Here is a 144,179-nt window from a genome sequence, read left to right as displayed (position 1 = left end):
ACACTGTATATGAAGCAGAAAAACTGCCAAGTCAGGCCCCAGAATCATGAGAAATAAAAAACTGTTGTTGCTTTTAACCTTCAATTTGTGAAGCTATCTGTTAAACATCAATAGATAACAGAAATAGAAATTGCTACTGGGAATGGGATGCTCCATAACAAAAGCTTGAAATACATGGCTTTGAAACCAAATGGCAGGTTGATACTAGAAGCACTTTGAGAATACTTTTAGTAAAGGTTGTGTGGACACTAAGAGCATTTTTTATTAGAGCCTAAAGAAAAGGTGAACTGTGTTAATTAGTTGTAGAAATGTTGGTGAAACTGTTACCCACTGTCACAGGGAAGACAGGAAGGGTATGTAATTAATTAGTAGTTGGTCAAGGAAATTTCCAGGCAGAATGTTAAAAAGTGTCAGCTTGTTTTATCTAGCTGCCTATGATAACATAAGAAGAGAGAGTTTAACTGAAGAAGGTATCACGCAGTTTTCATGCGGAATTTAGAGGAAATACAGAGATCCCAAAACAGTTTTTTTCAATCTGAAAAAGGTTCTGAGAAATTAAAAAATGTTCTCAAGCAAAGATCAAATCCAAGTTACTGCCAGTTAAAAATGGCCTCAGGGTAAATTCAGATCAAACACAGGGTAAGACTTTTTGTTATGACTCTCAGGAAGATATAAGGTAGTCCCTCATAGATCCTCCCAGCTGGAAAAAAAAAACAACAAAAAGACTTTTATTTTTTGAGCACTGGGAAACAAAGGAAAATTTTTTTGTGTGTAAATGGTGAGAAGAAAGAGATACTTCATAGAAACTCATTTGGAAGTAGAAAGCAGGATGAAAATCCCTGAGAAATGAAGAGACCAAATAAGAAATAACCACCTAGGTGTTGGAGATTCCTTCTCAAAAATATTCTGTTCTTAACTCTAGAAGAATACAGAAGACTCAGCACCTATTGTAGTGTCTAACACACAGTAGACACGCAAGAGCTTTTGCCAAATGAGTGTATGAATGATTCAAAAATATTACAATATTAACTGCAAAGGATAAATGGGAATAGACTAACGCTCACAAAGACCTAGCTTCAAATCAGCTCATTGGATTAAGGTGATCCAACCCTAATCTAACTGCTTGCAGAAGCAAAGGCAAACCTTCAAAATATATAATGCAAAATCTGATACAACTAAAAGAGGAAACAGATTCACAAACACAGGGAAAGATTTTAACACATCTTCCTAGTTATTGACAAAATGAGTAGACAAATATAAATAAAGATATAAAAAGATTAACAATGCCACTAATAAAACTGACCTAATTTATAAATATGTGCTGTATTGTGCTTAGTCGCTCAGTCGTGTCCCACTCTTTATGATCCCATGGACTGTAGGCTGCCAGGCTCTTCTATCCACGGGGATTCTCCAGGCAACAATACTGAGTGGGTTGCTATGCCCCTCAAGAAAGTAGAAGAAAGAAAATGATAAAGATAAGAGCAGAAATTAATGAAAGAGAAATAATATAAAATACAAGAGATTAAAAGTTGAATCTTTGAAAAGACTAAAAAATTTTATAAACTTCTTGATGACTGATTAAGAAATAAGAGATGATGTTCAAACAAACAATACCAAGAATGAAAACGTGATGTCCCTTACATTTCACAGACACTGAAAATATAATAAAAGGATATTATGATCAATTTTTTGCCAATGAGTTCAAAAATTCAGATAAATTAGACAAGTAACTAGAAAAACAAAACCTACCAAAGCTGATCCTGAAATAAAGAGAAAATGTAAACAATCCTGTATCTGTTAAAATCACTGATTCTGTAGTAAAAACCTTCTAGATGGTGTCTTCAGTAAATGCTTACAAATATTTAAGATATTTAAGGAAGAAACAACATCAAATTTAAACTCTTCCTCTTCCCAACTTGTCTCGTTAGACCAACAAAGCTTGGATAGTAAGTCCTAATAAGCACATTACAGGGCAGGCCAGAGTGTTTCATAAATATAGACACAGAATCCAAAGAAGGTGATTAGCAAATTGAATGTAAAAAAGAAAATACATCAGGACCAAGCTGGGTACATTCCAAGAATGCAAAATTGATTTAATATTTGAAAATCAATAGATGCAATTTACCACATTAATAGAACAAAGGAAGAAATAATATAAATTATCTGAATAGAAGCAGAAAAGGCATTTCACAAAATTTAACAGTCATACATAATAAAAACCCTTGCAAACTACAAACAAAAGTACACTTCCATAATTTAGTGAAGTGTATCTATAAAAATCCTACAGAAAATATACCTTGAAATCAAGGGAGAGAAAAACTGCCCACTTTATTACTTTGATTCAACATTATATTGAAGGTTCTAGCCAATATCATATAATACATGCAATAATGTAATAAAACAAAATAAAAGGTAAAAGGATTGAAAGTCAAGAAATAGAACTGTCAGTATTTATAGATGATGTGATTTGTATTCTTACCCAAGAAATCTCCATATAAATTTATAAATAATAAGTTAAAAATTTAGTAAGATTAAAAAATAAAAGGTCAACATAAACAATTATTTGTATTTTTATATACCAGTCACAGTTAGCAAATGAATTTTTTTAAAGATCATTTACAAAAGGATCAGAACAAATACCTAGGTATAAATATAATAAAAACTGCTCAAGATATACATCCTGAAAATTATAAAAAGTTCCTGAGAGAAATTAAAGACATTCTAAAAAATTGAAGCATATGCCAATTTTCATGAACCAGAAGATCAATACTGTAATGATGTAAATCTCCACAAGTTGATCTGTAAATTTAATGCAATGTCAATCTAAATTCCCATAGGTCATCTCATTAAAATTGACATGCCAATTCTAAATTTTATATGAAAATACTAAAGATCATGAACAGCCCCTTGAAAAATTGTAAAGAAGATCAAATTTAGAAAACATGGATTATCAGGCACCCAGACTTACTATACGCTCTGGTAGTAAAGACTATGTAATATTTGCACAAGGATATACAAATAAACCAAAGGAACATAATTGAGAGCACAGAAGCAGATCTATACACATATGAATACTTTATTGACAATAAAATTGGCAAAGTAGAGCAGAGGGGAAAGGCAAGTTCCTTTCTGTAAATGGACCCTAGTCAATGAAATATCCATTCAGAAGAAAATGCTATTAATACTTGACTCTTACCTCACATAAGTATCATTTCCAGGTGAATTCTAGTTTTAACATGAAAGGTAAAAATTTTAGAAGATAAAATATGAAAATTTTTCACGGCCTTGAAAGAGAAAAAAAGCCTTAAACAGAACACAAAGAGTAATAATCATAAAGAAAACAATTACTGTATAGATTGTATTGAATCTCTGATTCATCAAAAGATACCATTAAGGGAATGACGAGGCAAGCAACAGAATAAAAGATATTTACAATATAGAAAACTGACAAATAACTTAGTCCAAAATAACCATAGTCCTCTTACCTGTCAATAAGAAAATCTCAGAAAAAACAATAGAACAATACCAAAAGACAAACAGAAATATTACAAAAGTGGAAGACCAAATAGCCAATAGGACTAAGGAAATGTCCTCAATAGGAAAGATGCATATTGAATCCATAATGAGGCTATATTATTAATGTACCAGATTGGTCAAATCTTTAAATTATAGTCAGTAAATTATAAGTTTTAGGTGATATGTGGAACAATGGGAGCTCTCACATACTCCTGGTGTGAGTTAAATTAATATAACCACTTTGCAAAAATATTTGGCAAAATCTACTTAAGTTGAACATACTCAAAGACTCTGATATAGAAATTTCACTTCTGGGAGTATGCCCAACAGAGGTGCATACTTTTGTTCAAACCTGTTCAAGGCTGTGCTTATTGTTAATAGTCCCAAACTACCAACTCAAATGTCAATCAATTATAAAATGGATATATTGTGGTTGCATTTTTATATGGAATATTTTACAGCAGTAAGAATGAATGCACTACATCAATAATGTGGATGAAACTTAAAATTGAGCTAAGATGGTTAAGAATTCGCCTGCAATGCAAGAGACCTGGGTTCTATATCTGGGTTCGGGAAGATCCCTTGGAGAACAGAATGGCTACCCACTCCAGTATTCCTGTCTGGAGAATTCTGTGGACAGAAGAGCCTGGTGGGCTGTAGTTCATGAGGTTGCAAAGAGTTGGACATGACTGAGTGACTTTCGCTTTGCCAGCCTGGGACAGATGGCCTTCCTGTGCCTTCAGATGTGGGTCCTGAGATGAGCACATCACCACTCAGTAGCAGTCCAGTCTGGAATGCAATCATAAATCCAACCTTTGGGAAACATCACTCAAATCCCAAATGAGGAATAACCTACTAAAAAACAGGAGGGGAGATAATAGTATTCATCAACATCAGTGTCAGGCAAGACAAAGAAGGGCTTTGTGGAAACGTTCCAGATCAAAGGAGACCAACGAGTCACAATCAGTTCAGTTTAGTTCAGTTGCTCAGTCGTGTCCAACTCTGCAACCCCATAGACTGCAGCCTTCCAGGCTTCCCTGTATAAATGCAATTCCTAATTCTATACAAAAGGGGTACAACTGTGAAAGGCATGAGGTCAAAGGAACTAATAATTGAAAAACAGACGGTAGTATTCTCATGAAAGCTGTATGAAAGTGTTTAGGTATAAAGAATCATAATGAACACAAATTACTTAACTAGTTCAATAAAAATTTTATATATGTATAATGTGTGTATATGTGTATATGGAGAGAGAGAAAGAGGCCATAGAAGGCAAATGGGGCCAGTATTAACAACAGGTGAATCCAGGTCAAGGATTGTTAATTGTGTTTTACATACTATTCTTATTCTTGCATATTTTCTCTAAATTTGTTTTGAAATAAAAATTTTCAAAATACATTGACTTATTGGACAACTTCATTGCACTGACACTAGTTGACACGGATACTGAAGTTACAAGTGTTATAAATAAATCAACAGTTGAGCAACCTGCACAGCCCATTCTATTCCATTCTGTGTTACTGAGACATGTACCACTTCTAATGGTACAACCAGATTTCTTTAAAAAAAACAAATATATATATATATTTGTGACCCTATTAGACTCCTGCCAGGAGAATTAGCAACAACTTGCAAGTCCCTTTTAATATCCCTTAAGTCTGGAAAAGATGTAATGTCTGGGACACTTGAGAAATTTTCAACACCATTTATCAATTCGATCACTGAGAAAGTCCTATGCATGTGCTGACCCTGGTATTAGGCACCAAGGCTAGTGCTGAAAAATAAAGAACATATATGCTTCCTGAACTCAAAAAGGGAACTTAAGAATATAACAGGGAGAACAAGATGGTGGAGGAGTAGGTGGATGTGGAGTATATTTCTCTCCACAGATACATCAGAAATATACCTTCAGACACAGAAGTGCATGCAGAACGCCAACTGACAGTGGACAGGGGTACCTGACCAGTGGAAAGGAACATATAAAACATGTAAAACTTGGTAGGATGAAGGAACTAGGGAGAAAAACAGGAGTGTTAGCAGGGCTGGACCTGCCCTCGGTGGGTGGGGGAACTGAAGCAGGGGTCTGATCCCCACATCAGGGCAATTGTCTGAGTCAGAGGAGAAACATTTAAGGCTGAGAGTAAAACAGCTGATCTGTGGCGGCCTAAATGGAATGAGAATGACAGTCCTTGCCACAGCCATACCCCCTGGAAGGCGCAGCAGCTGGGAGCTGGAGTTTAGGGATTGTGGAGCAATCCCAGGGTGAGGTCTGCTGTTGACTGTGGACAGACAGATCAAGGGGATATGAGGGAGGAGATTGTGGTGGGAAGTGCTGGTGGAGGAAAGCCAGGCAGCCATGGAAGCAAGGTGATACTGTTGAGTCGCAGGTAGAGGGTGGAGACATCACCATAGCCTCTCATCCCACACACCAGCACCGGCAGCTGAACAATAGAGAGGCTGGCCCATCAAACACCTGACATACTGAACTACAGAGTAGGGCCCCACCCAGGGTGCTCCTGAACTACAGAGTAGGACCCCAGCCAGGGGGGCCCTCCATGTGCCTGGCATGCCAAACAACAGAGAAGGACCCCAGGCAAAGGAGCCCTCTAAGTGCCCAAACAGGCGGAGCTATGGAGAAAAACTGGCCAAAGAGGCCTTCTGATTGCCAGCTACAAGAGGCTTGAAAAAAGACTCTGAAAGGGCCTTAACACCTGTGGTAGAGGCAGTCCATGTCCTTGGCACACTTGGCACAGCCAGGGTCCCTGCAAGCCAAGCATCTGTGCCACCTTCATGCCTAACTCTCACTGGGGCACAGCTGCTACAGGCAAAAAAAAGTCTTGTGTCTACTCGTGCAGGGTCACTTCGGTCATGTCCAGCTCTTTGTAATCCTGAAGACTGTGGCCTGCCAGGCTTCTCTGTCAGGCAAGAATCCTGGAGTGTATTGCCCAATACCTGGTGCTGCCAGAAGCCCTGCTACCCAAGCAGCTGCACCACCTCCACACCGGGCCCTCACAGGGACAAACCCAAGCCCTCCAGGACAGCCTCAGGAGCAAACCCCAGTGGACGGCCCACATACACAGGTGGAAATAAAACCACAATGGAAACCCAGGGGCAATGTGGCTAAGGAAGAAGACCCAAAACCTTTCCACCACTTGTACAAACTGCAAATTAAATCCACACGATCAATTAGGCAGACTCTGTATCTATGGAATACATAAAAGGACATTGAGAGCTCCCACAAAAGAGAAGGCACTAGTTCTGATAGCTGTGGACATTGGAGGGAAGAACACACAGGAGTAGGGCCAGATTAGAATATAGCTGCCCGCACAACAGGTCCAGAGATCAGCACAGAGTTGGAGGGCATCCTAGGGAGGCAAGGTGGACTGTGACTCCCGGCAAGGGAAAGGACTCTGACAGCAGTGACAGCAGAAAAACGTTTATTATTCTTATGTTTTGACTTGGTTCACAGATTCTTTTGTACTTTTTTTTTTCCCTCAGTCACATTTTTTATTGTTGTTAGAAACCTCTGCCCCTGAATTGGACTTTAGCAGTTCTGTGGAGTTCTCCTTTTTTTTTTTTTTTCTTTTTTTAATTTTTTAAACCTATTATTATTTTTTCGACATTTATTCCTTTGCTTTTCCTACTATTCTTTTCTCCTTTCAGTTAATCTTTAACATATATAAATCTTCTTTATCTACCTCTATTTAACTTTGCATATCTCTTCTTTCTTTCCTTTCCTCTCAACATGCTTGTTAGTTTTATTTTCATTGCTTTATTCCCCACTTGGCACCTTGCTTTAGTTTTGTTTTCTAGTTTGTGCTTTAGTTAGTTTTGTTCTTAACTGGTAGATAAAAATTTTGGCTTCCTTTGTTTGTTGGGTCAATCTATTGTACTTTATGTTTTTTGGACTGTTTTGATTTTGCTTATGGGTGTATATGTGTATATTCAGTCACATTTTTTATTGTTGTTATAAACCTCTGCTTCTATGTTGGGCTTTTGCAGTTCTGTGGAGTTTTCCTTTTTTTTTTTCATTTGCTCTTTTTTTCATTTTAATCTTTTAAACCTGTTATTATTTTTTCTACCTTTATTCCTTTGCTTGCTTTTCCTACTGTTCTTCTCCCCTTGCAGTTAATCTTTAACGTATATAAATCTTCTTTATCTATCTCTATTTAACTTTGCACATCTATTCTTTCTTTCTTTCCTCTCCTCTCAACATATTTGTTAGTTTTGTTTTCATTGCTTTATTCCCCACTTGGCACCTTGCTTTAGTTTTGTTTTCTAGTTTGTGCTTTAGTTAGTTTTGTTCTTAACTGGTAAATATAATTTTTGATTTCCTTTGTTCGCCAGGTCAGTCTACTGTACTTTATTTTAGTTGGACTGTTTTGACTTTGCTTGTATATGTGTGTATTCCATTATTTGAATTATTATTTGCCTGATTTTGCTACTGCCATTTGTCTGGGGTTCATCTTTGGGTATTTGTTTTAATCTCACTTAATGCAATAACAAACCACTTGTGGAATCGTCATACCTTACCAGAAATCAAGACCTGAGCCTCTGGAGTGGGGGCACTGACTCTAAGACCCTAGACTACCAGAGAACCAACCCTAGGGAATATCAAATAGTGAGAATTCACACATAGAAAACCACTTGAATACAAGACCCTGTATCATCCAACCACCAGTAGCACTCTATGCAGGATGCCTCTTCTAAACAACAAACAAAACAAAAATACAAACCAAATCATCAGCAGACAGGATTACCACCTCACTCAGCCTTGCCCATCAGAGGAAAAACAAACAAACAAACAAAAAAACTCAGCACAAATCTCACCCTATATGAAGCTTACACAAATCACTGGCCCAATCTTAGGAGGGCAGAAACCAAAAGGAAGAAAGAATTCAACCTTGAAGTCTGGGAAGAGGAGACCTTAAACACAATAAGCTAAACAAATAATGAAAAGGCAGAGAAATACTACACAAATGAAGGAACAAATTAGAAACACACAAGTCCAAATAAATGAAGAGGAAATAGGCAAACTACCTGAAAAAGAATTCAGAATAATGATAGTGAAGATGATCAAAAACCTTGAAAACAAAATGGATAAAATGCAAGAATAAATTAACAAAGGCCTAGAAGAATTAAAGAATAAACATACAGAGACAAACAATACAATTACTGAAATTTAAAATACTCTGGAAGGAATCGGCCGAATATCTGAAGCAGAAGAACAAATCAGTGAGCTGGAAGGTAAAATGGTGGAAATAACTTCTGAAGAGCAGAATAAAGTGAAAAGAATGAAAAGAACTGAGGATAGTCTCAGAGACCTCTGGGACAATATCAAACACACCAACATTTGAATTATAGGGGTCCCAGAAGAAGAAGAAAAAAAGAAAGGGTATGCAAAAATTTTTGAAGAGATTATAGTTGAAAATTTCCCCAACATGGAAAAGGAAATAGTCGATCAAGTCCAAGAGGGACAAAGAGTCCCATACAGGATAAACCCAAGGAGAAACATGCCAAGACACATACTACTCAAACTAACAAAGACTAAACACAAATAAAGAATATTAAAAGCAGCAAGGAAAAAGCAACAAGTAACATACAAGGGAAACCCCAAGCACTTAATAGCTGATATTTCAGCAGAAACTCTGCAGGCCAGAAGGGAATGACAGGATATGTTTAAAGTACTGAAAGGGAAAAATTTACAACCAAGATTACTCATTCAAATTCAAAGGATCTCATTCAAAATTGATGGAGAAATAAAAGGCTTTTCTGACGAGCAAAAGTTAAGATAATTCAGTACCACCAAACCAGTTTTACAACAAATGTTGAAGGGATTTATATAGTTAAGAAATACAAGAGAAGAAAAAAAAAAATCTACAAAATCAACCCCAAATAATTAAGAAAATGGCAATAGGAACATATATATCAATAATTACTTTAAATGTAAATATATTAAATGCTCCAACCAAAAGACATAGACTGGCTGAAGAGATTCAAAAACAAGACCTATATATATGCTATCTACAAGAAACCCACTTCAGACCTCAAGACACATATAGACTGAAAGTGAGAAGATGGAAAAATACATTCCATGTAAATGGGAAGCGAAAGAAAGCTGGAGTAGCAATCCTCATATTAGACAAAATAGACCTTAAAATAAAGAAGATTACAAGAGATAAGGAAGGACACATAATGATCAAGGGATCAAACCAAGAGGAAGACATAACAATTTTAAGTATCTATGCACCCAACATAGGAGCAATACATAAGACAATACATAAGTCTCAATACATAAGACAAACACTTTGCGACCCCATGGACTGTAGCCTACCAGGCTCCTCCCTCCATGGGATTCTCCAAGCAAGAGTACTGGAGTGGGTTGCCATTTCCTTCTCCAGGGGATCTTCCCGACCCAGGGATCAAACCCAGGTCTCCTGCATTCCAGGCAGACGCTTTAACCTCTGAGCCACTAGGGAAGCCCAAGACAAACACTAACAGACATTAAATGAGAAATTGAGAGCAACGCAATAATAGTAGGAGACTTTAACACCCCACTCACACCAATATCAAAATAGATCATCAAAACAGAAAATTAGTAAGGAAACACAAGTCTTAAATGATACATTAGATGAGATGGATCTCATTGATATCTTCAGGACATTCCATCCAAATGCAGAAGAATACACCTTCTTCTCAATGCACCTTATGCAGAAGACTACACCTTCTTCTCAATGCACATGGAATATTCTCCAGGATAGACCACATCCTGGGTCACAAATCAAACCTCAGTAAATTTAAGAAAATTGAAATCGTATCAAGCATCTTTTCTGACAACAATGCTATCAGACTAGATACCAATTACAAGAAAAAAACTGTGAAAAAATACAAACACATGGAGATTAAACAATGCATTTCTAAATAACCAACAGGTTACTGAAGAAATCAAAAGGGAAATCAGAAAATTTCTATAAACAAATGACAACAAAAACATGATAACTCAAAACCTATGGGATGCAGCAAAAGCAATTCTAAGAGGGAAGTTTATAGCAATACAATCCTACCTCAAGAAAAAAAAAAAAAAAACATTGAATAAACAATCTAACTTTATACCTAAAACAACTGGGAAAAGAGAAACAAAAAAACAACAAAATTAGTAGAAGGAAAGAAATCATAAAGATCTGAGCAGAAATAAACACACAGTAAATGAAAGAAACAATCAGATCAGATCAGATCAGTCGCTCAGTCGTGTCCGACTCTTTGTGAACCCATGAATCGCAGCACGCCAGGCCTCCCTGTCCATCACCAACTCCCGGAGTTCACCCAGACTCAAGTCCATCGAGTCAGTGATGCCATCCAGCCATCTCATCCTCTGTCATCCCCTTCTCCTCTTGCCCCCAATCCCTCCCAGCATCAGAGTCTTTTCCAATGAGTCAACTCTCCGCATGAGGTGGCCCAAAGTACTGGAGTTTCAGCTTTAGCATCATTCCTTCCAAAGAAATCCCAGGGCTGATCTCCTTCAGAATGGATTGGTTGGATCTCCTTGTAGTCCAAGGGACTCTCAAGAGTCTTCTCCAACACCACAGTTCAAAAGCATCAATTCTTCGGTGCTCAGCCTTCTTCACAGTCCAACTCTCTCCTCCATACATGACCACAGGAAAAACCATAGCCTTGACTAGATGGACTTTGTTGGCAAAGTAATGTCTCTGCTTTTGAATATGCTATCTAGGTTGGTCATGACTTTCCTTCCAAGGAGTAAGCGTCTTTTGATTTTATGGCTGCAGTCACCATCTGCAGTGATTTTGGAGCCCAGAAAAATAAAGTCTGACACTGTTTCCACTGTTTCCCCATCTATTTCCCATGAAGTGATGGGACCAGATGCCATGATCTTCATTTTCTGAATGTTGAGCTTTAAGCCAACTTTTTCACTCTCCACTTTCACTTTCATCAAGAGGCTTTTGAGTTCCTCTTCACTTTCTGCCATAAGGGTGGTGTCATCTGCATATCTGAGGTTATTGATATTTCTCCCGGCAATCTTGATTCCAGCTTGTGTTTCTTCCAGTCCAGCGTTTCTCATGATGTACTCTGCATATAAGTTAAATAAACAGGGTGACAATATACAGCCTTGACATACTCCTTTTCCTATTTGGAAGCAGTCTGTTGTTCCATGTCCAGTTCTAACTGTTGCTTCCTGACCTGCATACAAATTTCTCAAGAGGCAGATCAGGTGGTCTGGTATTCCCATCTCTTTCATAATTTTCCGCAGTTTATTGTGATCCACACAGTCAAAGGCTTTGGCATAGTCAATAAAGCAGAAATAGATGCTTTTCTGGAACTCTCTTGCTTTTTCTATGATCCAGCGGATGTTGGCAATTTGATCTCTGGTTCCTCTGCCTTTTCTAAAACTAGCTTGAACATCAGGAAGTTCACGGTTCACATATTGCTGAAGCCTGGCTTGGAGAATTTTGAGCATTACTTTACTAGCGTGTGAGATGAGTGCAATTGTGTGGTAGTTTGAGCATTCTTTGGCATTGCCTTTCTTTGGGATTGGAATGAAAACTGACCTTTTCCAGTCCTGTGGCCACTGCTGAGTTTTCCAAATTTGCAAACTAAAAGCTGGTTCTATGAGAAGATAAAAAAATTGTCAAACCTTTAAGCCAGATTCATCAAGAAAAAAAGAGAATAATCAAGTCAACAAAATTTGAAATGTAAAAGGAAAGGTTAGAATGGACAATGGATTATAAGAGACTATTATGAACAACTATATAGCAACAAAATGGATAACCTGGAAGAAATGGATAGATTCTTAGAAAAGCTCAATTTTCTAAGACTGAAACAGGAAGAAATAGAAATTATGAACAACCCAGTTACAAGCACTGAAACTGAAGTTCTGATAAAAAATTTCCCAAAAAACAAAAGCCCAGGACCAGATGGCTTCACAGGAGAATTCTATCAAACATTTAGAGAAGAGCTAATGCCTATCCTTCTAAAACTCTTTCAAAAAACTGCAGAGGAAGGAATACTTCCAAACTCATTCTATGAGGCCACCATCACCCTGATACCCAAACCAAAGATAACACACAAAAAAGAAGAATACAGGCCAATACCACTGATGAACATAGATGCAAAAATCCTCAACAAAATTTTAGCAAATAGAATTCAGCAACACATCAAAAAGCTCATACATCATGATCAAGTTGGGTTTATTCCAGGGATGCAAAGATTCTTCAATATATGCAAATCAATCAATGTGATACACCATATTAACAAATTGAAAGATAAGAACCATATGATAATCTCAATAGATGCAGGAAAAGCCTTTGAAAAATTCACCCATTTAGGCACCCATTTATTCACCCACAAAAGCACCCATTTATGATTAAAACTAAGCCTTTGACTGTGTGGATCACAATAAACTGTGGAAAATTCTGAAAGAGATGGGAATACCAGATCATCTGACCTGCCTCTTGAGAAACCTATATGCAGGTCAGGAAGCAACAGTTAGAACTGGACATGGAACAACAGACTGGTTCCAAATAGGAAAAGGAGTATGTCAAGGCTGTATATTGTCACCCTGCTTATTTAACTTATATGCAGAGTACATCATGAGAAACGCTGGGCTAGAAGAGGCACAAGCTGGAATCAAGATTGCCAGGAGAAATATCAATAACCTCAGATATGCAGATGACACCACCCTTATGGCAGAAAGTGAAGAGGAGCTAAAGAACCTCTTGATGAAAGTGAAAGAGAAGAGTGAAAAAATTGGCTTAAGGCTCAACATTCAGAAAACTAAGATCATGGCATCTAGTCCCATCACTTCATGGGAAATAGATGGGGAAACAGTGTCAGACTTTATTTTTGGGGGCTCCAAAATCACTGCAGATGGTGACTGCAGCCATGAAATTAAAAGACGCTTACTCCTTGGAAGGAAAGTCATGACTAACTTAGATAGCATATTCAAAAGCAGAGACATTACTTTGCCAACAAAGGACCATCTAGTCAAGGCTATGGTTTTTCCAGTGGTCATGTATGGAGGTGAGAGTTGGACTGTGAAGAAAGCTGAGTGCCGAAGAATTGATGCCTTTGAACTGTGGTGTTGGAGAAGACTCTTGAGAGTCCCTTGGACTGCAAGGAGATCCAACCAGTCCATTCTGAAGGAAATCAGCCCTGGGATTTCTTTGGAAGGAATGATGCTAAAGCTGAAACTCCAATACTTTGACCACCTCATGTGAAGAGTTGACTCATTAGAAAAGACTCTGATGCTGGGATGGATTGGGGGCAGGAGGAGAAGGGGACGACAGAGGATGAGATGGCTGGATGGCATCACCAACTCGATGGACGTGGGTCTGAGTGAACTCCAGGAGTTGGTGATGGACAGGGAGGTCTGGCGTGCTGCAATTCATGGAGTCTCAAAGATTCCGACATAACTGAGCGACTGAACTGATTCAGGAAATAGTCATAAAAGGAACCTACCTCAACATAGTAAAGGCCATATATGATAAGCATAGAGCAAACATTCTTCTCAATAGTGAAAAACTGAAAGCATTCCCCCTAAGTTCAGGAACAAGTCAAGGGTGTCCACTTTCACTGTTATTATTCAACATAGTTCTGGAAGCCCTAGCTACACCAATCAGAAAAGAAAAAGAAATAAAAGGAATCCAAATCAGAAAGAAGTAAAACTCTCACTCTTGGCAGATGACATTATACTGAACACAGAAAACCCTAAAGATAGTATCAAAAAATTACTAGAGCTAATCAGTGAATTTAGCAAAGTTGCAGGATACAAAATCAATACGCAGAAATCACTTGTACTTCTATATACTAACAATGAAAAATCAGAAAGAGAAATTAAGGTATCAATCCCATTCACCATTGCAATAAAAAGAATAAAATACCTAGGGATAAACTTACCTAAGGAGACAAAAGAACTGTACACAGAAAATAAGACACTAATGAAAGAAGTCAAAGATGACAAAAACAGATGGAGTGATATTTCATGCTCCTGGGTAGAAAGAATCAATATTGTGAAAATGACTATACTACCAAACACAATCTACAAATTCAATGTGATCCCTATCAAATTACCAGTGACATTTTTCATAGAACCAAGACAAAAAATTTCACTATTCATATGGAAACACAAAAGACCCTGAATAGCCAAAGCAGTCTTGAGAAAGAATGGAGCTGGAGGAATCAACCTTCCTGACTTCAGATTATACTACAAAGCTACAGTCACCAAGACAGCATGGTACTGGCACAAAATCAGAAATATAGACCAATGTAACAAGATAGAAAACCCAGAAATAAACCCATGGCTACCTTACTTTTGACAAAGGAGGCAAGAATATATAATGGGGCAAAGACAGCCTCTTCAATAAATGGCGCTGGGAAAACTGGACAGCTACATGTGAAAGAATGAAATTAGAACACTGCCTAACACCATATACAAAGATAAACTCAAAATGGATTAAAGACCTAAATGTAAGACCAGAAACTATAAAACTCTTAGAGGAAAACTATAGGCAGAACACTTGATAACATAAATCAAAGCAAGATCCTCTATGACCCACCTCCTAGAGTAATGGAAATAAAAACAAAAGTAAACAAGTGGGATCTGATTAAACTTAAAAACTTTTGCATCGCAAAGGAAATTGTAAGCAAGGTGAAAAGACAACCCTCAGAATTGGAGAAAATAATAGCAAATGAAACTACTGACAAAGGATTAATTTCCAAAATATATAAGCAGCTCACACAACTCAATACCATAAAAACAAACAACCTAATCCAAAAGGGGGGGGAAAGACCTAAATAGACATTTCTCCAAAGAAGACATACAGATGGCTAACAAACACATGGAAAAATGCTCAGCATTGCTCATTATTAGAAAAATGCAAATCAAAACCTCAGTGAGATATCACCTCACACCAGTCAGAATGGCCATCATCAAAAAGTCTACAAACAATAAATGCTGTTGAGCCTGTGAAGAAAAGGGAATGCTCTTGCACTGTTGATGGGAATGTAAACTGATACAGCCACTATGGAAGACGGTATGGAGATTCCTTAAAAAACTAGGAATAAAACCACCATATGACCCAGCAATCCCACTCCTGGGCAGATACACTGAGGAAACCAAAATCGACAAAGACACATGTATCCATTGTTCATTGTACCACTATTTACAATAGCTAGAACATGGAAGCAACGTAGATGTCCACTGACAGATGAATGGATAAAGAAGGTGTGGTACGTATACACAATGGAATATTACTCAGCCATAGAAAGGAACGCATTTGAGTCCATTCTAAATAGTTGGATGAACCTAGAACCCATTATATACAGTGAAGTAAGTCAGAAAGGAAAAGATAAATATCATATTCTAATGCATATATACAGAATCTAGAAAAATGGTACTGAAGTATTTATTTACAGGGCAGCAATGGACAAACAGACATAGAGAATAGACTTATGGACATGGGGAGAGGGGAGGAAAGGCTGAAATGTATGGAAAGAGTAAAATGGAAACTTACATTACCATATGTAAAATAGACAGCCAACGGGAATTTGCTGTATGGCTCAGGAAACTCAAACAGGGGCTCTGTATCAACCTAGAGGGATAGGATGGGGAGGGAGATGGGAGGGAGGTTCAAAAGGGAGGGGATATATGTATACCTATGGCAGATTCATGCTGAGGTTTTACAGAAAACAACAAAAGTCTATAAAGCAATTATCCTTCATTTAAAAAATAAATATTTTTAAAAAGATTGCCAGGAGAAATGTAATTTCAGATATGCAGATGACACCATCCTTATGGCAGAAAGTGAAGAGAAACTAAAGAGCTTCTTGATGAAAGTGAAAGAATAGAGTGAAAAAGCTGACTTAAAACTCAGTGTTCAAAATATGAAGATCATGGCATTCGGTCCCATCACTTCATGGTAAATAGATGGGGAAACAATGGAAACAGTGACAGACTTTATTTTCTTGGGCTCCAAAATCACAGATGGTGACTGCAGCCATGAAATTAAAAGATGCTTGCTCTTTGGAAGAAAAGCTATGACCAACCTAGATAGCATATTAAAAAGCAAGAGACATTACTTTGCTGTATAGTCAAAGCTATGGTTTTTCCGGTAGTCATGTATGGATGTGAGAGTTGGACCATAAAGAAGGCTGAGTGCTGAAGAATTGATGCTTTTGAACTGTGGTATTGGAGAAGACTCTTGAGAGTCCCTTGGACTGCAAGGAGATCCAACCAGTTCATCCTAAAGGAAATCGGTCCTGAATGTTCATTGGAAGGACTGATGCTGAAGCTCCAACATTTTGGCCACCTGATGCAAAGAACTGACTCATTGGAAAAGACCCTGTTGCTGGGAAAGATTGAAGGCAAGAGGAGAAGGGGATGACAGAGGATGAGATGGTTGGATGGCATCACCAACTCGATGGACATGAGTTTGAGTAAACTCCAGGAGTTGGTGATGGACAGGGAAGCCTGGCATGCTGCAGTCCATGGGGTTGCAAAGAGTTGGACACAACTGAGTGAACTGAACCGATAACTGAGGACACTGGAGCTCAAAGATCTTATGTAATTTTCTCAGAATCATACAACTAGTAATTAGCAGACTCAAAAGTCCAGGCAAAGCTGTCTGGTTCCAAAGCTCATCCTGCCAATTTGTATCTTCAGCCTTAACTACTCTCCTGAGTCATACCTGGAATATACAGATGTCTGCTTTATATTGTCACCTGCACGATGATGGGCATCTGTAGGCATCTCTTCCATGTCAAAATGAGCATGTCCAAAATGAAGTCTTGATGTTTCTCCTCCCTCTTTACCCACCGAGTCCTCTCTTAGTAACTTTATCACTGTACACCAGATTTTCTCAATGAAAAACTACAGTTGCTATTGATTACCTTCATTCCCTAATCCCATAATGCTAATTCATCAGCAAGTCCTGTTCACTTTGTGTCCAAACTACATCCTGAATCTAGCCCTCATGTACCACCTTCACTGTAAGCACTCAAGTCAGCACTGCTCCTGCAGCAGCCTCCTGCTTTCCCCTCTTGCCCCCTAAACCATCCACCTGGCAGCCAGGATGACCCTTTAATAATGTAAAGCAGATCAAGTCACTCCCTACTGAAAGTCCCTCAATGACTTTCCGTTGCACTTAAAAAGCTAACTCTTGCATGACAGAGGTAGGCATCAGTTATTTCTTTGGTTATCCAGAATCCTATCCTACTTTGCACGCTAGAGACATCCCCTGACTTTTGGGTTTTGATGGGTGATAGATTCTACATCCCACTCAAGAATGCATCAGATACTCACTTTCAGACTCTTTTATGAAGTGAGTAAGTGGCCACTTAACCAATCAGCTCTCCTTGTCCGCCATGATGGTTATCTTTATTTGTCAAACTGACTGGGCCATAGGATGCCCAGGTATTTGTGAACCATTATTCTGGGCGTGTCTGTGAGGGTGTTTCTGGATGATATTAGCATCTGAATCTGTAGGAGTAAAGCAGATTGCCCTTCCCAGTGTGCATGCTCAGTCACTTAGTCATGTCCAACTCTTTGTGACCTCATGGACTGTAGCCAGCCAGGGTCCTCTGTCCATGGAATTTTCCAGGCAAGAATACTGGAGTGAGTTGCCATTTCCTCTCCAGGGGATCTTCCCGATTCAGGGATCGAACCCAGGTGTCTTGAGTCTCCTGCATTTGTAGGTAAATTCTTTACCACTGTACCACCTGGGAAGCCCCCTAGACCTCACTCCATCACCAAAAGCTTTACTTGACCAATTGGCTGAGAAAGGAAGAATTCCCTTTCACTGCCTGTCTTCGAGCTTAGACACTGTCTTGCAGAAGACTGTTCTTCTTCTGCCTTCAGGCTTAAACTAAAATTTATTCCATCTGCCCTCTTAGTTCTCTAGCTTGCCAACTACAGATCTTGGCACTTCTCAGCTCTATAATCATGTGACTCAATTCTTTATGATAGAACAGATGATTGGTAGATAGACAGATAGACAACTCACATCTTACTGGTTCTGTTTCTCTGGAGAACCCTAATATGCCCACATAACCACCATAAAGAGTCTGCCCACAATGCGGGAGACCTGGGTTCGATCCCTGAGTCGGGAAGATCCCCTGGAGAAGGGGGTGGCAACCCACTCCAGTATTCTTGCCTGGAGAATCCCATGGATGGAGGAGCCTGGTGGGCTACAGTCCATGGGGTCACAAAGAGTCAGACACTACTGAAGCGACTTCACTTTCACTTTTCACTTGGTGACTACAGGGACCCAGTGCAGATGGCAGCATCAGTGGCATTGGCTGCCATCCAGTGGAGTATCCAGTGACAGGGATGATGGCAGGAGCACCATGTTAGTGTCCAGCTGCAGTCCCTTGTTCTTGCCACTTTTCTACACCTGTCCCTGACAATCCTGTGGGCTATCCAAGTTCCTTACAGTAAATTCTTTTTCTGATATAATTATCCAATCATCCTCTATTACTTACTGTTACTTACAGAAGGGTTTATAAATGTGGCTAATGAAAGCTGGTCACTGCCTCCTCCAGTTTCATCACATACCACCTCCCCACTCAGTCCCTACACTCCACCCCTTGGAGTCTTTTTCCCCAAACTCTTCCCATTTTGATTCTTGGGTCTTCCCTGGGTATACGTAGAGGCTCCTTCTTGTTATTAAAGATTCAGCTCAATGGATCCCTTTCAGGGAGAACTTTCCTGACTGTGTGACTTAACACAAATCCTTCTTCATCAAAGTGCGTTTACTGATTAGTTTTCTTTTTTGCAGTGGTAACTACCTGCAAGTTTATTAGTCATGCTTTTACTTGTTTATGGTCTACCTCGCCCATTAGAAGTTATCCCAGTGGAGCAGGGACCCCTTCTGTCCTGTCAGTGCTCCCTCTGCAGAACATGGAGTGGTGTCAGGCACATAACCAACCTGCAGGAATCATTTGCAGAAGAGAGAAAAGGGAGGCCCCTTGAGGGAGAGTCATGGCAGCCAGATTTCTCAGAGGGAAGGGATCACTCTTCATGCTTGAGCATTTGATTTCTAAGTGCAGTAAACTCATGAATTTTGTCCTTCTGAGGATCCAAGCTTTGCCCCCTCAGGGTGTCAGCAGGGGTGGTTCTGTCCATGTGGATTGCTGCCATTTAAACCCTGAAAACCGCTGGAGTGTTTGACAGTAAAAAGTTAGCAGGCCAAAAGCCGCAATCACCCCGAGCTACAAATGTCATCAAGAGAGCCCTGGCTGTGTTGTCAAGAAAGGGCACCCGGGGATGCTTTTCACTGAGAAGCAACAATAACAACAACAACAAAAGATTTATTTCTTTGCTCTGGTCTGTCTTCATCTCTTCCTATGCCTTTTGCGTAGGAAGGGGCGCGAAGAGAAAGGGGGACAAAAAGCAGAGGAGGGTCTGGTTTTCCAGGCTTTGGAGCAATGTCTATAGGGCCAGCTTGGCTGACATGGGCAGAGGGAGGAAGACCAAGGTTACAGGGAAAGGAGGAGGGGAGAGAAAGGGTGGATGAAAAGAACAGACCTCAGAGAGCTGAAGGGAGCTGGAAGGAATGAGAGGAGGGAGAAGAAAGGACAAGGAAACAGAGGGAAGTAGAAGAGGATGGAGAAGGGAAAAGGAGAGCAAAGGAGGAAAGGAAATGAAAAGGAGGGGTGGGGAAGAGCATGATGCTGGGGAAGGGCATGAGGCTGGGGAAGGGAAGGCAAATTCCGGGGACTGTGGATCCCAGACCAGGTTTTTATTTTGTCTTTGTTTTCTTGAATGCTGATAAGAGCAAGTTCCATCTGGGAGTTACTGAAAAGAACTCCTGTGCCTTTAATCTGGATCCCATCTTCCCCTCCTTTCTCTACTCCTTCCAGTGAAGTGAAAGTTGCTCAGTTGTGTTTGACTCTTTGCAACCCCATGGACTGTAGGCCGCCAGGCTCCTCTGTTCATGGAATTTTCCAGGCAAGAATACTGGAGTGGGTTGACATTCATTTCTCCAGGAGATCTTCCCAACCCAGAGATCAAACCTGGGTCTCCCACATTGCAGGCAAATTCTTTACCATCTGAGCCACCACTCCTGTTCAGTACCCATGGTAAGCAACAGGCCCATGTACTGCACTGACCCACTGACCTTGTGCCAGTGATTTACATGTGTTGACTCATTTTTGAAAAAACTTTATTGAAGTATAACTGATTGACAATGTTGTGCCATTTTCTGCTGCACAGCAAAGTGACATGGTTATACATATATGTACATTTTTTTCATATTACTTTCCATTATGATTTATCACAGGATACTGAATATATTTGCCTCTGCTATACAGCAAGACCTTGCTGTTTATCTATCCTATATATAATAGTTGGCATTGGCTAAAAACCTTTGTTGACTTTTAATCCTCAAAGCAACCCTATGAGGTAAGGTCAGTACTGTCAGCCCCATTTTTTCAGATGGGAAAACAAACACAGAGGGGTTACCTAACTTGCCAAAGTTCACACAGCTAATGAAGGGAAGGAGCTGGGGTTTGATTCTAAGCAGTCTACCTCCAGAGTCCACCTTCTCAAATATCCACTCATTTACTACATATTTATTGAGGAGCTACTATATTCCAAGCACCATAAAGTCTCTTCCAATCCTCCAGGCAAAGCTAACTGTTCCCATCTCTTTGCTCCCAAGACACTGTGTGTACCCTGATCCCACAGTAATAAGTTGTACATATGTGATCTGCCACCCCCAGGAACCCATATATTTCTTGAAGTCACCATCCATGCCTTGTTTTTCACCCAGCCCTCTGCTTTCTACAGAGCAGGTACTGAAAAAATAGTTGTTGCATAATTGTGATTCAGTGATTGATTGATCAATATTATTTGGTGTGACTTTGGAAATAGTGCCCCCGAATTCTAGAATTGCAGGCTTCAGGTAGGGAAAATGGTAAAGCAGCAGTTAAGGCAGCTAAAAGATAAAGTATATATGTGCCTGTCTGAGCCCTGATTCATCTACAGCAAAGGGGTGCAGCCCAAGGCAAGATTGGGGTGAGGGAGCGGGGAGCAAGCAAGAGTGATCTTGAAAACCAGGGTAGGAGGCATTTTGCTACAATTCCTAAGGAGCTGTGCACATCTCAGAAGGGTTCAGTTCTGATGTTGTGTGTCTGGGTTCTGAGTCAGGGCTGGGACTGCACTTATTATTTGCTTACATCTAAAGGGCCTGGGTGGAATGCCACACAAGAGAAAGGTCATCACCTGTTCTCAGCTTATTCTGAGAATCTGAATTGCAGACCCTAGAGATCAACCGATCCAGTGGTTTTTACAACTTTTTTCTTGCTTTGGGTAGCAGACCTTTCTTCTAACCAGATATATAGATCAGATAAACATCAGGTAGCTCTGGGTAACTCAAGGGCAGGGACTCAAAGTCCCACCCACTCCCATCCCCATGTTTACTGAGTATTTCAAAAACCACTGATATATCATGACCATCTCATTTCAAAAATGGTTGAGTCCAACCCCACAGAACTTAAATGACACCATCTGAAGTTACCTCAGTGCTGAACAGCCTTTGGGTGGGGTTCAACAGATCTGAAGAAGTTTCCTCCATTATGTCCTTCTGCTTCTTTTGTAATAAATACAAGTGCACTAAAAACAATGATGAGAATGGTACCCTGTGATGTCCAGCATGTGGTTTGCAGGGCACTCTTCTGGAGCCCATGGCTGAAATGCTGCTGCTCATTGGGACGTCAAGAGACTTTTTAGACAAATAACGAATCCCAGAGTTATACTCAGTGCACTTGTCGACTTGTTGGCAGATCGACAAACTCTTTTTCAGATGTGGCAGTATAATTTGTTGGAAGATTAATTTGTGTGACAGGCAGGAGCTGCCAGAAGACAACATTCCCTCCCTTTTGGAGCCTTCATTTTTTAAAGCCTCGGTTCATAGAAGTCATTAGGCTAGCTTTTCCCAGAATGAATGAGGAGACAAGTGGGGACCTGCCAGGGAGGCTGGGGATATAATTGGGGAGACTGTTGGAGACTCAAAGGGTGTAGGAAATGGAAAGCCTGGCCCCCAGGTATCTAGACCCTCAGCCAAGAAGACCAGGAATTGAGTATCTGCCTGCTAACACTTAGCCTGGATTATCTCATTTAATTCTACAAACAACCAAAGAGCTAGAAACGGTTCTTATTTCTATTTAATAAATGAGGCAGCCGAGACTCAGAGAAATTACATGACTCACCTGAAGTCTTAAAGCTAACAAATAGCAGAGCTGAGATTAAAATTCAGGTCTTCTTGACTCCAAACATTCATCACTATAATGTTCTTTTTACAATTTTCTTAATCTAAGGTAGAAGCTGATGGAATACTCCAAAGTATAATTTGGCAAAAACATTTCTGGGGTTATGGTTCAATATAGCCTGTCCATGCAAACAACTTTCTTATGTTCATGGAGAGAACTTACCTTTCGTAGGAGAGAAGAGATGAACTTATTATCCTTTAGATGATTGTGCGTAAGCATTTTTTCCAACAACTAGTCTTCTGATGGATTCGGAATGTCAGGGAGTTGGAGGTTATACGGCTTGACAGCTATTGGTGTGCAGCTATTATATTTTGATTGTTGGTTATAAGCAGGCTAATGCTTAACTAATCAGCCCAAACAGGGGTAAGGATTGACATTCTTATGAGTAGGGGAACTGCAATCATTGGAGAACAGTTCAAGGAGGAAGTGATAACTCATTGCTATCTGAGCAGTGAATATCTAATGTAACCCTGGTGTAGTCTGGCTTTATTTTAATCATGGGCAGCTGAACTGTAGATGCATGTGTATGATTGGAAAATACCTCCTTTTCTTTCAATTTCCTTTAGACATCTAAGAAAAGCTAATAATCTTCCTTTTAAAATTCACTGAATAAAAATCAATCCAGGCACACTAATGCACCTTCTACTTTCTTGGCCTCTTTTTACTTACTAAAGGATATTATACTTTCAGATTTAATTAACCTTTAATGAACACACACACCTTACCTGGCATTGCTCTAGGCCTTCTCATATGGATCATCTTTATCTAATAAATTGACTAAAATCTATTATCACGTACTTCCCCAACTCTGTTTTTAACCCAAACAAACAAATGCATGTCAGCTTCTACATTTGTTAGAGGTAGGCCCCAAAATATAAGGTCTATAAACTGTTGGTAGCTAAAGTGATATTTCTTATCTGAAAACGTCAGGTTTTTGGTATGTCCACGCAATGCAAAATTTTAAGCTTCATTTACATGTGGTGATCTAGAGTGATAATCATGATACAGTATAAGTTAAAAACATAAGTTGCAGAATATATAATAATCCCATTTCTTTAAAGAACAAGAAATACATATATAAATATATATGCAGAGAGAGCTAGATAGATGATAGAGGTAAAGATATATATTTGTATAAAATAGAAAGCTATGGAAGGAATCATATCAGAATTCACATTGTTGACCTAAGAGGGATTAACAGTTAATTTGAAAGCAACAAATTGGTTGCTTGGTGCTGGACAGAACTGGAAAACTTGCAGACAAGGAGGGTGTAATTCCTCCAGTATCTTCCTGTTCAGTCAAGAGTGTCTGTTTAATGGCTGAAAAATGCTACCCAAATGCCCCCAGACAGGAAACCTTCTAGTAAGAGGAGCCATCAGCTAGTCAACCACGTGGAAATGTGATAGAATTTTAAGCTACTGAACTGTAGGGAACTTCTGTGGTTTCTCAAATGTGGTCTGTGATGGATTAGTCTGGAGTGACTGTAGAGAAGGGGAATAAGTCTGCCAGGCACACCTCTGGTTCCCCATTGCCATGGAATGTTTTGCTTCCTAGAATTTCCTTTTAACTGGGGATTCAGCAGCAACCCAGCAAAAGAAGTTGAAAATTTCTGATTCCATTGAAAGAGACTTTGGAGCCAAACAAAATTTGCTTAAATTCCCTGCATCTTAGTTTCCTCATTTGTGTAATGGAGACAAAAAGTCCTACCTCCTAGGACTGTTGTGAGGATATGATGAAACAATGCAGGACTTCCCTGGTGGTCTAGTGGCTAAGACTCTATGCTCCCAATGCAGGGGGCCCAGGTTTGATCCCTGATCAGGGAACTAGATCCCAAGTGCCACAATTAAGACCCGGCACAGCCAAAGGAAAAAAAAAAAAAAAGATGAAATAATGCAAGCAAAGTGCTTAGTACTTAATAAATGGTTGTCTAAAAGGAAAAAAAGTTCACTTGAGCTGTAAACAGAAGAACATGTAGGGCAAGTGATGGGCTTGGAATACCCTTCACAGTATCATTAGCTTCAACTTTCCCTGCCAGCTTTAAACATTATGCATTTCAGAGACCTGAGTTAGCCTGGACTTGTGGTTTTTACCCACACATGTTGAGCACCTGGGGAATTCCTCCTTCTCATCCTGGGGACTTCCACCTCTGCTGTGACTCACGAATAGATACCTTCTTGTATCTGAGGCCAAGGAAAAACATGTGAGGCTTTTACTGAATGAGGCTAACCCACGTAGTCTGTCTTGATTGAAAAAGGACAACAGAGGCAGTTTGACACAGTGCTTTAGAACCACACTCCAAAGCCAGGCTCCCTGGATTCAAATTCTGCCTTGGCAACTTACTATGTCAAGTTACTTGACCTCTCTATGCCTAAGTTTCCTCATCTATAATATATTAAACATGGTCATTGAGAGGATCATATTAGTTAATGTATGTAAAGCACTTAGAACATAATAAGAGCTATATAAAGGTGTTATGTGGGTTAACAAATAAATAGCATTCCCCATACCCATGTCCAGGGAGACATCACTGATCGACAGCAGCATTCTGTTTCACTGAACCTGTCTGAGGTTCTAGTATCCTCCTCGAGAAAGCCACTTGAAGAAGTTACTGATAGATTAGGTCACCGAATGAATACCATTTTCACAGACTAATATCATATCAACTGGATGTAAGCGGTAGAGAAAGTCAGTTAACCCATTCCAGTTTTTTAGACCACCCACCCCCTCAAGAGTAAAGCACACCCTGATTAGAGCAAATGATGCCATATAAGGGAGGTTTGGCACTCAGGTCTGGTGACTTGTCACGTCAACACAAATGTTTTCAGCTGCCCTAGAATGTCTATTCACATCCTGAGACAAATAACCACTACAAAAGTGCTTGCCTGTCCTCATTCTTCATTAGCTATAGAACAAAAGCAGCTGCTAAGCCACAGACCACAGAGAAAAAGGTCAGCCTCATACAATACACCAGGGTCTTGCTGATGTGTTTGAAAAAGCACGCACACACTTCAAAGCCAACGGTGGACAGAGACACCTAGAAGAGCCACTTGAGAACATGCATTTCAATTAGAAGCCTTTACCCTGAGGATCCAGCCCTTGAGAGGTTAACACCACCTACCCCCACAACCCCGTCAAATCCACATCATGAAAGCTGCATTTAACCAACAAAAGTGGAATCGACAGTGGAGGAGACATATGGGCGACAGCTTGTTAATTTATAAGCAACAATAACAACTGTTGGAGCAAAGGAAAGGTGGTATTTTCACCCCCACTCTCACTGATCTGCAATTCCTGATTTGCCCTCTTTCTCCAGTGCTTCACTGCATTTCAGACTCCAGCCCCTGCTGCAAACACTATTATGTTTTTCTCACAAGGCTGGAATGAACAAGACTGTTCTTTTAAATACAAAGGGGAAAATGTCCTTGAAGGATATGAGTAGGGTCACGTGGTACATAAGTGAGAGAGCAGACCGTGAACCTGGGAAATCAGTGGTTGATTCTGGAGCCTCACATTAAGTTTGACTTCAACCACCATTCTCACCAACATTCAGAGGAGATGGTATTAACAATAGGGAGCAAAATGGGTGATTCACTTTCTCTTTCTTTGTAAAATTGAAGGTGAAATGAAATGGCTAAAACCTCATCCAAAGCGCAGAGGATACTCGGAGCTTGCCTGTCTATATAACCAACTAGTTTATAGTGACGTTGCTGTTTAAAATTCAGAGATCAAACGAACTAGAGCTTCCTCTCAACTCGACCACTCCTAGCTGTGGGGTTTAAAGCAAGACAGCGAGCCTCTCAGAGGCAGTTTTCTGATCTTTAACTAGAGATAAATCATACCTACCTCCTAGTGTTATTTTGAGGCTTAAATAAGGTAATCTATGTAAAACATCTGTTGAAGGACAGGGAGAATAAAAAATACCCATGAACTAAGAAGTTATCCTGAGACCAAAAAATGAGTCAGGCAGCTCCATTTAATCATTGAACCAATTTATTAAAGAGTAACTTACAGGATGGATTGAAGAAGGAAATGGCAACCCACTCCAGTAATCTTGTCTGGAAAACACCACGGACAGAGGAGCCTGGCAGGCTATAGTCCGTGGGATCACAAGAGTCATATACAACTTAGTGACTAAACCATCCACCACTACAAAGTGAATATATGCCTAAAGATAATGTGTGAAAAGGATATTTGCCATATACTAGCTAGTTTTTTGGAGAAGGCACTGGCACCCCACTTCAGTACTCTTGCCTGGAAAATCCCATGGACGGAGGAGCCAGCTAGGCTGCAGTCCATGAGGTCGTGAAGAGTCAGACACAACTGAGCGACTTCACTTTCACTTTTCATTTTCAGGCATTGGAGAAGGAAATGGCAACCCACTCCAGTGTTCTTGCCTGGAGAATCCCGGGGACGGGGAGCCTGGTGGGCTGCCGTCTATGGGGTCGCACAGAGTCAGACATGACTGAAGCAACTTAGCAACTTAGCAGCATAGGATGGATTGACCAGACAAAGATCTGGAAGCATTTGCAGTGCACCCCACACTGCTGAGGGGCCACTGGGACAATTTTATACATAACCTAGGGTATGGGGGTACTTGCTTGGCATCAGAGAGTGAATTCCTAAGTGAAGATTTATGAAAGGGTAACTAGTCTAGTGGGTACTGGGAATACAAAGGCCTTTGTCATTGTTTGGAGACTCAGAGCATAGAGGCCACCTGGTTGTAATGGTTATAAGGAATAATATCTATTAACTACAAACCTGTTAGCAACAAAGAAGGGATTTACCACAGAGCACAGTCCTGGGTAGGAACAGTGGAAGGACAGGAGGAACTGTGTGGGTCCAAGATGGTGTCAGTTATGTTAACCAGCCATACAGCATCCAATATATATATAGACCCAGGTACATAGTAGGCATTCAACAAATGGTAGCTTTCATTATCATCATTACCATCGTCTGCATCATCACTCTTAATATCCAAACAAGGCAACCTATCAATTATCACTGTTATTTGATCAAAACAGTTAAAGATCCCAGTGATCTAAATAACTGAGTGCATTCTATGGGAGTCAAAAATGTGGTGTCATCTTACAAGGCAAGAGTAATCAAAAATTAATTCATTAAAATTAGTTGAATACTCATTAAGTGCAAACAAGCATGAGATAAATTTTGGAGAAAATGTTCTAAAACTATATCATGGGGATGGTTGCACAACGCTATAAATTTGAAAAAATCACTGAATTGTACACTTGCAATGAGCCGATTTCATGGTATGCTAATTATACTTCAATAATGGTGCTTAAAAAAAAAAAAGTTCTCCTTGGGCAGGAGCTGAAGGGGGATTTAGATAACAGGAAGAATAAAAATTACCTTGTAATAGTATAAAAAGGCAAAAAGAAGGGAAATATGAAAGATTAAGTGACATGGAGGGTAGAGTGAGATGCTCTAAGATGCAATGAATTGGAATTCTAGATGGATAAGAGAAATAGGATGGGCAGAGGCAATTTTAAAAGAGCTAAGAAATACCCCGTATCCATGAAAAACATCAATCCATAGATTCAGAGTCCAAAAAAATCTCAATAGGAAATAGAAAGAAATTTGATCTCTGGCTGTTTCTGTTTTGTAAGTTCATTTGTATCAATCAAAGCTTAGACATTTCATAGTGAAATCAAAGACAGTGTTAGAAGCAATAAAGAAAAAAGATAACTCTCTTCAAAAGGACAATATATTGATCTGACTTTTCAACAATGATAGAAATCAGAAGAGGGCATGGAAATAAGGATGTTGAAATTTTTAACTGCCATTCTTGAGTTTTAAATCCAGTGAAAAAATTTTTCAAGAATGAAGGTGAAGACATCGCCTTTAGACAGCAAACACAAGAAGACCTGACATCTACAGATCTTCACTAAAATAAAGTTCCTCCTCTGGTTTTTTACAGTCATCAAAACTCTTCATTTCTTCCACATGCTGGAGCTTGACTCCTCAAATCTAGACAAGGGTTATCAGATTTAGCAAATGAAATATAGGGACACCATTACATTTGGATTTCAGATAAACTACAAATATTTCTTTAGTATCTATGTCCCCAATACTGCATGGGACATTTAACTGGGTGTCTTCTATTTTATCTCACAACCCTAGTCCATACTGGGAGAGAAATATCAGAGACAGAGTTGGAATCATCTTACCATGACAGCCACATCCCAGAGATGATATGAAATAGATCAGGGGTTGATGGGAGCATATCAGATGAGAAAAGACATGAAGGACCAGACCTTATGCAATTCTCATCATTGAAGGGGCGATGGAGGAAAACAAAGCAGGAAGACGAAGCGGGGTAAGGGGGGCAAGTTCTAAGGAGGAGCATAAAGTTTCCTTCATTCAAGAAGTACTGCGCATCTTCTACAGACCAGGCACTGTTCTAAATAATAAAATAATTGAAAAGTGTGCTCTGAAATTGGCATTTTGCAGATCATTTTCTTAGTTTTTCAGAGAGCCAATTTCAGTACACTAGTGAGGATCAGGCCACCTGCTACAGTACAGAGGGTTTTTGAGACACTTCTGCTATGGACTGAATTGGTATCCCACCAATTCATATTGAAGTCATAACAGTAACTTCCAGGATGTCAAAACTGACCTTACTGGAAATAAGACCATTGCGGACATAATTAGTTAAGATGAGGTCATACCAGAATAGAGTTGGCTAACCCAACATGACTGCCATTCTCAAAGAAAGAGAAAATTGGACACACACACACACACAGGGAGAACACCACGTGAAGAAAACAGAGATCTCCAAGCCAAGGAACGCCAACGATGGCTAGTGAACCACAGGGAGCCAGGTGACAGGCAAGAAACAGACGGACAACCTTCAGAAGGAATCAGCCGAACTCTGCCAACACCCTGATCTAGGACTCCTAGCCTCCAGAAGACAATGAATGTCTGTTGTTTCAGCCTCCCAGTTTGTGAAACATCATTATGGCAGGTGTAACAGACTAATACACTTTCCTTTACAGGTATCCACTGGAAGGCTGCCCAGCTGGTACTAGCCAGGCTGGTCCCAAGGCCCCTCCTGGGAGTGTGTGTGCAGGGTTTCTTCATGGAGAGGCTGGCCCTGCTGGGCCCTCCCAAGTTCAAGTCTAGGGTGTAGCTCTCCTGCCTTATTTCTGTACCTCCAGCCCAGGAGGGTCTTTGTAGCCTCCACACTGCACAAGAAAGAGAACTTCTGTCTCTTTCCCTTCCTCCCCAACCCTGCCCCAGCTACCCAAGCCCTCCTTTTCTCTACTTCTCTTCTCCTCTTTCCCACAAGGCAGCTGGGTGTTCCTCGGTGAGGCTGCCAGAAAGAAGTTTCTTAGTTCCCCTTCTCTCTTCTCCCCAAAGCCTCAGCCCTAGGATGAAATGAAGCTGCCTTTCCAAGGTGCTGGTCTGGGTAAATGTTGTATATTTCCCGTCTTTCCAAGACCCATTTCCTCCCAGACGGCTCTCCCTTACTCTGTGCTGATGGAATGTTTAATTATTCATTCAAAAAAGATTAATTAATCACTCATGAAATATTGTGCTAGAAGCCTCAGGAGCATCTGAGAACACCTGTTTCTCAAGAAATCTTGAAATGTGGTGATCATTTAAGGGTGACGGGTGAATCTCTCCTTAGGCTAACTCCCACTGACAAGTACAGGCTTCCTAGAGAAGCTGAGACTAAGGCATCTCCATGGGACAGAGTGCTGTGATAGAACAGGGATGACTACACGGACACAGATGGGGAGATGCCAGCATGCTAAGACCAGGTACTTGTCACCGTGGAGGTGCAGAGACTCCACAGACCACTGAGTGAACTTGGGCTGGTCTTCACACCTAGCAACTTCTCAAGCAATTTAACCTCTGGAGTGTCTACTTAAATATTTTAACAAGTGAATGATAACTTGTGAAATAAGAGACCTTAGCCCATATAGGTATGCTAATTCTAACACTGAATATAGTACAGGTGGGGAGGAGCTAACACAAGAATCAAAATAATTATAGTACCAGGCAGAATAGATTGTAAGAGCAAATAAAAAAGGATGGGTACCAAGTGTCATGGGGATTCAGAGGCAACTTCCAATGAGATTATTTGCCCGGTCCTGAAAGCTGGGGGCTTGCTGGGAGAGAAGAGACAACATGAAGTCGGAATGAATGGGAACACAAGTGTGGGGCACGTTTATGAGTCTATGGTAACATGAGAGAAGAATGGAGGGAAGGCTGGAGCAAAATAAGAGCCTTGAATTCCTGGTGATTTTAATAAAATTTTAATAAAACAGAGACATCGCTCTAGCAAAGTCAAGTTTCACGGCAAACTAGTACAGTTTTGTTTGCATTTTAGAGGAAGACAGTAGCTAGAAGCACATTTCTGACCAGAGTTCTATGTGGGGTACCTGCTGGGTTACGTTGGTAGTTGGTACAAGAGCATCTTCTTCCTTCTTAAGGAGCCTAATCAGTCATGACCAAAGTTACCATTTTTGAGTGCCATTTATGTAATAGGCATATGAACAGACTTCAGTTGAGTATAATGAGGCAGTCACCACTGTTACGGGAAATGAGATTTCAAGAGCTCATCTGTTCAGTGTCACAGAGCAGTAAGAGGTCGGGACAAGGCTGGCACCTTTGAACCCAGAACGTTGACACCAAGCATCTACTTGATTAAAGCTGGGTCAGTGAAGGAAACACCTAGACTAACAGAACAGGGGCTCCGGACTGCTTCTAACTCGAGAGTGCACATACAGGAAAAGTCTAAATGACACTGAAAATATGTATAAAGGATTTTCCTGTTTTGTGGTCAATTAGCATTCATTCTTGTCTGTAATACAATAATGGAAAATGCTTAACTGAAATGTGGGTCTATTTTTCATTGATTATTGATATGTTTCTGGTCACACCATTTCCCCTTAAGACTTTAAAAGGATTCCTCTTCATTACAGGTCACCTTTAACCCCTCTTCCCTCTCCTTTCAGGAGTTACTTCTGCAGGAGTAGATGCCATGACAGTAAAGAAAATAAAAACTGATGGTATCTGGTGTGCTTACCTCATTTTTAATAGAATTTTGTGGTTCAGGGTAAGTCTTTATTTTAAGCTGGAATAACTCTTAGGCTCTATGCAGGGTTCACTGGTCTGGACAGCCCTCCTGAATACAAAGGATGCGCCAGTCACAAAACATACTGAATTAAATAATACAAGTCACCTCCCTCCAAGCAAATGATAGAATTTTGTCCCAGAAACAAGTGAGAATAAAGACTAAAAGGTGGAGCACGAACATTTCAGGATGGATGTTCAAAATCTAAGCCAACAAGAATACAAACCATTTTCTCAAGATTCCTCATGTCAACCTTGTGAATTACTGAACTTCACTGTTCATATTAATTTTTAGGCAATCTCTTTCAGGAGGAAACAAGCTAGTTATATCAGATTGAACCACATAAAATTGCTGCTAACCAAGATGGGTCATTTCACATGAATCAACTTAATAATCATCCTAGCAATGTTTTCTATATTACTTTTCAATTTAAATGGAGATCCTGGGTTGTAAAAATAAAATGAGAAAACACAGCATATACAAATTCTTAATAAATGTTTATCAAATCTTTAAGTATACAAATCCTAGTGATCTGATAGGCTTGCATGTACTTTACACACTTTACACACACGCATGTGTGCATGTGCTCAGTCGCAAGGTTATGTCTGACTTTTTGCGACCACCAGGCTCCTCTGTCCACAGGATTTTTCAAGAATATTGGAGTGGGTTGCCATTTCCTTCTCCAGGGATCGAACCCAAGTCTCCTGCATCTCCTGCATTGGCAGGTGGGTTCTTTACTTATGAGCCATCTGGGAAACCTCACCTTACACATACTAGGTACAAACCATTCTAATGTCAGGGTGAATGCACTTTAACACTTTTTAACACTTTCAAGTTTAATTTCACTGACTCTGAAATAATAAAATAAAAATTCCATTGACTTTATATTTACACTTTTATTAGAATTCTTTAGAACTGTGAACAGTTGGACAACATATCAGGAAAAAAACACATAGAACATCAACAACCTTTAAACTTGCACCGCTTACATATTTACACATAAAGTTACTGTATATATAAAAAATATTTTCAAGGACTCATGGGATTGGGAATATTCAAAAGACATTATTGCTACATTTCAATATTTACAAAAAAAAAAGCCACAAAATAATTTCAAACATAAAGCTACTGCAAAGAAACATCAGATGTAAAAAAAAAAAAAAATTATAAAAATATAAACTTTCAAGAATATCCAAGACAAAACTCTCAGTGAAGTGCCCCTGAAGTACCTAGACATCTACAATTAACAACCACTTTCCTTACTATAACCAAAGTCAATAGAAACGTAAAGAAAATTTTCAGACAAAGTGTGGCAAACAGCAAAAACGTCTTACATTAGCAACAAAACGCCCCAACCTGTTACCTTTGGAAAGGTGCGAGAGCATAGAACTCCAGTGCAAATGGTTACTTTCAGATAAATGGCCACAGTTCTCTAAATGAAAGCAAAGACACCTAGGAGGGGAAAACCGTGAGGGCAGCATACCTGAATCCTGCGAGACAACATAAACCCTGCCATGTACCCATGGACCTCTTATAATTGGGTAGAGGCAAAAAAACAAACAAACAAACAAACAGGTAACACTAAGAATAATATCCAGGCTACAGCCTAAAGGGTAGATAGAACTGAAATATGTTTCAGTAGGACAGTAGCATTAATAAGGTCTAAGGAACAGGTACAGTATGTTGAGTATAAGTAACAGAGTGCCTTAAGTGCAGGTGGATTGCAAATAAATATGGACGTAAGCACTCCTCTATGTAGGCTTTTGGTAAGCTTCCCTATACAGCAAGGTGAAGTGAAACAAAAGCTGGGCTGCTGCTGAAAGCCAGGCTACTTCTTGGGTGCTGAAGGACCCTTCTGGGCTCAAGGCAAGACTACTCCCAAAATATTTTGTCTACAAGCATACATACACACACACACATACACACTTATATAGATACTGGCCAGGTGTCCAGGACATGCCTGTGATGGAGGCTGAATCTAAAGTTTATTTTTGGCTACAGAAGAATCCAAACTAAGATAGCACTGGTTGTCACTCCTGCCAGAGTCATGCAATAAATCACTTTTTCAAACGGCATCAAATCCACTGAACACGATGACATTCTGAAGCTGGTCGGCTTGTTCTGGACAATCTCTAGAGCAAGTTCATCAGCTACAAAAGGAGATTTTTGTTAAGACTGTGCTTGGCAATAATTTTTTTTTTTTAAAGCACTGTTTCCTTCAAACTTGTTCTGGCTCATCAGTTATTCCTATACACAGCAGACTCAAGCCAGAATTGTATTCAGAAACTACACCTTGTGGGTTTTCCCCCCTCAAATATGTGAATGCATACAATTTATAGATGAGTATATACAAAATGTGGGCTGGGAGGCCATCTCTCCAATTCAGCTACTATTAGTGAATTTGATTTAGAAACCAGGTCAGAAGCACGAAGGCTCATGCCCAGCAGTCTTTATTCAGGCCTGGAGAACATTTTTCCATGGCCTATGTCTTACTCCCAGCATGAAATACTAGATTTCGTGAGCCCAGATATTCATAGGCTTCTGGCCTTTGAATAACATTCTATTTTCCGCATCAAGGGATAAGGTTTCAGCTTCTAGTCTTGCTACATCATCATACCATCATGGATGATTATGAGGAATGAAGGTGACTACTGCTATGTACTCAAAACTATCAACTACATTTTTCAGATAGAAATTGGAGAAACCTTGGGAAGGACTCAGTGTGTCTAGTCCATCCCACCCTCCCTTTCTCCAAGTCTGAAGTTTCCTTGTTAGCAGGGGCTTGTGTGCTATTAGGAACATAGGCAGCTTGATGGTAGCTGATGACAAAAATCATCAGCCACTAAAGGGTGCTCATAAAGACAGGATTACATCAGGGTGTCCACTACCCTGGAGTAGGATTCGAGTGGAAGGAAAACAAAGGAACCATTGTGAAAACCAAAAGAGAGGGGGTTCGGGGTTGTCAGGAGACCCCCAGATGCAGACTGCTTCAGACATCTTCGTGGACAAGCAGAGGCTGCGTGGAGGAGGCGCTGCTGCCCACAGAGTTGATGCGCACAGAATGGTCCACGGCGGGGTTCTCCCGGTGGGGGCTGCAGTTTGCTAAGTTGGAATAAATCTGAGGAAAAAAAATCCACAGTCAATACGCCAGTACCCACAAGGAACAAAGGGGCACATGTGCAGCTTAGGAACTGCAAATAACTTAGGAAGATTCTTACAGCCAGGAGGTTGACAAGACCTTACAGCCAAGAACCAAATCACACTGACCAAGGATAAGCTTTGTTTTATCCCTCATTTTTCCATGGTCTGATTACGTAAGAAGTGATAGTCCAAAGTGTGCTTTTCTGCTGGAATGCATCCAGGAATGAGAATGACCTAACTTTTTTTAAAAGGTGCATAAACTTCTGTAGCCAATTCCCATCTAATGGCTGATATCATTCACTAAGAAACTGGTGGTTCTTCCATTGAGAACCAGGCACTTGGGTGTGAAATGCTGTCTAATTTGAAATGTGCTTTGACACCCAGAAGAGCGAGCTTCAACCTGAAAGTATCAATGGTATAATCTTAAGAAAAGATAGCTCCAAGCACAATCCAGAAGAAAAAAGCAGCTTAAAAAAAAAATCTGAGTTGAAGTAAGGATCACTCATTCCTCCTTAAAAGCAAAAGAAATCATGAATTTGAGTTTTGAACTCCCCGCTTCTCAAATCACTAGGAGGGATCCCTCAACTTCAAGCAACTCTTCATTCTCTATGGTTTGTGGCCATGAAAGCTATCTGCCATGTTCTGGTTATTTACTTGAGCAGAAGGTTTATTTTACTGCAGGGAACAAGCTGTCTTTTCTACGTGCCTTACCCCAACCCTCCAAAGGCTGAATGGCCTGACACGTGAGACAGAGCAGATGCAAAGCCCCATGACCAACACTTGGGGTGGAGAAGGAAAAGTGGCAAATCCTTATGGAAACTTCTATGCCCACACTTCTGAGTGTCAAGCCCTCTACTCTTTCGCCTCTTCATCTCATATCCCTTGGCTCAGAGTAGGGGGCTAGGCAAAAAGAACTTGCTTCCATTGCTTCACTTTCCTACTCAATTTATAGCCTAAGCAAAGGAGAGAAAGGGTGGGTAGCTTAGTCCTCACCCCCAGAACCTGAGAAGGAGGACATGCTTTGGAACCAAGAGAATGGAGGTCCTGTGCCTGACTGGAGTATACTCACATGATTGGTGCTCTCTGAGATCTGCTTCTCAATCAGCTGCACAATCTGCTTAAATGTTGGCCTTTTCAAGGGATCAGCATCCCAGCAGGTCTTCATGATGTCATACCTGCAAGACCAAGGCCAGTTATCACTCCTCAATGCCTTTAACTGATCTGTAGGTATATGCCATTCAACAATTTTGAACATAATTCCAGGGTTACACAACTGGACATATTCAATGACATGGGTATAAATAAAACTGTGTGTACTGAGACTCTGCCTAAACTCTATGTGGTAGCGAGTTTTATGAAACTCAGCGACCGAAATAACATTTGCCCAAGATGTCATAACAAGGAACCAAATGACATTTTAAGCTATGCTTAGTGAAAACCCTCAATATACGAGTTTCTGTTTTTAAAAAAGGAAAACAAAAGAGGAAATGTTATCTGAAGGAAGGACATCTGGGCCCTTACATTTCCGCAGGTGCATGCTCGGGGCTGAGCATTCGGAAACCTTCCTTGATCATCTTGTAGAACTTAGAATCGACTGGCATTCCAGGGTAGGGGCTGCTTCCTGAGGCACAAACAGTTTGCAAATCAGCATGACAATCAGCAAGGAGAGCACTGGTAGCACCTTAAAGAAGATGCTGAGTGTGATTAAGGTGCCTTTGGCAAGGCTCACTTTACCTAAAGAGAACAGCTCCCACAGAAAAATCCCATAGGACCAGACATCACTTTCAAATGTGTATACACAGTTGAAAATACTCTCTGGTGCCATCCACTTCACAGGGAGTCGAGCCTGCAATGGAAGCACAAAAGATCCAACAATGTTAATCACAAAGCTAAAAAAAAAATCAAAACCTGAATAGAAAATATTCCTATAGAGAGGTGGGGTGAGAACTTGATGGGCATCTCACAAAGACCTTCTACCCATATGACCTCAGAGGACCCTGATTGCCTCTGAGAATTATGTTATGTGTGGTTTTTTTAGTTTGGGGTGGTTTTTCTTTTGTGGGGTGGAATAGGGTATGCGTGCCAAGCAGTGGGCAGGACCTCAGTGCCCTGACCAGGGACTGAACCCAGGCCTTGTCAGTGAAAGCCCAGAATCCTAACCATGGGACCAGCAGGGAACTCTTGTGAATTATGAATTTTTACTTTTTTTTCTGACTACCTCTGAAATAAGTGGATCACCAGTACAGCTGACCCCTGAACAATGAGGGTCTGAACTGCATGGGTCCACTTATACACGAATATTTTTCAATAATAAATGCTACACGATGCATGCTTGGTCAAATCCAAGGATGTGGAGGAACCATGGATATGGAGTTCTGGCTTTCATTTATACTGAGATTCACCCCTGCCTTGTGCAATGGTCAACTGTATACTATCTTCTGGAGTGGGTTGCCATTTCCTTCTCCAGGGGATGTTCCCTACCCAGGGATCGAACCTTGGTCTCCTGTACTGCAGGCAGATTCTTTACCGTCTGAGCCACCAGGGAAGCCCCAATACTATCTTCATTTTCAAGATGGGGGTCACTGAGTCTGTACAGCCTGGTGGTTACGAGCATAGTTGTCAGAGACAGATACTTGGGTTCTAACCTGGGCTCCACCACTGGCCTTGTGTAACACAGAGGTTAGTTACCAAAGAAGGTTAGTTACCCTTATCTCTTAATAGAAACGTGGCCTCCCAGGGTAAGGACTACATTGCCCAGCTCCTTCATAGCTGTGTGCAGCCACGTGGCTCGGTTTTGGCCACTAAGTATTATATGACAGCTTTTGGAAAACTTCCTTAATATGAAGTTAGCATGTGTCCTGTGGCCTTTTCCTTCTCGTCTCTTCCTCCATTGTCTTGCCTGCTGGATCTGTTGGCTGGCTTTCTTGAGGCATCTTGGACCATGAAGCTAAGGGCCACACCAGGAATGGTGTAAAATGGAAAGGTTGAGGAATTTGCTCCCTGGTATAGAACCTCCATACCAGGCCTGGCCAGCAACTCCTATCCTTATTTTACTTTCCTCTTGGGTGTTCTGTCAAATACAGCCACAATTATCCCTCACTAACACACTGGGAACATCACATACATCTGTAATAGAAGCCTCAGGATATTCTTCCATAAAGCAAAAATTGTACCTCAAATTCCATGAGTTGTCTTGTGGGTTAAATGAGATAATGTGGGTACCAGTGCTTAGTTCAGTATGGCTGATTCACTAGGATCTGAAAAATTATCCTGTACAACCAACCACTTGATAAGACAGTAGTGGCTTATGCTGACTATGACTATTTCAGGGTGGTGAGTGGCAGATTCAGAGTTTAAATTCAACAGTTGAACTTCACATCCTGAACTCCTTCCGCTAACATCCAGCCAAACTTTCTGTGACTATTCCTCTTAGAGACATTTCTGGATTCTTGGATCTTAATTTACCACAGAAAGCTAAATCAACCCTTCCCATAATCCATTTAGGACCCAAAACTGGGAAGACAATTTTTTTCTGGTCTTAAAGTTATTTTAGTCAGTAGGAAAAAAATATAAATGCTTTCCAGTATCCCCTCCCAGATTTTGTGCTCAAGTTCTTATAGGGGCTCTTAACTTGAGATCTATTAATAAAAGGTGTCTTGAAATCAGAGGTGCTGGGGTCATCTTTACCAAATACGACACACCCACCAAATGACAGAACCAGGTTCGAACTCAGCAAGACTGGGCCCGGAACCCATTAGCCTTTTGTCAATATTCAAAGGCCAGGATAGAGAACCACCTTTCATTCTTCCTTCCAGTAGTGCACCAGGTTGGTGGGGACTTGGTGTTATTAACACTCCTAGCCTTAGTGAGTTATTATTATAGAAACGCATGCTGTCATCAGAAAGTAAACCCAGCAACATTTCTACAAAAACCAAGTCTAGTACAGCCCACCCACAGAGATGCCTTAGTGATGGAGAAGGAAATATTACATTATGTGTAGGCACACCAATAGCTACCTCTAGGAATAGCTCTGGACTGGAGCTATGAGCCTGGGAAAATAGATGGAGAAATATATATGTTCAGGACTACTGGCTTCCCATACTAATGGGATATTGCTCTGGGAATCATAGGCTCTGGTTTCAGCCTCTACTGATCCGTGTCATCTCAGACAAATATCACAAAATACACTGTGCTTTTAGTTTCCCCAACTTTTAAAATGTGAAGACACTGCATTCTAATGCCAAGGGGTTGCCCTGATGATAACAATGAAAATTGGCAATGAAATAGAGCACTTTGAAATAAAATCACTATGTTCCATAAGCCAATTATTCCTTATGAACGTCTTTAAGAAGCTCTCTTGATTATAAGATCCAATATTCTATATACCTAATTCTGAACATTATCTTAGATTTTAATCTTTTTCATATAGCCTCTCAATCTCAAAATAAAATTCTCCTGCTGTGACCTTCAGGTCCACATTTGTTTCACTTGAACAAAATCGAGTTCATTGCTATTCTCCAGCTATAATGAAAATTAAGGCTATTTCTGTTTCTTTCACATGCCCCATAATTACACAATTAGAATTAGGAATTCTATTATTGGAATTTTGCTAAAGTATATTTAATTTGACTGCTAAAATGCATGATATCGCAAAGGTAGGATTTGCATTATGAAAATCATAAAAAGACAATATTTTTTAAAAATTGAAACGAAAATCTTTTGTTGGACTGTCAAGAGAGAGTGAGTACTCACGTTTCCTTTGACCACATAATTAGAATCATTCTTGATGTCTCTGGCTAGACCAAAATCACAAATCTTTGTGATTCGACCATGAGTAAGGAGGATATTTCTGGCTGCCAAGTCTCTATGAATACACTATTAGAAGAGTAGGAGACAAAGAAAACCATTTAAATTTATTTTAAACTTTTTAAACAGTGGAAGCTATATTGAATGCTAGAATGCTGCTTTCGTTATACAGAGCCAGTAGCTTTGCTTTACATTTAAACCATTCGGTGCCCCAAAAATAAATATCTAGATGGCGCTCTGAATGGTGTTCAATTTGTGTTTTACATTGTTAGGACTTTAATTACTATAATTGCTTTCAAAACCAACTTGAATAAATGCTTTCCCCCCCCTTAGGACTGCTTTCCTTTTACATGCTTCTCTTTGAATATGTCCTTTTAAAAAGAGTTTCTAAAATGTCTACAACTTGAATTTGACCCCCTCAAAGGACAAAGGGAAGAGGCTCTTTATTTCAGCCATCCTATATCCTCTTTTAGTTTGGTAATTGTTCGGAAATGTCACCAATGACACTTAAGGGTAGGATCTGTAACCTCATCCTATTCTGTTAGCCTGGTTTCCTAAGAAATTCCTCTCACCCTTCTAGAGACCATCTTTCTTGTTTTGGTTCCTTCATTCTCTTCCTATCCTCAACCTTTTGATCAAATGTTTATTACTCTCTCTCGATTCCTTACTTCCCCAGCACTTGGTAAACCATACATGCAATATTTGAAGTCTAACTTCAAAAAGGCTCAAGTATATGCTTCATCAAGCACTGCAACTACAAGAGATACCCTTTCCTTTGGCTGATAAAATAACTACCTCTTTATTTTCTAAGAGCAGCTCCTACATCCTAAAAGCCAAATTCTAAATGAATTCATTGCATATAAAAAATATATTCATAGAAAGCTCATTTAGACAGGCTTGCACTTTAAAACTTATGAGAACAGGAATTTCAAAGAGACAGCAGTTGGAACATGAAGAAACTATATTTCCTCTGCTTTTGGTTACCACACTTCAAGCGACACTCTGCATTCTAACTATGGCTCTAAATACTCCTTGGGGGTGGTGGGGGCAGGGACAGGACCCTTCTGAGAATCACCCCCACTTACATTCTTTGAGGCAAGGAATGCCATGCCTTTTGCCACCTGGTAAGAAAAGCTCAGCAAGTCCTCCAGGTCCAGGGCCAGCTCATCATCTTCCATGATAGCAGGAGTCACGTCTCTTTCTATGTATGAACCTGTTAGGAGAAGAAGGATTTTCTTAGCAATTAAAATCTTAAAGACAAGGAGAGTAAAAGACAGTGACAACACCACCAAGGGCTGGTAATCAGGGAACTGATGTGAACTTGCAGGCAAATCCTCTCCCCAGTGTTAAGGACAGGAAGGTGCTGAATCACAAAGTTAATATTCCCAATCCTGGGCTAAGTTACAAAATCTTTAAGGAAGAAGAATGGTGGATGAACACAAAAGTCTCATATTTTTTTATATGTATCTGATGTATTTTGATATTCATATGTTATCATATATGCAACAAGATGCTCAGATACAGTAACACAGGCTCTGACTCCAAATACCTGCTTACCCTGAGCCTATTGTAAAGAAGAACCGGTTACTACCAGGAATGATGTTAGATTCCATGGTGATATGAGAAACTCTGAGTCAGTGAGGTTGTTCTTATTGTTTGATAGGTACCTACCTATTCTTGCAGATCTCCTCTTGTCTGCCTTGGTTGGTACAACATAAGAAACTCCAGGTTTCATGTCCATGTACTCATTAGTACTATCATTGCTGGGAGAAATAAAACGTCCATCAAATCACGAGTAAATAAAATGGGAGATGGGGGAGCATGTGAGAGGCAGGCTATCTCTCCACTCCCTTTTTTACATAAGAGGCTGATTTATTTAAAGAAAGTATTGCCAAGTTTAAATGAAGAAAATCTTATTCAGTAAGATATGAGTTTTTAATATTCAACATTTGGGTCCAATCCCTAGGAATTAGATGGCCTTTTTTTGTATTCAACTGTAGAGGGGACTCTGGTTAGAAATGTCCTATCTCTCTACACCAGGGATTTAATGAGAAACAGAGAACCAAAACCATTATCCCACATCACTTCAAACTCTCTAAATTAGCCTCAAGAGAGATAAGATGAAAGAGACAAGAAAGAGACAAAGAACCAGAGCTCCTGAGATGTGTTATTAGTGGGGGAAGACAGGGATCGTTAACATATAGCAACTGATGGAAGATAGTTTAAAAAAACCAAGTTTGGTTCAGATAAACACCAATAATTTGGATGATTTTCTGAACCATCTGGACCTCTTGAATCTGTAACATTTGGCTGGAGAGTCTTCAAGATTTCTAGTACTTCCTGCTTCTGATTAGCATAGAAACACCATGACAACAATCTCCTTCAGAGCGTGCTGGTGGTTCCAATCCCATATGGGATCCCAAAGCACAAAAAACACTACATAGGATTGAACTATTTAGGCCATTATTTCAGAAAATCAAAAAATATATGTGAGGCCAAGGTTTAGAAATAAGGCGAAGTGGTTCATTCATTCACATAAAGAGCATATGTGCTAGAGAAACGACCAAAGGTGGTTTGGTTTACATTGTATTTTACTGCCCCTTGACACCACTCAAAGTTTACAGGATCGAAAAAAAATAAAAAGCTTCATCTAGGGTTTAAAACTTCAGCCAGAGGTACAGAAAAACCCTTTAAGAGGTAATCACCCATCAACCATATTTACTGAGGTCTCCTTCAGGGCCAGGGGTTAAGTTCAGGAGACAAAGTCTTGCCTTCTCAAAATACAGGGGATATGGTAAATAAAAAGGAAAGAGGAAACCCATCACACAACTGCAGAGATAAAATGTATAAGGGATTAGGCATGATGACTATGATTCTGTCGGGCTGCATAAATCTAGAAAATCTTAAATGGTGGATCTTAAAAGAAAGAAAAGGCAAAAGATGGCAGAGAATTCTATTCTGATTGTAAACTACACCAATTCTTCTTAAAGGAACTTCAAACTCTTGACATATTCAAATTCAGAATGGTATCAAGGATAAAAGAGATGAAAATAAGGTGCAGAATTTTAAAAAATGTGCTACAGTAGTTGTGCCTCTTGATAACCTAAGTTAAGGAAAAAGAGGGCAAGGAATACAGAAATAATTCGGAGGTAGATGGTGAGAAACCTCGGTACAGAGAGCTGTTTGGAGCTCTCTGCCATTCTGTTAAAGGAATTCACTGTGACAACTTGGCAGCCTTTCCCATGTTCCCTATAAACAGTCTCTCACTCTAAAGATGCATATAGGACACTATTGTACAGTATAACGAGAACGACACACAGGAAAGAACCACGGTAAGAGAAACAGGTACAGAAATCATACAGGACCCTGGATCAACAGTATAAAGAGAACGACACACAGGAAAGAACCATTCTAAGAGAAACAGGTACAGAATTCATTCAACTAAAGAGAACTAAAGTTCAGAAAAACACTAAAGATACATTTTTAAAAATCAACAAAAACTTAAGTTCAAGACTATCTGAATCTGTAAAAACAGTTTGAACTTTCTAAACCGTTAATCACATTTAAATGATTTAATAATTCTGATTTTGCACCTCAAAGTACCTCAGTTCACTTTTTTAAAGAATCAGCCTTGATTGCAAACCCTTATGACCCCATGAACTGCCTATCAACAGCTATTTATGTAAATCAGTCTTACCAGGAAGACTCCTTTGAATGAAGAAGGTTCTTATAAAGCGCCACTTCGGCGTGATCTTCCTGCTTTGAGCAAATAAATGAATCACGTTTTCTTCTCAAAAAATTCAGAAGATCACCATAGCAACAATATTCTGTAATGACCAGGGTGGGCCCTATGAGCATTTAAGAGAAAGTTAGAGGGAGGTAAGATATACAGACCACCCAGTCTTCCATAAAAATACTCAGTGGCAATCACAGCCATTCACATTCAGGGTCAATGTTAAGCCTACCAAGTACGAGTACAATCCTATCTATGAACATGGCTTAGCAGAACGCGGGATTCTGTGGAGTAAAACTAAACAACCTTTGTAACCTGAATTTCTGCCTGATTAGGGGTCAGGTGTGACTGCTGGTTTTAGACAGGAGTTACAGCTTTCATCATTAGTTATCAAGCTTCCTACGTGAGTCCTCTGATTCACTTCTGTTTACAGAGGGGGCTTCACGCCTTTTGTAATGTCATTATGGAAATGATGATGAGCATAAGCACAAATGGCAGCATAATAGGAAAAGCAACTATCGAAACCACCAGCTGAGACTGGAAGGTGGGAGAAACCCTGAAAAGCAGGGCCATCACGTGTGTTTGGGGCTCTATCAGTTGAATTTGTTTTCTTTCCCTGTTGTAAAAGCCTAAAAAACTATAGCTCTGAAGTTATTTAACAGACAACTAATTAACTCGGGCAAAAATCTCTCATAAACAATTCATGATGTCGGTGAAGCAACATTTATGGGGGCTGTTTTAAGAAATTACAGAAAGCTGTCAACTTGACCGTGGATCTCTCCAGATCTTGAAGAATGGCTCATTTTAACACATCTTTGTTCCTTTAGACCAAAATGTTTTCTGGAAACATCGTAGAAAGCCTTGATGGGAGGACTAATGAATGCTTCAAAACTGGAAATTTCTTATTTTATCAAAGTGAAGTCTTTGCTCATTTGGTGTAGATTTGAGGGCTGGTAGGCTTGGAGGCCTATTTTTAATGATAGCATGCAGATGAACATTAACTCTTTAGTGGCTAAAGAGTCATCCAGCCTATATAAAAGCTTGCAAGATAAAAGAAAAGCTTTCTGGAGGAGATGAGACATTCTCAAGATATTCAAGAGGTCAATGCTGGTGTGACATACACGACAGTAACTAGGTATGTCCTGGGTGTTCTACCCCATGATGATAAACACAAAATGTAATTCTTAAGAACAAGACACATGAACCTGGGTCTCCTGCATTGCAGGCAGATTCTTTATCATCTGAGCCACCAGAGAAGCCCCATATATTCTTATATACATGAAAATATACATTCTTAACATTCAGGGGGTCGGGGGAAATCCAGCAAGAGGTTAACCATTTGGGTCAAAATCCTGCAAGGAGCTTATAATCAAGCATTGTCAAAAATCATATCAAAATCTCCCGCCTTTTGATAATTTGACCAATTACAAGAGGCAGGTTGGCCACAGCCTTACCTCCAATGGTGCACGCTCCCAGAAGATTCACAATATTCATATGATTACCGAGGTAACTCAAGACTTTGAGTTCAGACATTAGGGCTTCTCGTTCTGTTAAATGGGCGCTTGCTAAAATTAAAAACATCTTATTTTAGCAAAAAGCAAATCTGGGACACTGACGGTGAGCACCCATAACAGCCTGCAGGAACTTACGTTTGAGCATCTTGACAGCAACAGTCATGGCTGCATCTGATTTAATTAAGCCATAAGCGGTGGCCTCAACAACTTTCCCAAAGGCGCCAGCACCCAGGGTTTTCCCTGTAGGAAGGAAGACAAGGGAATAAGTGGTGGTGGTGGAACTGAAGAAACATTTGTGTCATTTCAAAACCAATAAAGGAATTAGGGACAAATGTGTCAAGATACACTTCCCTAAAGTGTACTTGATGCCAAATCTACCAAAGGCAGTGAAATCACAGAAAAAAACCTTATTGTTTCAAGTGAAATAAAATAAAGAAAGTTATTGGGATTCCCTAAAGGCAATGCGATGTGAAAACAAAATGGTGTCATGGAAAACCCCTGTAGTATACTGACCAAAACTCAGCCTGTTCCTGGGAAACTCCCATTTGTGATCATAAGGAAGTTGTGTTGGGTCTATGTAAACATAATTGTTTCCATTTATCTCCTCGACAACTTTCCACTGTACTTCATACATGGGTTTCTGTGGAGGGAGAAAGGGAAAGGAGTCATCTTTTAATGGTTAATGGTTCACCATTACAGCATTTGAGGGAGAGGACAAATAAATGGTTACCTGCAAATATTTGTATGTAAGAATCATCACGAAGATACACATTAAACCAGCTGCGATCACAAAACCAATCAGCAACGGCGTGAACAGGGTGTGAGCATGGATTTGTTCTAAAATCAAAGAGGGATGTGGAATCACAACCTATTAGCTGCATCAGATCATCACACAACACCTCTCACCTCCAACTCACCCACCTCCCGCACTACCTACCGCCCATCACAGTAGGAGTCAAACCAGGTGCATCTGAGCTCCCTGCCTTGGCTATTATTTTACTCTAAGGATCTTTTAACATAAGCACTTTCAACCAGAAAACTGTGGGAAAGAAGCTGAGATTTCCACAGCACAAGAATAACGTTAGGCAGTTTTTCAGTAAAAAGTGACATCTGAGTGAACTTTGCACTTCAGATTCCTGCCTTGAACTTTAAGATGTTTCCTTTATGGATGTTTTATTACTTTATTCTTTATGCTTTCCTGTATTTCCCAAATTTTCTACATGGAGCATTGAGTGTCTTTCACAACTGAGAAAAACATTTTTTAAAGTGTTCTTTTCATTGCCCTGCCTGGAAAAAAAAACATCCATGATGAAGAACAATATAAGACTCTTCCCCTCATCACTCAAATACTGAACAAATATCACTTTTTGGCACTCGTCTTTGCCAACTGAAGACACAAACCGAACCCTACGAATGTATGCACCGAGTTCTTTTGTCTTCCAACTTCATACCAATTCATCAATTTGTCTACAGGATCATTTAACTTATGTTGGGAGAGCTAGTCATTCATGAATCAGATTTTAAAGATGTTAAAAGAAAATAGCTCATTAACATGATTTCACAAAAGTTAATGTTAACTTTCTAACATGGTATCTGGTGATGTGTTAAAATAGCTGATTTTAAGTAACAATTTAAATAATTTTTAATTGAATTTATATTTTTTAATTGTCCTTAATTCCGATTCTGTTTGGGTATAAGGTAAATCTACTTCCCCTATTTTATTTCTCTACCCTTTTCTAATGGAAACAGTTGGAAATACACAATTTTATATATATACACACATGCACATACATACACACATATATACATATGTGCACACACATAATACATATAACACATAAAGTGCATGGTTACTGCACACACTTTATTAACAAACTAGCACAGAATGAAACTTAGTACATTTGATGACAATCACATGCGTAATGTAGATATTACCGGAAATGACATGCCAGTGATGGAATGGACTTAAAAGTCATGATTGACATGGCAGGCAGAGTCTAAACATCCCCTTAAATTGGATTAAAAAGAAATATACCTTTGCTGTTACCTTTAAATGCAAAGTTAAAAGAGGCAGAACTCTTGCCCACATCGTTATAAGCCCTGCACTCCACCGTCCCATTGTGTTTGAATGTGCTGTCATCAATGGTGCTATAAACTACTAGTTTTCCAAATGGTGAGACAGATGAGTTTTGGATCTGTACATCCACTGGCCCAACGGGAACAGAACACCTAGGTGGAAGAAACAGCGGCCCAGACTTACTCTCAGAGAAAATCAACTGAAGGCATCGGATACGGCATACTTTTAAAACCAAGTCAGAGATTCATAATCAGATACTCCCTTTTACAAGTGGAAGTGTGATGACAAATGAACATGTCTGTGGCACTGAGAGCAAGAAAAGCACTTGGAAGAGGAGGAAGAGAAGAGGTTTTGAGGTGAGATGTGGGTTTGAAATCCGGACTCAACACCTACTCTGTTGACTTGTGAGTAGTACTTAAAAGTCTCCAAGACTCAGTTCCTACAGCTGTAAAATTGGGGTAGTAATACCCGTCTTGGAGGGTTACTGAAAGGATTAGAGATGAATTCAGTAAGACGGCTGGCTCCCATTCCTGCACAGCAGCCATTTATAAATAGAGTAATTGTGAACAGATGTATGCAGGGTTGAAAAGGAAGACGGCGGAGGAGGAAAGCAATAAAGTCTATAAGGATGAAGACAGGGCCACCCCCACACCCCGGAAGTGAGGGTGCTTTGGCTCGAAGTGCCATGGAGGGAGATGGAGATAGTGCCTGCTGGGTTGAATGAACTCCAGGTGGCAAAGATCATCAGGAACCAGACTCAGATGACTGTATTTTAAATTATCCCCTGCACATGCCTAGCAATTTTGTTCCCATACCTGGCTTTCTCCCTTAGCTCGTAACACCTGCATATGGTAGTTGTCAGTCTTCTATCCATCTCTACTCACTAGAATATAAACTCACTAATGGGACTCAGGTGTGTTTTGTTCACTAGACCCATGTCCAGCATACAGTTGGTATTCCATAAACATTTTCTCAGCGAATGTCTACAACTCCTGGGGCTGTGTCCCCTGTGGGCAAACTTTCCAGGGGTCTTGAACCTCTCTCCTTCTCCCCCAAAGTAAACACTCAACTAAAACCCAGCTGAAAACAACAGTCTTATGTAACCTCTCCAACTTGCTGTTTATTTTTTTTTTTTAAAGAGCTATTCTGTGAAAAATAAAATTTCTATTATTATTGTGACTACTCAATTGTGATGTTACACTGGGCTTTAAAGCCTGAGCGTAAAATAGCATTTGATGGATAAAAACAGTGAAGCTGACCCCATTTTCATCTTCAGGTAATGCGAAAGGACAATTTAAGGCTTAAGTGTGGATTGTGAAAGAGAGGAAGTACAATTCCAGATGCGCTCCACTCAGGGGCTGAGCACCTCATCAAGGAGAAAACCTTTTTAAAACATGTAGCTCCCCAGCACCATATGTATGGTAATTGTGCGATCATTACTTTTTTGGTAACTTGGCAATTAACTTCTGAGGTAATTTTTTTCATGATAACTACAGTCACATTTCCCACACATATTACCTCCTGTGTATATATTGGAAATCTAATTACTCTGTCCTGGGAAATTGCTTTATCTACCTGCAGGCTGGAAATTGCATGATAAATCCAAAAGATAACCACCAAAATAAAGACGTCGTTCAGTAATCATGTTTCAGCAAACAAAATTAATGTCTACCAAGAAAAATAGAGCAATTATGCTCTCTAAAAAGCCACATAGATAGAAAAAAATTAATCAAAACAAAGTTTAAAAAAAATACTTTGAAAACATATTTGAAATTCAACTGAATTGCAGTCTTTTCCTGATGAGTATTAAGTGGTAGCCAAAATAATCATCTCACCTCTGCTCAGTTCCTGGACAAAAGTACCAATCGATGGTTGGCTCCGGGAACCCTGCGGCCACGCACTGTAGCATGCCATTCACCAGCCTGTCATGCGTCAGGATTTCTGGTTTTGCTGGAGGAAGAGAGAAGTGGCTGTATGTCAGACTGCTGGAAAACCTCACCAAGGCTCCCTCCACAATTTCTGAATTTTTAAAAACTTTCTCAAAGCTTAAGGGGACCCTGAGGGAACATGTTGCTCAAAGGGGAGAATGTGAACCAGAGAATGGAAGGTACAGGTAGGCGGATGTGAAGGTTTGACCAAGAAAAAGGCTTTCCCGGTTAGAGCTACCCAGCCCCCGTGTGGACTGTTCATCCTGTGGATGTGGGGGTCTCTGAGCTCTCCCTGCCTCAGGGATGACTGAGGTTGCAGGACCACCTGGCAAGGTTTCTGTCCCCAGGGATGGGGAACCTGAAAGATGGGTTCTAATCAGGATTCCAGGGTTCCCAACTGTCTAACAGGTGAAGATGCTGAAGCTCCATTACTCTGGGCCACCTGATGCGAAAAGCTGACTCATTCGAATATACCCTGATGCTGGGAAAGATTGAGGGCAGGAGGAGAAAAGGGTGGCAGAGGATGAGATGGATGGATGAATGGCATCACCGACTCAATGGACATGAACTTGGACAAACCCCAGGAGATAGTGAGGGACAGGGAAGCCTGATGTGCTGCAGTCCATGAGGTTGCCAAGAGTCAGATGTGACTTAACAACAACACTGTTTATTAAAGTATTCCTGCCATTAGGATCTCATTGGAATGTCAAGTTATTGCAGGAACTAGAAGAAATTAGGAGGGGTTACGGGAAAAGAGAAGATCCCCCCCTCGGAAATGTCCCCCCTCCTTTTTTTGATGGGGGTGGAAGGGATGGTGCAGACAAGGAGCTGAATCACCCCTTTAAAGAGAAGCCAAAACATCAGAGTAAAACACAATATGGGCTTTTAACTCCCAACTTTTATTTCAAATGCAAAATAGGAATAGAAAATTAGAAGAGGAAACCAGGCCAAGAGTTTTACTCATACATATGTCTAAACCTGAGTACAATCACTGAAAAAGTAAACTGTATCAGCAGGAATGCTCTCATTTGACATTTCTGTGTAACTATAATAATCAACTGATATTCAATCAAAGGTACCCTGCAAATTCTTGAGATTAGTGAACAGAAAAAGAACTTACATTCAGCTGTTCTACTGGTAATACACTTGAAGGATTCGAACCCTCTGAGAATGAGTAAACCACACTGGAAGCATCTGATGGCAGGGACGGTGATGAGCTCATCCCGCATCCCTGGTACAGCATCGCAGGTGCCGACCCCAAGCCTGTGCACAGAGCTACGGGTGGCCATGAGTGTGGTAGACAGAGCTGTACCCAAGCTCTGGCTCTTGGTGGATCTCTGCTCTCCACCAAGTCTCCGGGTAGCCAATGGGAATAACAATAGTAACAACAGGAATTCTTCATAGTGATGTTGTGACAATGAAATGAAATGATTCTTGACAAAGAATCCAGAATGATTCACAGAAATCAAACAGTAAAAGCATTAATTAATGGGACTTCCCTGGTGCTTCAGTGACTAAGACTCCATGTCCCAGTGCAGGGGGCCTGGGTTTGATCTTTGGTCAGGGAACTAGATCCCACATGCTGCAACTGAAGATCCTACATGCCTTGACTAAGACCCAGAACAGCCAGTAAATAAATTTTTTAAATATTTTATAAAAAGTATTAATTACTAATTTATTACTCATTTATTATTTTTTCTCCTTAGAGTACCCACCTTCCTAGGTTAATCAAGTTTGGTACCAATTAAGTTAACTGTATTGGTCATTCTAAATATTCTCTTCAATATCTAAAGATATTAGATATTGAAGAGAAACTGCTTAAGACAGCATGATAACATGTATGTGTTTTAACCTGAAGAACTGGGAATTTGACATTGATTACATTGCAACTGATAGAAAAAATAAATATATTTGGTCAGAGGAAAAGGCCAACAGGTCAGAAACTAATTTCTTCGAAGGAAGGTAACGCTGATAAATGACATCTTTGTAGAACAACCTCTCAGCACCTCATCTCCTTGCAGGCAAAATGGCTTGGCAGGGATCAAAGTGTCTGCATGCATGGCACACCCACCTGTCATTCAACCTGGCCCTGCTGACGGGCAGGCCATTTGGCTAATACACACAAAAGAGCAACACTCCAAAAGCAATCTCAAGGTAGGGGCATCCTTGAGAGTTTGGATCCAACGCCAGCTTTCACAAATAGAGCAAGAAGACAAGCCATCGTCTTGCGAAAGCATCCATCTGGCAAGTTTCATTTAATTATCATGGGCAACTGTGTGACCAGGCTGAAAAGTAGGACATAACACAGAAAATAGTGGAACTTTAGGAGAATGCTATTTGCTGAAGACGGCAGGCGCCATACGGCAGGTCTCTCTGGACTCAATTCAAGTGTCATCTCCTTTTCCTAGCCATCCTCAACTCTCCAAAGCCAAGTTGGTTGGTCTCGCTTCCCTACTCCCGAAGCACTTCAGAGCACCTGACGCACTTCTATAATATCCTGGTCTGCCTCCATCCGACTGTTCTCAAGGGCAAAGACCATGTCTTACCGATTGTACTTCTGACTCCTAGCAGAGTCTGACCTATGGCAGACACACAGTAAGAGCTGTTAATTATTAAGTCCTCCCAAAGAAACAAGTCCTTCAAATTCCAAAGGAATTCAATTAGTGTCACAAGCAGGGACCTGGAATAACAGCCTATGGTGACTTTCCTGTTACACCATTTTGCAGTAGTGGGCCACGAGATAAGAAATCCGCACATAAACCTGGCCATGTGGATTTTTTCCTTCCATACTGAGATTAACGAGGAGAGAAGGTCCACACACAGATAGCAAAGACAACTGGATATAAGACAGATTTCCTCATAACAACCTTCTTCTTGTCATTCATTGTTCCTAATGCTACATGCTGGATTTTTAGTGGAATTAACTATTACTCAGTAGGAAAAAAAAGAGGGGGCTGAAAGGGTGCATTATGTTTATAGTTGTTATATCTGGGTAGTAGAGTTATACATCAATATCTGTTTCATTCTTCTGACTTATTTTCTAATTTTTTTTTATAATGAGCACAGCTAATAATAAACTTATAAAACATTTTTAATTTAAAAATTGGAACAGCTGAAAATTACATAATCAACTACATTTACCTTTGGTTACAAGTGCCCTAAGATCCAAGCCTTCCAGCGTGACACCTGGTAGCAGTTATACAATGGCCAGGGCTGGCAAACAGTGTGGTCCGGCTGGCCTACTTGTTCCTGTGTGCTGGTTAATCAGGCACATTTTTAAGCTACTATCCCAACTATAACCTGAGGCAAGCCAAGCAGCTTTTGTCCTGTTGGCTCGTAAGCTGGCCAACCAGGCTCAGAGGGCCGCTCAAACCTCAAGGTGCATTTGAAGCACAGAGAGATGAGGTTAAAAAGCATATTCCTGGCCCACTTCACCTCCCCCAAGATTAAGTAATTTGAGAATCTGACCCAGAATGGGGTTATTTTAGAGAATCTTCAAGGGACCCCATCAGGGCCAAGACAAGGATGTGGCAAGAAAAACACCGAAGGTGAGGAATTTAAGAAGGCTCTCATCCTCCAGGCCCTGCAGATTCAGGTAGACACCAAGAGTGAGCACCTCCTTAAATTCTGCACCCTAGGCATCTCTCTTGCCTCATCCTAATTCCAGCCCTGTCCCTAATGCTGGTGACAAGAGACTTCATTCTGAAAGGGCTAAATTACACGAGTACAGCTTGGGCTATACGTGGCAAGTTGCACAAGAACATGTTTAATGCATAAAGAATGAGCTAGGTATAATTCTGATTCCTAAAAATGAAAATCTGGGCTCATCTGCATTTTGTAAGTGCCTCAACGCACCGTCTAAGTCATTAAATATACATTTTGCTTTTAAAGATACATAACTCCCTGCAATTCACCAGGTTAAATCTGAGCTGTGTTTTCTTAGATATTCTGCAATCAGCAGTATACCAAATGACACATTCCCTAAATCCTCCCAAGTTGGAGGTTTAGATAAGCCTAAGAGGTGTATAAGTTATGTATTTCCTGTAGAGATAAAAAAATAGCCTTGTCTCCTTTCAAAGCACTGTGGACCTGAGTCATCTGGCATCTCCGACAACACTGATCAGCTTGTAGGCAGATTTCAGAGTGCTTGTAACTCTTCTGAGAATTTAGTGCTCATGCAATTAAAAACCCCAACCATTTGCTGATTTATCCCACAGATATATGATCTTAAAAAAAATTCCTTTTCACCACCATCAGGTCTGTAAGGAAGGCAAGAACAAGTTGAATTTTAAAAAATACAGCACAGATAATAGGAGCTGGGGGGCTGGGGGTGGGAGGAGGTATACAAGTAACTGGTGCGAAAGAGATGAGCATAGTTTTTGGCTTACCCTAACTGACTCCACCAACTCTTGCTACAAACACACATCTGCCTACACTCTCTAATCAGCAAAGAACTCAGACTTTAGTGTCCGTGTGTGTGTGTGTCCATGTGTGTGAACATGCGTGTGTCCAACTCTGCAACACCAGGGACTGTAGCCTGCCAGGCTCCTCTGTCCATGGGATTTTCCAGGCAAGAATATTGGAGTGGGTTGCCATTTCCCTCTCCAGGGGATCTTTCTGACCCAGGGATTGAACCTGTATCTCCTGCATTGGCAGGTGGATTCTTTACCACTGAACCACCTGGGAAGCCCAAGTGCCCATATAACAAAAGACTAAATGAAAAGGAACCACAAGGACGAATTTGTTTTTACAATTGCAGGTCTGATGATATTTAACAGCAAGACAGCGATGCTTTGTAGCAATTTGTCACTATCCTAATTTGGATCTGTGTCAAATCCACATTCCTGCCATAATATCATTATAATATAGGAATTTAAATCAACTAAAAAAGTATTTAAAAACTCCGGTTAACTTTTACCTATAAAAGGAGTATTATACTTAAAAAAAAATCTCCAGAACAGATATTTTGAAGGTACATTTTGGATACTAATATATACAAAATAAACTACAAGATCCTACTGTATAGCATAGGGAATTATATTCAGTATCCTGCAATAAATCATAATGGAAAAGAATATGAAAAAGAATATATACACACACTCACACACAGAACCGAAACACTTTGCTGTACACCAGAAACTAACAAAACACTCTATATCAACCATATTTCAATTAAAAAAATGAAAGAAATTACATTTTGTTTTATACTTTCTTAAAGACATCTACAAACTGGTGTGTGAGTACTTTAACAGAAATTCATTTAACCAACTAAACAAAACTTCCAACTACAGTCTTCTGCATCGAGTTATGTTTTGCAGAATGTCCATCATTTAAAAAAAATCATTCTCCTAATAAAGTGATGTCCTAAATAAAAAGTATGCAAACTTTTGATGTGAAAGGTGAAACTAAATATTCTACATTTTAGGGGTTATGAGTCTCTCTTACATACACTCAATTCTGCCACAAATGTAGCCACAGACATGTATGCAAATGTGCAAGGCTGTGTTCCACTAAAATTTTATTCACACACACTGAAATTTGACTTTTTCACATCTCACAAATCTTGTTTTTTAAAATCATTCCTACTTCCCACCCATCCCAAAGAAATAAAAAAAAATTCTTAGATTATGAGCCATTCACAAACAGGATACTTGTAAAATCTGGCCAGAAGGCTACAGTTTGTCAATCCTTATTCTAAACAGCCATCAAAAAGATCTCCCTATCCTAGAAGTTAGCTTTACAAAAAATGATGAAACTACTTGGAGAAAGCCTTTCTCAGCCAGAATCACTGTGCTCAATTTACAAGAGCACCATCACCAGGGGTGCGGGGATGTGTACCCATGTTACAACGCAGTCCAGCTTGCTGCCTAGGAGTGCAGACATGTGATAAGGTGCTATTTTTCTACTCTGTATAAGTAGTGGATTCATTTGCCACATTAATTTAGAAGTGGAAGAGAAGGGTTAACACAATGCCCGTTGAAAAATTACATACCTATTCTTGGATTAATTTAAATTTCCACTATACATTATAGGTGACCGTGTATACATTTGTAACCGAAGGGGACTAATTTGATGTTAAAACACATGGGGCTCAATTGGAAAGGAAATTTCCACAGAGCAGCAGTTCCACTCACATGAAAGCGACTACTCAGGCTATTTTTAGAAAAGTATGTCCCAGGGCCTGGGTCAATTCTAGCTGAAGTTTGAAAATGAAAAAGTGAAGTGTCTCAGTCGGGTCAGACTCTGACCACATGGACTGTAGCCCACCAGATTCATGGAATTCTCTAGGCAAGCATACTGGAGTGGGTGGCCATTCCCTTCTCCAGGAGATATTCCAGACCTAGGGAATGAACCTGGTCTCCTGCATTGCAGGTAGATTCTCTACTGTGTGAGCCATCAGGGAAGGCCCAGGAATACTGAAGTAGGCAGTTACAAACCTCTTCTCCTGCTTTCGCACCATAAACATGAAATAATGGCCAGATCATACCAACAAAGGGCCTAACGATCTAGATAGGTTATCCTGTTCTCCAATCAGTTCAGTGATTGAATCAGATCAGATCAGATCAGTTGCTCAGTCCTGTCCGACTCTTTGCAACCCCATGAATCGCAGCACGCCAGGCCTCCCTGTCCATCACCAACTCCAGAGTTCACTGAGACTCACGTCCATCGAGTCAGTGATGCCATCTAGCCATCTCATCCTCTGTCGTCCCCTTCTCCTCTTGCCCCCAATCCCTCCCAGCATCAGAGTCTTTTCCAGTGAGTCAACTCTTCACATGAGGTGGCCAAAGTACTGGAGTTTCAGCTTTAGCATCATTCCTTCCAAAGAAATCCCAGGGCTGATTTCCTTCACAATGGACTGGTTGGATCTCCTTGCAGTCTCCTTGCAGGGATTCTCAAGAGTCTTCTCCAACACCACAGTTCAAAAGCATCAATTCTTCGGCACTCAGCCTTCTTCACAGTCCAACTCTCACATCCATACATGACCACAGGAAAAACCATAGCCTTGACTAGACGAACCTTTGTTGGCAAAGTAATGTCTCTGCTTTTGAATATGCTATCTAGGTTGGTCATAACGTTCCTTCCAAGGAGTAAGCGTCTTTTAATTTCATGGCTGCAGTCACCATCTGCAGTGATTTTGGAGCCCAGAAAAATAAAGTCTGACACTGTTTCCACTGTTTCCCCATCTATTTCCCATGAAGTGATGGAACCGGATGCCATGATCTTTGTTTTCTGAATGTTGAGCTTTACGCCAACTTTTTCACTCTCCTCTTTCACTTTCATCAAGAGGCTTTTGAGTTCCTCTTCACTTTCTGTCATAAGGGTGGTGTCATCTGCATATCTGAGGTTATTGATATTTCTCCTGGCAATCTTGATTCCAGCTTGTGCTTCTTCCAGTCCAGCGTTTCTCATGATGTACTCTGCATATAAGTTAAATAAACAGGGTGACAATATACAGCCTTGACGAACTCCTTTTCCTATTTGGAAGCAGTCTGTTGTTCCATGTTCAGTTCTAACTGGTGCTTCCTGACTGGCATACAAATTTCTCAAGAGGCAGATCAGGTGGTCTGGTATTCCCATCTCTTTCATAATTTTCCACAGTTTATTGTGATCCACACAGTCAAAGGCTTTGGCATAGTCAATAAAGCAGAAATAGATGCTTTTCTGGAACTCTCTTGCCTTTTCCATGATCCAGCGGATGTTGGCAATTTGATCTCTGGTTCCTCTGCCTTTTCTAAAACCAGCTTGAACATCAGGAAGTTCACGGTGCACATATTGCTGAAGCCTGGCTTGGAGAATTCTGAGCATTACTTTACTAGCGTGTGAGATGAGTGCAATTGTGCGGTAGTTTGAGCATTCTTTGGCATTGTCTTTCTTTGGGATTGGAATGAAAACTGACGTTTTCCAGTCCTGTGGCCATTGCTGAGTTTTCCAAATTTGCTGGCATATTGAATGCAGCACTTTCACAGCATCATCGTTCAGGATTTGGAATAGCTCCACTGGAATTCCATCACCTTCACTAGCTTTGTTCATAGTGATGCTTTCTAAGGCCCACTTGACTTCACATTCCAGGATGTCTGGCTCTAGGCCAGTGATCACACCATCGTGATTATCTGGGTCGTGAAGATCGTTTTTGTACAGTTCTTCTGTGTATTCTTGCCATCTCTTCTTAATATCTTCTGCTTCTGTTAGGTCCATACCATTTCTGTCCTTTATCGAGCTCATCTTTGCATGAAATGTTCCTTTGGTATCTCTGATTTTCTTGAAGAGATCTCTAGTCTTTCCCATTCCGTTGTTTTCCTCTATTTCTTTGCATTGATCGCTGAAGAAGGCTTTCTTATCTCTTCTTGCTATTCTTTGGAACTCTGCATTCAGGTGTTTATATCTTTCCTTTTCTCCTTTGCTTTTTGCTTCTCTTCTTTTCACAGCTATGTGTAAGGCCTCCCCAGACAGCCATTTTGCTTTTTTGCATTTCTTTTCCATGGGGATGATCTTGATCCCTGTCTCCTGTACAATGTCACAAACCTCATTTCATAGTTCATCAGGCACTCTATCTATCAGATCTAGGCTCTTAAATCTATTTCTCACTTCCACTGTATAATCATAATAGATCCCCCAAATTAGCTACACACCCAGCCAGACCACCAAGTTTCTTAGGAGACATGAAAGAAAAATCATGCCAACACACCTAAATTTTTTCAAAATATAAGAGACTCAAACTCCACTTTAAAAGTAGGTTGCCATGATATTCCTTTATTCTTCCAGTTTAAATGTCTATAGCAATTCTTGCAACCACAGAGATCCTCTACATAAGGAGAAGATACTAAAGTGTCACATCAAAAACAACACTCATAATTCCCAAGCAATTTAAGAACAAAAACTCATTTCAAGTTCAGGAAAAGAAAATAAAAACAGACTTCAGATATTGTCAAGTATCTCAAATTACCTATAAAAAAATTAATGTAGAAAGACAAGAAACTATTTTTACATAGATTAGCTACCCATACTAACATTATTTCTTAATTTGGAACTGTCCTGCAAGCCAGCACAGCTTATCTTCCTAGACATATGTTCAAGATACAGGAGCATGAAAGACAATGACAGATGATAACCTCATTGACTTCCTGCCACTAGAGTAAGGTTGCTCATTTGAGATTAAATAAGATAATTATAAACTTTAAATAATCATTTAATAGATTTCTTTTAAAATTCAATCACATCATTTCAGAGTTCCACCTCATACACCACAATGTCTCAAAATGGTATCAGATACTGGTATCTGATGGTTAAGGAAATCATGAAATGGTTAAGGAAATCATGAAATATCCATGCAAGGAGAAAGCAAAGTGATATTTGGGCTTCCTGGGTGGCTCAGATGGTAAAGAATCCGCCTGCAATGCTGGAGACCTGGGTTCAATCCCTGGGTTGGGAAGATCCCCTGGAGGAGGGCATGGCAACCCACTCCAGTATTCTGGCCTGGAGAATCCTCATGGACAGAGGAACCTGGTGGGCTACAGCCCCGGGGTCACAGAGTCAGATTCGACTGAGCAACTAAGCACAGCACTGTAGAAGAAATATCACGGCATGGAAAACGGCTCACAATGCGTTCACCGTTCAGCACCAAAACACAAGGTGATGCAAAAGAACTTCATTTTGTCATCCCCCCCAGAAAAAGTTTTTTTAAGTGGTCTGTAAAGATATATATTAAGAGATATATTAACACTGGTAATCCATAAAATGTAAATCAACTTTAAAAGGAAGAATTTAAACTTATTTCAGTCTTATTTCTGCCTACTTATAATTTCCAGTTATCACACCTGTCATATAACAATTTTGTAATATGAAAACATTGTTTTAATCTAAAAACAAATGTGTATAAGTGTTTGCACAAACCAGGCCTCATTCTGGGTATACTGTGGTAGTCTTACAGCAAACTCAGAAAAGCAAGTAAATAAATCAGAAAGGAGTTCTGATTTATTTAGCACTTATCTTTGTAGCACTAGCTTTATTTAATGTTGAAGAACTCCAATAATTTAATACAGAAGTAGGTCGAATAGAATCCACCTAACCAGAAAAAAGAAAAGAAAAATACTAAAAAGCAAAGCCTCTCAAGCAAAACTTGGTAAGTGTGTTAGCATTAAGTCTCAAAATTTTAGCCTCTAACACAAGTAAGATTTGGACACTCAAATGTTTGGAAGGTCCTATCACTTTTAAAAATGGTTAAGACGTTAGAAAACATGTCCATCTTCCAAAAACGCAAAGTCCTAATGACTCTGCTCTCTTGACTCATGAAGATCTGGAAAGATGCCCCAAACCCGACAGTATTACTTTTACCCTAAATATAATCACTGAGACTTGCAGCCAGGTGGGTGACTCAGATGGCTGGCAAGCAGGCTATCCAAAGCCATCTAGCTACAAGGCTGTCCTGACAGCCCTACACTCACCTGTGGCAAATGGTGGGCTGCCCAAGGTGTTGCAGGGTATTCCACACTGGGGAGCTTCTCCTTGGAAGGATGGTCTAGCCATCCATAACTGGATTTAACTATGACCACAAATGGGCTTCCCTGGCGGCTCAGTGGTTTAGAATCTGCAAGACACGTGGGTTTGATCCCTGGGTTGGGAAGATCCTTTGGAGAAGGTGGCTTCCCAGGTGGCTCAGTGGTAAAATAATCTGCCTGCTAATGCAGGAAACACAAGAGACGTGGGTTCAGTCCCTGGGTTGGGAAGATCCCCTGGAGAATGGAATGGCAACCCACTCCAGTATTCTTGCCTGAGAAATCCCATGGACAGAGGAGCCTGTTGGGCTACAGTCCATGGGGTTGCAAAAGAGTCAGACATGACTTAGCGACCACAAATATATAAAAAGCAGCCCAGATTCTGCAGATGTGGTCAAGGGGAACATTCCCATCAAAAGGCCTCATTCTGAATGATTTATTACTTTGACTGATTTGGGTATACTGTATGATCTATAAATAATCGCTTATACCAGACAGGATGTTAATTATGTGATGCAGTGGTTTAGAAATAATACATTAGTTAGCATTTCCTTAAATTGTTTCAACCCCTCTGTTAACACTTTGCCATAAATGAAGGGAAACTGGTGATTCTGAGAATTTCGTGTAGAGTTCAGCAGTCACGTGGATATCCAATGGAGCTTAACATCATTTGTGTTCCATGTAAGCCTAAAGATGAAAAGCAAGCCCTTTCATTCTCCAGACTTTTCTTGTCCTGCTGGCCATTACGCACCACCACCTGAGTACCACCATTCTTTCACTCAACTGGTGAAAGTGTTAGTCACTCGGCTGTGTCTGACTTTTGGCAACCCCACAGACTGTAACCCGCCAGGCTCCTCTGTCCATGGGATTCTCCAGGCAAGAATACTGGAGTGGGTTGCCATTCCCTTCTCCAGGGGATCTTCCTGACCCTGGGATCAAACACGGGTCTCTTACATTGCAGGCAGATTCTTTACTGTCTGAGCCACCAGGGAAGCTGAAACAGGTCTGTCATTAAAGGACAGATCTTTGAGATTGAAGAGAAAACTCCAAATACCATTTGCTACAAATTTTAAATTCATAATGTGGATCTGGAAATGCTACCAAATAACATTTTATTGATGTAATGCTACTAGTGTCAATCTAGGTTACTGGCAAATCAAAACTACAATGAGCTATCACCTCAAATCTGTCAACCTGGTTATCATCAAAAAAACACAAAACAAGTATAGGCAAAAATGAGGAGAAAATAAAACTCCTGGTTCCTTAACATAACGGGAAGGTGGGAACATAAATTGCTATATCCATTATGGAAAACAACACAGAACTTTTTCTTATCTACAAGGATATCTGTACTCTCACATTCACTACAGTGATTTTTACAACAAAGTATGAAAACAATGCAAATCTCCTTCAGTGGATGAATGAATAAAGAAAATGTGGTGTGTGTGTGTGTGTGTGTGTGTGTGTGTGTGTGTGTGTGTGTGTGTAAGAGAGACAGAAAAGTCGAGAATCAGGATTAATTAGGGTTAAAATACATGTTTGGCCTTTTATTTGTCCTAGATCTGATAAAAGCCTTTATTGTATGACATTTATTATCACCAAGGAGATAAGTTTCTTTCCCCCTGCCCTGCCTTTTTTTTTTTTTTGGCTAATTTGTAAGATTTCTCTAATTTTATTTTTTTGCATTTAAAAAAAAAATTTAACCTTTTTATTTTCTATTGGGGTATACTCGATTAACAATATTGTGATAGTTTCAGGTGAACAGTGAAGGGACTCAGCCATATATGTATCCATGTCGTGCTAAGTCGCTTCAGTTGTGTCTGACTCTGTGCGACCCTATGAACTGTAGCCCACCAGGTTCCTCTGTCCATGGGATTCTCCAGGCAAGAATACTGGAGTGGATTGCCATTCCCTTCTCCAATATATGTATCCATTCTCCTCCAAACTCTCCTCCCATCCAGGCTGCTATATAATATTGAGCAGAGTTGCATGTGCTATCGGAGAAGGCAATGGCACCCCACTCCAGTACTCTTGCCTGGAAAATCCCATGGACGGAGGAGCCTGGAAGCCTGCAGTCCATGGGGTCGCTGAGGGTCAGACACGACTGAGTGACTTCACTTTCACTTTCCACTTTCATGCATTGGAGAAGGAAATGGCAACTCACTCCAGTGTTCTTGCCTGGAGAATCCCAGGGACAGGGGAGCCTGGTGGGCTGCTGTCTATGGGGTCACACAGAGTCGGACACGACTGAAGCGACTTAGCAGCTGCAGCAGCAGCATGTGCTATACAGTAGGTCCTTGTTGGTTATATATTTTAAGTATAGCAGAGTATACATGTCCATCCCAAACTCCCTAACTATCCCTTCTCTCCAGCAACCATTAAATTCATTCTCCAAGTCTATGAGTCACCAGAGAGACCACAGATTTCTAATCAACCATCACAGGCTACCTAACCTACAGAATCTTGGTGTTACCACTTTTTCTCACACCTGCAGGAATCTTGGAACGGGTAACACGTATTAAGAAAACACCTTTGGTTAGTTCTATAGTTCCTAAAACCCTGGTTTTCACCAATTTTGATCTGAAATGGAAACAAATGGCCATTTTCAAAGATATGAAACTTCCTTTTAGAATGAAGAATCTGACTTCTATATACATCTTCAATAAGCAATTCAAGAATAATTATAGCAATGCAAGTTCAAGGCAAAGAATCACTGATTTTTTTGTTTGTTTTGTTTTTTGGCCATTACAAACCACCTTTAAGATCACTGAGTCAACAGACCCATGCAAATCATGCCTTGTTAGAGAAGCTAAAAACAGTACTAAAACACTTTAAAGTTTAAATGTATATAGCTTTCTCTTAAAGCCTCCCACATAAGTGATTAAAACACAAACACACACATGTACAACATTCTCAAATTTTCAAAGCAAATGAAGTCTTCAACTACCAAATATTTAACTACTCAAAATCAAGGATTTCCTTGAGCATTTCTCATGGCTGAATCTATTAAGCAAGTATGTATCCCTGTCACTAAAAGTAGCCTGAATTTCTACACTAACAGCATGCATTTATTATTCTGATTTTTATTCATTCTAGTTTCTGCAGAGCACAGTTCCTTTCACCCCTGGGGCTCAGCTTATTTACAGAATAAACCACGCAGCAGATCTACATATGCATTTGGCTTGCTAAAATAATATGTCAAAATGGACACAACTGGTCCAAGTTTAAATTTTAAAATTATTTTTAGCTTTTGATTTTAAATTTAACATAAAAAATCTTGCCCCATGATAGCATCAACTAGTTTTTTTTTTTTTTCAATCCAAAAAATAAAAAGTCAGCAAAGAAATTAGCTAATTATATCTGTGAAGGGCAACTGGGACACAGTTCCTAAGAAACAGATAAAGTATTCACACAAAAATGCTACCTCTGTCAAAGCATCTAGAGATCAAGAACTCCAATGTGTTAGGTAAGTGAAGTAAATGCCTTTAGTCAGCTTAGTGTCTGTAATAAAACGACTTCAATGAATAGACCCCTGAAGAGCTCAGCCAACGAGAGAAGACACTGCACACCATCATCCTTGTGCCCAGTGCTTGAAGCAGGACCTCAGCACATGCTGAGAAGTATTTGTGACCCAGGCCCCAGGATTATAGGGAATCCAAGAAACAATCATTTGGGAAGGTTTAGGCCATTTCCTCTCTAGTCTCAAATAGGCATGAGTTCACCAGTAGAGGTGATTAATATGGATCCTGTCGGATGGCAAATTAGGCTGGTAAGTAAAAACGTAGCAATTTTGTCACCCAGAGAAAAGTAAGGGTGACTTCAGAGATGTCTTTCTAAGGTCAATGACTCATGACTGACTGGTAGGCCACACACTGGCAAATGGAAGCAGGAAAAAGGGGGAGAGAGATCTTCATGAGCCCTTGACCTTGAAGCCAGGGAAAGAGATGGATACAAATGACACAATGTTAGAAAATTCCCAACAACGAAGCTTCTCAAAGTGAGGCCTGTGGAGTAGACCATGGCCACAGTCTACTAGTTCTGGTGCATAGCATGTAAGCACAGAAGCCAAGACTAAGCACTGAGAAGGAGCACTTTCACTTAATTATATCTGTTGAGTCTAGTAATAAAAAAAAAAAAGATCCATTCTGGGATTTTATATATCTCTGTTCTTTTCCATCTCACTATTCTAGTGACCGGTTCTTTCTGTATTTTGTTAAGAAGTATTGATTCAGAACAAATTGGAAACTACAAATACACAAGGTCCTTGACCATAGTTTGAGAAGCACTGCACTGGAATGCCTAAAATAAGGTTTTGTATAGACAGTAATGCATATGATGTTTGCAAGGATATTGATTCACCTGCAATCATCTCTTCAATTACTTGAACATGAAGATTTCTCAGAAGCAGGCAATTTTGCCCATGTGTAATACACTAATCTCTGATTAACATCTGAATTAATCTAGTACCTGAATTGCAGGCCAATGAGAATACCATGCAATCAAAACTCTTCTGAAGAACTGAGATGTTAATTAACATGTTTCCCTTGGAAAAGCAGTTTTGTGGTCATACAAATTTGAGATATATGCTCAATCTCACGCCTCCTTCTGAGCAGGCAAAATATACATTAGTGTATTAAGGATGCTGAGAAAGTCTGTAGCTCAGAAAAATCTGTATACAGATATGATGCTCTTTATCTAAATACATGTTAACACCTTGTTCAGGAAATACAATTTTGGAAATGCTGGAACAGACAAAAGACTCCAGATTACCAACCAAAAACCTGTCTTGAGTATCACTCGCTAGCTGTTTCCATTTGTAAGGGGATCACGCTTCCCACCCCACCATGCTGGTGAGCGGCACCATCAGGGAGGTAACGATGGAGAATCACTCCACACAGCAAGTTGGAAGCTCCTGGAAGATGGGGAACTGGCTCCCTTCCTGCAGCCCAACACTTATGAAGGGCTCAGCCATTACTGAGCTGTTTTCCAGGGAACGTTCCAGATTGTCATCTCACTCCACCCCCCATACACCCTGGATAGCTAATTCTGCTGGTCATTTTGTGGACAGTCCCTTGGGATCCCACGTCTTTGGAGGCCTCCAGCCTTTGGTCCCCTGCTGGTGTGGTATGGCAGGCACCTGATCCTCTTTCTGGGAAATGTAGGTGACCCCACAGTAGAGCCAGGAGCAGGTCGTACACTTGAGAAAAGCCCCAGCTAGTGAGGACAGCCCCTGCAGCTCAACCTTTGTACAGAGATGTTGTGGGACGTGGACCACACAGGGCTCAGATGTTCAGGTGTCCACGGCCATCCTCCCACCTTAAACCACCTGCTCCCTTCTCCCCCAGTCCCCGCATGGCACACAGCAGGGACACTCTGAGCTGATCAATACTGCGTTCATTTCACACAAAATAATACCCTAACCTTGAAAGAAAAGGTGCTGTAACAAAGAAATCGTTTGTCGGGGCTTGATAGCACCTCTTTCCCACCTAATACCATAATCCAGCTCCTATTCAACCTCCAGCTCCCCATCTCAGCAATCAATAATAATACATTGTCCCTCAAACTGTTGTTATTTTTAACTTCTATGTCTCTTCTGTTGACTTCAAAGGGCAGCACCCAGCATCTGAGCGCCAGCTACAAGGTCATGTGGTCAGCGAATTGTAGGACAAGGAATTGGTTTTTGTACACATCCTTCCAACCACCAAACCACGAGGTCTTTGTTAAGGTCAAAATTATCATGAAACATTATTGACCCAGTACACAATGAACTCGGGGCGGCAGCTGTTGCAAACACCAGCCACAACTTAAAAGAATAAAAAATAAAAAGATAAGGAACCATTTGTTCTACTCACTGTTCACGTAAACATTAAATGTCACGGAAGAATTGACATCAGAATTGGACACGTGAAATGTGTAAGTGCCTCCTTCAGTCCCTTTTAATCTGGTTAGATGAAGTTCATTTACGTATCTACAAAAAAAGAACAACCCATCAGTCACCTGTGGATCACCTACCTCGAAACGTGTGGCTTTTTCAGTTTCCATCTGGAAATCCATGCCTGTTTTGGAAAACTACGTCCCATGTAATTCAGTGTTAACAAAATCCACGTTAACAAATGCCAATACACACATACATTTCATTGAGACAAATGCCTGGTACATGAGAACAGAGTGGGGAGAGGCTTTCTCGCCATAAGGCAACCTCACCCTCATCCTGAGCTGTCCTTATGGCCAGCATCCTTCCCCGCCCTGGTCCTCTGTTCAGCCTCCCTGCTCACCAGTGTCCTGAACTCACTTGCCCTACTTTAACAGCACCTGCCTGGCAAAACCCCAGGCTGGCAGGCATCTCCATCAAGGTGTCTCAAAGCAGACACTTCAGGGCCATGCAGCAAGGTCAATACCATGGCCCTCACCTTCATTCTGACAACACCAGCATCTCCTGGTTCTCCTCCTACCCCTGCCGCTTCTTCCAAGTGTCCCCAGGAGCATGTGCTACCGGGGCTTCTGTTTTACACCAAGGTTATCACAGGTGGCTATGTTCAGCACCACCATCAGGGAGTTACTGACATGGGCTCCAGTGTGGACAGAGCACTCTGGGTGGCCCTAGACCCCCAAGGGCCACAATCAACTCTGCACTGGGGTGGCTTGTTCAGTCTCCTGTCACACTGCATACATTCCCTGGGCATTCACGCTCCTCTGAACTACTTACTGTTGCTTACAACTTTCAAATCCTGACCTCTAGTCCAGACCTCCCTGTCCTACGCCTCTTTCCTCTCCAGGCCATTGTTCATGGCCCCCAGTCCAAAGCACCCCTAGGACGGGGGTGCTCACCCCCATCACCGGCTCACCGGCATCCTGTTTACCTCCTTTCGCCCTCCCTACCCTACTTCCCCAACTTTCTGCCAGGTCTTTCTCTTCTTAATGAAGCCCTTGCCTGTGAATCCCACTCTCAGGAGCTGCATCCAGGGAACCTGACCTACAAAACATCCTACCTGAGTATCTCCACTCAAGATCCCACAGGCAAGTTCAAATTCAACAAACCCCAAACTCAGGTCACTCTCCCTCCCCCTGGAATGGTATCACCTCTTATCATCCAATCTGGCTGCCCCAGCCAGACTCCTCCCTCTTCCCTGCCCCTTCAGTCACCGAGTCCTTTAAGGAGGAAGCCTGGACAGCACCCAATCCATCCTCTTCCCTCCAACCCTTAGACTTTGGTCCAGGACAGTATCCACTCTCACCCATATTTTTACAACAGCCAAGAGCTCCCAACTAGGGGGAAAAAAACCACCAATTGTAACTAGGCACCAACCTCTTATAAGCCATTGGCTCTTGATGAGATTACTTAATTCAATGAAGTCTCAAATTCCTCTTCTATAGAAAGGAGGGAAGTAAGCATGCCTCCTCATAGCATTTGTGAGGACTAAATTTATTGAGTTAATGTACATAAGGGAATGAGAACAGCGTATGGCCAGAAACAAGCACATACAACTTATCTGAGAATCGAATGAGAAGTCTGATGTAAAAGAAACTTGGGTTCATTGCTTGGCCCAAAGATGCTTAACGATTCTTAGTTTCCTTCTAGCTTTAAAAATGTAACTAAAGGCACTAACATGCCTCTTTCTCTGAAAAGAATTATTTACTGTGGCCCTAGTATATGCTAGTCACTGCTCTGAACTATCTTCAGAACTCCAGGACAGGACTCTCCTCTAATTTACAAATGAGACAACTGAGGCATGGACTTTTCTGTGTGTTCTAAACACACAGCAAAATGAAATGATGAAGACTCAGGGAGCAGCCCCAAACTTCCTTCTGTATCAGCTGTCTTCTCATACATTGATGGTTACATAAATAGGATGAGGTAGCAGTTAAGAATCCACCTAGACTGCAGGAGATGGGATTTCAATCCCTGGGTCAGGAAGACCCTCTGGAGAAGGGAATGGCAACCCACTCCATTATTCTTGCCAGGGAAATCCCATGGCCAGAGGAACCTGGTGGGGCTCAAGCCCATGGGGTCAAAAAAAAAAAGTGGGACATGAGTTAGTGACCAAACAACAAGTGCAGGGGAAAGGTAGAACTGCATAATTGCCAGTAAAAGGCCCTTTTCTTACCTGATATTACTTTCATTTTCAGACTTAGGATAATCGTCCCACTTATCAGTGGAGGTTCTGTTCATATATATCCATTGTCGGTGTACAGGTTTGGGATATGCCTCATATTCAACAACCAGATCCACATTCTCTCCATCATTTACAAATACTGTTGTGTTCATCATAGGGAAGATATTAATGAATCCTTTATCTAACCACAGCAGAATGAAACGGAAAGAAACTGTTACCTGCAAAAATCTTAACAAATAACACAACTTCATTTTTGGATTATAAAGGTAACTGACTGATTTCCAGTATTAACTGGTAGTGCCAAGTAAGCTGGTAAAGAATCCGCCTGCAATGCAGGAGACCCTGGTTCGATTCCTGGGTTGGAGAGATCCCCTAGGGAAGGGATAGGCTACCCACCCCAGTATTCTTGGGCTTCCCTGGTGGCTCAGATGGTAAAGAATCTGCCAGCAATGCGGGAGACCTGGGTTCGATCCCTGAGTTGGGAAGATCCCCTGGAGAAAGAAATGGCAACCCACTCCAATATTCTTGCCTGGAGAATCCAATGGAGAGAGGAGCCTGGCAGGGTACATACAGTCCATGGGATCACAAAGAGTTGGACAAGACTGAAGTGACCTAGCACACACTTAGCATGCCAAGTAGGAATTTTAACTAGCCATTTTACATTTTGTTTTGCTCTTGGAGAATCACAGTCATAAATGAGAAAGGACACACATTGGAAATGTTTATTCTTTTATTTTTATCTCTTAAGCAACTCTGTTAAAGATCTATCACCATGGGATAAGTCTTTTAGACCTACTAGTCCTGATGCATATTATGCTAAAAATTATTTGGACTAAGTAGCCTATTCCTAGACCCAATATAATTGTATATGTGATAAGAAGATGTCATAAATCAAGGAGGGGAAGATAGCCCCAATATTCAATAAAAATATTGCATTTTAACAATTAAGCCATATTTTTAACTAAACAACAAAACTGACTTCTATTAAACTTTGACCAAGCTGGGGGTGGGGGTGGGGGCAGTTTTCTAGGCTTTTTAGAAGCAATCAAAAAAATAAAACTTATAAAAGACAAATCTGAATACATAAATGTTTTCAAATGTCTACATATAGAAAAATTAAGGAAAAAGAAGACATGAAAATATATAAGGAAAAATAAACTAGTAATTTAAATAGGGGATCCCTTTTCACATATTAAAGACAGCAAAACGTCAATAGAGCTGTTAAAAATAATGTATATCCATTCTATGGAAAACTAGCAAAGCTAATTTGAAATAAACTTAATAACTTTGCAAGTGTAATTAAAATAGCATGCTGAATTACACATTTTAATTTGGCAGAACTCCTTTAGAAAGCATTTATAGATAAAAAATTATCTATTTTTCAGTTTAATCCAGAGAACTCTTCTTAGTGAGGTAGATAGCTACATGCAAAATAGACGTGCTATTTACCCTAGTCATAATAATCTTAAAAATGAGAAAAGGGAGAACTGGTTAAGTAAATAAAGCAGCCCTTAGAAATGGTTATATAATAATACAATGAAGAGCTTGAAAAAGACCATAATAAAATAATTGCCAATATTATATTTATAACCTTTTATGAAATGTTTACTATGTGCCAAGAACTGCATTAAGTTCTTTAGCATATTCTATTTAATAATTATGACAAATATTTAATCTTACAGCAATACTGAAAGTGAACCTTGTAACCCCTGATTTATAGATGAGAAAAGAAACCAAGTCCTGGAAAGCCATATAGCTGGCTACCCAAAGGCAGAGACTAAACGTAATGTACACAGTGAGAGGCCAAGGCTGGCTTCTTACTGTAGCATACCCTAGAGTCTCCACATACTTTAAGTGAGAAAGAAAACCTAAGATTACATGTATAATTAAAATCCTGTTGCAGTTGGAGAAGACTCTTCACAGTCCCTTGGACTGCAAAGAGATGATTTTCCAGGCAATAGTACTAGAGTGGATTGCCATTTCTTCTCCAGGGGATCTTCCCAACCCAGAGATCGAACCCGGGTCTCCCGCATTGTAAACAGACACTTTACTGTCTGAGCCACAAGCGAAGTCCATAAACCATATACCAAACCCTAAAAATGGTTATAGCAAGTTAGTGGAATTATGAAGGAGTTTTAATCTTATTGTTTTATTTCTTTTTCAAAATTGAAGATGGAATTATAACATTTAAGACTGTCATCCACTATCTCTGGTACTATTTAAATATATTTACACCCCAGGCTTCCCTAGTGTCTCTGTCGGTAAAGAATCCACCTGCAATGCAGGAGACACAGGTTTAATCCCTGGGTGGGGAAGATTTCCTAGAGAAGGAAATGGTAACCCATTCCAGTATTCTTGCCTGGAAAACCCCATGGATAAAGGAACTTGGTGGGCTACAGTCCATGAGGTTGCAGAAGTTGGACACAACTTACAGACTAAACCACCACCACTTACTGAGTAGATATCCTCCAGAGAGTATCTAACATGCAATTGGTACCCCACATGAGGTTGCCATTAGAATATTTACTATATAGTTTCCTACAGATTCAGAATAAAAAAAAAATGGAACCCAACTGTCCTTTGTATCAATGGAAAAACATTTTTCAGGTGAAATTTTAAAAAACATCCAAATGAAATCAAGTTGGAAACCAACAGCTTGTTCTAATACCTGAATCATAAATGATGCCCCTCTGTCATTCTTTAAGCTAACTTAAGTTAGTTTTGAGTAAATAAGTTTTATCTGAAAGTTACATTAAATTTTCAGGTACTCAAGGTCATAAATTCAAAGATAAAACACAATGCAAAATATAGAAATATTACAGGCAATATTATTTGCACTGATTTCTGTCACAATCATCATGAATAAAACACTAGTGCCTCCGGAGTTTTCTACAGTATAGTCTGGTCAATATAGTTTTATGTCCTATAATAGAACAGAGTTTCAAATTCATGAAGTGTAAGAATTATTAGAATCAAAAAATCCTATCTGGCTTGTTATAAAGGATGGTTTAAGAAACTGATGAGACATTAACAGTTAATCAGTACAAACACTATATCAGGCACATCTATAAAATCTGTTGCTTTTCTCCCTTCTACAGCCTTGGGAGTTAGAGGTTGTGTGTCTCATAAGAGAAAATAGAGGCAGAGTTAAAGTGGGGTGCATTTGAAATTTAAGTGGTAGAGCCCCAACTCAAAACTAGGTAGGGGTCATCCTAAAGTCTTGTGCTGCGCACCACTCCACTCTGTGTCCAAATTCTACTCCCAGCCCCTAAAGATCACTTTTCTCTGTCTCTTCCTGCTCTTGTCCCATCCCAACCCTCTCCCGAAACAGTACAGATTCAGATTACATGGACCCAAGTCTTTCCAGTTATACAGTTATATTCTTGGAAATTGATGAATGGATTTTAAAAATCTGATTACATACAACAATATGCTCAAAACATCCTTACTAATTGCTTTCTGGAGCTGAAGCTGATATATCAGCATGCTCCCTAATCAACTTAGCAAATTAGCACTTATGGAGTTTAATATTTTAAAAGCATAGCCTTTTAATAGCCTTTTATTCAAATTAATAAATGGTTCACAATCATGTTTAGGGACAGAATAGTACCCTTTCTCTGGGCTAGCTCTGTAATTGCAAATAAAGCGTCTTTTTCACGTTCATTTTGGTGAGACACTTTCCATTACAACATGAGCAGAAACAACTAACTCATATGAGATAATTGTGGGATAAATTGCAAACCTCTAACACTGCTACATAAATTATTGAAGAAATATGGGGGGAAAGAGAGAAATGAAAACAAATATATAATTTTATTATTGATAAAATTATGAGGAAGAATTTCACCACCCTACAAGTACTTAATCAAAATCAAGCAATGAGAATACGGTGGCATCCAAAAAAAAAAAAACCCCCAAGAAAGTAGATTAAATGCAAACAATACTGAGAGCCCAAAGAGTGTAAAAGAAATAATTTTAAAATTACTACACTTTCCAGTAACTCAAAAACATCATGTACTTTGCCAGTTTACTCTCATTAAGTAGATGCTTGGGAAATAAGTATTTAGTAAGATTGCTAGATCAGGGAAAACTAAACCAGTTGTGTATACCAGTTATGATATAGGTTAGGGTACAGGTTAACATGTTTGTTTATGCTCTGTAGAAACAAGAAGCCATGCCCAGTGAGCTGCCTTCCTGAAGGTTTATGTTATAGCCTGTAGGGTCAGAGGACAGGGTAAGGTGAGGGGCATACTGAGAAGGAAAAGTCAGTTCAGCCCTTTCTGCTGCCAAGTGACTACAGCCCAAGAACTGTAAAACAATAAACCAAAAGGCCAAAGGACCTCACCAAAAGATCCAGAGAAATACATTAAGGTCTAAGCATACGTCTTTCTCCAAAGAAAAAAGTCTCCATCCATTTCCAAACTCAAGTCATTCAGCAAGGAGTAAAATTCTGGGGAAAGCTCAATCTACATTTGTTGGGGTAGGGGGGTTAAGCAGAGAATGACATGTTCAAACACCTTCACAGTTACAGCTTTTCCACTTGCCTCTATTAAATGGGTAGAATTTGCTTTTGTGCTCTGGTTGGAAGATCATTTTTTTTCCACGTATTCATTCATTCAGTGATACTAAAATCCCTAAAGAATCTGTTAACATTCCATTAATGTAAAAAGGAAACTATCAGGTAATTTCTTCATTCACTATGCCAAGTAATTTACCCATTCCCAGAGGTATTTACCTACTACTTCTAAGGTTGTTGTGACATTTGCTGATCCAAAAGTGTTATTGGCGTAACACATGAACACACCGGAATCATTCACTCTTGCTGAGCTGATAGTCAACCTTTCCTGACGGAGATAACTGAAGTCACCCTGATGCCAGCTATTCTTCTTCGTCTGTGCTTTAGTCTGCTGCTCTCAGAAGGGGAGGGGAAGAAAGAAATCAAAGATTACCATACAATTTATATTCAGGATCTTTCCTAGATAAATTAAAAATAGCAGCAATTAACTTCTCCATATTAGCATTCATTATACACTACTTAAGTAAGAATAATAAAACATCATGACAAGTCTGTCATTGGAACACTTCATATTACAGGATTATATTGAAAGATAGTCATTATTAATGATTGGGAAAAAACATAAAAATTCATTTCTTAATAATCACAGCATACATAATTCCAAATTCTCTGCAGTGCTCAACATTTTTTTTTAAACAGTGCCAAATTTTAAAAGCTAGTATATAAGAAATACTACAGGATACTGATATTTTACAAGTCAGCATACCTGCATCCTATCAATATTTCCTGTTTTATATACATATTTATGTATTTTCTATTCTATAGCCCAGTGATTGAAAGAAAACACATCACTACTAACAATCATGTTCTATTTTATTAACATTTATATTATTTTCATTAATAAAAATAAATTTACAATGTCTAAGATTAACTTGAAAATTCATCCTATTGTTCTTATCCAGCAGAATGTTGGCAACTATTAAAGAGCATTCAGAAGTACACAAGACGTGTAAGACCAAACCCCAAATTATTTACACATGAGCTGAAGAAAAAAGGTTGTGCATTTACCCTTGTGATATCACCATCCTACTGTTAATATCTGTCTGCACATAAGACATGGAGAGAGTTCTTGTATGGAAACCTCATGGGGAAAAAGCCATAATATAAACTACAACCATCTCTGAAAAAATGAAATGGAATAGCATAGAGTTTTCTGTATCTTCCAATTTTTTTTTTTTACATGAACACATTCCTATTACAATGGGGAGGGGTAGGAGGGAGAGGGGAAACAACTAAAAAAACCCAAAACAACAGCGGATCTTGACATGGAACAAGATCAAGGGTGACTCCCTGTACAGGCTATGGTGGACCTATTAGCATTAGACCATTTTGACAGTACTCTAAAGCAGAACAATCCTTCTGGAAAGCAACTAGGAAGCATGTTCTGAGCCCTGATCAACTCCAGCAAATTTATCTCAAAGAAGCAACTCAACAGGAAACAAAAGCTTCAAGATATTTGCTGAAGTGAAAAACTGGAGATGACCTAATGTGTACCAGGTATCAAAAAGACTATGAATACACGAAAATTAAAAATGCTTATTTTATGTAAAAAATGTAAAATGAGTATACCTTAAGACAGTAACCATGTGTTCATACATATGCATGGGGACAGAGAGAAAAGAAACATGGAAAAAAATGTGGGCAATATAGCATTTATAAGGACTAACCACACGAGACTGCAAGCGCTTGAAATGCAAACTGAAGGGTGTTGTAAATATAAAATATGTCCCAGACTTTAAAGACTTAATATGAAAGAAAGTAGTATAAAATAACCCATTAATAATTTTAATTACATGATGAAATATTTTGGATACATTGGACTAAATACATTAAAACTGATTTTACTTTGTTTTAGTGTCATGTGCCTACTAGAAAATTTTAAATTACATAGGAGGCTCACATTCTATTTTTATTGCACAGTGCTGCTAATGTACAGTGGCAGAATTATAGCTATTTCTCTTTTTTCTCATGTTATTATATTTTTAGAAATTTTTTTTACACTAAAATAAGCACACATAAAAGCTGACTGCCAAAGCTAAATGTTTTGAAATAAAAAGAAGAGAAACCTGTTTGGTTAACTAACTGTGAGATCTTGGCCAAGTCAAGGATGCCACTATGGTCTCAGATTTTATTTCCAAAAATGAATAAAAGTCTTTAAAGGCCTGTCTAGTCTGGAGCACTGTGTCGACTTGAAGATACTCCCTTCTAAGAGATTCTTCTAATAATTGGCAGAAATCTAACATTTTTGCTGCCTAACAGCAATTGTTAAGAAGAGACGAAGGGGAAATGACATTTTTCTCTGGCCTCTCCTAGTCCATCATGTTACAGACTTCTCCTCTGTAAAGGCAGAGAGACAATGGACAGATCACATACTATATTCCACATTTACCGAATCTTCCCTCTAGTTCCTGCAAGAGCCCAGGAGTCCATTGTTAGGGAGCTAAACAGGACAATGAATACACTGGTGTTGGAAGGAATAGTTTGTCGATAATTGATACAATATCAACATCCAAACCCGGAGGCCATAATTTAGGATACTATCAGAGATCATGATTAAAAGCAGTAAAAATATGAGAGTTTATAAGCCTTAGAAAAGCTAACCAAGATTTACAGTGTTGAATAAACTCCAAGATCCTCTTACATTTTAAAACAAACAATTGAAAAAACTCTCCAACACTCAATTCACCCTAAATTTCATTGTGAGTTAAACTTATTCTAAATGATTCAAATCAAATTCTACAGATTTTTAAAATAATTTGATAGTGCTATAATAGCACTAAGTATTCCAAATTAAGCCAAAGGAAAATCAGTAAAAGATTCATGGATGAACTCTGGCATTCAGCCATGAGCCCCATCTGCAAGTCACACGTTACACAGTATTTGCACGTGATTTGGTTTTCCTTAACCCTTGGAGGTACGCACTGGGATTTCCCCAAAGAGCTCCCAACACTGCAGCCTTATCTACCAGCGCCAGTGGATTAATTGGGAATGGCAAGCAGGGCTCCTGGGAAAAAATGGTTCAGAACAAAACTGCCTGGGGCAATTTATTTCTCATCTCAGAAAGGCTAATTTTCAAGTTATACAGAGGCTCAGCTATCCACAGTCTAAACTGTTCTCTCATCTGAAATCAAGGATCATAGAAAGGCAATTAATATGGGATTGTGTTCTGTAGGGTTAGTCAAAAATCCGTATGCAAGCTATTGTTTTTATTAGGTTATATGATATGAAAATTAGGACTTCTTTCTCGGAGACATTGGTTCCATTCTCCTAGTCCATGGCAGACTTCACTTAGCAAGGTATCATCCATCACAGGTCTGCAGGAACACCATCATAATGCTTTGCATTATGGTAATTGCCATGGTTACTTATTTAGCATAGGATTCTCTAAACAGGCATAAAATTGCCAATTCAGAGCATGAGGAGGAAGAAGATGAGGAGGAGGAGGAAAAGACAGTATTTTCTTCCTTCCAATGTAATATATATGTGTGTACTGAAGAAAAACTACTATGATAGCAAATTAGCAAGATGGCCAAGATTATGCAAACAGAAATTATTGAAAACTCAGTCAATGGGAATCTTAAAAGCAAAACTCTAGGGAAACTGGACATTTCAAAGTCCTTGCTATTAATGTGAGTGAATTCAAAGGGAAAAAAACCCTTCAAATATAACTAGTCAAAATTTATTAAGATATGCCTAACACAGTATCTGACATACAGTAGACATTCAATATGCATTTGTCAAATGAATGATAACCTAAACATGTCCAAATGCTTCATATTGAAGATAACCATTTTATTAATAGCAACTGAAACAAATAGAAAACCATTAGCAATCTGATCTCAGGTAAGCAGTCTCAAAGGAGGAAATCAGACCCATATACAAAGATATCCATTTCTCAAATGGACAGGCCTTTTCATGGGGAAGGGAAGGGCTTCCTGGTTAATATCTAAGATCACGTTTCTTAATATGGAAGGGGAAAATGGCAACTTTTCACAGTATTTTAAATAATCTGGCCTGAATAGTTTCCATAATAGCTTTATAAAAATTAAGGTAGCTATTCACTGAACTGTTAATTTTTAAAAATATTTTCCCCGCTAAAGTCATTCAGAGAAACAGTATAGAGTAATAACAAGTCTGAAGTTTTCGATTTTCTCAAAATAAATTTACACAATGACATTTGTTTGTTACTCATAATGAATGTACACGTCTGCATATGGTGCTATGCAATGGGGAAATACGCATCTCAACGCACTCCAGACAGTTCCACCTCTGACAGACACACCAGCTGAGCCATCCTCAGGATGATTAATAGACTCTCTCAGAATTTGAAAAAGAATGCATATATATGTACTACTGAATCACTTTGCCGTATAGCAGAAATTAACACAACATGGTAAATCAACTAGACGTCAATAAAATACATTTCTTAAAAAATAACACTTTAAAGAAAAGCCTTCAAACCTCCCACACAGCATGATACATTGAGGAAAACGGAGCAGACAATCCACTCACCTGGCTGTTTTCCTTTATCCACATAGAGTCCACGGAACTAGACACGTCTTTAATCAAGCATGTCACTGCAAATTCCTCTCCTTCCCTGAGAAGATAGCTGGTTTTGGACACAGACACAACTGGCACAGCTTTGATGGCTAGAATAAAATGAAAAGTGGCCCTCAAACAACTGGTTGCACTGTAACTTAACTTCTTAACTTACCATTTTTCCTAAGCCATGCCCAGCTCACTCTGTGGTCTTTTAAGCAAAATATAAAGTAGGGCACTAACCAATCTGTATTACTTGTGTACCTGAAGACATCAGGAATTAAACTATGCGTCCCCCAAGTAAATTAATTAATATAGAGTGAAAAAGAGAGAATGTCTACTTTGAGATGATGATAATCCTGAACAAAGCTAGGTAGAAACCCTAGCATAGTGAAGCTGCCTTTATCTTTACTTCACGTGATGGTTTCATAAGGATGTGACCAACAACTAATTACATCCTTTTAACCAAACAGGCAACTTTCCCATGTACTGTAAAATTAATATCTTGATTATTTCTTAATAACAGGTTTTAAACAATCAAACTTTCCTTAACTCCAAAGAGAATCCTTTTCAAAAGCCTTAACGATAACTACTCAATAGCTAAATGCCCACTGGTATTGAGTTAGATATTCTCTGAAATACAAAATTCTAGGTATCCACCAGCTACCAAAATATTCTACGTCATGTCGAATTCATAACAAGGTCCATTGTTAGCTGGTACTTCTCAGATTGTGAACAGTCTAAGAAGGCATTAAAATTAAATATTTAAGGAGGAAGTCAATTCACAGATCAATAGTAAATCAAGGAGTGAATAATCTGTATGCTAATCTTTTCAAACAGTGTAAGGCTTCCCAATAAGTTTTCCTTGAAAAGAACACTGTGCATTTATGAAACTTTGGGATGTCCTGATATCAGTAGGTTTAATGACTGTCCCCAGGACCATCTAATTGCTCATCCCTGGTAGACCCACCCAGCTGGAGGCGGGTCTTGGGCCAGTCATGGGCCAGTCATGTAGTATGAGGACTGTGAAATAAAGAATTTACAAGCAGCTGGCATTATTTTGAGGCTGGGAGAACCGATCAGAGCAGCTGCCTGAGTGACCAACATACTAAGATGGACCAGCGAGAAGAGAAGTCTTAAATCAATGGATGCTCCGACACCCAGCAGAAAGCAAACAAGGGCCGGTACCTGCCCGCACTTTCAGAGTGAATTTCTTCGACAGCATGGACTTGCCCCTCTGATTCGCTGAGCAGTGCAGACAGAGCCGATGGTACTCGCGCTTCACATTTCTGATTGTGATACCTGCCTTGGGGTCGGCCACAAACGTCAAATCCTTGGGGAGAGGTTTCCCCTCACACCCCGTAAGAGAGTAATTGGTCACCTCGGGGTCTGTCAGGGGACAGCGAACCAGCGTGTCGTTTTCTTCTTTCCCGTACAAGGGAAGGTCAATCAGGAAAAGCTTCTCGGGGTCTATGGCATAACCGACAATCAGTATTTCAAACGGCACATATATAAAATGACAATGAAAACATTTTATAAAGATCTAAGACGTTGCCTTTCGGGGACTTCCCTTGTAACCCTGTGGTCAAATGCTTCCACTGCAGGGGGCACAGGTTTGATCCCAGGTTAGGGAATTAAGGTTCTGCATGCTGTGTGGCTTGGCCAAAAAATTAAAGAAAAATAAAATGCTCTCTCACAGCAAAAATCCCCAGTAGCCCAAATGGCTGCCGACTTTATTCTTTGCAAATGAAAGTAGAATTTATCTGAACTATACTAATAAGGAAAAGGTGGCACTTAAACCATATGTCAGGCACTAAGATTGGCCCATTACACATTCACCTTTCTCATTTAATCCTCAAAACACCCATCATGGATGCATGCTGATGTATGGCAAAACCAATACAATATTGTAAAGTAAAAAAGAATAGAAAATAAATAAATAAATAAATTGCAATGATCTAAAAAAAAAGAAAAACACCTATCATGTGATGGGCACTATCATTATCACCATTTTATAGATAAACCGAAGTCTCAAAACTAGCAACTCTCCTTAAGTGATGTGGCCCAGAAATGGCTAGAAAGAACTCAAACTCGGGTCTGACTGATACCACAATCTGAGCTCTTAAAACTCTGGGAATATTTTACTATAATATTTATAAATATAAATATTATAAATTTTTAATTTTTATTTTAAATTTTATTTTTAAATTATGAATATTTAAACATATAAATGTTTTATAATATTTATGAATATAAATATTTGTAATATTTATTATAATATTTGCTTTTTTTCTAAAATGTATAACACTGCAAAGAAAATAGGCCACAAATAGGCAGGCTGATGACATCTAGTAGTGTGGGGAAAAGTGTTCTCCACTAACCCAAGTGACCTTCTTTCCAGAGTTCACAGTCTCCAGGATCCTCCAGCTTCTGAAAAGAGTCTAGAAAACTATCAGGGGGCCACACAGTATGAATAACACGTGGTCCGTGCTCTATTCATATTCCTTGAAAGATATGTATAAATAGAATTTCTGGAAATCAAATAAATTGATATGCACAAGGGAAGCTTATGAGGTTCAGAAATGCTGTGGCAAATACATGATTGTCCAAACCAGGACACCTGGACGTGAAAGAGGTACAATTAGCAATTATGCTGGGATGCCTGGCATGGACTGGGAAAGCCTTAGGCCAACTGGGACCTCTATACACACCTCATTCTGTACACACAATATGCTGCCACCTCTATACTGTGTAACGATCATACAGACACATGGTTGAGCCAACGGATTACACTTAAAAAGTTTTTTCATCTTTTGGCCACACTGTGCAGCATGCGGGATCTTAGTTCTCCAACCTGGGATCGAACCCGTGCCCCCTACAGTAGAAGTGTGGAATATTAACCACTGGACCACCAGGGAAGTCCCTAAAATGTTTTTTAAAATGTCCTTTCCACATGCAAATTGAGTGCGCCACAAAAATCAATGAAATAATTGAAATCCACTTATCATATAATTTTGACCAATTTTCAAAGAGTTTTCTTAAACGAATTATGCACCTCCCAGCCTAACTAATTTATTCCGCAAATAAATTACCTCATAATGGCTGAAATATAGTTCGAGGCTATCATTGGTTATTTTCCCACTTATTCTTTCTCAATCACTTGAGCTATAGCTCCCACAACAATGCCCCGATTTCCTTCACTGCCATAAGACAAACTATACAGGCATCTAAACATCTTAAACCGGTAATAATTAAACACAGTTCCAAGTTATTGAGGATGACTTCCCCTATCAAGAAAACCTGAGCGCTCTGTGAGACTGATTTGGCTAATGCAGCAGTTTCCCTATTTATTCAGACGTCTACCCATCCTATTAATAAGCAGAATGACACTTCATTACCACCTGGAAATTACAGAGTACCTTCTTGAATGTCAAAGAACAGAACACGGGTGGCTCAACAATTATGGAAACATACCCAGAGGCTAGCTGTGGCTTGTGAACATGTATTTCTTTTCAGCTATCCACCCAGGAAAAGATAAAGTAAGGAGAGGCAGTTTCAGTTTCATGGCAACCTTCTCACAGCAAACAGGAGAGTCAATTTTACTAACCCTCCATAGAGCTAGAATGTGCATTAATTCTGTCTCCCTGAAAACAATTATATAAGGAGGACAGAGCAGGTGATCTTATCCAAGTGTTGCTGTGAGGAACTGTAACTCCAGAGGTTGCTCAGATCCACAATCTAGGACAAATTTATTGGATCTTCTTCCACCATACCATAGATGAGGTTGCAATGACAACCTCAGTCCAGGTACAAATCCAGGACGAGAACTGAAACTATTTCTCCTCCTATAACTTTGGTATGTCTCTTAAGCTTTAAGTATTCTAGTTTTTACACCAAGAAAAAGACCCCTCCCCTATCCCTTCCCCTGGCCCCACCAGGAAACCTTCTTCTGACAAGCTTATTAAAAGCACAAACACAGATGAATCACTGCATTCATCACAGGAAATGAGGTACAGAAATCCAACCATCACATTTTCCTTTTATTTCTCAGAGGTCACAATTTTTTAAATGAATAAACTGACTACTATTAAGAACCCAGGAAGGACAGAGGGTGCTTAACCAACTGAATTGTTTCTGGAATTTACTGTCTAAATGTGGATCAATTCATTTGAAGCTTTGGTCTGTTTGGGGCCTTTAGAGGCCTTTAGTTCCCTGAAGTGTTTTTACTAAGTGGGAATATCTGGGATCTCAAGGCATTAAAATGCTGTCTTCCCAAAGGGCCTAATTTATTCTCAGGGTTTACTGACACCACCAGGACAAATGGGCTAAACCATATTGTAACCTCATTAGGAAAAGCATCACAGCCTTACAAGACCTTCAGCTGGAGTCATACCCGAAGCCACTATGCATCAGAAGATGTGGGAAAACTAACTAAGAAAACTGTGTTTTATGCTTTCTAGACCCAGCCAGTAATATTTTATCCATGACTCAGCTATCTGTATGTCATCCTTAATTAAGGACAGGATATAAAGTTCTCTAAGCATAGCATCAAAGAAAGCTGAGCATTTACCTCTAACAAACACATAAATGGAACTGCTCAAGCCGCCTTTATTGGTGCACGTGTAATTGCCTGTATTTGTGGCCTCTGCTTTCTCGGTGATCCATTCCGGGTTTGTTTTCTCACTCAGTTGACCCAGGATCTCAAAAGTCCACTTGACAAATCCTGGACCAGTGCATAACAGCCTAATCTCGTCGCCAACGCTGACAATTAACTCTGATTTTGCTGGGTGGATAGATGGTAGAGACAGTTCCCCTGGACTCACAGATGGCTGAGAAGAGCCTGCCAAGAAAAACGAAAATCGTGTTGAACATGATCTTTTTCTTGGGCGAAATAAAGCATTTTTTCCAATATTGATTTCCATCTTCTGTGTACTCGACAATAAAAATAGGACAAAGCTGCCCAGCTATTTATGGTGAGAGTTCTGTTTAAAGTTTCTAAAGTTCATCTAGAAAATTAAGTTATTTTCAGCAACTCTCAATTAATCCTGAGGGTCACCCTCGGTATGCAAGCCAAGACTTGCTGGATGCCATGGCATTCTCTGGGTTAAACATACAACGGGGTCAAGTTTCCACTCTGAATATGGGCCACTGCAATGACACTGACATGCTGACACCCAGTCTAGAAGCAACAAAAACAAAACCTCCCACGATTAAACAACACAACAAAAAAACTACAGGCCCATCGCTCTTTAGGCAAAATATCCATGATCATGATAGCCTGGCTTTTCTTACAGCTTTGTGAATTCAGTTATTTCTATGCAATTGTCTTTATTCGGTGATGGTCATTTAAAAAAAAAAAAAAGATCTTTGTGTTTCAAATGATAAGGCAGAAAATGAAAATCTTATTTTAATGATCAGATCATGAGATTTCATAGCAGACGTTGGGTTGCAGCCTGATCAACCTAATGCCTACGGAGATTTGCTACATAGCAAACTAAAGATACAAAAACTAAAAGAAGTGCCTAAATAGCTCAGTTGGGAGAGTGTCAGACTAAAGATACAAAACTAGAGACTCTGAATATGAAACTGGAACCTTAGAAAAGCACAGCAGCCAATCCATTCATTCATTTGTGCATACAAGTATATACATGCATCCGTTGCATGAAGGTAAGTATCTGTTCATTACTTATGAGCTGCAAAAGCACTGTGTTAGATGCTGGGAGAAAATCCATGTAGACGGGACACACAGTCCTTACAGTCCAGAGCTTAAAGTACACAGTGTTCAATGTCAGAATAATGCAACATAGGTACAAGACTTAGCTTCAGGCGACATAGAAAGAAGTGGGCTGGATTTCCACGATATCAGAAGAGGAGAAAGAGCATACACACAGATACCACAGACAGACACCAGAGACACTCGTGCACAGTGAGATACCTGAGGTCAACTAGACTCAAGATCAGTGAAAAGTTCTGGCCCTCAGGTCAGCAGAAGCCACAGAACTCACAGTTAAGGATTTAAGACAAAAGAGGACGATGTGAGGCTGCCAGAGAAAGAGCACACTGGTGGTGATGGTACCATGAAGAACACAAAAGGCTGACTCACGTACGATCCGGGTGAGGGGAGCGAGGGCGCCAGGATAACAGAGCTCCCTGGGGGGTTTTCAGTCACTTCTGCAGGATCATGGGGGGAATGGTTCGTGTGCTTGGATTTGTGCCCCCCTCCACACATACAAGGTCAGAGACAAGAACTGACGTGGGTTCTCAAGGAGGAGCAAAAGCCGTCCAGGCCAGTGGAGGAAGCGGCGGGTGGGAGGCAGGGGCAGCCAGAGAAAGCCACAGCAGGAGTCTCTGCACACGTTCAGGGCAGAGATGGAGATAAGGTGAGAAAGGGGCAGAGATGGGAGAAGCAGGACACCTGCTCCCAGGTGCTGCATCTGGCCAGCAGGTGGACTTACCACGAATTCAGATGGTGAGAAAGGGACAGGCGGGAGAAGCAGGACACCTGCTCCCAGGTACTACACCTGGCCAGCAGGTGGACTTACCACCAATTCAGATGGTGAGAAAGGGACAGGCGGGAGAAGCAGGACACCTGCTCCCAGGTGCTACACCTGGCCAGCAGGTGGACTTCTCACCTGATTATGTGAAATTCAGATGGTGGGGAAAGAGCAGTACCTGTGAAGTTATAAGACAGGATCAAATAATCTGAGGAAACGGTTTTGTAGAAAAAAGAGGGACACAATGAGTACTGGTCGCAGAGTTCTTCCAGCTAAGAGTGGGTAGGAAAGAGTCAAGACAGATTTTTTTTTAATGGGACCATCAGAAAGGAAGGGGAGAGGCTAAAAAAGACAAGGGAGGCAACACATCAAAAGGTTTCCAAGAGAAGGTGGGTGGGTCCCAGGGCAGATGCTCAGCAGGATCAAAGGGAATGAACATAGGTCCCCAGATCTGGTTAGGAAGACACCACAGGAAATCCAATTTCAGTTGAGTGGGAATTTCTGCTGGCTTCAAGGTTAAGCCTGCAAGTGTAGACCTCTTCCTGGAGAATTATGGCAGGAGAAAGCACAGAAATAGATCTATAGTTAAAACTTTAGTAGTAGTTAAAAGGTTACAAGTTTATATAAAAAATAGGAGGCATGCTGACATCTGAAGATAGCAGGAACAGAATCCATGGAGAGGGACGGCCCAGAAGTACTCTACAGAAGGGCTGAAGTTGCCCCCTGAAGGTGTGTATAAATCACCAGTCTCAAGTTTAGTTATCCAGACAAATATTTCATCTGGGTGCCTTCCAACCATGCCATCAATTATAGCCCCATGATGTCACGCAAAGTACACCCCAGATCAGAAGATGCTGGGCAGCCTTGAGTCACAGAAAATTCAACAATAAGGTGAATTAGTCATCACATGTTACCGAGCATCAACAGAAAGAGAAGTGCTATGGGCCAGACTGTGTGCCCCCAGACTGAAGCTCTAAATGATGGAACCAGACTATGGAAATGAAGTGGTTGGGGTGATTTTTAGTCATACAGACTGTTAAATAATGAAAATGGGCACAGTGGTAAGTGAAGATGCTGGTTTTTCAAGTATTTATCTCCTTTCAAAACGAAGTACTTTCAATTTAATCCAAAAATTCTTAAGAATTTATATTTCAAATGTATTTCAATCTGGGCTTCCATGGTGGCTCAGTGGTAAAGAACACAGCTGCCAACGCAGGAGGTGTGAGTTCAGTCCTTGGGTTGGGAAGATGTCCTAGAGAAGGAAATGACCACCAGGTTCCTCTGTCCATGGGATTTCCCAGGCAAGAATACTGGGTGTGCTGCAGTATTTCTTTCTTCAGGTAGTTATGGTGAAAGCAGTAAGGCATCCTAGATAAGAACTTGACTCTTTTTTTTTTTTTTTTTTTTTAGGTTTCTAATTTTTTTTTTAATTGAAGTATAGTTGATTTACAATTATGTGTTAATTTCTACTATAAACAAAGTGATTTGGTTACACATATATTGGAAAAGGTCAGTTTTCATTCCAATCCCAAAGAAAGACAATGCCAAAGAATGCTCAAACTACCGCACAATTGCACTCATCTCACACGCTAGTAAAGTAATGCTCAAAATTCTCCAAGCCAGGCTTCAGCAATATGTGAACCATGAACTCCCTGATGTTCAAGCTGGTTTTAGAAAAGGCAGAGGAACCAGAGATCAAATTGCCAACATCTGCTGGATCATAGAAAAAGCAAGAGAGTTCCAGAAAAACATTTATTTCTGCTTTATTGACTATGCCAAAGCCTTTGACTGTGTGGATCACAATACACTGTGGAAAATTCTGAAAGAGATGGGAATACCAGACCACCTGATCTGCCTCTTGAGAAATTTGTATGCAGGTCAGGAAGCAACAGTTAGATCTGGACATGGAACAACAGACTGGTTCCAAATAGGAAAAGGAGTTCGTCAAGGCTGTATATTGTCACCCTGTTTATTTAACTTATATGCAGAGCACATCATGAGAAACGCTGGACTGGAAGAAACACAAGCTGGAATCAAGATTGCCGGGAGAAATATCAATAACCTCAGATATGCAGATGACACCACCCTTATGGCAGAAAGTGAAGAGGAACTAAAAAGCCTCTTGATGAAAGTGAAAGAGGAGAGTGAAAAAGTTGGCGTAAAGCTCAACATTCAGAAAACGAAGATCATGGCATCCGGTCCCACCACTTCATGGGAAATAGATGGGGAAATAGTGGAAACAGTGTCAGACTTTATTTTTCTGGGCTCCAAAATCACTGCAGATGGTGACTGCAGCCATGAAATTAAAAGACGCTTACTCCTTGGAAGGAAACTTATGACCAACCTAGATAGCGTATTCAAAAGCAGAGACATTACTTTGCCAACAAAGGTCTGTCTAGTCAAGGCTATGGTTTTTCCTGTGGTCATGTATGGATGTGAGAGTTGGACTGTGAAGAAAGCTGAGTGCCGAAGAATTGATGCTTTTGAACTGTGGTGTTGAAGAAGACTCTTGAGAGTCCCTTGGACTGCAAGGAGATTCAACCAGTCCATTCTGAAGGAGATCAGCCCTGGGATTTCTTTGGAAGGAATGATGGTAAAGCTGAAACTCCAGTACTTTGGCCACGTCATGAGAAGAGTTGACTCATTGGAAAAGACTCTGATGCTGGGAGGGATTGGGGGCAGGAGGAGAAGGGGACAACAGAGATGAGATGGCTGGATGGCATCACTGACTCGATGGACGTGAGTTTGGGTGAACGCCGGGAGTTGGTGATGGACAGGGAGGCCTGGCGTGCTGCGATTCATGGGGTTGCAAAGAGTCAGACACGACTGAGCAACTGATGTGATCTGATATATATTCTTTTTCTTACACTTTTCCATTATGGTTTATCACAGAATACTGAATATAGTTCCTTGTGCTATACAATAGGAGCTTGTTGTTTATCCATCCGACTTACTTCCCTCAGTACAGTCACATCTAGAGATAAGACTGTCCAGATTTGCATCTGCCAGGATGCAAGTGTGTGATCCTTAAGAAAGATACCAAGCATCTCTACCTTGGTTTCCTCATCTGCAAAGTGGGGACAGTAACAGCACCTAATTCATAAGGCTGTTATGGAAAGCACTCAGAATTGTCCTCAGGCATGCAGAAAACACATAATACATACAAGACACGATTACTCTAAAAACAGTCTCATCTTCCCTCCAATCAGTCCTGACATTTCCTATGGAAGTAACTGGACACATCATTTCCCAGATTTCTGCCTGACTTCTCCCTCCTTGGCAATAAATCATACCAGTCATTCCCCAGAGCCTGTCATACATCCCTGTATGCCTCTCCACTCCTGCTGCCCTGATCCCAGAAGTCATTTACTATGTCCAGAATGAACAGCCATTCCTGAAAGATACCCATGCCTCCAGCCTCCACTCACCCCACCCTCAAATCATCCTGCCTCATAACCCTGATATCCATCAGCCTAAAACACTTTTTCAACACCCCCAACCCCAGCCTCAAAAACCCTAACAGAGGCAAGCAGCAGCTAACACTGACATCATGCACAGCTTACAAAGCACTCTCATGGTGTTAATTTCTAGCTGTTTCCTCTGGACCCAACCTGCCTCTCCAATCCTTTTAGCCTAAGGATCCCGCGAACGCTCTTCATTCCATGCTACGCCCACCTCTCTGCCCATGCACCCAGGACATAACTACTCCATCAATTTGCCTCCTTATCAGGAAGAAAGCCCAATCTTCATGGATGTTGTTTGCTCTCTAACTATTCCAGGTCACAACCACCTGTTCCAAAATCCTCAGCTCCATCACCCATTTGGCTTCTGGTGTACAAGAGTGGTCTATATCTAGATCTTACCTCTGCCTACTCTGGGGTATTAGGGCCCTCAGAACAGGATCATAAATCGTACTCCCTCCCCACCTGAGCACAGTTACATAAAAATTCCCTTCAATCACTGACCATATAAAAGATTGGTGGAAAGACAGGTTCCAAAATACCTAGCCCCAGTAACAGATGTCAACAGTCTATTGACCTATTCTCCAAAGGAGGACAATGTCTATTCTGCTGCTCTACTAAGAAAAAGTAATGGCTTGATTCATCCATTAAAATTACTATAGATACCACCGAAAGAAAAGCTTCCAAATTTGAGATCACTAGCTTACACTTTCAGAGAAGGCAATGGCAACCCACTCCAGTACTCTTGCCTGGAAAATCCCATGGACGGAGGAGCCTGGTGGGCTGCAGTCCATGGGGTTGCGAACAGACACAACTGAGCGACTTCACTTTCACTTTTCACTTTCATGCACTGGAGAAGGAAATGGCAACCCACTCCAGTGTTCTTGCCTGGAGAATCCCAGGGACGGGGGAGCCTGGTGGGCTGCCGTCTATGGGGTCGCACAGAGCCGGACACGACTGAAGCGACTTAGCAGCAGCAGCAGCTTACACTTTACTTTTAGAGTTTAAAAAAATAAATTTTTAAAATAGTCACCACCAGAGGCATTCAGGGTTTTCTTTTCAAAATAAAGTTTAAGTTCAACCCTCAAACTTGAGCATATACTAGAGCATGGCTGTGGATATTATTCTCTTTTCTCCAAACTATCTTGAGTGCTGTTATAATGTTCTCTCTCTCACACACACACAAAGATTAGAGGTTCATGTTAAATATATATATATATGTACATGCATATATATATATATACACATACCCACACATATACACATACAAACATGCAGACATATATATATACACACACACACACACACCCCTTTATATTTAAAAGTCAGTATCAGTAAATTAGTCCAACTGAGCTTTGAAACTGCTCTGGAATCATACATTTTGAAATGTATCTGTATATAGCAAGTTCTCAACAAACATTTGCTGAATGAGGTTTTATCTATGTCAGGACCCTTTGCATTTGAAATGTACTTCCCTAATGATGTTTGACTAATAAAAACACTGACTTATTTTCTGTTTCCTGAATATGTTAATTAATAAGTCCCCCAAATATGACAGATGGCAAAACCCACCATTCTGAGGAGCAACTAGTCTAGTGAATGATGGCTGGGGGCTAGGAACTCCAGCATCTATTCAGAAAATATTCATTCCAGGTATCCTGCTAAGTGCTGGACCTAGGAGACAGTCCCTGCTCTCAAAAAGCATAAATAAGAGAGGAAAAGGGCACTTGAGCAGTCAACAATGCAAGATTTTAACAGCAGTTCAAAACAAATACCAACATACCCTCTATAACCTTTGACCAGTATAAAATTCAACCACATCCAAAAGAATTGAAAGCAGGAATGCAGATACCTGCACACCAACATTCATAGCTGCAGTGTTTACAATAGCCAAAAGGTGGAAATAACCCAATTGTCCATCAACAGATGAACGGGCAAACACAATGTGGTGTATACACAAAACAGGAGTATTATTCAGCCATAAAGAGGAATGAAATTCTGACATGCTGCAACATGAACTTTGAAAACATTATGCTAAGTGAAATGAGCCAGAAACAAAAGGTTAAATATTGTATGATTCCTCATATATGAGGTACTAATAATAGGCAAATTCATAGAGACAGAAAATAGAAGAGAGGTTGCCAAGGGCTAAAGAGAAGAAGGATTGGAGAGTTATTCTTTTAATGGCTACAGAGTTTCTGTTTAGGATGATTTTCTTTAGGACATGGTGACGGTGGCACATCATTATAAACACACTTTAACAGCACTGAATTAGACACTCTCATGCAGAGTTGACTCATTGGAAAAGACTCTGATGCTGGGAAGGATTGGGAGCAGGAGAAGGGGACAACAGAGGATGAAATGGCTGGATGGCATCACTGACTCGATGGACATGAGTTTGAGTAAGCTCCGGGAGTTGGTGATGGACAGGGAAGCCTAGAGTGCTCTAGTCGATGGGATCCCAAAGGGTCAGACATGACTGAGTGACTGAACTGAACTGAGACACTCCTAAATGGTACTTTTTATATTATGTATATTTTGCCACAATTTTTTAAAAACTTAAAATCAGTAATTCTTAGATTTAAAATCAATAAATCAATAATAATTAAAATTGATCTAATTTAAAATCAAGGCCCAGGTGAAGCCTCAAACTTTCTCAGGCTTCTTGGCTCTTTCTTATCTGACCACTCGGACCTTCAGTAGCAGCCTCTGTGAGCCCCCCAAATTTATCTTAAATCCACATCACTAAAAATTAATCACAGTTAATATTTTTATTCATTCCACACAGTTGTGCTTAAGGGCATGAACACCACCTTTTCTTCCTAGCTTTCTACTACCTTATAAAGTAGGCATTCATAGCAGAAGCTCTTTAACTCTCTGGGCTGAATAACCCAGAGTTTTAAATCACACTGACTACTGCCCAAGAGACTTGAATGTTCAAGGCTACCAGATTCTTCTTTCATCCATTTTTCCTTCCCTCCTCATACTATCTGAGTCCTTTGGTTTTATTTTCAAACCTGTTTATAGAATTGGGACTTGACAGTATATTATATATAAATTGTGTGTGTGCTAAGTCGTTCAGTAGTATCTGACTCTGTGTGACCCTATGGACTGTAACCCGCCAGGTCCCTCTGTCTAATACTAGAGTGGGTAGCCATGCCCTCCTCCAGGGAATTTTCCCAACCCAGGGACTGAACCCACGTCTCTTATAACTAAGCACATGTTATGAAAGTTGATGAAATATGGGTATGTGTTGGGGGGAAAGCTGTCGATTCTCTGATAACTAAGCAACACTCTACAAGGGTGGCTCAACTGAAAAAAAAAAAAAACCCACAAGTACTTCAAGTTAAATGTGGGTGAAACACAAGAAGAGTGAGAGAGGGCCTCCAATTTGCAAACATGGGGGGGATTCTGCATTCCAAGCTAAAATTAAAAATTGCAGACTTTGTTTTGTGGGTGTGGAGGACAGCAGCTCAGAACGGTCTGAGAATGCCCATCAGTCAACCCAAACTCAGGAAAGGTTCTGCTTCTCCATCAAAAAGAACAAAGCTATCAATCTTTCTTTTCTTAAGCAAAATAAGCCCATTCAAGGTAGACCTGTTATTTTCTGTAATCTTTAGATTAAAAGACTCATCAAGAGTCCACACTGGGCTTCTACAGAAGGCTCTTAATGACCTGCGTAAGTAGGGGTGACTTGCTTGAGCACAGGAGGCTCCCCAAGCATCTACAGTAGTGGTTGGACCATGTCAACTGTTTATTCAAACAAGTCTCACTTGTCCTCCTTCACAAATAACTAAAATATCCTTCACAAATATCTAAAGCTGCAAAAACCAGATTGACAGCTTAAGTTCAAAGTAAGGAAGTCATTACAAAACCTTCTCCTCTTTGGACACAAGTATAAGGACCCAGGTAAAATAATGGCATTGAAGAAGATCCACGTAGAGAGGCTATTTTCTAGTTTGGGGGAAGTAAAGCTGTGACAAAGGCAAAGTGCAAAGCTCTACTGCAGTTCAGCTACTCTTTGGTTCACATACTATTCAACCACAATTCGTAATAAAAGAGCTAATGATTTGTATATCCTACTGTTTCTGACATACTTTTATATTCCCACAGGAGTAAACTGGATAAAAATCAAGATGGAAGGATTGTAGTAATTGCCCACAACACCCATGAGGCTTTAAAAACAAGTGGATCATACTGGAAATAGAATAGAGCTGGGGGAGGGAGGTATGAGCTCAGTGAAAACCATACAAGTCATAAAAAAATGCTCTTGCCCAGTGGCAGGGAGAGTGTGAATCCACTCTGGATCCCCACGCAAACTGAAGGAAGCCCTGCCATGGAGGACCCCAGCACGGTCCCCATCCCACAATGGTGAAGCCATGCCACCAGAACCATTAAGAAGTCACTGTTATCAACATGGATCTATTGCATGATTATTACCATGGTAGTGAACTAGATGGAACTCAGTTTTGTAAAGGAGACAAATCCAATGCAAATGAAGCAAAAATACTGAAAGATGACAAACAGGTCCCAAGACTCAAAGGAGGCAGCTGTCATTCTGCCTAAAAGGAACATGAAAAGCTCCACGGGGAGGCACTGTGAAAGCTGAGCCAGGAAGACTTTGCGCCTTTGTATGTGTCTGTTTGTATGTGTGTTTGAGGAAAAGTTCATCCTATGAGGACCCCACCCCACCCACTAAACAGTGAGCTCTCAGAATCCAAAGCAAGGTTTGCACCCATCTCTCGCCTCAAAGCCTCACGGGGTACCAGGAATACAGAAAGTGCTCAGTAAGTGCACAGTGAAGGAATGACTACATGCAGGAAGTGCAGAGCTGCAGGACTGGGGAAGATAATTTAGGACGTCACCTTACAGAGCAATGCTTTTCTCATCTAGAAGACTGCGTAACAGTCTTCTTGAAGGTCAATTTCACTCAGTGACAAGTAACTGCCAACGTTTGTTTTATATTACAATACATACTGTAAAACAGAAAAAAAATCAAATGCATCTTTTCAGGGGTGGGGGAAACATGAGCTTTCAAAGAAACTGAACTACATCCCAACTACACACTTCCAAACACATCACCCAAATCCTGAGGATCTCCAACCTTGAAGAGCACCTCCACAGGTCAATCTGAGAACAGTCCTAAATGGATCATGTGAATTCCAATTTACAATTGTTCTGTTTCTGATGGATTTGGGGGGATAGGAGAAAAGTTCAGTTATCTTTAATTTTGTAACATAGAGATTTAAAGGACTCAACCGAGTAGAACTCACTGCCTAAATCTACTTGGTTTTGGACTTGAGATGAATAAAAAGTAACTGACACAACTTTCTTACCATCCTTTTAAGTCTCTCACTGTAATATTCCCATGTTTGGGGACTGAAAAAACATTTCCTTGGTACAGTGGAAATTTGTACTTAGCTTTTGAAAATAAAAGAAATTTTCTCACTGCATGCTAGGTCTTGGTACTACTTTAGGTCCAGGATATTTAGGGATTACACAAAATCTGTTCCCATGTTTGAGACAGTTTACAGTTTCAAGTAATAGCAATAGACCATTGTAAAATGATCAGCTGTTTGAAAGTCAGTTTAAAAATCACAAAATAACAAAGGTTTCCTGCAGCACAGCTTTTTTTTTTTTTTTAAGTAACTCAAGTGTCTTTCAATGTTGGTCTAAAGATTATGAATTAATTGAAAGAAAGAAACCAAAGGACAGAGAAAGAAAAGCTGGAGTGTTAGTCATTAATCGCACAGAGAAAGGGCTCAGAAACAAAGCCAGCGCCTGAAACGTGTGTTCACAGATGCAACGGTAATTGAGCGTCTACTATTTCGCCTGGGTGGGGCCAAGGACCAGGAATACAGAGCAGGGGATGGCAGCCCAGTGGGGAAGCTGGACTCACACAGATAATGACAGTACAATGAAGCAAACATAGGCAAAAAGGGCGATGGGGGGGACGGTAAGAAGAGGGGTCAGAAAGGATTCCTAGAGCTCGGATTAAAGAATGTGTGTGACCTGGCCAGGCTGCATGCAGACAGAGAAGAAGGTCTACCAGGTCAGGGACCACAAGAGCTAATGTCACAGAACCAGTAAAGTGCATGCTTAGAAGTCACGTGTTACTCAGAATCCCTGCAGCATCAGGGTGTGTAAAGCCAGAGACCCAGTAGGGTCTCTGTCATGTTAAGGAAGTGAGCCTGCCCTGATGGGGAGCTACTGGTGCATGTTTTGGGGGGACCCCTCTGGGAGCAGGGGAGGACAGTACTGACAGAACAGGACTAGAGACAAGAACAGCCAGGAGACTGGATCCAGACAGGAGCTAATGAGAGCATAAGCCAGGTGTGGGGATGGACAGGAGAGCTTACTGGGTGAACATGGGGCCTTGCGATGGGCTGGATCTGAGCAGTGAGGAAGTAAGAGGAAGGAGAGAAGACACCCCAGTTTGGGGCTTACACCTATGAGAAGAGAGGGTGCCAAAAGACTAGAAGGGGATAAAACTGATTTAGAGATATGTGGACCAGCAGGTGGTCGCTAAAAGGTCCCGCAAACCGAGAGGGGGTGGTGGGGGAGATCAGGGCCACAGACATACTCGTCAGCACCCAGTGGGTGGTCAGAGGGTGGTATGAGGGGTGTCCATGAAATCATCCACGAAGGTAGTGGAGACTACAAAGAACAGAGGGGCCAAGAAAAAAGTGACAAAGCCCAAGGTGGCTGACTTGATTGGTAAGAAAGAAGCAGGAAACTCCAAGCTAGATGGTGAGGAGAGACTCCTAGAAGGATGCTAGATTCTCATGGCAGCAGGTGAGGGGAGCAGAAATGGTCAGAGAACCAGTCTCAAAGTCTTCAGCACAGAATTTATCACCGACAGTAGGGAGGAGGGATGAGTCATAGAACTTACACCACTCATTCGCACCCCTGACTGCACACCAGCACCCCAACCTCCCAGCCCTACATCACGCCAATTCCAGCAGAATCTCTGATGGTACTGCAGTCATAGGATATGGGAGAAGAGGAGCCCTGACTACATGGCAAGGGAAGGAGGGGCAGGCAGGGAGGGATGAGTCGGGGAGATGAGGGGGGAGGACTCCTGAAGTCAGTGAGTAGAGGAGGCCCATGTGAAAAGGTGGGAGGATGAATATCCGCAGGAGCAGGCAGCCAGGGTGAACAGCAAAGGAAGAGGGAACGGGAAGAAGAGATAAAGAGGAGAGATAGCAGAGAAGGTCCGTAGGCAGACCTGATGGAAGCACCAAGGGAGCCACTGCCTGACCTCAAGGGCTGATGAATGTGGCCACGAGGTGCATGAGGCAGAGTAAAACCACTATTACTTTTAAGCCCCTCTTTCTTTGGACCTGTTCTTTTCAGAAAAATATCGATGCACAAAGGAGCCATGAGACCACCGTGGGTCCCACATTCTGATGGACATCTGAGCAAGAGTGATTCATTCATGCTAGGAAGGGATGTCCTGCTGCGAAAGGGGGTGCCCTTCTCCAGGAGGCAGGACTGAGCGACACTATCCCCACCACTCCCTTCACTGGCTCACCCTTCTGCAGGCTTTCAGCCTGGGTGGATTCACCTGTGGTTTGGGCTCTTCCTGCCTCTGCTCCCGAGAGTGGTTTCCTCCTGGGGCCAGAGTCAGCCCCTCTATTTTCTGCCTTAACCACATGGACTAACCCAGAACTAATAAATCACCTGTGCTGCTCACATCTTTCCTGCAGTACTGGCATTTTCTGCTTTTCTGGCTGTTATTATGATCCTGGGCCAAATCATGCAAGCCTGGTGCTCTGCTATAAAGCATGTCCCCACTCAGATCCACCAACAGTCCCCAACTGGGAGCCTCCCTGTGCTTGAACCCCCAACTCCTTCGTTCCATCAGTTCTCCACTCACAATTGTGCCATCTGGTGGCAAGAGAAGACATCCTTGGGCTGTTTTTGATGTTTGAAAAGCACAGCCAAGATCAAGGAGATGTTAGATGTTCTGCACACCTGTAAGGAAATATACTAAGAGGACTCAGCATCAAGGATTCGAGCTTCCAATAAATGCCTTTTAAAGATACAACACCTGTCAAAGCTTTTCTCCGGTTGGAGGCGACAAGCAAAGTTATTAATTGGCTGGTGTCTGCTAAGATATTTAATATCTGCACGTTTTAGATGAAATGTGTAATTGCATATTTTTCCTCTGAAGCAGTTAGTGAAGGATGTGAAGAAAAAATGTAATGTGGGGACATAGAGAAACTCTAGATTCTAAATCTTGAGCAAGTCCACAGGCCTGTTTCCTCTTCTGAAAAACTAAAAAGAGGGCATCGAAAGCCATCCAAAGCTCTAGGATCTGTACCTAATCAAATACTTAGGCCTTAAAAGAGTCATGATAAAAAAAAAGTAAAAAAAAATTCAGTAGCTAGACATAAAAAGTACTCAACTATTTGTGGCAATAATGAACAGCAGTGATTCTCTTATTATATAAGTAATATAATTAATTGCCTGCTTTGTTTGAACACAGAATTAGAATAAGGGCCTAAACATGGAATTCAGTCCCTAGCTCTTACATCTTACAAAGTGAACAGTAAGCATGTGTCATTCATTGGACAACGAAAGGAGGGTCCTTCTCATCTTATTATCCTGCAAAATCTCTTCTAGATACACACACATCCTCCACAGCAAAGGCTTTCACAAGGCTACTTAATATATTTCCTACTCACTTATCCTAAGAAAAATACAACCTGATGTTTGAGGAAGCAGAACTTCCCCTTTTGATCTTAGACAAAGATCTGCAAGGCCATTATGAAGTGTGTCTTTGGGGAGTCAGATAAGGTCTGGACTTGACAAGCATGATGTATCAGGATCCACCCGTGCAGCAGAAAAGAGGAACTTCCTCATTTCCAGTGGATTTGCCCCAATAGCCTAGTGCAGCTCCTGTTGTAAATATGTAGATTTCCGTGTTTTGAGTTCTGGAAAGCACTTCCAGAAAGAAACACCAGATAAGAAACAGAAGGACTCAAATCAATAAGCATCAGAATAAGACCCTTACCATCTGTGAAGTCTGGGGTTGGGGGTGGAGGTGGGGGAGCTCTTGATTTCTTTCAATGTTAACTTCCTTGACTTAAAGAACAAATACTAAATATCTTATCAGACACAATCAATAACTTTGCTCATCACCTCCAACCTGAGAAAACCTTTGACAGATGTCACTTCTTTTAATGGCAAAGTAAAAAGGAACAGGGCAAGAAGGGCATGGAAGGTCGGCCATGCTAGTCAAAGGCTGGCTTCACCCCAGACCTACCAAGGGCCAAGGAAAACTGACATGCACGCATCTCACTTCTCAACAGAGCCCCCTGGCTGCACGCTTCACAGAGGGCAGAATAGCCAGACCCTTGAAGGGACCTGTAGATGGACCTGTCAGACAGAAACTGACTTCGTGTCAGCACTGTCCTGGACACAGACAGAAACTGACTTCGTGTCAGCGCTGTCCTGGACACGTGTGGTTGGGAGTGAGTGTGGGTGTAGAGTTCTAATCTAATCACCACGCCTGTCTGCCAGCCAGGAAGCTGACAATTCCTCAAAATGCCAATTCCCAGGCTCAAATGGGGAAATGAGCCGGAGTTAAAAGCAAATGAATGCTTACACAAAATAAAAATGTGACACTTAGAAGTTCTAGTTTTAATTCTACAATGACATCAAACTGTTACCAATAAACAAAGGACTGTAATATATAATGTAAATATATGCCAATAGGGGTATTTAGAACATTTTCTGCTGGCAAAATATATGGAACATAAAATCTATCACTTTAACCATTTTTAATTAAACAATGGAATGGCAGTAAATATATTTACAATGTCATGTGACCACCACCACTACCCATTTCCAGAGCTTCTCCATCATTCCAAAGTCAAAGTCTGCACCCATTCAGGAATAACTCTCCATTATACCATCACTCCCACACCGCAGCCCCTGGTGACCACCGTTTTACTTGCTGTCTCAAAAATCTGACTGCCCTAGGGATCACACATAAGTGGCAGCCCCATACAATACTTGTCCTTCTGTGTCTCACTTAACTCAGCATAAAGTCTCCAAGGCTCACCTACGTTGTTAGTGTGTGTCAGAATTTCTTTTTTAAGGCTGAATAGTATTTCACTGTGCGTATTACATTACATTTTAGTTTCTCCATTTATCCTGACGTTTGGGTTGTTTTCCTGAGGCGCTTTTTAAACTCTGTCTTCAAATGTGATCTATATTTTTGAAAGAGCTCTCTCTGCTTTTCTAGCTTGGAAAAATGCTTGGAATATGTGGCTTAAATAGATGTTTAAGCTAACTGTCACCATAATGGGTAAATCAATGTATTTAATTAGTGATTATACTCTGAATTCTGTTTTTAATAGACCTGTCAGACAAGGGAAATTGCACCTTCCCCTCTATCCCAAACACTAGGAGGACAGAACTTTTTCCTTTTGTTTCCACTTTCAAAATGTCGTTTTATAGCTGGTTTAAAACAGAGGAAATAAAAACAAAATTATTGATTTAAAAAAAAAGGAATTTTATCTGAAGCACTTGCCAGAGAAAAGGTAACCAGCATTGGTTGTGTCCAGTTCTTTGCAACCCCATGGACTATAGAGTCCACGGAGTTCTCCAGGCCAGAATACTGGAGTGGACAGCTGTTCCCTTCTCCAGGGGATCTTCCCAACCCAGGGATCGAACCCAGGTCTCCCGCACTTCTGGCAGATTCTTTACTAGCTGAGCCACAAGGGAAGCCCCAACTCTCTTGAAAACAGAAGTCAAAAGGAAGGGGTCAAATAGTTTATCTGCAGCCCTGAACAAGGTAGAACGAAACCCCATTCTCCCCCTTTTTCACAAAGTAGAAACATATGAGGAACCCCTTTTTATTTGCCTGTACTAGATGCCATGGCAGAGAAGGCAATGGCACTCCACTCCAGTACTTTTGCCTAGAAAATCCCATGGACGGAGAAGCCTGGTAGGCTGCAGTCCATGAGGTCGCTAGAGTCGGGACACGACTGAGCAACTTCACTTTCACTTTTCACTTTCATGCACTGGAGAAGGAAATGGCAACCCACTCCAGTGTTTTTGCCTGGAGGATCCCAGGGACGGGGAAGCCTGGTGGGCTGCTGTCTATGGGGTCGCACAGAGTCGGACACGACTGAAGTGACTTAGCAGCAGCAGCAGCAGGTGCCATGGCACCCCACTCCAGTACTCTTGCCTGGAAAATCCCATGGACGGAGGAGCCTGGAAGGCTGCAGTCCATAGGGTCGTTGAGGGTTGGACACGACTGAGCGACTTCACTTTCACTTTTTACTTTCATGCATTGGAGAAGGAAATGGCAACCCACTCCAGTGTCCTTGCCTGGAGAATCCCAGGGACGGGGGAGCCTGGTGGGCTGCCGTCTATGGGGTCGCAAAGTCGGACACGACTGAAGTGACTTAGCAGCAGCAGGTGCCATAGAAGAGGGTCTACTGGTTAGATGCTGGAGAGAGCCCATTTTCAGAAAGGCAGTTGCATGGGTTTTAGGATCTAAATTAAAGGACTGGGACTAAGGCTGAGGGCAAGAGTGAGCTGAGGCTCCCTGCTTGGGCCCAGGCCCCAGCCTGGGAGCGGGGCTGGGGGGGGGGTGGGGGGGGAGGTGGAGGGGTAGAACCACATGGATTGGGGCCAGAAAAGGAACTCAACCTGGGTGGCCTCCATATTCTCATAAGTCCAAGGCTGAGGCTCAGATGGGTTTTCAGGGAGGCATATTAGCAACTTAACTCTCAAAAGAGTCAAAAAAACTAATATGTATATACATGGACAAAGCAAATGAGGCAAAATGTTAATCCGTGAATCTAGTTTAAGAGTATCCTGAAGTTCTTTGCATTCATCTTGCAACTTCTGTAACTTTATTCAACAGTATTTTAAAGTCTAGAAGCCAACTCAGAGACTGGGGATGACTCTGCTTTTCTAAGCTTGGATGAGCAGGGGAGGCCACAGGAATAAAATGGAAAAGGTATGGGTTTTAGAGATTCCAAGTTGAGTGATGTGAAACTTGGGAAGTTACCTAACCTCTCCAAGTTTCAGAGTTCCAACATCTATAAATCAGTAGTGAGCTACATCAGGATTTAGACATTATCTCTAAATCCTATACCTACCTTATGGTCAATAAATGGTTGCAAATGAGAAACAGTGTTTATGATGTTTGTTCCAAAACTTACTGTGTTTATTCCATTTCACTTTACCTATCAGGAGTTTACACTGGGTATGAGAGTATGCTGAGCCCCAAATGTAAAATAAACACAACAATCCATTAATTGACAAATACAGAGAGCAGATTATCAGCTTCCTATATTAAAAGTAAGAGTCTCAACAAGCCACTCTAGATCTTGAAACCACCATCTTTAAAGAGGATTTAAGTTACTTCCCCGGCTGTCCAGTGGTTGAGACTCTCTGCTTCCACTGCAGGGTGCAACAGTTCAATCCCTGGTCGGGGAACTAAGATCCCCTGTGCAGTTCAGTTCAGTCGCTCAGTCGTGTCCAACTATTTGTGACCCCATGAATCACAGCACGCCAGGCCTCCCTGTCCATCACCAACTCCCGGAGTTCACCCAGACTCACATCCATCGAGTCAGTGATGCCATCCAGCCATCTCATCCTCTGTCATCCCCTTCTCCTCCTGCTCCCAATCCCTCCCAGCATCAGGGTCTTTTCCAATGAGTCAACTCTTCTCATGAGGTGGCCAAAGTACTGGAGTTTCAGCTTTAGCATCATTCCCTCCAAAGAAATCCCAGGGCCGATCTCCTGCAGAATGGACTGGTTGGGATCTCTTTGCAGTCGAAGGGACTCTCAAGAGTCTTCTCCAACACCACAGTTCAAAAGCACCAATTCTTCGGCGCTCAGCCTTCTTCACAGTCCAACTCTCACATCCATACATGACCACTGGAAAAACCATAGCCTTGACTAGATGGACCTTTGTTGGCAAAGTAATGTCTCTGCTTTTGAATATGCTGTCTAGGTTGGTCATAACTTTCCTTCCAAGGAGTAAGCGTCTTTTAATTTCATGGCTGCAGTCACCATCTGCAGTGATTTTGGAGCCCCCAAAAATAAAGTCTGACACTGCTTCCCCTGTGAAGCATCCCCCCAAAACAAATGAGTCCTCACTCTTAATATGTGTATTTTAAATAAATTATACCCATTGATGCTATTGCCAACCCTTCCACTAATTGTTAGCAAGGCTTACTTAGTTTCTGATTTGAGGCAAAATGCTCCCACTTTGAAGCTATCACCTCTGGGAGGTAACTCGCATATTGTCACCTTCTACAATAGGAATGAAAAATCCTAGCTTATCTAGGCCAAGACTAATTGACCAAAATGAGGCAAAGGAGTGCGTGTCAATTCTATCAAACAGATCTGAAAGTGGCCGCGGAGAAAGATGGTGCCCCAATATCAACTTCTGTGAGCAGAGTGAGCAGGTCTTCCTGGAAGCCCTGAGGGGACAGAGGACGACAGTCATTCCCCTGAAACCCCCCCAGGTGCCACCTTTACCACTTGGGCTACTGGCCTGTGTATTATGAATATCTCCATGATCAGAGGATTTCCCCCCTTTCCCACATCCCTGAATGCATAATACTCAAGAACCTCTCTTGGGCGTCCCATAAGCCAGATTCCAAACTAGAAATCATGAGATTCTGCTCCCCTGTGCAAAGGACTCCCCCTTCCAGCAGTAGAATTAGATGATGGTGGCAACTGCTCTTATAAATAAAACACACTAGGTGACACACCATCAAAATTGCATACATTAACCACCCCACATGTCCTAGGAATAAAAGGGGACTACTTCTCCCTACCTTTCATTCATTCATCCAAAAACTTTTCTTGAATGTTTGCTATAGGCTGGCCCCTTGGGCAGCAGTGAAAAAGGCAGGGTCTCTCTCTCTCCCTCACAGAATTTATATTTGGCTGCACCGGTCAACCAGTATTGTCCAATCACACAATTACAGTGTGCAGAGTGGGGAGACATGCATCATTCAAGGTGCCCTGACCTGACCTACCCTGGGGGATCAGAAAAGAAACACGCCAGCTGGGGTCTGAAGGGCACCAGGAAGCAGGGAGAAACTGGTGCCCCTGGCAGGGGCAGAGGGGCAGGGAGCTCCAAGGAGCAAGGACAGCTTCAAGCAGTGAAGCAAGCACTGAGAACAGAAGATGAGGCAGGTACTGTGTGCAAAGTGGAGATCAAGTGGAGCCACTGGAAGTCTCGGATGGGATCTACATGGACAGACTTTATTCCAAAAACACTGAGAAGTCTCTCAAAGGTTTGAGTCAGAGAGGAACACAATCACACTTATTCCTTTAAAATACAATCCAGAGGGGCCTTTCCATCACCGTTCCCCCACCCCCACTTCCATGAACGACTTTTTTGCAGCCTCTACCCGGGGCATTGTCCCCGAGAACTTCAATTGTCTGCTTTCCTATCTGGAGCAACTGAAACACCTATCCATCTTTTCAGCGCAACAGAAAGAGAACAGAGAATTGCACACTGTTCTAACATTCAAGAGGCTACATTAGCTTTAATTTTTTTAACTATCTCAGCCCAACACTGTAACAAAGCTCAGTCATTTTTATACTCAGGACTGGTGGTTTTAAAACTTTAGCATATACCAGATACAGCTGGAGAGCTTGGTAAAAGGGACCACTGGGCCCCATCCCTAGAGTTTCCAAATTTGGTGGGTCTGGGGTGGGAAGGGAGTCTCTACACCCCTGAAAAGCCCCAGGTGATGCTGCTGCTACTACACGTCTAGGACCACACTTAGAGAACCAACCATCCCCTCCCCGACAAAGCAGTCAGTTACTAGGAGAAACCTATGGCATTAGTGCAACAACAACAACAAAAATTCTTTTTAACCAGCATTAATCTGGATCTGTATCTTGGAATTCAAAGCGAACCTGCAAAAACAGATTTTCTTGAGTGAGCAAATCTGCCTGGCTTTTACACCTAGAAATCGGCCTCGTGCTGGGTCCCCCTGACAAGCTTTGGCAGCCACTCGGGCACAGATTTCTCGAATACCCAAGCTTTAGAAGTGGGAAATATTGCAGAATTCACCAGTCACAGCTACAGGACTCCGGAAGAGTGACACAGGGTGGCAAATACAACTTCTGCAGCACACCAGACCTCAATCTGGTGCATGACATGCAAGAGCCCACCTCCACAGCCCAGGCTAACCAGTGACGATCTCAAGGCTCCCACCTGCAGTGGGTCAAAGACAGACAACAGCCCAAGCCTCTCCTTAGACTGTGTGTGCTCCTGCACAAAGTCCTGTGAAATGCCAGGCACTGTGAGTAGTCAGATACCACTCACCAATTTTCTAAATTGCTAATCAGATAATTGCTGCAATCATTAATTCTGCAGCCATTCTACATTTGAATACACAAAATAAAAAATAATTAGACCAAAACAATCACATTGGTCTAAAAGCACACTAATGGACAAAATTAGTTTATTCAAATTTGTTGCAACATTTATCAAAAACACTTGGCTGGTCAATCTGCTTAATGAGTATTGACTTTTCCCTTAATTTTTCTTGGGTGACATTCACTTAGAGCAATACATTAAGCCTGCTACCCTTTGCAAAGGATTCTTAAAGACCAGCTCCATTTTGAAATTTCTTCTTCTCAATCTCTTCATAGAAAACCAGAAGGAAATGTCTGAAAATGATCTTGTTCTATTTTCCAGAATTTTTTTAAAAAAAGTTTCTACTATGCCCATTGAGTAAGTTTTACTTCTTTAGAATAATGGTTGTCCCTTAATACAGGAGGAAAAGGGGGCCAATTCTAAATTGTCACCTTTTAGCATGTAATTTAAATCAATGGCCAATTGGAGGAAACTCAAGTTGGAGGAAGGAAATTTCGTATTTTTGGAAATCTAAATTAATATTATGTCAAATCCTGGCAGCATTTTTTTCAAATGACTATAATTAGAGATATGCAAATTCTGCACTGGGGGGAAAAAAGCTGAAAGAGAAAAATGCAACTAATTAAGTAATGATTTTATCTTTATTAGATGGTATTAAAAGTGCAAATGTGGTTTAATCCTTTTAAAACTATAAAATAGAATTGTCTCCTTTAGAACTCAAGGAATATCAACCCAAACAAATAATGGCAAAAGTGGGGTGGCTTTTTACACCTTTTCCTCAGAAACAACAGCCCAGAGATGACTTACTGGTCCTCAGATAATTTCAACCATTACATTTGTAACACTAAGTTTAGAATATGGCTTAGGTAGCCCATAAAGTGGCCAGTTTTCAGATAGTTAGAAGCACTAACTTTTCTATCACACATTCTTATATTTTGAAAGAAAATTACTTTTAAATAAGGCAGCTATTATTAGTCATTTAATGTTTTAAGACTTTGCTATTTTGCTAGCAGACCCAAAGGTTACCAATTTTATGTTAAAAAGCCCATAGATATTCTGGCAAGACGGTGGTGGGAGTGTAATTCATCGAATCTCCCCAATTCATCCTAACCATAAAAACAGACAAATAGAGCAGAACCAAAAACCCATGGATAGCATCTACAACAAACCCAAGTGATACAGTATCCCCGTGAACCCTGTGTGTGAAGGAAGTGGGCACAGACTACCAGGAGCTTGAAGAACGGCCACTAGGTACTCACTGGAAAGCTCCAAGTCCCCATTCTGGAACACCCACAGAAGCTGGCAGAGTACTCTGCAGGTTCCAACTTCCCTAGTGTAGAGGGATTGTGTCCCATGTACTTCTACCGTGCTGGAATGCTCTGGAGGTGGGGGAGGTCTAATCCTCATGAACTAACAAAGTCAAAGCTCCACACTGAGGAGAAACTAAGGATGAATCCAAGGTGAGTAAATTGGGGCAAAGGAAAGATTCAGTCAGATAAGAGCTGGGGACACAGACCAAAAAGTTAAGATCTTAGAAGTAGAAAAGTCAAGTCCATTTGTTTTTAGTTTTTTATTATTATTAATTTTTTTTTTACTTTACAATATTGTATTGGTTTGCCATACATCAAACCAGAATTGAAAGAGACACGTGTACCCCAATGTTCATTGCAGCATTGTTTATAAAAAGTCCATTTTTTTTAAACCACTTCGTGAAAACAATGTAAGTGGGTTCTTTACAACTGTGAAGCTAGAAGAGCTATAATAGTTCTACGAAGAGTACCAGAAAACTAAAACTAATAGTGAACAACAGAAAGAATCACAATTGAATCCAAATGTTTTATTTTAAAAAAGCGTAAGGAACAGAATCACATCTTTAGTATAGACAATACAATCAAGCCAGAAAGACACATATGAAAACTATTATACTTCAAAAATGAGCTAAAAGAAATAAAAAAGTTTTAAATAGACTAAATCCGAATTTTAAAGTCATAAACGAGCTGACTGATTGAAAATATATATAAATAAAACGGAATCACTTTGTTGTATACCAGAAATTGACACAACATTGTAAATCAACCATACTTCAATTAAATAAAAAAGAAAGAAAATGAGCTGACTGGAGAAAAGATTTGAAAAATGGAGATAAAAAACTAAGAAAAATGAAAGAAAAAAATCATTTCAGAAATAAAGGGTAAATAAAAAGAACACAAGAGCAAATAAAATGAATAATGCCTCAAAAGAAGTAAAGGAGGAAAATGTTTTAATTCTATCAAATTATGAAGATATTAAAAGGATTTGAGAGAAAAAGGTCAAAATAAAAGATGGGCAAAGAAGATCTAACATGCACACAATGGGAGCTCTAAACGCCAAGAAGAAAAATAGAACCAAGAGCAAAAGCTGCACTGTAAGTAAATTTAAATTTATAGTTGAGCCCAGGTTCCCTGCATTGTCAGTGGATTCTATACCATCTGAGCTACCAGGGAAGTAGCACATTATTGTCCTTGGGGGGAAAAAGAAATCAACCCAGAGCATCTAACAGTACAGAACTACTAGACTTCAAAGAATAAAGGTAAAAAAACAGTCCTTTGGGTATCTAGACAAACATACAAGCTAAATATGAAGGAAAGAAAATCAGATTGCCAGCAGACTTTGACAACACTTTATGGCAAAAGACAATATAGTAAAATATTAAAGATCCTTGAGCAAAGGAAAGATGAGCCAAGGATTTATATCAAACAACCTGACTTTTAAGTATAAAAAGCAAAGGCTACAGACAAGCTCCTGTGAACATAATTCAGGAACTACTTCCCATGAGTGCTTTCTGAGGTACTTTAGAGAATGAGCTACAGAAAACCAAAATGTCAGGAAAGACAAGACATAAGCCGTGGTGGCAAGCATTAAATATACATTTACTTGCAGAACTAAGATTAAATGATGATTTAAAAAGGAAATAGCAGAATATGTGACTGCTATATATTGTGATAAAGTAATTTTGGTGTCGTTTCAGAAAAGTTAGGGGACGGAGGAGTATGCAAGAATATGCTTGCTGACTGCCTCATAGATAGTAACTGGGAGTACAAGAGTATCTCTTCAAATCCCAAGCTAGGAGAGAAGAGGGAAAGGACAGACTAGTAACTAATTTAAATGTTGCTCACAGAAGGCAACCAGTAGGAAATTGGGCCCAGAAAGAGTGAACCAAGAGTATTATATAAAGGTATCAGTGTAAAGGCAACCATCAGAACAAAAGCCAAAAACTTTGCAAGTACTCAACAGTATATCCAAAACAGGGAAGAAAATAAAATTATAGAGGAACACACCATCTATTGACGTTATCTTGTTAAAAAAGAAATCAAACCCGAGTATAATCATACCTCTATGTGACAAGTCTTACAGGAAGTTCAGGGAACAGAACATGTCACACAGCACCACAGGAATGCAGGCAGCAGCATCTGGACTGTGGAAAACTGCACGGGACAAACCCTCAGTTTCTTCAACACACACTGGGGAATACAGCCGACAAAACTAGAAATGACTTAAAGGCCGTATCAACCAACTGACAATGTGGCTCTTGTGCAGAGTCTAGCAAAAATTCTTATGTTCACATATGTTTTCATATTTATTTTCAATAAGGGAAATGTAAATCCTGGATACTCAATGACATTGTGGAACTTTACTGATTTTTGAAGGCTGGGACACTGGCATCGTTATGTTCAGAGAAGGGAATCCTTCTATTTTAGAACTACATACTGGAAACATTCACAAATGAATTTCTACAATGCTTGAGATATGCTTCAAAATAATGGGAGGAAAAGGTGGGATGGATTCCCTGGCAGTCCAGTGGTTACGACACAGGCTTTCAGTGCCATGGACCAGGGTTCGATTCCTAGTCAGGGAACTAAAGATCCCACAAGACACACAGTGCAGCCAAAAAAGAAAAACAAAATGGGAGGACGAAGTAAAGAAGAAAGACTGGTGCTGATCCAACTGCTGAAGCTGGATGATGGGTATATGAGGGTTCGTTACACTTGTCTCCATGTGTGAGATGGCCCCATAATTATTATATATATGCCTGTGTACATGCTATGTCAATTCAGTCATGTCTGACTCTTTGTGACCCTACGGACTGTAGCTAACCAGGCTCCTCTGTCCAAAGAATTCCGCAGGCAAAAGTTCTACAGTGGGTTGCCATGCCCTCCAGGGATCTTCCCCAGCCAGGGATAGAACCCATATCGCTTAACATTTCCTATATTGGCAGGTGGGTTCTTTACCACTAGCACCACCTGTGAAGCCCCACTATATATATATATATATATATATATACACACACACACACACACATACATACATACACACATACACACACACACACTCACATTTCTGTGTATTTTAAAGGTATATATTTATATAGTCTTTAAAGTTATTGTGAGATCCAATTCCTTCATCTCGAAATAAAATGGCTGCTAATAAGTTTTCAAATAACCCAGGAAACAGCTGAGAAGTCACAGGCCCCTCTCTTGTTTTCTTCAACCCTTCCCTAATCAACCGAGAGCAAACTTAATAAGTCTATTACATTTAGGCCCTGATGTTCTCACCCAAAACAACAGGTACTAATGAAAGACAATGACACTGGATTTTTATTTTATTTCTACTCTCAGCTTAGAAACACTAGTCTTCCGTCTAGACTGCTGCTGCTGCTAAGTCGCGTCAGTCGTGTCCAACTCTGTGCGACCCCATAGACGGCAGCCCACCAGGCTCTCCCGTCCCTGGGATTCTCCAGGCAAGAACACTGGAGTGGGTTGCCATTTCCTTCTCCAATGCATGAAAGCAAAAAGTGAAAGTGAAGTCGCTCAGTTGTATCCGACTCTTAGCGACCTCATGGACTGCAGCCCACCAGGCTCCTCTGTGCATGGGATTCTCCAGGCGAGAGTACTGGAGTGGGGTGCCATCGCTTTCTCCGTCCGTCTAGACTAAGTGCTTTAAAGCAACTGATTTCATAATTACTTAAGCACCCGCACTTGTATACCTAAGGCTGTTAGTTTCATCAGAATTGTTAACTGACACTGTCCCAAGTACCTGAGTACCCACCTGAATGCCGTCATTAAGTAACCACAGCTGTAGTCAGTGGGGATGCCCTCTCTTCCACACACAGCTCCTGAGGGTACCACTCGCTGTCCCCAGTCTTGAGGACTACCGCCACCAAAGGCAGCACGAGTCCTACTCCGCGCCCCCAAGAGCGGAGAGAGGAGGAGCTTTCCTGTCCTGTGTACCCAGAATATCCATTCTCACTGGGGGGAGTCCTTGATTTGAAACTGGAGGGCTTATCACTTCATGGACCTCTGAAAGTTCATCCTAAGGCTAAAATGCAAAGAAGTCATCCTGTCCTCTTATCCACGCTACTGCTGTTAACAGCAGAGTGGAAACAGCACGCCCAGCATGACAAGACAGTGGCTGAACTGTGTTTTAGCTTCACCACGACCTGCGTGCTTTGTCAGACTCGAAGCGCTAAATATAGGTATCATTAAAAACCGAAGATGGTCAATTTCGACAAGAAAAAGATGAAAGAATGTGAAAAGGAAGTACAGAGCCTCCGTCCTTGGAGACAGACTGGTGAGCATTCAGCCTGCATCCCTGAAGCATCTCTCTCAGCTGTGAAAAACCATTCTGGTCCATTCGGAGGAAAAAATGGTTCCAAACCTACAGACGGATGACGGACTTTTGGCACATTCAAGTCTCCGCAAACTCCTGAGAAGTGAAGACATTCCCTGGCATTGTGGACACTTCTGTCACCCACTCTGCTACCCCGTTCATCAGTACAGTCTCATACCTGCTAGAGAGGCTGAAGCTACAAAGACTAGAGCCATGACAAGCTGGGCGACTCGTAGGTGCTCAGCCCTTTGAGGGCACCACAGAGGCAGACAGGGCTCAGGAGACAAACATCTCACAAAGCTCTTCCTGAGTTGCCACAACCCGTTTCCCTCCTCACTCCCATCTCTCTCCATTTTGCCTCCTCTGGCCCCTCCTTCCCTGTGACCAACCCTCTGAGAAATCTTGCCTTTCTTTACTTCCTTCTTTAATTGACCCTAATGCAAAACTGAAATAAATCTAAATAAAGCTGCTTTCTCGTGGAGAGCCCCTAGACTTTTTCTGTCTTCTGGGCTCTTTGTAAACCTGGGCTCATGAAAGGAAAAGAATTCGTTAGAACATAAGCCCCAAAAGGACAAGGATCTTTGCTTATTCATGGCTATGCCCTTCCACCACATCAATAATTATTTGTAAACAAATCTACAAATTCCTGGTACATGTAGGGTCCATTGAAAAGATACTGAAGGGACGAAGAGAATGAAGCTGTAAACCTTAAGCACTATAGCTTTATGCCCAGAGGTGCTGTTCCAAGATTCCCACATGGAGAGAGAAGCCACCTGCACCTGCCTGGATTGTGTTCACCTGCCTGGAGTGTGCTCACCTGCCTGGAGTGTGCTCACCTGCCAATGGCAGGCTGCTCACTACCGTAGCACTTTCAGCATCCTGGCCAGCCTCTCCTTAGAAGGCACTCATTCTGAAACTAAAGGGATCATTTAAAATAATATCCCTTGAAAATGCTGGAATGGAAATTAGGCTACACATTCATATCTCCTTAAAAAATTCATAAACCCTTCTACATATGCTAGTTTATTTTAAAAGACTGGAAAGAAGAGTTCTTTTTCATGAAAGTGAGCTAGAAACTTGCCTACAATTTCCCTGTAGTAAATACACTAACTATACTAAAGTAACAAGAAAAACACTTAAACACCCCAATTAACTGTTTTCAAGTGGCGATTCTAATGACGTATTTTTAGAGAAAGGATCCTAGTTTAATTTAACTAATGACGAAAAGCCTAAAGCCTGTGCGGTTTTACCAGGCTGTTTCTTGAGATGAAAATCTTCCATCAGTCGTTAAAAAAGAAATCTACATTGTGAAGAACATGATGGAAACACATTTTTAACATTTTACAAACTATAAAACACACTTTAAAAGGAGCCATAGTCTTTCCAAGTAGAATAATTCTCAATTTTTTAAACCATTTAGTCTTGTTTTCTTTAAAACATATCCTAGCCAAGTAGAAAAACAGCCAAAGGCCACACAAAACCACTAATATTTTCCCCAAAAGTCAAATCTACATTAGATCCGTTTCTATAAATACTTCCCTTCCAATAAAAGACACCAAACAATTAGCAAACCTGGTAACGCCTCCTTTGTTTAAACCCTGCAAAGCAATTCCTCTGCTAAATCTGCATAGGCCATTATATCTAACTTACTGGCAGCCCTGATTGTTTTCAAGAATTTTAAAACGTCCTTTGAAATTATCTGAGTCACCTGGGGTAAAACCAAATGTTTTTTTAAGAGATACAAAGGAAAAAGTAAGGACTTCTCCTCTTTTCATTTACCCTATTATTTTTTAATCCATTAGGTCAAGTACAAGGCATTCCCTGGAAAATACCATCATTCACATCTTTATCTCAAATAATAGATTTCCACCTCTCACAAACAGCTACCTCTTCCCCGAGGATCACTGCTTTGGAAAGGGCAGTAACCAGCACCTCTCATTACCTTTTAATTACCTTCTAATGCAGGGCTAGGGAATCCAGAGCACATCAGAATTCTTTTCAAGGCTTGAGGGTTTTACTTGCTGCTGGGTTTTTTTGTTTGTTTGTTAAATAAATGAATTTATGCATATTTATGCATAAATTTATGTTACACACTTGAGTTACCATTATAATAAATATTTAAAATTTGTTAATAAGCTAAGACTCAAAGATTATCTCTTGCTACTATCAGATGTCGAGCATACAAAATCTGTGACCTTGGCTGGGGGCGGGGGTGGGTAGGTAGGAAGGTAGGGGAGGTAATCAGCCCTGGACTTAAAAGCAACTCCAAGTACATATCCGTGGACCTACTCTGGATGGGCACCATGCATACTGTGTGTGTATGTGTGTACGTACACACGCGCACGCGCGTGCCCTGCGCATAGTGTATATGTGTGTGTTCGTTGCTCAGTCGTCTCTGACTCTTTGCGACTCCAGGCTCCTCTGTCCAGGGGATTGTCCAGGCAAGAATACTGGAGCGAATTGCCATTTCCTCCTCCAGGGGATCTTCCCAACCCAGGGATTGAACCCAAGTCTCTTCAGTCTCCTGCACTGGCAGGCAAGTTCTTTACTACTAGCACCGCCTAGGAAGCCCACAATATATGTAATACCATGCAAAAGTGAGATCCACACTCTTCCTAAAATTACTTCTCTGAGTAAGCACCTACTTGACCAGATGACACTTTCAAAAACCTCATCACATATGGCATTATAGGAAATACTGCAATTACTGAAGAAAAATCCAGGTGCCCTAAAACTTATCCTATCTCGTATTCTGTTAGTCTCCACAGAGACTGTTTTCTACTGGAGTCTTTCAGCTAACTGTCACTCTCTGCTTCTATTGTTCACACCCTGACCAATCATCCCACTCTTCAAGGTTTAACTTGGCTTCCAAATCTTCCTTGCAATCAGCCATTCTACCTGAAAAGTGAAACTTACTCCTTCAGCCCAATACAATACAATATGTGTCTTACTTAGCTTCTGGACCCGATCTGTTATTTAAGTCTTATTATAAATTTTACTACATTAGCATCTACCTAGCACTTCTGTTTCCATAGATTCCCGGCTCCTTCAAGGCAGGAAATCACATCTCAGAAATCTTCATGCATGACGACATGACAGGTGTAATGATGTAATCAACCAGAGACTGCTGAATTGCAGTTCCATTTCTACCACCTTCCCCTGCTGGATGGTCGGCTGATTTAGCAACTGCCACTGAACCATGAACACCAAATGGCCAAAGGCAAGGGGCAGATGCGAAGGGAAGTGAGAATGCTGGGCCAGCCCCAGAGCAAACAGTCCATCCCTGAGTAATCAAGGGGAAAGGGCTCCTTCATCCTTACAGACCTCAGCCTGCGTGCAGCATGGCTGACTGTGTCTCAGGATCACCAGTCGGTGGGGCAATCACAGAGCACAGCCATTCTTAGGTCAGGGCTAATTACGGCTGATTATAGATTACTCTAGACCTCGAACTTCCTTGTTTTTATTCTGGCCCTCAGCTTAAGCTATGGCACTGTACAATTCATTCTGTGGTTATTTTCACCATCCCTACCTCCAATACATCAATCAATAACCCAATTTTAGGTGCAAGTTCTTTATTGGCTACCTTGAATATAACCCAAAATTGTGAAGATCCTGTTAGTCTACTCAGAATTGATGAGAAACACTCCACAGCCACGGCAGTGAAGAGAGAAAAGGGGCTAGTTATTTTATTTACCAAAGATTTCAGGTAGGCCCCTAAAAGGTCATCATGCCAACTGAGGGGCACAGGACCTAACTATTTAAAGACGAAAATTACTTACTTGGCTTTTGTCATACCTGCAGCCAAGATCCTATAACTAGTTCTGGTAACACAATAAAGTCTTTCCAACCTTTCCAACCAAAGGATTTTCCACACACACACTCAAAAACAAAAAAAACCTGACTTCCCTTCTGGGGCAATTTAAACTAGTCTTATTTAGTCCCATTCTTCACTCATATTCTGCAAATATTTGAAGACTGTCATTCACTAAACCTCCCTTCACCTTATCTTCTTCAGGCTTAATAAATCCAATTTCTTTAAGTTGCTTTCAAAGGGCCTATTTCCCAAAGCTTTAATCAACTCTATATCCTCTTCTATACCTAAAACATCCATTTTATTCTCTGAGAAAACCAATAAACATACTTTTTAAATGGTCTAATGCAGAGAATAAATGCAGAATTATCTTCCTGTCATCAATTTTTCAGGAAAATGTGCTTTTCATTACATGACTGGTACAGAACACACAATTCTTTCTAATCCCCAAATCCTACTGTAACATTACAGAGCCATGTTCTGTTGACCTTTGGAGCTTAAGTTTTGTTTTTCACTTGGACCTGACCCTAAGAAGAATTTCATTTATATCTATCGTAGTTTCTGTGAAATTGGGTTTCAAGAAAATGCAGTCTGTAAGTAACCAAAGAACAAACATAGCATCCCATGCCCTCTTTCAAAAGGTCTCATCCTCTTAGCTTTATTTCTGTTAATTCCATAGCACCCCCAGTTCTGTTACCACACCCACAGTAACTCCTGTTCCCCCCCCTCACTATCTCACCAGTGACTGGCAAATCCAAGATGCCTGTAAATTGGCCAAGTGAATGAACCAAGTCTGCCACCTTTATCTTCCTCTTATTTCTAAAGTGTTTCTCTTTCTCTCCAGAGCATGCACCCCAACACCCAAGTGCTCAGTTCTTCATCCAAAGACCATCTAATCATCTAACGAGTGTGACTGATGGACCCCTGCACAGCTCCCCACAAACATATAACTGCTCAGTCAAAGGCTTAACTCCACTCTAACAGAGGCTCCAAAACTCTCCCTTAGATATTTGTACACCCATGTTCATAACAGCATTCTTCACAATAGCCAAAAGGGGGAAGCCAAGTGTTCATTGATGGATGAACAGATAAACAAACTGTGGTAGACACGTCCACATACATGCACTGCCCTCCTTAAAAAGGAAGGAAATTCCGACATATGTACCACATGGTGGTGCAGTCACCAAGTCGTGTCTGACTCTGCAACCCCATGGACTGTAGCCCACCAGGCCCCTCTGTCCATGGAATTCTCCAGGCAAGAATACTGGAGTGGGTTGCCATTTCCTTCTGCAGGGGATCTTCCCAACCCAGGAATCGAACTAGACAAATTCTTTACTGACTGAGCTATGAGGGAAGCCCTGAACCTTGAAGACAGTATGCTAAATGAAATAAGCCAGTCACAAAGACAAGTACTGAATGATTTCTCTTATGTGAGGTCCACAGAGCATCACAATCATACAGACAGAAAGTAGAATGATGGTTGCCAGGGGTTGACGGACTGTTTCATGGGTTGAGAGTGCTAGGTTTTTGTAAGATGGAAGTGTTCTATCTTAAATAACAATGTGAAGATAATACCACTGAGCTGTACACCAAAAAATGTTTACGATGGTAAACTTTACGTGTATTTTACTAAAACTTACACACACACACACACTCCTTAGTTTCAGCTGCCCACAGCAAGGGGGTGCCCAAGTTTTCGGAGCTGGCTGGGGAGTGTGCATCAGGACAATATGGTGGAGCAAACAGCCCTGGACTACTGAGCAAAGCTGGGAGGGCCACTACTGGGTCAAGTCTACCATAGCCTTGACTACAAAAGTATTTTGCAGAATCTGGACCAAACCCAAAACTAAAACGACCCTCCCCCACCAATGATCCTTGAGGCTAACCAAAGTCCACCTTTCCAGCCTCTTCCCTCCAATTCCTTCCCCCTAGTCCTAACATGAATTGAATCTTCAAATAAAATCTTAATCTCTTGCTCCCTCTTTCAGTTTTTTTTCCAATACAAGCCTCAACTACAGACACTCTGCCCTCCTTTAAAGTGTAGAACTTAATGTCAAATATTATCTCCCATATGGACACTTTTACTGATCCCTGATCTCTATCACATGCCCACCAAGATGTAAACTCCTCTCCTTTGAAATACTGCCTGGGTGCTCTGCTCTTATGACACCGAATTCTACTTTGAATTGATGGTTCTGCTCTCACTTTATTCCTCCACAGCTCAGGAGTCCACACGTACAGTACCTGCAAGGACCAAAGCATAGGGATTGATCATCCTTTGCTAAACTGAATCTGAAACGTTGACTGAGCAAAGCTCTATACAAGTGCTGGAGAACAGGCGAGAGTTTAAACTAGTATTGACTGAGCACTGCTGTGCGTCCAGTAGTGGGGGCAACGGACAAGCCCAGCTTGGTCCTTCAGCAGCTAGAGAAGAACCTCTTACAGTCACGGAGCAGCCTCTCCCTCTCAAGGCTTTCAATGCCACTTTGCAAGGCATAGGGTTCAGGGACCCTCTGTGAGCTACATTTACCTATTCACATTGAGAAAATGGCCATCTACAGAACTTTCCCCCCCTAAACTTTTATCCAGAAAGCTGAACCCCCTTTTATAGAAAGCAGCTATGAATAAGGTTAAACAGAACCAGGGAGAGAACTATGCACAACGCTAACTGAATCTTTAAAAAAAAAAAACAGACAGACATTAAATGGATAAGCTTCAGGACTTCCCTGGTGGTCCAGTGGTGAAGACTCCATGCTTTCACTGCAGTGGGTACAGGTTCCATCTACGGTCAGGGAACTAAGATCCCACATACCTCTCCATGAGGTCAAAAAATATATATAAAAGTAAAAAAATAACCATAAATGGATAAACTTCATCTTGATCTGGGCTTCCCTGGTGGCTCAGATGGTAAAGAATTTGCCTGCAATGCAGGAGACTCGGGTTCGATCCCTGGGTCTGGAAGATTCCTTGGAGAAAGGAATGGCAACCCACTCCAGTATTCCTGCCCCATTCCAGTATTTCTGGAGAATTCCATGGACAGAGGAGCCTGGTGGGCTACAGACCACGGGGTCGCCAAGAGTTGGACCTGACTTGATTAATAACTTGTCTTGATTAATACTAAGACAAACCCCTCTATATAACCTGGTTTTAAACCATTTCTTAGCTCTTAGGAAAGCTAAGAGACAAAGCTGAAAAAGAAACATTAAAGTCAGCCTGATGGTGGAGTTCCCATGCTTTCCCTGTAAGGGACGCTATGCAAATGTGTTTTGTGCATAATCTAATTTTCTCCTTTTAGTAGCCCTATGCCATCATTCCCATTTTCCAGGTGAGGAAATGACGCTTGAGCGAGGTGAAGGGTCTCATCCCAGGCCACAGAGCTGGCAAGAGGTAGAACTGAATAAAAACCCAGCTTGTCAATTTCAGAGCCCAAGCTCTTAACTCCACATACGCTGAATAGCAGTTTCACATAAACTTTAAAGTTTGAAAAAGCCTTAAAAACATAGCTGTCAGAAAGGTATGCAGCCAAAGATACCTAGCAAAATCATTTCATAACTAAAAGGTAAGCACTAAGGCTAAAGCATAAGATGAATGGAAAAAATTAGGAGGGATAAATATTTTCACTGGAGAAATCTGGGTTTTTTTTCCTCCTGAGGAAAAAATAGCCCAAGATCTGTTCAATCTCTAAGACTAGTGATTCCCAACTGTTATGTCAAAAGCTATATAAAATTCAAGACAAAAATTAAAGTTCATTTCATTTTAAAAGTTGTCAAAATCTGTTGGTATCTACATGCAAGGATTATAAAGAGAAATAGTCAAATTCTACACACTTACGAAGTTTCTTCATTTGTTAGGTGGCTATCCAATCCCAGATCCTGCACCAAGTATTTTCACAAGAATTTGTTTCTAATCTTTAAAGTAATCATATTAGAGAAGGCATTAATCCCATTTTAGGGATATCAATAATTTCTAATTTATGGATAATACTTATGTATTAAACTTGACATGTATTGAGTTTGTACCATGAGTGTGCCAGGCAGCACCATGCTAAAAACTTTATATGTAGCCACATTCGTACTGACACAGAGAGGTTAAATAATTTTCCCAACGTCACACAGCTAAAACTAGGATGAAAGAAGGAAACTCAGCAAGAGGAAGCAATTCGTTCAAAGGTCACAAAGCTGTCAGTCATGGAGTCAGCAGACTAAGACAAGGCTGTCTTCATTCCTTAGGCCTGTGCTCCTTCCACCAGGTACCTGCAATATCCCACCTGTGCTCACCAGAGCCCAAGGCTAAATACCCAAAAGCCTGACTGGCAGTAGAGAGGGATTGTCTAGAGCAACAGGAAGAGCTGAGGTCCCATGTAAAAAGCAATTTTCAATTCTTCAAGAGAATTGAGAAATCTAGATTTTGATACAAATTCTCCATATTTTAAATACTTCCCCAGTGTTTTCTATAAAAAGCATTATGTGAGCCAAATAAAACACATCCAAGTAAGGGCTATCAGTTTACAATTAAGTGTCTGAAGTCAAAAGATGGGCTGTCTCAGGTCCAAAATGTCAGAAACCAGAGTTGCTAAGCCAGGCTTATTCACAAGTCCTCTCTACTTTCAACAATGATTTACACTGAATTCCCTCTATTATTCAAACTTTTACCTCTTCGCTCTGGATTTGCAGCCATGAAAATATCTATTCAAGTTACAGAGACCACGTGTGAAATTTTGCATGCCTAAGGTTTCTTCAAATGTCTTTCAGTGCCTGCTTTTAAAAAGACACCGAACACAAACACAGCAACATTTAGCACTTCCCCAGCCTGTCGGCTGTTAAACTAAATTCATTCTGGAAAACACCGCTGCAGCCTTGACCACTGCCTTGAGGGGTTCCCGCACTGCAGTCCAGCTTCAAGAATTCCGCTCAGGACACTACGGCTCATTTCCTGGTATCCTTTAATCAGCTGGGGAGACTTGAGGAAATGAGTCAAAATCCTAAGGGCAACTTTTAGCGGCCGTCAACAACAGCAGCAAAATCCATCACCACCACAACATCTGTACATAAACGTGCTCCAAGGGAAGCCCACAGAATAACTTGGCACACCATTTGTTCGGGGGAGAGAAAGGTTCTGAGTGGTGAACTGCATTATAGCTCATGGTGCTCATCTAGGGTAAACGGCCAATGGTGTTATCCATCACTGGGGGATTTCTCTCACAAGTTCACCACAAGTATACAATGCAAAGACCACTTTTTATTTTTTTTATAGTGGGGATGGAAAAAAACTTCAACTAACTTGCATCATCATCTTAGAGACAGCGCATCTTCATTTTGGAGGGATTCTAACTGGAACAGGACAGTTCACACCTAAAGCCTTCATGCTGTGCCAAGTCCCTTCAGCCATGTCCAACTCTTCTCGACCCCATGGACTGTAGCCCACCAGGCTACTCTGTTCATGGGACTCTCCAGGCAAGAATACTGGAGTGGGTGCCCTCATACCCAGCGTCAAAAGGGGAGCTATCGTACACAGGTATCATACATAGCCCTGGGGAGCTATCACTGAGTGACTCCCTCTTCGATGAAACTTCCCTCAAATTAAGAACTCTAATTCAGACACCCTGTGACAGGCAATTCAAGGTCTTTTTTCACCAACATTGGGAAGGTAATAATCTTGACGAGCCTATATTCCCAGAACCTCCAACAATGCCTAGCATATGATATATAACAGTTTCAAATAAATCTCACTTTATAACTGACTGAGAAATCATGTGAATGGATATACACCTGGGCAGATGGGGCCAATCTCAGGCTTCACCACTGATTATTGTGGGAACTGGCTTATTCTCAGCCAGTTTCTCCAGATTTGGTAGGGATGGTAACAGGACTACCTCCAAGACTTATCGAGAGGACTGGAAATTTCAGGCAATGGAACCCAACACAGGATCTGGCACTAATGCGAAATTTAAGGCACACTAGAAAAACATGTTGCAATAACAAAGCATGAGTGATTTATAAAGTCTTGAGGAAAAAAAATGTGTGGATGGGTGGGAGAGACCAGAAAGGGCATAAATGAAGTATCTGGGTTTCCTGTATAAAAGCGTCATGTTATTTCCAGCAGGATAATAATCCAGAATGTTCTGTGTCCAGCTGCTGAGGATGACTCTAGCCTCACACCTGCAGGAACGAGGGCAGGGTATGATTCACTATTCCTTGCAGGTTCATCCTGCTGGGTACAGGAGTTGTAAACACTGCAGTGGAGGGGGGGGGGGGGGGCGGAAATGGAGGATCCTGCAGAGTGGGCATCTCCTTCAAAGAGAAACTACAGGCAAGCATGTGAGAGAACACACACCTTGCTGCTTTAACCAGAGGCAGACGAGTGGGGTACTACCAAGGAGTCTCTGTGACCAGGAGAGGCAGTGGAATTTCAAGAAGGCAGGAAGGATTCAGGGTAAGAGTTCAGAAGTAGACAGTCTATGCTCAGGACACTGAAAGAGGAGACTTTGGGACCCAAGGAATCCTTCATGGTGCAGACCCCTCACTACCCCGTGGAGGACGCTGTGCTCCCCTGAATTTAAGGGACTGGCACAATGGCACGCAGCCAATAAAAGCTGAGAAAAGAACCAGAAAGGCAGCACGAGCCTTTGTCACTATCCCACACTGCCCCCCGCGAGCCAGACCTTAAAATCCCCTCTGCCAAAAAAATTCTCTAGGATGGAGCAGGCTAATTCTGAGGAAGAACGAAGCTATTCATTTAATTTTCCAAAAAATGGGAAACAGTCTGTGTGGTAGTTCTCGTGCCCCCATCAGGTCCAGTGCACATGTCTTAAATGAAATTAATTAAAATGTCAAGGCACCAAGATGTAAGGGACCAAACATTTCATTTGAAGCTTAGGCGGTCAAATCAGCCACCGGAACCCGGCCACTCGTCATGATCCTTCCTACCTCTCTTCCCCCACAGGAAAGCCCTCACAATGCCTTAAGATTTTATGGGAAAACTGACCAGCAGTCAGAAAACTGACGAGGCAGTTCCACAATAGTTCATAGCGATGCTTCCTCGGAGCCCTTGAATTCCAGTTCAGACTCACTTTCTATCCTAACATCATCAAGTTAGCCTTAAGGGTTTAGAAAAAAAAAAAAAACGACGTGGGAAATAGCAGAGCTTCAGGGGGTTAGCTGGGCGACTTGCACTCGCTTGCGCACCAGAGACACCCAGAAAAAGAGAGAGGGGGCAGGAATGTGATTGAGGGTTTCCAGGAGTCTACAAATCCTCCTACTCCACCTGAAGACCCAAGTTCCCGCGCAGATATAACCGATTTTCACAACAGCTTTAAGATTTAAGTAAGATTTGCTGAAAGTTCCACTCCATCTCCCACCCCCCACCTCGGGCAGCCGTTAAGTAAATCACGCGAGAGGCTGTGTTGCGATTCTCAATATTCCCAAAGAAAACAGGGACCTGCGATTAGAGGTCGCACACACCGAAGGTGCTGGAAGAGCCCAGTCAACCTGGCCGGGCACTCTGGCCGGGCGTGGGCGGCGGCTGGGGTCGGGGACCGCAATGTCTATGCGCGCCATCCCTGTCTCCCGCGGGAGCAGGCAGCAAACGCAGCCACCAGCCGCTCCGAGGCGCGTTGCAGGAAAGAAACGGCACGCGGCAGCAAGGGGCGAGCCTCGGGCACGGGATGTACAAAAGCAAAGTCTGCAACCTAGCGGCTGCTTTCCACACCCCTGCCCAAGTTGTCTCCGGAGCCGCACCTCCAGGTTCGCGGCCACAGAGCCGCACGCTCCCCCCTGCTAAAAGCATAACTGGGGAACCCGAGGACGCCGCAGCCTTCGACTCCGGTCCAGAGTGGCGCCTGGAGCAGAGGAGGCAGCGGGTGCGTCCCCAGCTCTGGGGCACAAAGAGCGCCGCGGTTTGGAAAGCAGCCGCTGCAGAGCAAAGAAAAGGCTCTCCTACAACTTCGCCCTCGACGCGGCTGAGAACCTGCGGGCCGGTTCTCACGCACAACTTTTAACAAAAGGATGCAACCGCCGCGCCTCAGCCGGCGGAGATAACGCGCTGCGTGAGAACTCCCTCGCCGCCCGCCTCTGACCCCGCTCAGCTCGCCCTCCTCACAAAAGCAGCCCTAAACTCACACACAACCCGCTGCCCTCAGCCTAAGCCCCTCGCCGCCCGCCTTCCTGAAAGACTCGCAGCTCAGCGCCCCCACCACCGGCTGAGGAGGGCTCCCGGCGCAGGTGAGCAGGGCAGGGCGCAGTAGAGTCCCGGGGCCGCCCCGAATCTTCCCGAGGCTGAAACGCACCGGCAGCCGGCTCTCCCCAGCCACCCCAACGTATTCGGACCCTAACGGGCACAGGCTGCGCCGGGGGGGGAAGGGGGGAGGCGCGGTCCGAGTACCCGCAGCGTCCTCCCACCTGTCTGGACGAGGAGCAGGAGCAGCAGAACGAAGAGGAAATCCCAGGCGCCGCGAGCGCCTCTCATCGCGGTGGCTGCGCTGGGACCGGAGCTCTGTTCCACGTTCCGGCTCTCGCCCGAGTGCCGGGAGCGCGGCAAAGCCGAGCCCCCAGAGCCGCGAGCGCCAAGCCGCGGCCGCTCCTCCCAGCGCCCTCCCCCTGCGCGGCGGCCACGCCCCTTCTGCGCGCCCCTCCTCGCCTTGGTCTGGGTCTAGCTCCCTGGCGGCGGTGTCTGACCCCTGTTCTTTCGAGGTGCTGATCCCGGGGGACTGAGCCCGCGGGGAGTGGTTGGGCACGTCGGCCCTCGCCCCACGCTCAAGACCCCAGAGCCCATACATCTCTCCACCTCTCCTCCCCGGTGATGTTCCCGGACGAGAGTGGTGTTGCCCGCCGCGCGCTTTGTGAAGCTGGGCACCACGCGCACATCAGGGGATCGGCCCGCCACCTGGCAGATGCTCCCCAGACAATAAAGGTCCGCCACCGCCCCTCAAGCAAGCTCCCGAGGGAGGAGGCTGGACGCCGCTGGTGGTGGAGGGGTGCGGGGAACAGGAATTTGGGGGGAGCGGAATTGGGCCCCGACATTCTTCTGTATTCTTGTTGTTCGAGGAGGACCAAACGTGGCTACAGGAGCTGCGGTAGAAGGCTGAGCCCAGGCGTAGGTAATTTTTAATGCTCAGTTTCTGCACCTGCTCCTCAATCTGTAAGGGCACAGTTGGTTTCTATTGGTCGGCTTGGCCTCTGCCGAGACCTTTCTGGAGACTGGGGCTTTGCGGGTAGGGAGGGGCCTTGTGAAGTTTACTCTGCGAGCTCGAGTTTTCAAACCCTTTTGAGCCAAAGTTCTTGTACTTTTAAGCCCTCTGAGCGTCTATTTTTTTTTCCCCTTGTACTCTTTCTGTGCCTCTCTATCAGAAGGTAGTTACAAGGGTGGGGATTCTTGTGTTCCTCTTAGCTGCCCTAGCCTGTACCAAGAGCAGAACAATAGTAAAATGATCCTCTTAAGCCAAGTTTTTCACGGCCTAGGAAGTGCTTTACCCAAGGAAACAACAGTATCTGTGTAGGGTTTTATAGTTCCTCCTTATGCTGAATGTTATTTCATGCTCACAATAACAGCTTTGTGAGGTAGGTAGATTTATTATTTCAGTTCTAAAAGTGGCCCAAAATCACACAGTTAAAAGAGGGGAGACCCAGCCATTTTAAGATTGACTCCAGGTATGATGAGTCTTCCCTCTGCATTCTAATAAATCAGTAAGACACCTCTCCATTCTCTTCAGAATGGAAAATAAATGGAAAGTGCCCATAAGAAAGAGCTGTGGAATAATTTAGATGCATTTAGACTCTTCTCTAAAGTAGCAGCCAAAATTTATCATTAACCAGTTCTCCTCCTCCCCTTATTTCATACTGAAAGCTCCCTTGTTCCATGTTGGTAGGGCCTAAACTGGTTTAAGAAATGTAACTTTCAAAGTTAGCTAATCACTTAAAAATTATCACTACTCGATCAATATGATATATGATCACCTCTCTTTAAATATATTTATTTATTCAGTAAGCACTTAAGTGTCTATGGAGAGCAAGGAGGAACTAGGCACTGGGAGGACTATTGTTCTTAGACAGGTGTGGGCACCCCGCCACAATCCTTAGAGTCAAGTGTGGGAACCCACAGTCCAATGTCCTAGCAAAAGGTTCAAGTCACACAGCTATGGGATGACTGAAATTCAAAGGGTACTGTACTCAGAACCATCAGACCACATCTTTTTCTGAAAATGACAGAGATATAAGGTACCACTCAGAGCAATGATAAGTTTCTGGGATCTTGATTTATTTCTAAAATCATTTCATAGTGGGGAGAAAAATCACTATGTGTTAAAATATCAACATTATGCCTGAGAGAGAAAATTTACAATTTTCTTCTTCAATCAACTGATATTGGAGAGGATAACAAGTCTTCAGAAGATTGAAGAGAAAAGAGACCATATTGCAATTTAATTCTAGGCAGGAAACTTCTATCCAGAAAAAAAAAAAAAAAATAGAGAATTATACAATGCTGGACTATCATTCATGTTCTCTCTTCAAAAACACCTATGAGCATCTAGGTAAGCATATGCTACAAAACCAATAAGATGGCGTCTCTGCCTAGAGGATTCTCATTCCAGGAGGGAAAACAGATACCCCAATAAGAAACTAAAATATCTGTTAACAGGGTCCATGTTCAGCCTGTATATACCCAGGGTGGCCATATTGGTTGGGAGAATATTGAAATCTTTCTGTACTCCTGAGAAAAACAAACACTACTTCCCTAAACACCTTCTCATCCCAACTCCCCTTAAGAACACCCCAAATCTCCTCAGATATAGCAATTAAAGGTTTAAGGCCAGGCATGGCAGAGAACCATCAGTCCTAGTGCCTTTAGGGTTATTAGCTATTTTTCAAAATATCCTCTGCTAGCTCTGTCCTAAAGGAGGCATGTAGAAGGTGCTATGAGTGAAATGCCATGGAATGCACTAGGTTTTAGATCGTGTCCAGTAGAAACATTTACAATAATGGAAATAGTTTACATCTCATGTGTGAGACCAGTTCTGCACTATTTTGTGATAGCCCTTGCACCCTTTCATGAGTTATACTTTATATATTTTTATTGTTTTCATGATTGTATTAGTGAGGGCTCTTGATTGCAAGTTGTAGAAACTCAACTCAAACTGACTTATGCAAACAAAAACATAAAACCTATTAGCTCAGATAACTGGAAAGTCCAGGGATGATGATGTTCCAGACTTTCCTAGGTCTAAGAGCTCAGTCATCAGGACTTGAAGATGTGTATGTCTGTGTGTACACGCATGTGCATACACACATGTATTCTTTTTCATCTCCATCCTTTAGCAATGCTTCCCTGTATTGCTTTCCTGACTTCATATGCAGCTCTAGACTTACAGCTCATTGCAGATGCAAGCAGAGTTTTTCTGCCCTCAGGAACATCTCCTACAAAAGTGCTGACTTGGCTTAAGTCACATGCTCATCTAGAACCAGTCACTGAAACCAGACAGATGGAACATAAGGATCAGCCAGGCCTGGGTCACATGCCCCGGCCTGGGTCACATGCCTGTCCCTGGAGCCAGGGCTGGGGGCCCACTTCATCCACATCACAAGGCTTCAGAATGTGGAGGGCTGTGTTCTCAAAGGAAAACTGAGGAGGAATGTTGCCGCACAAAGAGAACCAGAAAGGTTCACTATAGCCTCACACAGCCCAAATCTGTAATTTGAAATTTTTTATATTTCTGATTGTAGAAGTAAAGATGCTTACTGTAGAAAATTTAGAAAATACCAAAAATGATAATGAATGAAACAAAACAACAATCACCCAAGGTATAATTACCGAAGGGTTCATTTTGTTATGTTTCTTTTGAATCTTTCTTCTCTGTTTATTCTAACTTCTTTTTTTCATTGTATGATTTAAGATTTTACAATATTTGGTAGGTTTCTATCTAGCTTTTTCACTAATCATAACACAAGCATTGTCCCAAATCATTATCAATTCTTTGGAAACATACCATATAATGGTAATATAATGTTCAGTCAACCCTATATATGTACCATAATTCTGGATGTTTCATCATTCCTTTATTTTTTCCAGTTTTTTTCCTATCATAAATTACTTGGTGATGATCTTGGTGAATAAAACGTCCCTGCCTCTGATCACTTATTTAGGATAGATTCCTAAAGATGGAATTAGTACATTGAGGGGACAATCATTTTCAAATTTGCTCCTTGATAGTCCCTATTTTTCCAGTAATGATTTGAAAGTCGATCAAGTGGGAGAAATGAGTATATGATCTTTATTGGTAGATTCTGTTTTCATGATAATACTCAGAGTTAGTGAGGACAAAAGAAGATGATGTGTGCTCTTAGTACAAGCTTTCATGCAGTATTTGTTGAACACCTAAGTGTGTTCTATTTGGTGCTAGGAATGTGGAGTTGGACAAGACACAGATGCTGTCCTCATGGGATTTGCAGAGAAAGAAGAGGGACACATCAGGGGGTCAAAGATGAAATTATTATACGTGCTCTAAAAGAAGTCTGCCCAGGGTGATTTTGAATGCAGAGGAGATCCTTGATCATATTGTACAGTGGCCTCATGAAGCTCCCGCAAAGAGTTGGCAGATTCTGAGTCATGCAGAAGAGAGGAGGGCCAAGAGGGAGAGGGAGAAAGCAGGCGTGCAAAGGGCTAGAGGCCGGAACCAGCATGAGGCAGATGAACCACGCTGTAGTTCATCACAGCACAGCTAGGGAAGGGTGTATGGTGCAGCACAGCCAGGGAATCAGGGCCTTACAGGAATGGGAGACCACAGAGATAAACAAGAATCATTCCTGCCAAGAACCATGAACTTCATCCTCTGATGAAGAATGAAGCTATGAAGAGTCACTACAGGACTACTCTGGGGCCAGAAGTGATTAAGATTTACATTTTAGAAAGATAGTGGGAAGACTCAGTGAAGGGTAAATGAAAAGGAGCCAAAACTTGAGAAAATAGTCAGGAGCCTAATGCGGTGATCCACAAGAAGAGTGGTGAACTGGATTAAGTTAATGGAGGTGAGAATGGTGAGAAAGGGTGAAAAAGAAATACCGAGCAGACCTTAGACCTTGATCCCCAACTGTGCTGTGAAAGGGGAGTGGAAAGAGGGACGGATTTCTGATGTCAGTTCCAATGTGCTTCCCTTCAGCAAGACACAGAAGCAGGCTTATAATGGAACGTGAAGGATGTGGAGTCGGGCCTGGTGGGTGTGAGGTGCCCATGGGTGCTGTGTAAGCTAGACGTGCAGTCTTGGAGCTCAGCACGGGTCCTGGCCATAGCGAAGTGGTGGGGGCTGAGGGTTTGGATAAGATCACCCCGATGGAGTAGATCACCCCGATGCAGTGTCCCTCGGGAAGAAAACAGGGGGCTGATGTCATACCTAGGGAAACGCCCACATTTAAGGGATAAGCAGAAAAAGTTCTGACAAAGGATCCTGATAAGCAAGGGTCAGAAAGGCAAAGAGAGAGAGCTATGGCTCAAGGAGATTTCAGGGGCATGGGTGTGTTCAGGTGTTGCCTATCTCTTAAGAAGGTCAAATAAGATAGAAATGCAGCAGTTGCCTTGTAATCATAATAGGAAATCGCGACACCTCAATTCAGTTCAGTTCAGTCACTCAGTCATGTCTGACTCTTTGCGACCCCATGAATCGCAGCACGCCAGGCCTCCCTGTCCATCACCAACTCCCGGAGTTCACTCAGACTCACGTCCATTGAGTCAGTGATGCCATCCAGCCATCTCATCTCTGTCGTCCCCTTCTCCTCCTGCCCCCAATCCCTCCCAGCATCAGAGTCTTTTCCAATGAGTCAACTCTTCACATGAGGTGGCCAAAGTACTGGAGTTTCAGCTTTAGCATCATTCCTTCCAAAGAACACCCAGGGCTGATCTCCTTCAGAATGGACTGGTTGGATCTCCTTGCGGTCCAAGGGACTCTCAAGAGTCTTCTCCAACACCACAGTTCAAAAGCATCAATTCTTCGGCACTCAGCTTTCTTCACAGTCCAATTCTCACATCCATACATGACCACTGGAAAAACCATAGCCTTGACTAGACAGACCTTTGTTGGCAAAGTAATGTCTCTGCTTTTCAATATGCTATCTAGGTTGGTCATGACTTTCCTTCCAAGGAGTAAGTTTCTTTCAATTTCATGGCTGCAGTCACCATCTGCAGTGATTTTGGAGCCCCCCCCCAAAAAAATAAAGTCTGACACTGTTTCCACTGTTTCCCCATCTATTTCCCATAAAGTGATGGGACCAGATGCCATGATCTTCGTTTTCTGAATGTTGAGCTTTAAGCCAACTTTTTCACGCTCCTCTTTCACTTTCATCAAGAGGCTTTTTAGTTCCTCTTCACTTTCTGCCATAAGGGTGGTATCATCTGCATATCTGAAGTTATTGATAATTCTCCCGGCAATCTTGATTCCAGCTTGTGCTTCTTCCAGCCCAGTTTCTCATGATGTACTCTGCATATAAGTTAAATAAGCAGGGTGACAATATACAGCCTTGACGTACTCCTTTTCCTATTTGGACCAGTCTGTTGTTCCATGTCCAGTTCTAACTGGTGCTTCCTGCCTGCATATAGGTTTCTCAAGAGGCAGGTCAGGTGGTCTGGTATTCCCATCTCTTGAAGAATTTGCCACAGTTTATTGTGATCCCCACAGTCAAAGGCTTTGGCATAGTCAATAAAGCAGAAATAGATGTTTTTCTGGAACTCTTGCTTTTTCCATGATCCAGCAGATGTTGGCAATTTGATCTCTGGTTCCTCTGACTTTTCTAAAACCAGCTTGAACACCTGGAAGTTCACGGTTCACGTATTGCTGAAGCCTGGCTTGGAGAATTTTGAGCATTACTTTACTAGCATGTGAGATGAGTGCAATTGTGTGGTAGTTTGAGCACTCTTTGGCATTGCCTTTCTTTGGGATTGAAATGAAGACTGACCTTTTCCAGTCCTGTGGCCACTGCTGAGTTTTCCAAATTTGCTGACATATTGAGTGCAGCACTTTCACAGCATCATCTTTCAGGATTTGAAAGAGCTCCACTGGAATTCCATCACCTTCACTAGCTTTGTTCGTAGTGATGCTTCCTAAGGCCCACTTGACTTCACATTCCAGGCAACACCTAGCAAGTTCCAAATTCTTTATGTTGATAGAAACTAACTCATTTCAACCTCACAGTAACTCTACCAGGTAGGTACTCTTGGTACCCTCAGTTTATAGATGAGGAAACTGAGGCTCAAGAAAGTTAAGTAACTTACACTAAATTTACACCAGGATTCAAACCCTTGGCAGGCTGATTCCATACCCTGGTACATAATTCCTGTGATAAGTCACCTCCCTACTCAACCTCAAGGTTATTGGTGACTAAATCCATACTCTCTCACTCAGACACACACCTAGACACACACACTCACACACACACAGAGTTTATGACACCAGAATTTAGGCTGCAGTGGGTTGAATGATACATTAGGGGTGAAGAGATGGAGCCAAGGATTTATTGCTAGATACATTTTCAAGAAATTGAGTGGTATAAAAAAAGGAAGGGATGAGGCAAAGGACCACAGGGAGATTGGGAAGCCTTGAGCAGTTTGTAGGGTGAGGTGAGAACACCAGAAGAGGGAGATTTGAAAGATCCAGCTGGTGGGAAAGGGGAGATGAAAATAGAATCTAGGGAATTCCCTAGTGGTCCAGTTGATTAGGACTCAGTGCTTTCACTGCCAGTTGGTTCGATCCCTGGGCTGGAACTGAAATCCCACAAGCCAGGCAGGCAGAGTAGGTAGAGAGAGCCTCTCTGTGTTCAGTCACTCAATCAAGTCCCGCTCTTCGTGGGCCCATGGAGTATAGCCCGCCAGTCTCCTCTGTCCGTGGGATTTCCCAAGCAAGAATGCTGGAGTGGGCTGCCATTTCTTTCTCTAGGGGATTGGGGGTCAATTTTTAAATCCTGAAGTCATTTATATGTATATATAAATATATACATATTCATGTATTTTAGTACTTAGTACTTATATATTTTGGAAATTAACACACACACACACACACACACACACACACACATATATATATATATATACTTTTTATACTTAAAAGATGAAACTAAAAGATTATTATACTTAACAGCAAGTACTCTTCCTGGGTCTCTGTAAAAAAAATAAATTAATTAAAATCAACTCGATAGGGCCTCTTATCTAAATCCTTGCTACTTCCCAGAATCAGAAGTATTTCTAAACTTAAGAGTCACATTTGTGTTCCATAAATCTCCTCAGCACATGGCTCAGGCATCTCTGAAGTCATATATCTTTCCTTGCCTTTTATTAGAATTATTTGTAACCTTGTCATAGCCTTTCCACTAAATAATACATTCTTTGAGGAAACTGTGCTGTAATTCAACTGTGGGTCTCAGTGAAGGCCTTGCACAAGACACAGCCGTGATACACACAGTAGGGACTGAATGTCATCAAGATGGAGTTACTAATAAATGTGCGTCTAGCAGGGTGCCTTTTTCTTTAAGTTTTATTTTACCAAATTTTATTTGGGCTCCAAGAAATCTAGCTTCTTTTTCTGAAATTATTATTGTTGTCATAAATTTGTGTAATCCAAGTTTGTCTTAATCACGCACTAAATGCCATGACCTTTTCACCTTTGACATTTTTCTTAGGCTCTGATAAAGAAGTCACGTTGCAGGAGAAAGGGAGGAAGAAAAACTTGCTTTAAGATAGAAAGTATTAAATGATCAAGTAAATACCAGGAGGAAAAAAGTATTTAAAACACACAAAAAAAGAATACATATAAATCAGGTATCCTGATTGATGAGGGAGGGAAAGAATAGAATTATTTAATCTTTTTAGCAGTCTTGAAATTTGCAACTAAATGATCTCAGATTAGGGACCTTTCCCTCATTCTTTGCTTTTTCTTTAATTGAAGGATAGTTAATTTAAAATGTTGTGTTATAAAGTGTACAGCAAAATGATTCAGTTACACATATATATTATATATGTATATATTCTTTTTAGGATTCTTTTCCATTGTAGGTTATATAAGATATTGAGTATAGCTCCCTGCACTATACAGAAGGTCCTGTTGTTTACCTATTTTATATATAGTCTTGTGTACATGTTACTCTCAAACTCCCTTCATTCTTGATTGATAAAAATTACTTCCATGATTGAAGGGATAGCAATACTAACATGGTCCTTGTTACTCCAGTGCTGTAGCAGAAACCGTTCCCAGTGACAGAAGTGGCTCTGGTTGTGGCTTGTCTGCTGGCCCCCAGTGATTAAAGTGACTGTGGAGATGGGGTATATACAGAGCAGGCAAGGGTAGGGGTGAGCATGAGGAAGGGGCCTGGGACACTTTGAAGAATGAAAAGGGACAACAGGCATAAACCAAACAATCCAGGAGGAATGGTTACTCTAAGCATAAAGATTACAGCAACCTCTCCGCCATGGCTACCTCATTTCAATTCGGAATCAGATCTCTTCTATCCCTTGGGCCCTTTAAGACAGAAACGTCTTGGAGATGTGTCTGCAGGGATTGAGTCCTTCTGTCCTCAGCTTGGAGGAGGGTGTGAACCCAGAGAGAGAATGAGAGAGAGAGAGGATGCAAGTGCAAACTCACTAGCAAATTGTGGTCTCCCACGCTGCAGGCAGATTCTTTACCATCTGAGCCACCAGGGGCCTAAGTGAGTGGTAAATGGGGAGGGCAATTGGAACCCTGATAGGCTTTAATTGACTTGCACATTAAAAAAAATAAATCCTGGCCAAAATCCTCATCCTCATCATCCATAGTAATTATTATTGTGTATTATAATTATTCCTGGCATAATAACCAGAACTCCCCACCTTTCTACTATAGAATGCCTTTAAGACTTATTAATGGGTCATAACTACTTCCAGATTTAATAATAATAGATAATGTTTGTTGAGTAATTATGATGCTTATGTGCTGATCTGTTTGCCTGTATTAACCCATTGCTTTTCCAAGCAACCCTTAGAGGTCAATCTATCTTTAGCCCCATTTTACAGATAAGGAGAGGAAGGCACTGATAGATCAGGTGACTTAGTTATGGCCACCTTGTTAGTAAGTGGTGGAGATGGACTTGAACCCACGGAACCAATGAGCAAACATCTATCTGTGCTGCTTCCCTCTGCATATGGTTTATTTCACTTCGATAGTGGGTTTTCAACTTCATACTCAACTGCTCAGAACCAAACGGTAAGGATTTTTTTTCCCTACCATCTCTGTATCCTCCACAGTCTTTTGTACTTGTTGAAAGTTCAAAATTTGCTTGCTGCAAATTAACTATTTTAAAAGAAGTTGAAAGTGTTAGCTGCTCAGTCATGACCCACTCTTTGCGACCCCATGGACTGTAGCCTGCCAGGTTCCTCTGTCCATGGAATTTCCCAGGAGAAAACACTGGAGTGGGTTGCCATTTCCTCCTCCAGGGGATCTTCCCGACCCAGGGATCGAACCTGGGTCTCCCACGCTGCAGGCAGATTCTTTACCATCTGAGCCACCAGGGGCCTAAGTGAGTGGTAAATGGGGAGGGCAATTGGAACCCTGATAGGCTGTTTGATGAGATTATTGTTATTTTTAAGATAATAGCATTGTGCTAATATTAAAGAGTCCTTAGCCTTTAAAAAAAAAAAAATATTGCAGCAACATGGATGGATCTAGAGAATATTATGCTTGGTGAAATAACTCAGAGAAAGACAAATACTATAAAGTAAAAGTGAAAGTCGCTCAGTGTTGTCCGACTCTTTGTGACCCCATGGACCATACAGTCCATGCAGTGGGTAGCTGTTCCATTCTCCAGGGGATCTTCTCAACCCAGGGATCAAACCCAGGTCTCTGCACTGTGGATTCTTTACCAGCTGAGCCACAAGGGAAATCCAAGAATACTGGAGTGGGTAGCCTATCCTTTCTCCAGTGATCTGCCCAACCCAGGAGTTGAACAGGGGTCTCCTGAATTGCAGGTGGATTCTTCACCAACTGAGCTATCAAGGAAGCCCTATATGATATCACTTATATGTGAAATTAAAAAACAAACAAACAAATGAATCTATATACAAAATGGAAGAGGACTCACAGAAAACAAACTTGGTTACCAAAGGGGAAAAGGAGGTGGAAGGAGGGATAAATTAGGGATATAGGATTAACAGATACAAACTACTACATAAAATAGATAACCAAAAAATATTTACTGTATAGCACAGGGAATTATACCCAACAACTTATAATAACCCCTAGTGGAATATAATCTGCTGAAAAAAACGCACCCAAACCACTATGCCACACATCTGAAACTAACACAATATTGTAAATCATCTATACTTCAATAAATATTTTTTTAAATGAGTCCTTATAGTTTAGATACATACTGAACTTTTTATGATGAAATGTGTGATGCCTGATGGAGGAGGAAATAGCAACCCACTCCTGTATTCTTGCCTGGAGAATCCCTTGGACAGAGGACCCTGACAGGCTGCAGTCTGTGGGGTCACAGGGAGTTGGACACAACTGAAGTGACTTAGCATAATGCCTGAGATTCCCTTCAAAATTATCCAATGAGGGCTGGTAGGTGGAGAGTGAGTGGGAATACGGAGGAAGCCAGATTGGCCAAGCAGCTAATGACTGTTGAAACTGGGTAGTGGGACCCCTGGGGCCCATTATACTATTGTAGATGTTTAACTTTCTCCACAATAAACAGTGTTTGGTTTTTTAAGTTGTTTGTGGTATTAAAGCAAGTGGGAAAAACCATGGGAATGACTGAGAATAGTGAGCAGCAAGATCTATGCCCCGACAAGCTCATCAGCAAGCTTAAACTTGACTCAGCTACCCTAAATGCTGTGGGCCCAGCATCTTTCTCGCTTAACATGAGAGGTTTGCCCTTGACATACTTCTGAGATTCTCCAGAAATATGTCCAGCTCCAAAATGTTGATGACTCTGATATGGGGACAGTAGTTAAAAGAAAAAAACAAACAAACACCAACTCTTTGCCCTTGTGGCCAAGAGGAGATGCTATGTGTGTGAGCGTGTGTGTGTGTGCTCAGCCCCTCAGTTATTTCTACCTCTTTGTAACCCCAAGAGTTGTAGCCTGCCAGGCTCCTCTGTCCATGGGATTTCCCAGGCAAGAATACTAGAGTAGATTGCCATTTCCTTCTCCAGGGGATCTTCTCAAACCAGGGATTGAACATGACCCTCTTGCATTGGCAGGCGAATTCTTTAGCACTGAGCCACCTGGAAAGCCCTAAGAAGAGATGCTAAAGCCTCTCATACTCTTTAAACTTCTTTAAGTACTGTGTCTCTGGCTTTCATTCCTTTTGCTCCCTGGCTATGTGATTCTTGGCAAGTTATTGATATTTAACCTCTGCACCTCAGTTTTCTCATCTGTAAAATAGGGTTAAAATATCACCCCAACCACCTGATAGGGCTGTGAGTTAATATATGCAAAGTGCTGAAAGCAGTACCTGGTATACAGTAAACACCCAATAAATGAGAGATCTTTTTTTTTTTTTTTTAAACTATCTTAATTCTATAGCTATTAAAACGAATTGTGGTTCAATGAGGAGAAGCGATTTGGCCGAAGTCTATCCATTTTAATAAACAATGGAGCAGACACTTAAAGGCAAGTTTTCTGATCATAAATCCAAGGCTACTTCCACTCAAATTGCCTTCTGAGGGCATTATTATGAAAGATAGCAATTATGAAAAATTATACTAGACGACAATCTAGGAGGATAGGGTACTAGCCTAAGACTCCGGCAATCATCAGAAACCAAGTTAACATTTGTTGTTAACACAAAAACTTAGTCTGAGTTGCAGACTATGGGCTCTGGGTCTTGGAGCCAGCCAGCCTCTCTCCCAGACAGCCTGGAGCCCGGGCAGTGCAGAGGGAGAACGCTGGGTGGCTGAAAGGTAAATTACAAGAAGCAACAAGAGCCAGCCTAACACAGGGGAGGGGATGGGCCATTCTTTTGTTTGCAAACTGAAAAGCTTCTTACCCAGGAACACTGGGCCCCTTAGAAAGAACCGGTCTTCTGGTCAGGCTGAACTCAGGCGAGCCGTTTATTTTTCAAACGGTAGCAAATTATGAGTAATTTTCCCAGCAGCTCCACCATCATCGGCCTTAATCTGTCATGTCAAGATTATTTTTGTAATGATCCTTGTAGAGATGTTAGATGACAAAGAAATACAGTTGATCTCTGTTTATTCACATAGCGTTTAAAGATATGCTGCTAAAGAAAAACGCAAGTCACAGAGTAGGACGTGTCAGATGACTAAATATTAGGTGGCGTCCTGCAAAGGTATTGATCATTTGACCATTTTGATCAACTAAAAGAGCAGTTTTAGATGGCTCCACCTAATATAGAACTACTTTTCTAAAAGGATACACATCAAACTGTTAACTGTTCATCTCAGGCAAGGAGGGTAGATTTGGGGAAGGGGGAACGAAGTAGGCAGGTTCACTTTCTTCCCCTTTTTCTTTTTGTACTCATTGAACATTTATTCAAGTCGGTTCATGCATCATTTAAAAATTTTTTTTAAAGTTGCTATTTGCCAAATTTAGCCGTGTCAAGTATTTTCTGAAAGAAACTTAGGAATTAATAAATACTTATGTCAAATTAAACATTCCTATCCTCAAATACTTTTGCATTTTGCATATCCCAGCATACACACTTCAGATGTCACTAACTTTCAGTTTCCCCCTCGACTGAATTTTTTTTCTAATTGAAGTATAGTTGATTTACAATGTTGTATTAGTTTCTGGATGGACCTAGAGATTATCATACTAAGTGAAATCAGTCAGACAGAGATTTGTAGTTATTTTTTTGGCTGCACCACATGGCTTGTGGAATCAAATCCCCAATTAGGGATTTGAACCCTTGGCTGGCAGTGAAAGCATGGAGTCGCAAAATCCTAACCACTGGACCATCAAGGAAATCCCTAGAGTTTTGTATTTTTATCATCCATTTGACCTATCCACTTACTTACTTTACTGATTTCTTTATTTATGAGGATAATGGGGATAATTTTCTTTATATTTGTTTTTGAATGGAGGCAATGAACATTTCTAACCCCTGAAGGCTAAGTTAGGGGCCCCACCATGTGTTTCAATTGGTGTGACTGCTGACACACCTTTTGGGTCTTAGGACTTCTCACTCTGTATTATAATCACCCATTTACCTGTCTGTGTCTCCCAAGCTCCCCCATCCCCTGCTTCCACCAGAACAGCGACTGGAAAACCACCACCACATTCACTCATTGAGCCCTTAGCACAGAACATCCACCATAATAGGGGCTCATCAACATTCAGTAAATGAATGAAAGCTTACATGTCTTGGGGGTGACAACTCTTTTCATAAATTGTTCATTTTTATCTTTTAAAAAAAAATATCTGTGCCATGTTTATAGCAATGGCAGAGCAGAGCTGTAAAGAATTACTCATGTAATGGTTCAAGGGCGAAGAGCTAAAAGCAAGTCAGAAACTTGTTCACGTTTTGTTCAAAGCCCACTAACATTTCGACATGTATTAAATGTTAATAAGCAGCTATCTGGGTCAGTGGGTTAAGTAATAGCGGTGGTAGAAGGTGAGAGGTGAAGAAATACATGAAAATTACATTCACGGATGACGTGGTTCACCAGAGCGCAACTTGTAGAATAACATGCAAATGATTTAATCGTGTTATAGTTTTCCCTTCTCCTGTACAGCAGGCTTGGTAATGTGACAACATTCTCTTTACTTGGGCATCTGCCGAGCCTGATAAAATCTGAAAATATCAAGAAGAAGCCAAGGGGTGGGTCACCTTCTTCTCCTTAGTGGCAGAAAAAAAATATCACTACATTTAACAAAAGTTCCAGGAGCTGGTGATCCAGTTTGTGGCTCATCCTTCCCCTCTCCACACATTTGACCCTTTGTCTGCATGTTCTCATCAAGGCCGAGCAAAGAAACAAAGAGGTTTTTTAAGTTACTGCTCCTTAATGACAACATGTGTGTGCTAAATCACTTCGGTTACATCTGAGTCTTTGAAACCCTATGGATGTAGCCCCACCAGGCTCCTCTGTCCATGGGATTCACCAGGCAAGAATACTGGAGTAGGTTGCCATTCCCTTCTCCGGGGGATCTTCCCGACCCAGGGATCGAACCTGTGTATCCCATGTTGTAGGCAGATTCTTTACCATCTGAGCCACCAAGGAAGCCCTTAATGACAATACAATGACCATACAAAATGATAATAACTAATGGATTTTGAGCACTCATTGTGTGCTGAGTACCCTATTAAAATCACTGGTCAAGGGGAAAGGATGCTTTTGCCCACTAGGGGACATAAACTTTGCTTTGGATGAATTGTCTCATTTAACACTCAAACCCCCACTAGGAGATTATTGTCTCTATTTTACAGATTTGGTAACTGAGGCATGGGATGGTTAGGTAGCTTGCTCTAGATCACACAGCTATTAAGCAACCCAAGCCTGTCTAGCTCTGGAGGCCCTAAACTTGGCCATGGAGTATGGGTGGAAAGGGAGCAGATCCTCTTAAGTTTGCTGTGTATTTTATGATTGCATGGCAGAGGACTGCTGCCATAGGGCCCTAGGGTCCCTCACTGGCATCCCTAGGAACTTGGAGGCAAGTGACATCTCCTTGCTCAAAAATGTGAACTCTGTAAGTGTACTTAGTGCTCTTTGTTCTATTTCCAATTAAAACAGTCCAAGACTGTATTATTTTTATGAAGATAATACTGATTTGTAATTAACAGTAGTTATATTGAATGAAAATAACTTATAAAGCAGTTTGTGTATAGTTCTCCAGAAATAATAAAAAGTACTGGCCAAAGAAGGAAATAGTAAGTGCAGCCTTTCCTCATTCTATGGAATTTTTCTTCAGCCTTGCATCTCAATGGGCAGACTGTATTCTAAGTTATGTGAAATTCATGAAGCAGCTTTATAGTCCTTATCAGCTGTCATTTTCCATATTTTACAAGAATTGAAATTTTAAGTATCTCAGTGCAGTGCCGTAGTACCAGACCCAGCAAGAAGATATTTCACATGGTTGTAATTGTATTTTATACATAAGGGCTACCTTTCCCCTTCAAAATCCTCAAAGGCCTATCATTGGCGGAATCTACTGAAAATCATCCATCCTTCCATGAGGCCAAAACAGGTTCCATATTTAATGGGCCAACGTAAAACATACTAGAAATATTAGTGTGTATGTTATGTTTTTCCTTCCTCTCAGTGGGTAATGTTTCTTTTACATTCCTACCTCTTGTCATGATCAGATTTTTTGTTTATTGACTTATTACCACATTTGACTTGATAGTTTTCATCCCATATGTCTAATGACATTCTCAGCTATTGATAGCAGGACAGAACAGGTATCTCTAGGATCACCCAGGCCCCCAAAATATATCTGAAATATTACTATCTCCATAATAATGCCCAGACTTTGTAATACTGCTCCAATGTACTGCAATAGTGCTTAGTTAGAATTGGTGAAAAAGAGGAAGAGGAAAAGACCCTAGGAAATTCATAAGGAGGAGGGGGAAGTTTTTAAATAACTGAACCATTGTTGTTTTTTTAATTATACTAGTTTTTAATGAGAGAGTATATCCAGTTCAGTTCAGTCGCTCAGTCACATCAGTCTCTTTGCAACCCCGTGGACTACAGCATTCCAGGACTACAGCATGCCAGGACTCCGTCACCAACTCCTGCAGTTTACTCAAACTCATGTCCGTTGAGTTGGTGATGCCATCCAACCATCTCATCCTCTGTCATCCCCTTCTCCTCCTGCCTTCAATCTTTCCCAGCATCAGGGTCTTTTCTAATGAGTCAGTTCTTCACATCAGGTGGCCAAAGTATTGGAGTTTCAGCTTTTCAACATCAGTCCTTCCAATGAATATTCAGGAGTGATTTCTTTTAGGATGGACTGGTTGGATCTCCTTGCAGTCCAAGGGACTCTCAAGAGTCTTTTCCAATACCACAGTTTAAAAGCATCAATTCTTTAGTGCTCAGCTTTCTTTGTATTCAGTTCAGTTCAGTTCAGTTCAGTCACTCAGTCATGTCCAACTCTTTGCAATCCCATGTACTGCAGCACTCCAGGCCTCCCTGTCCATTGTCAACTCTCGGAGTTTACTCAAACTCATGTCCGTTGAGTTGGTGATGCCATCCAACCATCTCATCCTCTGTTGTCCCTTTCTCCTCCTGCCTTCAATCTTTCCCAGCATCAGGGTCTTTTCTAATAAGTCAGTTCTTCTCATCAGGTGGCCAAGGTATTGTAGTTTCAGCTTCAGTATCAGTCTTTCCAGTGAATATTCAGGACTGATTTCCTCTAGGATGGACTGGTTGGATCTTTATATTCAGTTCAGTCACTCAGTCATGTCCGACTCTTTGCGACCCCATGAATTGCAGCATGCCAGGCCTCCCTGTCCATCACCAACTCCCGGAGTTCACCCAAACTCATGTCCATCAAGTCGGTGATGCCATCCAGCCATCTCATCCTCTGTCATCCCCTTCTCCTCCTGCCCCCAATCCCTCCCAGCATCAGAGTCTTTTCCAATGAGTCAACTCTTCGCATGAGGTGGCCAAAGTATTGGAGTTTCAGCTTTAGCATCAGTCCTTCCAAAGAACACCCAGGGGTGATCTCCTTTAGAATGGACTGGTTGGATCTCCTTGAAGTCCAAGGGATCTTTATATTAGGATATATAAATTGATGTAGCCACTATGAAAAACAGTATGGGGATTCCTCAAAAGACTAAAACTAAAACTACTGTTTTATCCAGCTATCCCACTCCTGGGTATATATCTAGAAAAAATAAGAACACTAATTTCAAAAGATATATGCATCGAAATGTTCATAACAGCACTATTTATAGTAGCCAAGACATGGAAGCAACCTAAGTCCATCAACAGATGAATGGCTAAAGATGTGTTCTATATATATATCATGGAAATTAGCCATAAAAAATAATATTCTGCCATTTGCAGCCATGTAGATGGGCCTAGAGAATATTATGTATAGTGAAGCAAGTTAGAGAAAAACAAATATTGTATGATGTCACTTATATGTGGAATTCAAGAAATAATACAAGTGAGTATATACGAAAAACAGAAACAGACTCACAGACATAGAGACCAAACTAGTGGTTACCAAAGAGGAGAGAGAAGGGGTTAAGGCCAAATTAGAGGTGTGGGATTAAGGGATACAAATTACTATGTATAAAATAGATAAGCAACAAGGATATATTATATAGCACAGGGAATTATAACCATTATCTTGTAATAACTTTAATAGGATATAATCTGTGAAAATACTGAATATGCTGTATACCTGAAACTAACATAATATTGTAAATCAACTATACTTTAATAAAAAGGAGTATTAGGATAAAATAACATATATCCTTTATTTTGGAGAAGGGCATAGCAACCCACTCCAGTATTCTTGCCTGGAGAATCCCATGGACAGAGGAGAGTAGTGGGCTACAGTTCATAGGGTATCAAAGAGTAGCACATGGCTGAAGTGACTTAGCATGCACACATCCTTTATTTTAACAAAATAATTCAATTTCCTGGGTGATCTCTTACTCAAATCTAATATTAAGTTAACATTAAACCACATCATTGGACAAAACCTAAATTAATACATATTTTATCTTTTAGTTTCAGGAAGAAAATAATAACAAATATTTAAGTTGCTGCTGCTAAGTCACTTCAGTCGTGCCCGACTCTGTGTGACCCCATAGATGGCAGCCCACCAGGCTCCCCAGTCCCTGGGATTCTCCAGGCAAGAACACTGGAGTGGGCTGCCATTTCCTTTTCCAATGCATGAAAGTGAAAAGTGAAAGGGAAGTCGCTCAGTCGTGTCCGACTCTTAGCGACCCCATGGACTGCAGCCTACCAGGCTCCTCTGTCCATGGGATTTTCCAGGCAAGAGTACTGGAGTGGGGTGACATTGCCTTCAACCTCAAAACAACTTCGTCTCTTGCCACTACCCCTCCCCTACCTCTCTAATCCATGCTGCACTCTGCAAGGAGAGTTATCTTTCTAAAATAAAAGTATGTTAATTTCAAGGCCTGTCTCAAAACCTGCGATGAATATCACTCTTCCCTAAAAATAATGCTCCAATGCCTTACCATGGCATTCAAACCCTTCTAGATTTGGCTGTAATTTAGCTTTCTAGCCTTATTTCTTGCCAATTCTCACTTCTTTTTATTTCCCTCATCACCCAAGAAGCTTTCATTCCAGTCATAGCAGACCATTCAAGGCTCCTCAAACATGTGTGCTATTGTTAGGTCCATTACCTAAATGATCATTGTCATTTTACTGTCCAATTCAACCCATCCTTCTAGGCCCAACCTAAATAATAGCCTTCTCCCATTCTTTTCTCAACAATAGAATCCTTTAAAACATCCAGTAGGTATTTTTGGTCACTTACATAGATATTTGTAGTATATACTAGTTTCTGGGCTCAAATTTTATACAATTTTTATAACATAGACTTATGCCCATAATTGGGAACCAAGAAATGTTTGACTTGAATGAATTGATCATAGGGGGTGTGTTTTGGGCAGTAATTTGCCTGAGGAAGCTGAGATTATTGTCTACACTGGCCACTCTTGGCATTTTGTGTATTTTGAAGGTGTTTAGGAGTAAGTGGTATGAAAAACACATGTCTTAAATAGGTCAATTCTGCCAATAACTGTGAGATCTGATTCCTTTACCATCAAGTTTATATCAGTTCAACAGCATTTCCCCAAGTCCCTCAACCCCAACTATCCCACCTTTAGGCTAAAGATGCTTAAAAAGCAAAACAGAACTTTTCCCACTTTTGTTTTCCCAGAAAAGCCACTTCCTTTCAGTAACTCCAGTCATACAGTAATTATTATATTGGTACAAGGATTTTGGACTCAGTGCCATACAATTTTCATTATAATTTGCAAAAACCTGGCAATTTAGCAATGTCTTTACTCTTGGTGGAACAGCACATAACCCATGATACAAACATTTGGCCTAAATAAGGCCCACTTGGGTGTATTGTACTTAGGAATTTGTAAACAGAGAAATTTCAGCTTTTCAAATCCTTTATGAAGAAGCAGCCGCCACATTCCTTCAGGCTCCTACTCTCTTGTTTCTCTCTTAAAAACTCCCTAGGCCCTAAAAATGGAACAGCAGAGATTGCTTTCCTGACTCAAAATTTAAGGAGGACCAAGTAGCTACTGAGGTACCAGTTAGACTTAAGCCTGGTTAAAGGACCCACTCCTAGGATGCAATCTACCGACAAAGGTTGTTAGTCTTGAGAATGACCTAGAGGCAAGAGTCAACAGCTCCATAACCTCCAGGCGCCCAGCAGAAACAATGTAAGAGCAGACTGGTGGGTAGGAAGTGTGGTTACCTTTGGGATATAAGAGGTTGTAGCTCTTTTAAAAGGAACAAACCCTACCCTACCAGGCAACAGTTCCTGGGTAGGAATCAGGGGCCCATTTTTGCTCAGAATTTCCAATTTTCTAAGAGAAGCTGAAAATCTAGATTTGGGGCCAAGGGATCTCCCTATTGGGAAACTAACCAACTTTTATTTTCAAACATCATGTAGAGAAATCAATCTGCAGGCTGGATGTGGCCTGAGGCTACCAATTTGCAATCCTGGTCTTAGGGACCACTTAGTCCACCTCCTTTATTTTATAGATGGTTATAAAGCAGGTGAGATTGATTTTACACAATTGGTTGGAGGCAAAAATAAGACTAGATTCCAAGCCCTCTGATCTCCAGTCCCCTTATCATCATTCACCTTGGATTCGGCATTGGAATCTGAGACTCTGGAATATAAGGACTGAATTAGCCTAGAGGTCTCTTACCTGGTTCAGAACATAGATTCCAGGCTCACTTGAAGTTACTGGGTAACAGGATGATGGATACATTTCAGGTCCCTCTACTATCTCTCAAAGCCCCTGGAACTAGACTAGCACTTCCCTTATATGGATCATCAGATACACCTGAAAGAAAGTGAAGTTGCACAGTCGTGTCCGACTCTTTGTGACCCCGTGGACTGTAGCCCCCCAGGCTCCTCTGTCCATGGGATTCTCCAGCCAAGAATACTGGAGTGGGTTGCCTTTTCCTTCTCTAGGGGATCTTCCCGACCCAGGGATTGAACCCAGGTCTCCTACATTGCAGGCATACGCTTTAACCTCTGAGCCACCAGGGAAGCCACAGATATACCTGAGGACCTTACCAACTACATATTTCCAGGTTTGAACCTAGAACTAAGCAGTCTGAGGCTCTGGACATATGTATATTTTCAGTAAGCCCCATCAACAATTCTCAATGATTCTTAAGTTTGGCTGCTCGAGGCTGGGGAGCCAATGTGGGCCATACCAGGAACTCCACATTAATTCCATTCCAAGGCTCCGGGCTTGAACATGGAGCACTGCTATGCTTCTATTAATTTTTTCCACATTTTAAAAAGTGTTATCTTCCAGCTTTCTAGATTCTTGTGTTCTTTATTTTCTTCACACTTTCAGAAAAAAAAAAGGTGAAGGAAAAGCAAACCCTGTCATGGTAAAACTTTTGGTCTTTAATAGTACTGCTGGATGCAGGATATTTTTGTTCAGAAATGAACCTGAACAGCTGCAATGAGCTACTTAATTAAATCATGAATGATACATTCCTCATAAATTATACTTACACATTTTATAATTTTAATAGTTCTTATTTTTTTAACTATAATCTGTAAACATTTAAGTAGAAGCTATGAATTAGATTTTGAAATAGATGAGTAATTTTAGACTGTGACATCCATTTTCATAGCATTCTAGTTTATTTTAGGGGACAATTAGTAGCACTTATAAAAATGTATCTAATTGCTAAGCTAAATCAAACTCTGCAGTACTTGGATGTTTTTACCCTCATCAGTCCTATTTTTTCCCCATAGTGACCAAAACAATAAGAGGATGGAAGCAAAAAAAACCATTCTAAAAGCCAAGTGCTTATCATAAACATAATTATCATTTTTGAAATCAGCCCAGATTTGCTTAGGCTAATAACTCTTCATTTCTAGATCTAGTAAATCCCTTGTCAAATTGACCCTGATTACAGACAAGGCTAAAGTACTTACTGATCAAATGTAACTTGAACCTCTTTATATCAACTTCGAACGATTGGTTACATTATATGGGCACTTCACTTGTTTTCAAATGCCTGGATTAAAACTCAGATTTCATCAGTAATGATGATGATGATGGTGATGGTGATCCTCTGCTGCTAATTCATCATCAATTGATACAATAAACACTTTGACTTGTCCAGGTACAAGCTGTTTGTCAACTGTCAAGGCATATGGCCCGGACAAGGTTTAAATAATGCCCGTTTTTTTCCTCCTTTCTTTGGGAACATAGGGTATCCTTGCATAGCTTTTATTAGCTGAGTTAGCTTGATCCTAAGAGGAAAAAATCCATTCAGCTTCTTACACCATGCCTAGAATTTAACAACAAAGAAAATCTCAAGAATAGCAAACAAAATTTCTATTATTTATTACTGTAGTAATAAATAACCTACTGCACCACTGGCAAAGAACTTTGGAAGAATCTCTGAAGGACCAATCAGGCCTAATACATCTCAATCTTGCACAAATATTCCCTGAGTTGATTTTACATTCCTGAAGGGTTTGCTGCTGAAATTCTGTATTTATCTAGTTTTAAAATCCCACTTATTTTCAGGATGACTGCAATGGGGCAGGATCCCCAGGATCCTTGGGTCAACACGAATTGTTAGTAAAAGCAAATGGAGGGGACACGGACTTCCAAAAAGGGCAGCTTCTCGCCAGCCTCAGCCCCTTGTGCCATGTGGCAGAGGTTCCCATGTGGCTAGATCTTCTGGCTTTTCAAGAAAGGTTGGAGTCAGGATTTTTATGTGATATCCCAACTTTTAAATATAGCACACTCATTTAAGGCCTTCCCAGGTGGTGCTTGTGGTAAAGAACCCACCTGCCAAGGCAGAGACACGGATTCAATCCCTAGGTCAGGAAGACTCCCTGCAGGAGGGCATGGCAACCCACTCCAGTGTTCTTCACCTGGAGAATCCCATGGACAGAGGAGCCTGGCAGGCTAGAGTTCTTGGGGTCACAAAGAGTTGGACACAACTAAAGTGACTTACCAAGCACGTAACTCATTTAGAACAATTTAACATACTACCCAGATTAAACAAAAACATTTCTGTAGGACACTTCTAGCTGAGACAATGCCAGTTTGCAAACTCTATATTGTGAGAACCATGGCTCTGTGCATCTATAGTTTTAGTACATCAGGTTAGAACTGTCCCTGGGATAGCCTTTATGTCACAGCACTACATATATGTGCCAATCACTGTTCTAGATGTTGAAGCTGCAGCAGTGAACAAAACAGACAAAGTGTGCTGACATTCGAGCAAACATTCATATTCATAAAATCCACAAAGGATGAGACAAGAAGGCATGAGGAACTGGGGAACGAAAATAACCTCAATGAAATTGAGAGCTAGATGATTTTAATAGAGACTTCAGCATGTCATATAGAGCTTAATAAAATTAAAAATTTCTTAAAGCAGACTTTTTGTTGTTGTTGTTCAATTGCTCAGTCATGTCCAACACGTTGCAACTCCATGGAGTGCAGCACATCAGGCTTCCCTGCAGTTCACCATCTCCTGGAGCTTGCTCAAATTCATATCCATTGAGTCAGTGATGCTATCTAACCATCTCATCCTCTGCCACCCTCTTCTCCTTTTGCCTTCAATTTTTCCCAGCATCAGGTCTTTTCCAGTGAGTTGGCTCTTCACATCCGGTGGCCAAAAGCAGACTACTTCATGGAAAATGTAGCCTTTTAAAAAACCACCTATCAAAATAAAGTGTTTCTTGATATAATAGGTATTTGTTGAGTTTCTACTTTGTGGCAAGTACCTTGCTACACAAGAAAAATACAGTGATGAATAAGAGCATGATTTTAGCCCTCTACACTCAAGTTCAGGAGGCAGAAAATAAATCAGAAAAAAGACAAATAAATAATAATAATAATGTGCATACTCAGTCACATCTGACTCTTTGTGACCCCATGCACTGTAGCCCACCAGGCTCCCCTGTCCATGGGATTCTCCAGGAAAGAATACTGGAATGAGTAGACATTTCCTACTCCAGGGGATCTTCCCAACCCATAGATTGAACCAGGCAGACTCTTTAACACTGTGCCAGCATGATAAATACTATGAAAAGACTAAAATAGAGAGTAATGACCAGAATGAGAAATCTAGTTTAAATAGGATAGTCTGGAAAGTTCTGCCTGAAGAAGTGACATTTAAGGTGAAGTCTAAGGAATGAAAAAGGAGAGCCACTTGTAAGAGAAGGATAGGATGGAGTGAAGATTTTTTAAAATAAACAAAATAGCATGTTCAAGGGCCCTGAGGCCTGAAAGCTCTTACTTAAGGAATTGAAGACTAGCAGGGCTAGAAAATAGTAGATTGAGCCTCCAGGAACAGTCAGTGCCATAGATCCACAGAAATGATTTCAGATTTACCTAAAGTGAAAAGAAATTACTAAAGACTTGTAGTCATGTTGTTTGT

The 144,179-nt window shown here is 41.1% G+C and overlaps 1 protein-coding gene across 2 annotated transcripts; it reads right to left on the bottom strand.

Moving 5' to 3' along the window:
* Positions 1-32,773: 32,773 nt before the first annotated feature.
* KIT (KIT proto-oncogene, receptor tyrosine kinase) lies at positions 32,774-120,163 on the bottom strand. 2 transcript variants are annotated; one of them, XM_019962772.2, is made up of 21 exons: positions 120,006-120,163; positions 81,389-81,658; positions 78,007-78,288; positions 76,792-76,928; positions 72,439-72,610; positions 67,695-67,884; positions 65,442-65,557; positions 49,004-49,118; positions 47,127-47,320; positions 45,822-45,928; positions 45,605-45,731; positions 45,227-45,331; positions 45,032-45,142; positions 43,542-43,692; positions 41,516-41,607; positions 40,930-41,057; positions 39,791-39,913; positions 36,773-36,884; positions 36,560-36,659; positions 36,108-36,213; positions 32,774-35,015 (listed from the first exon to the last, which is right to left on the bottom strand). In XM_019962772.2, the coding sequence occupies exons 1-21, from the start codon at positions 120,070-120,072 to the stop codon at positions 34,887-34,889; spliced, it is 2,934 nt and encodes a 977-aa protein (XP_019818331.2). In that variant the 5' UTR covers positions 120,073-120,163; the 3' UTR covers positions 32,774-34,886. The 2 variants fall into 2 exon arrangements, with proteins under 2 accessions (XP_019818331.2, XP_019818332.2); XM_019962773.2 differs by having other exon boundaries at positions 47,139-47,320; positions 120,006-120,162.
* Between the last annotated feature and the right edge of the window lie 24,016 nt (positions 120,164-144,179).

Source organism: Bos indicus, chromosome 6, assembly GCF_029378745.1.
Source record: "Bos indicus isolate NIAB-ARS_2022 breed Sahiwal x Tharparkar chromosome 6, NIAB-ARS_B.indTharparkar_mat_pri_1.0, whole genome shotgun sequence".
Lineage (NCBI taxonomy): Eukaryota > Metazoa > Chordata > Mammalia > Artiodactyla > Bovidae > Bos > Bos indicus.
The sequence above is the reverse complement of the archived record's forward strand: the minus strand, read 5'-3'. Positions and strand labels throughout refer to the sequence as shown.

What these genes read in the sequence shown, in the direction of transcription:
- KIT (XM_019962772.2), bottom strand. Translation starts at nt 120,072, where the DNA reads ATGAGAGGCGCTCGCGGCGCCTGGGATTTCCTCTTCGTTCTGCTGCTC. An exon ending in CATTCCTTGCCTCAAAGAAT is followed by an intron (nt 39,914 to 40,929) that starts GTAAGTGGGGGT and finishes CTCTTCTAATAG; the next exon opens with TGTATTCATAGAGACTTGGC. An exon ending in TCTCAGAGAGCACCAATCAT is followed by an intron (nt 35,016 to 36,107) that starts GTGAGTATACTC and finishes TTTTTTCCTCAG; the next exon opens with ATTTATTCCAACTTAGCAAA.